General features: G+C 44.1%; 1 protein-coding gene across 5 annotated transcripts; it reads left to right on the top strand.

Annotated features, from left to right (window-relative positions):
• The first annotated feature begins 44883 nt into the window (after positions 1-44883).
• LOC139373483 (semaphorin-6D-like) lies at positions 44884-142056 on the top strand. Of its 5 annotated transcripts, none has more exons than XM_071114052.1 (20): positions 44884-45038; positions 62133-62303; positions 96698-96848; positions 110850-111064; positions 112736-112850; positions 113065-113122; positions 113726-113782; positions 113976-114077; positions 115856-115946; positions 116276-116398; positions 118183-118271; positions 120349-120566; positions 122919-123050; positions 123220-123375; positions 124736-124909; positions 125540-125680; positions 126890-126967; positions 132449-132507; positions 133187-133237; positions 140477-142056. In XM_071114052.1, exons 4-20 carry the CDS (start codon positions 110935-110937, stop codon positions 141799-141801), a joined length of 3099 nt encoding a protein of 1032 aa, XP_070970153.1. In that variant the 5' UTR covers positions 44884-45038; positions 62133-62303; positions 96698-96848; positions 110850-110934; the 3' UTR covers positions 141802-142056. The 5 variants fall into 5 exon arrangements, with proteins under 5 accessions (XP_070970153.1, XP_070970148.1, XP_070970152.1 ...); XM_071114047.1 differs by having other exon boundaries at positions 133184-133237; XM_071114051.1 differs by lacking the exon at positions 96698-96848 and having other exon boundaries at positions 133184-133237.
• The last annotated feature ends 2123 nt before the right edge of the window (positions 142057-144179 follow it).

Here is a 144179-nt window from a genome sequence, read left to right as displayed (position 1 = left end):
TTCTTAACTCAGTTGCTGGAGAGGAAGGAAAAAGCTCAGGAATTTCACCATGAGGCAATGATGACTTTAAAACAGTTACAGAGTTTAATGGCTGTGATAGGAGAAAACTGAGGATGGATCATTGACAGAGTAAAAAGAAGGAAGAATAAAAAATATTCCAAAAACATGCATCCTTTTTGCAGAAGGCACTAAAATGTACCTTTTGTCCTGAATACAAAGAGATATATTTCAATTCAAATCCAATACAACATATTAATGATTACTACTCTCCAAGCATAGTGGAATCTGCATCATGTTATGGGTATGCTTGTAATCGTTAAGGACTGGGGAGTTTTTCAGGATAAAAAGAAACGGAATGGAACTGAGCACAAAGAAACCCTGTTTCAGTCTGCTTTCCACCGGACACTGGGAGATGAGTACACCTTTCGGCAGGACAATATCTGAAAATCCAAGGCCAAATCTACATTGGAGATGCTTCCAAGAATACAGTGAATGTTCCAGAGTAGCCGAGTTACAGTTTTGACTTAAATCTACTTGGCAAGACTTGAGAATGGTTGTCTAGCAATGATCAACAACCAATTTGACAGAGTTTGAATATTTTTGAAAATAATAATGGGCAAATGTGGAACAATCCAGGTGTGGAAAGCTCTTAGAGAATTACCCAGAAAGACTCACAGCTGTAATCGCTGCCAAAGGTGCTTCTATATAGTATTTTCTCAAGGGTGTGAATACTTAAACTACCTTTCAAAAGTTTGGGGTCACTTAGAAATGTCCTTGTTTTTGAAAGAAAAACTAATTTTTTGTCCATTCAAATAGCCTTCATTTCTCAGAACAAGGATAGACTGACGAGTTTCAAAAGAAAGGTCTTTGTTTCTGGCCATTTTGAGCCTGTAATCAAACCCACAAATGCTGATGTTCCAGATTCTCAACTAGTCTAAAGAAGGCCAGTTTAATTGCTTCTTTAATAAGCACAGCAGTTTTCAGCTGCGCTAACATAATTGCAAAAGGGTTTTCTAATGATCAATTAGCCTTTTAAAATGATAAACTTGGATTAGCTAACACAACATGCCATTGGAATACAGGAGTGATGGTTGCTGATAATGAGCCTCTGTACGCCTATGTAGATATTCCATAAAAAATCAGCCGTTTCCAGCTACAATGGTCATTTAGAACATTAACAATGTCTACACTGTATTTCTGATCAATTTGATGTTAATTTAATGGACAAAAAAATTGCTTTTCTTTCAAAAACAAGGACATTTCTAAATGACCCCAAACTTTTGAACGGTAGTGTATGTAAATTAGATATTTCTGTATTTAATTTTCAATCAATTTGCAAAGATTTCTAAAAACAGGTTTTCACTTTGTCATAATGTGTAGATGAGTGAAAATAATAATTTTATTTTCATTTTGAATTCAGGCTGAAACCGTAACAAAATGTGTGATGTCAAGGGGTATGAATACTTTCTGAAGGTACTGCATATTTACAGTACATAGATTTTAAAATGTTCACCGGTGTCATGACGGTTACATTTGCAAAACCCTTGGTTAACATAGAGATTCTGGGAACATCAGAAGGTGGGGGGAAATGAACTATATTCTGGTATATTCTCTCCCTTCCTATATAAGCCCTTGACGACAATATAACCTCCTGTTCCGAGGATGTAGGACGAAGGTCCGATGTCAGAATGGTTCAGATAATAACTACAGAATGAAGCCAACATCATGCATGAGCTTGGGTTGCGAATGATATGAACTTTGAACTCTTATTCACTACAGAAGTGATACCTTAAAGCCGTTGTTGAGTTAGCAACAGCAGCTGCAAACGCAGGTTAGGAAGGAACAGACAAAGTATCCCGTCTACCACACAACGACGTTACTACAACGTATCCAACTGACAACCAGAGACATTCTTCAAAGGACTCGGTTGGGCAACACGGCCTTTCATCTACCACCAACCTACCGAAGCGCAGCTCAGAGTAAATATTTATTGCATTTTCCTTTTCCAAATGTGCGGTAATTTAGAATGCATAAGATACTATATTTACGATAGCACAGCTTCGGCCTTTGTTCCTCAGTCTTCCCGCTCTTTCACTCAAACCCAGCCCCTTTTCTTTTGTGTAACAAGCTGTTATATCTGTTCCGCCCGCTAGGGACGTTTTCCTTTATGACGTAATTTGTAATCAAGTTATGATTTAATTATGTGTATGTGTAATTCTGTGTGATTAGTTAGGTAATTTAGTAAATAAATAATTAAACCCAATTTTGTATTGCTGATTCAACTTGTTAGCCACGGTTCGTGCAGATAACCAAGAATTTACAACTTTCAGATGAGACTGAATTAAGATGACGATTAATATTGACTGCTATTGATGTAAAATATTACTAGGTCTTTAAGAGTTTATTCGGAAGATGACAGCTCTATAAATATTATTTTGTGGTGCCCGACTCTCTAGTTAATTACATTTACATGATTAGCTCAATGAGGTAATATTAATTACGGAGAAATTATTTAATAGAATAGCATGTCATATCACTTAATCCGGCATAGCCAAAGACACGACACTGGCATAGCACAATAAAATCGGAGACCTGTTTCCATTGTGGTCCTGTGAACTTACAGTATGACCCTGTCGAGTCAAAGCCCCTAAAGCTCTCTTCACTCCTTCAAGGAGTTTGTAACTCTTACAAAAGAACCCGAAAGACACAAAAAGATTCAGAAGACAAGAGGAGTATCCTGATATCCTTGTCACTCAGCTTAAAAGCCCTTTCTTCCCTTGATTCATCTCAGCACCTCTTGACTTGAACACTTCACTGGGCTAAAATGATCAGTGAAGCTTTTTCCCCCTTCATCTTTTAGAACAGTCGATAATGCAACATAACAGCACCGAATATGATGATTCCAACGCTTCGTCAATCTTCACATCTGAAAAGCATTCATCCACTGATAAGGACACTGCTATTATTTTTACAGTAGGGGAAAAATAAAAGTCTTGAAGAGGGTTGTTTTTTTCCCATGAGGTGCTCTGCTCTGACAGTTGAAAGAATGAAAGGGTAAAAAATCATTTCAGAATGTTTATTTTTGTGTTATGCACTCTAAGAATAAATTAGCCTCCATGGGGAATAATAAGAAAAAGTGGTAACAAGTTACTACTCATTGAAACCATATTAGGGTTACAGTATGCACAATTGTGTAACTCGGACATTGATTACAATGGGAAACATGCGTGACACCTTGAGTTACGCTTGCAGATCTCAAAGTTAGGAATATGCCATAGAGAACAAGGAAATGCTGTGTGCATTAGTTGTTGCTGAAACTTGACAGGTGGCATTTTGAAGGTCCAACCTTTTGTTCCATGCCATGTGTGGGTTCTCCCCTGGTGGTAGAATGAAAAATAGGAAATTATAGATTTAATTAAATCTGCTGCTCTCCCTATTGAGTAAATATCCATCTGATGAGTTGATTAGAGGGGTCTATTTCGGGTTGTTGTTGCTGTGGTGGCATGTGCACCAATTAACATTAGTGCCGTTTGCAAAACTTTAGGCAGTCATTTCGTGGTTTAACTTTCTACGCGACATAAACAGTTCTTCATTTAGTGTCATTTGGCATCCTGACTCATCACAAAGTAACTTCAAATCATATCCTTCAAATCTCTTTCAAAGAGTCCTTGTCCATAGACTGCTTTCAAGATAAGAAAACAAAAAGTTATTTTGCAATTTGGGTGAACTATATCCCTTTAAGGCAACAAGGTAATGTACAGTAGGGTCCAAGCAGGTGGAAACGTCCATACTGCCTATAGCCCATGTATACATTGTTAAAACCCAGACAAGCATTCAAGGGTGACTTCTTGTGGGGGAAATGGTTTATTGATGAGATCCAGTAGAGCAAGCTCTCTTAAAGCCGCACAATAGCAGCTAATTTTCTATTTTTATGTGGATACAATGTGGATAATTATCTTGTGTTAGACAGGAATAACTAACAAGTGATGCAATTATTCTGTGTGTACTGCTTACTGTTTGACACCCTGTTTGACACATGGATGATGATGATGATGATGATGATGACAGTCAGGATCATGATGATGATGGTTATGTGAACCAATAGCAGACCTGTGTTCACTTAGTATTTGTTTTCTTTCAAATACCTCGAGCAGTAAGATTGAGCCTGATTTCCAGATGGTTCAGTTTGTACTTTTGGGGCTATGCAATTATTTCCATTTTGCCAGGGATGCTCAATAAAGTGCAGTTAAAGTATTTGAAAGGAAAACAAACACCATTTGAACCCAGCTCTTCATGAACTGATTGATTGATTTTATTTGTCAGTAAAAAAAAGACATACAGGGCCTTCAGAAAGTATTCACACACCTTAACTTTTTCAAAATGTTGTTGTGTTACAGCCTGAATTTGAAAATGGATTCAATTTTATTTTGTCATTTGGGTAAACTATATCCCTTTAAGACAATAGGGTCATGTACAGGGTCCAAAGTTCATACTGCCTATACTCCCTAAATACACTGTTAAAGCCCAGACAAGCATTGAAGGACGACTTCTCATTAAATAATTGTTGATAATGTGGTCCAGTGGAGCAAGCTCTTTAGAAGCCACACAAGACCAGTTCATTTTCCATTTTTAAGTGGATACAATGTGAATAATTACCATGTGTAAGAAAAGCATGATTGACAAGTGCTGCAATTATTCTGAGTATAATGAATACTGTTTGACACCCTATTAAAAAGTAATGATGTTGTTTTCACTCTCCGTACACCACATGGATGATAAGGATGGCTCTCTCCGGATATACTGTCCCCATCCATTCAGCCAGCGATGTTCTCCATCCATCGTGCGGACAGGAAGAATCAACTCCCCGGAAAAAATGAAAGGTAGTGGTGTATGTTTCATAATTAACTACTCGTGGTGTGATTGTAGGAACTTACAGGAACTCAAGTCCTTTTGTTCCCCCCCAATCTGGAATACCTCACCATCAAATGCCAACCACATTACCTCCCAAGATAATTTTCTTTGGTCATCGTCATGGCCGTGTACTGTATATTCCCCGCAAGCTGACACCATGACGGCTCTCAAGGAACTACACTGGACATTGTGCAAACTGGAAGCCGCGTATTCTGAGGCTGCATTTATTGTAGCTGGGGAATTAAATAAAGGAAAAATCGATCCTTCCTTTCCTCTGGTGAGGCTAAACAGAGAGAGGGGACACAGTCTTCCAGCTGATTGCGAAACTTGAGTCACGCCACATTTGCATCTCCCTCAAGCACAAATTCATGTTGTTCCTATTACCGGAGAAAGTGAAATATTCCTCAATGTTAAAATATACACGGCAAGCTGCTAATAATAATACAAAGCAAGGCTATCGTTACACTTGGCAACTCATTTAAGTCAAGCTGAAGCGCGAGTGGGAGTAGAGAAAGTGTTTAATAGAAACAGTGTTGACAGTGCTGAATAAAACATTGAACGTGAACTCTCTCACAAAAACAGCTGTTCTTTGCTGTATTCTTTGACAATCTCTCTCTGGTCATGCTTTTTTAAAAGTTATGACATCTCACGCAGGCTAGTATCAAACTTGTAGGCAGGTGATTTGAGCTATCCGGTTGGCCAGTGCAGTAGTTGACTGGTTGGTGACCACTTTCCTAGAGACCCACTACAATTTTTATACCGCCCCAACAGATCCACGGATGATGCCATCCCCGTTGCATTGCACACTGCCTTATCCCATCTGGACAAGAGGAATATGTAAGAATCCTGTTTATCGACTACAGCTCAGCCTTCAACACCATAGTGTCCTCCAAGCTCATCATTAAGCTTGGAGCCCTGAGTCGAACCCCGCCCTGTGCAACTGGGTCCTGGACTTCCTGACGGGCTGACCCCAGGTGGTGAAGGTAAGCAACAACACCTCCGCCACGCTGATCCTCAACATGGGGGCCCCACAAGGGTGCATGCTCAGCCCCATCCTGTATACCCTGTACACCCATGACTGGGTGGCCACGCACGTCTACAACTCAATCATCAAGTTTGCTGATGACACAACAGTGGTAGGCCTGATTATCAACAATGGCGAGACAGCCTACAGAGAGGTGTGGGACCTGGATGGAGTTGTCCCAGGAAAATAACCTCTCCCTCAATGAAACGAAGGAGCTGATCGCGGACTTCAGGAGACAGCAGAGAGCGCACGCCTCCATCCACATCGACAGGGCTGCAGTGGAGAGTGTGAAAAGCTTTAAGTTCCTTGGCATGCGCATCACTGACAACCTGAAATGGTCCCTTCACACAGACAGCATGGTAGTGCTGAGCGATTAGTGCTTTTTGAGGTCGGTTAGGTTTCGGTTCAATTATTAAAAAATAATAATGTTTTTTAAAATAAAAGTCCCATGACTGTAGTGAATGCCCATTACTGCTTATCACTTATTAACCATAATTTATTCACATTACTTTACTTTAATAAAATATTTCAGTTGTTGTGTATATTACATTTGTTTTATTTGATTACTTTATTATTTAATTCCAAGTCATCATCTCATCTCTATAGAGCTGCTGCCTACGCTGTCTGGCAAAATCACTATTTTGTAGTTCTTCTTAGTAAATAAGGCATACTTTTATGACTGCTGAATGCCAACTATCAATCACTTTGATCGTGTATTTTCAGGTAGAGATACCTCACAAAGCAAAAGCTGCTCTCTATATCCCCTCACGATCGCGCATTCTTGTCTCTTCTGTAGTACATTAGATGCGCAATGGATTATGGTCATTGTAGTTAATTACCACGTTTTATGCACCAAATTATGTTGAATATTGGCCTGTTGAAAACTACAACTCCCTAATACATTGCACAGTCCAGGCGGAATGTGATTTCTCTCAATGTGCGCTTTGAGCTCAGAACGAAGTGAAATTCAAATAATTGATCCGACTTCCACCAATTTGTTTTTTTTTTAACCAAAAAATAACCAACATTTATGTTAATCACGCAGCACTACAGTGTGGTGAGGAATGCGCAACATGCGCAACAGACGCAACACCGCCTCTTCAACCTCAGGAGCCTGAAGAAATTTGACTTGGTCCCTAAGACCCTCACGAACGTCTACAGATGCACTGTATCAGTATGAGTGCATTGTATCACCCACAGCCAGTACAGGTGCATCAACGTTGGCACCTGTTATGTTTGTTCCTTATATAATGACAAACCGGGGCGTAGGTTCAACTACTGATCCTCCTCCGGATGTTTGCATAATTATAAAATATATTTATATTCTGGACTCTGACATTGCTCGATACAATATTTGTGTGAATTGTTTTGTATTGATAGGTATTACTGAACTGTTGAAACATAAGTATTTCGCTGCACCTTCAATAACATTTGCAAAATATGTGTACGTGACCAATAATAATATTTGATGATCATCATGATGATAGTTATGTCAACCTCTGTTAACCACCCCTACCTTGTCACAACACAACTGATTGGCTCAAACGCATTAAGAAGGAAAGAAATTCCACAAATGAACTTTTGACAAGGCACACCTGTTAATTGAAATGCATTACAGGTAACTACTTCATGAAGCTGGTTGAGAGAATGTGAAGTGTGTGCAAAGTTGTCATCAAGGCAAAGGTTGGGTTCTTTGAAAAATCTCAAATTTAAAATATATTTGGATTTGTTTAACACTTTTTTGGTTACTACATGATTCCATATGTGTTATTTCATAGTTTTGATGTCTTCACTATTATTCTACAATGTAGACAATATAAAAAAATTAAGTAAAACCTTGGAATGAGTAGGTGTGTCCAAACTTTTGACTGGTACTCTATATACTATACACAGTACATACAGTGAGCTCCAAAAGTATTAGGAGAGTGACACATTTTCTGTTGTTTTGGCTCTGTACTCCAGCCATGTGGATTTGAAATGATACAGAGATTAAAGTGCAGAATGTCAGCTTTAATTTGAGTGCGTCACTGTCCCAATACTTTTAGAGCTCACTGTAAAAAAAAAATTTATGTGACCGTAATTGCACAATAATGTCAGAAACCTCCTATTTCAATTGTGCTACTATGAATTTACAGTATGACCCTGTCCAGTCAAATAACATACACCTCTCTTCACTCCTTCAAGGAGTGACTCTTACAAACGAAGCGACAGACACAATAGATTGAGGAGACAAGAGGAGTATCCTAATATCCTTGTCACTCAGCTGAAAATCCCTTTCTTCCCTCAGAGGGAATGCTTGATTCATCTCAGCGCCTCTTGACTTGAACACTTCACTGGGCTAAAATGATCAGTGAAGTTATCCCCCCCCCCCCCCCCCCCTCGATTAGCCAGCATAACAGCAGTGAATATGACGATGACAGCACCTCGCTCAATCTTGACACCGGAAAAGCATTAATTCCACGGATAAGGACGCCGCTATTCTTTTTACAGCAGAGTAAAATAAAAGTATTGAAGAGGGGTTCTTTTTTTCCATGAGGTGCTCTGTTCTGATGGTTGTCAGTATCAAGGGGTACAAAATCTAATCAGGGGCACCATTTCCGAATAGTATATGTTTTTCAATGTACTTTCAGAACATTACGAATCATTTTGCCTCCATGGGGAATAGTAAGAAAATGTGGTGACAAGATACGACTCATTGAATCCATAGGACAGAGTTATGCACAAATTGTGTATATCATGCATTGATTACAATGGGATATATGTGCGGATCTCAAGTTAGGATTGGACCATGTAGAATAAGGGAACTGTGTGACATTGTGAGGTCATCGTGACGCCCATAGAAATACAGCCGTTGTTGCAAGGTGGCACTTGGCGGTCTTCTGTCACATCCATCCCTCTCTTTCTCTCGCTCCTTCATTCAGAGTGTTTTAGTCAATGGCTGTTTCCCAAATTGCAAACCATTCCCTTTGTAGTGCACTACTTTTGACCGGGGCCCGTGGTGACCCCTTCCATCATTAGGTCATTGCCTTTCATAGTCTGTTACGACTTGCTATCACTGAGTCAACAATCAAATGCATTCTATTGGAATAGCGGTAAATAAAAGGGTTTGTAGAGATTGGCCACCATTTCATGCCCTCTTCAATACAGAATAACTCCTGCCTGTAAGGAATTGTTGGGCAATGTGTGTATATGCCTGATATATCACAGGCTGTCATGTAAGACCCTTTAATTGGACTATATGAATGACATTTTATTTTCATGTCAAATTGCATATTGGCAACCCATACCTTATGGGATTAATTGACACATAAACAAACATTACAATAAATCACGGTGGTAATTCAATGATAATTCTTCTTCCGGTGTTCTCAGCATTGTGCATCGCATAAAGATTTTTAAAAAATGTAAGGTAATTTATTTTATATTTGAGATTCTTCAAAGTAGCCACCCTTTGCCTTGTCCTTTGGTCTGATGAGTCCAAATTTGAGACCGCTGTGTCTTTGTGAGACGCAGAATAGGTGAATGGATGATCTCTGCATGTGCTGGTGACACTGTCAGTCATTTATTTAGAATTCAAGGCACACTTAACCAGCATGGCTACCACAGCATTCTGCAGCAATGCGCCATTCCATCTGGTTTGCGTTTAATGGAACTATCATTTGTTTTTCAACAGGACAATGACCCAACACACCTCCAGACGGTGTAAGGGCTATTTGACCAAGAAGGAGAGTGATGGAGTGCTGTGGGCTCCACAATCACCCGACCTCAACCCAATTGAGATGGATTGGGTTGAGTTGGACCACAGAGTGAAGAAAAAGCAGCATATGTGGGAACTCCTTCAAGGCTGTTGGAAAAGTGTTCCAGATTGCTACTTTGAAGAATCTCAAATAAAAAATATATTTTGATTTGTTTAACACTTTTTAGGTTACTACATGATTCAATATGTGTTATTTCATAGTGTTGATGTCTTCATTATTATTCTACAATGTAGAAAATAGTAAAAATAAAGAAAAACCCTTGAATGAGTAGGTGTCCAAACTGTTGGCAGGTACTGTACATACATACACAAATACATACATAACGGTTCTGACTTAGAATATGTGGACTACTACAAATACCTAGGTGTCTGGTAAGACTGTATACTCTCCTTCCAGACTCACATAAGCAACTCCAATCCAAAATTAAATCTAGAATCGGCTTCCTATTTCCTTTGCACCCCAGTATCTCTACTTGCACATTCATCTTCTGCACATCTATCACTCCAGTGTTTAATTGCTCAATTTTAATTATTTCGCCCCGAAAGCCTATTTATTGCCTTACCTCCCTAATCTTACTACATTTGCACACACTGTATATGGACTTTTCTATTGTGTTATTGACTGTACGTTTGTTTATCCCATGTGTAACTCTGTGTTGTTTGTGTCGCACTGCTTTGCTCTATCTTGGCCAGGTCGCAGTTGTAAATGAGAACTTGTTCTCAACTGGCCTACCTGGTTAAATAAAGGTCAAATAAAATACTTTAAAAAATGTATATATATATACAGATAAACAAATACAGAAAAATGTAACAGCAGACATTTGAACCCAGTCTTGCACAAAGAGAAGATTCATATAGGAGACAAGTTGCAAACGGAAATACACAATGGACAAAAAAACATTTCAGTTTCTCCTCATCGCTCAGCCACATAATACCAGGGTATGTCTGGTGTGCTTTCTGGAATAAGAGCAAGCGTATATCGTGGTAGAAAGGGCAATAGAGGATAAAATGAGTTTCTTTCTCTATTTCTTCGAGGTCACAATAGTTACATAGGCTTTCCTCTTCCATTTCACCACAATACCGTCCTGTTTCAATACGCAGAGACAATATCCCTGATCTTACCTGTTTCAATACGCAGAGACAATATCCCTGATCTTACCTGTTTCAATACACAGGGGCAATATCCCTGATCTTACCTGTTTCAATACACAGAGACAATATCCCTGATCTTACCTGTTTCAATACGCAGAGACAATATCCCTGATCTTACCTGTTTCAATACGCAGAGACAATATCCCTGATCTTACCTGTTTCAATACACAGAGACAATATCCCTGATCTTACCTGTTTCAATACAAAGAGACAATATCCCTGATCTTACCTGTTTCAATACGCAGAGGCAATATCCCTGATCTTACCTGTTTCAATACGCAGAGGCAATATCACTGATCTTACCTGTTTCAATACACAGAGACAATATCCCTGATCTTACCTGTTTCAATATGCAGAGACAATATCCCTGATCTTACCTGTTTCAATACACAGAGACAATATCCCTGATCTTACCTGTTTCCATACGCAGAGACAATATCCCTGATCTTACCTGTTTCAATACGCAGAGGCAATATCCCTGATCTTACCTGTTTCAATACGCAGAGGCAATATCCCTGATCTTACCTGTTTCAATACACAGAGCCAATATCCCTGATCTTACATGTGCAGATAATGATCACTTGCTTCTAGGTAGGTTGTACATAATATATCTCTCACACACGATTTCACCCTTAATCAAACAAAAGGTTCTCAGTTTGGGTTTATGATTAATCTCCTCCACCCATTTTCTTTTTCATATTGAATCAAGAGTTTTTTATATATATGTTTCCCTTAATTTGTTTTTTTGTACATATTTTCACATTCAGACTTTTGAAAAAGGTTAGACATTTCGGATGCCCAGGCTCCCCCCATGATAGATCCCATTGAAAAACTTTACTAGCTATTCTGGCAGTTGGCATATCCAATAGTCTACTCCAAAGACTCCCCATTCACGCCTTTCATCTCACCTCAGGATCCCCAGCCCATGTCCCCAGTTATTGCAAGTATAGGTGCAAACTTGTGAACACCTAGAAAGTAACGTCCTGCTCTGTTATGGACATGTTTGGTTTTTAAGATGCCTCTTAGCACCCCACACTATATGGTAGGACATGGCTCGTCCGTGTGTGACAGTCCCCCACAACTTCTGTCAATAAGTCTTTAATAAATATCAGTCAGCAGACAAGGTCCAGCACCCCCTCCACACACCTCCCCAAGAGGCCTCACACATGACACCCGCTTTGTTTATTAACCTTAAAGATAACGTGCCATGGTTCTCCATGGCTCTGGCCCTCTATAGCGGCCTGCTACTGAAGTTAAACACGTCACAAACGGTGGCGAGCTCTGACTGCCTTGAATCCTTGCTAAGGGAAATACAAAATAGTTCTTATATGATCTGATAAGTGTCTGAGTAACAAATACAGAGGAAAGCCACACGTGTCATACATGGGTTACGATAGGAGACATGACTCATGTTGCCTTTACACGTCTTGGAGGACCACAAGTGACACGTTGTCGCTCAGGACCATTTCCCCGGATCACCTGGATGTTATTGATGATTACATGAGATCCACTGAATGATTCTTTCTGCTTTTACTTCACCAATGGGCCTTGCAGCCCTCTATGCACCGTAGGCTAGAGCCTTTCTTCTATGGCTGTACAAATCAGACCTACGTTGGCTACTGGTGCTAGAAAGGCACATCCCGATAAGGTTGGAGGTACACCCTGATAAGGTAAGACAACACGGTCCACTCCAGACATCCAATCAATGTTCCAACAACAACACCCATGTCTATGTGAATAGACATGCAGAGAAAGAGGACATTTTAGTATCTGATACGCTTGTTTAAATAAAAACAGACTCTTATTTTACCAAGAGCAGAGGAAAATCCAGAAAGCCCCTCCATGTCCCTCGTCGGCATGGAAGCTTCACACCTCTCCAAGTCTTCCATCGGTTTTAATTAACCTTCACGGCTAGCTATATTTTAAGAAAAGGAGAAAGAGAGAGGGAATGAGAACGAGAGAGAAAGAGAGACGACCGGGTTCTCTTTGGGGCTGTCATCTGATGCAGGGTTTTAATTTTCCTGCTCATTTGATGTCAAGGCAGGAACGTCCTGGGAAAAGGGACGGAGTGCTGAGCTTAATTAAAGGAGAAGCGGCGGTCCGATCTGCAGTGCTATCAGAAACCACAAGCTTCACGTTGTTCAACTCCAATGATCCATAGAGAATGGGAAAAGTCGCCTTTGACGAGTAGCTGGACGTGTTCCCACTTCACAGAATTGGGAGGAGGTGTGATATAATTTTCTTTTGTAGACTAAGTATTTAGGAAATGGGAGAATAGGAAAATGGCCCTGGTGAGTTATAAATACTCTTGGAAAGAGCATTCGTTACAAACATTCTAATGGAGCCACGTTACAAACATTACAAACATTATCATCGGAGCCACATCAGTTTCGGAGGCAGTGTTACGTTTGCTAGCAAACATCAGTGTGGTTGCAAAGTAACTGTAAATAACTGAAACGTTTCACCCTGCAGTTATCCAAGATGGTTAGAGAGCTAGCTCAAGTCATTTAGAGTTAGTTTGAAACCTCTCCTACATCAGCGAGCTAGGCCGATACCAAACCCTGTTGAGTCAAAAAATACATAGTGTCGTTTAAAAAAAAAGAAATAATATAAAAAAATTAAATATAGTGTTTCCATTTAACAGATGAATATTGAAACATTTTTTAGATGCATATTCAGATGGAATGTTGTCTCTGTTTGTCTTTGGTATGTGGAATTGTCTTTTTACAAAATAGACTGTAAGCCGATGGGGTTTGCCGTGTCTGATTTAGTGTATTCCTTGTATTCACAGGTCCTTTTGACTCGTTGCTCTGTACCTGCCAGTTAGTCTATGGAATTTTGTCTGCCAGATTATAACAACCTATTTGTACATATTAGGTAGCTACTTCTGACATTTCATGTTTCAATGTTTTTAACCCCCTAAGAGTTGATTGACGCACCCCCTGCTTCAATCCAAGTGACGTAATGTTTCTACATCTGCATTGCTTGCTGTTTGGGTTTTTGGTCTGGATTCCAGTATAGCACTTTGTGACATCAGCTAATGTAAAACGGGCTTTATAAATCCATTTGATTGATAATAAAACAAATCCCCTTCAAAATACGTCAGTTTAAGCTGGGGATATCTTTTTCCTGCATTGGACACATTTCAAACCACCGCAGCCGCCGATGTCGCACTTTTGCATCTGCGGTGAAAGTTGGCTGAGCCAGGTGTTGGTCAGACCATAAGACGTCCCGAAAATCTCAGGAAAACGTCTGTAGCGTCCGAACAGTTTGGCCAACAAACTATCGACCCGTTTTTTTTATTTTGAATAAATGTGCAGAAATGTCTCATAACCTGTTTTTGCTTTGTCATTATGGGGTATTGTGTGTAGATTTATGATGGGGGGGAAAAACAATTGAATCCACTTTAGAATAAGGCTGTAATTTAACAAAATGTGGGAAAAGTGAAGGGGTCTGAATAAACACACACACACACACACACAATAAGACTTTCAGGAATTAATGATATGGCAAAATGGATGTGATGCCAATTAGGTTTCACATACCAGGTTCACTGGATACATAAACCAACTGACTGGATTATAATATTGTATTTACCCCTGTTAACTCACCTATGAATGTCACTCCTACGAACTTTTTGTTCAACTAAATACAACATTAGGGAATATGGTGCACCTAATCAAATCTAATCAAAGTTCATTTGTCACGTGTGCCGAGTACAACAGGTGTAAACCTTACAGTGAAATGAATACTTACAGGCTCTAACCAATGGTGCAAAAAAAAGGTATTAGGTGAACAATAGGTAAGTAAAGAAATAAAACAACAGTAAAAAGACAGTGAAAAATAACAGTAGCGAGGGTATATACAGTAGTGAGGCAATAAAAGTAGTGAGGCTACATACAGACACCGGTTAGTCAGGCTGATTGAGGTAGTATGTACATGTAGATTTGGTTAAAGTGACTATGCATATATGATAAACAGAGAGTAGCAGTGCGTAAAAGAGGGGTTGGTGGGTGGCGGGACACAATGCAGATAGCCCGGTTAGACAATGTATGGGAGCACTGGTTGGTCGGGCCAATTGAGGTACTGTGTACATGAATGTATAGTTAAAGTGACTATGCATGTATGATGAACAGAGAGCAGCAGCAGCGTAAAATAGGGGTTGGGGGGGCACACAATGCAAATAGTCTGGGTAGCCATTTGATCACCTGTTCAGGAGTCTTATGGCTTGGGGCAAAAACTGTTGAGAAGCCTTTTTGTCCTAGACTTGGCACTCCGGTACCACTTGCCATGTGGTAGTAGAGAGAACAGTCTATGACTGGGGTGGCTGGGGTCTTTGACAATGTTTAGGGCCTTCCTCTGACACCGCCTGGTGTAGAGGTCCTGGATGGCAGGCAGCTTAGCCCCAGTGATGTACTGGGCCATACGCACTACCCTCTGTAGTGCCTTGCGGTCGGAGGCCGAGCAATTGCCTTACCAGGCAGTGATGCAACCAACCAGGATGCTCTCGATGTTGCAGCTGTAGAACCTTTTGAGGATCTCAGGACCCATGCCAAATCTTTTTAGTTTCCTGAGGGGGAATAGGCTTTGTCGTGCTCTCTTCACGACTGTCTTGGTGTGTTTGGACCATTCTAGCTTGTTGTTGATGTGGACACCAAGGAAACTGAACCTCTCAACCTGCTCCACTACAGCCCCATCGATGAGAATGGGGACGTGCTCGGTCCTCCTTTTCCTGTAGTCCACAATCATCTCCTTAGTCTTGGTTACGTTGAGGGAGAGGTTGTTATTCTGGCACCAGGTCTCTGACCTCCTCCCTATAAGCTGTCTCATCATTGTCGGTGATCAGGCCTACCACTGTTGTGTTGTCGGCAAACTTAATGATGGTGTTGGAGTCGTGCCTGGCCATGCAGTCGTGGGTGAACAGGGAGTACAGGAGGGGACTGAGCATGCACCCCTGGGGAGGATCAGCGTGGCAGATGTGTTGCTACCTACCCTCACCACCTGGGGGCGGCCGGTCAGGAAGTCCAGGATCCAGTTGCAGAGGGAGGTGTTTAGTCCCAGGATCCTTACCTTAGCGATGAGCTTTGAGGGTACTATGGTGTTGAAAGCTGAGCTGTAGTCAATGAATAGCATTCTCACATAAGTGTTCCTTTTGTCCAGGTGGGAAAGGGCATTGTGGAGTGCAATAGAGATTGCATCATTTGTTGATCTGTTTGGGAGGTATGCAAATTAGAGTGGGTCTAGGGTTTCTGGAATAATGGTGTTGATGTGAGCCATTACCAGCCTTTCAAAGCACTTCATGGCTACAGACGTGAGTGCTACGGGTCTGTAGTAATTTAGGCAGGTTGCCTTTGTGTTCTTGTGCCCAGGGACTATGGTGGTCTGCTTGAAACATGTTGGTATTACAGACTCAATCAGGGACATGTTGAAAAAGTCAGTGAAGACATCTGCCAGTTGGTCAGCACATGCCCGGAGCACACATCCTGGTAATCCGTCTGGCCCCGTTGCCTTGTGTATGTTACCCTGTTTAAAAGTCTTACACACGTCGGCTATGGAGAGTATGATCACACAGTCATCCGGAACAGCTGATGCTCTCATGCATGCCTCAGTGTTGCTTGCCTCGAAGCGAGCATAGAAAGGATTTAGCTTGTCTGGTAGGCTCGTGTCATTGGGCAGCTCACGGCTGTGCTTCCCTTTGTAGTCTGTAATAGTTTGCAAGCCCTGCCACACAAGAAGAGTGTCGTAGCTGGTATAGTATGATTCAATCTTAGCCCTGTAATGACGCTTTGCTTGTTTAATGGTTCGTCGCAGGGCATAGCAGGATTTCTTGTAAGCTTCCGGGTTAGAGTCCCGCACCTTGAAGGTGTCAGCTCTACCCTTTAGCTTGATGCCTGTAATCCATGGCTTCTGGTTGGGGTATGTACATACAGTCACTGTGGGGACGGCGTCCTCGATTCACTTATTGATAAAGCCAGTGACTGATGTGGTGTACTCCTTAATGCCATCGGAGGAATCCTGAAACATGTTCCAGTCTGTGATAGCAAAACAGTCCTGTAGTAGCATCTGCTTCATCTGACCACTTATTTATAGACTGAGTCACTGGTGCTTTCTGCTTTAATTTTCGCTTGTAAGGAGGAATCGGGAGGAAAGAGTTGTGGTCGGATTTACCGAATGGTGGGCGAGGGAGAGCTGTGTACGTGTCTCAGTGTGTGGAGTACAGGTGATCTAGAATTTGTTTCCCTCTGGTTGCACATTTAACATATCAACCGTAAAAGCAAACAAGATCAGAAAAATAATTCAGAAAAATACATCAAAGTAGATTATACTTTATTACCTCTACCTCCTAAATTAATCTGTAATTAAAAAGTAAACAAGTTGAGAGACAAAATTATGCTCTGTGTTTTTGTATTTTTTTTAATGAGCACAGTAGTATTCTCTTTTATGTTGGTAACTTTTCAAAGCCTCCGAGTTTCAAACAAATTGCAGGAGTTATTGAAGTAATTTGATTTCTCTCCAATTGGATGAGCCCCACCAAGGTGCTTGAGCTCCCTGGTAAATTCTCATTTCTGGAGCTCTTGCACTTGCTGTGAGAGCTCTCCCTCAGTGGGGGCAATGAAGCACAACCAGAGAAGTCTCAGAGGATACAGTGTGTCTCTTTGACTAGAAGTCAGTACGCATTAGATAGTGTATCAGGTATAAACGTAACCACCCATCTTACAACTACCCCAGGGGGAGTTCTAAAGAAGTAAGATGGGCTTTTGGTTATGGAAGGTGATGTAACGATGTGAGGCTTACAATGTTTTGTAAGATGTATATGTCTGTTTGATGAATATATTATGGTAGGCCTACCACTATTTCGGTGTCATAGAATCATCATTATTTCAGATAATTGCCATTTATCATTGTGTCCCACCTGAAATATCTGTGTTCCCATTTGGGTTGTAAATATATGACCAGCTGGGTGTTTGAACCCAGAACTCTGTGTTCCCATTTGGGTTGTAAATATATGACCAGCTGGATGTTTGAACCCAGATCTCTGGGTTCCCTTTGGGTTTTAAATATATGACCAGCTGGATGTTTGAAACCAGATCTCTCTCTTCCTCTTTGGGTTGTAAATATATGACCAGCTGGATGTTTGAACCTAGGTCTCTAAAGCCCAAGTAGGCATTAGGTCTGGGCGCTTACGCATGTTTTTAGGTCTTAGTCAAAGTCACTCACCACACCATTGCAAGTATTTCACAGGACCTTTGTGAGAGCCACTGAGTTTGTCTACATCCCACATTTCTGCCTTTCTTTACCACCCTTTGAGGAGCTCAGCTCTCCCTCCTTTACACCCTGTCATATTGTACAAGGGAGTCGATACAATCAATGCCATATTAAGAAAGACCAAACAGAGTGCCCTTGTGCAGACGAACAACACCATTCATATTACTAGCCTCTCGCTATCTCTTCAACTCTCATTAAAGTTAACAGGTAGAAAATTGACTGTTAATAGATTATTTATGGAACCTTGTAAAGGACAATTCCAGCTGGTGTTAGTGTTTACAGGTGGTAATACAGGAAATCCCTTGTGGAGTCCTGTCACGCCCTGACCATAGAGAGCTTTTTATGCTCTATGCTGGTTAGGTCGGGGTGTGACTAGGGTGGGTCATCTAGGTGATTTATATTTCTATGTTGGCCTGGTATGGTTCCCAATCAGAGGCAGCTGTTTATCGTTGTCTCTGATTTGGGATCATATTTAGGCAGCCATTTCCCTTTTGTGTTTTGTGGGATCTTGACTAGCACCATTGTTAGGTTCACGTTTCATGTGAGATTTTTTGTTTTGTTTTGCTGTGAGTTTCACATAGTAATAAAAAGATGTGGAACACAGATCTCGCTGCGCTTTGGTCCAGTTATTATAACGATCGTGACAAGTCCACAGTCTACTACAGGGATGGCAACTGGCGGCAATTTTGAATATTTGTTGTGCATCAGCAGTTTTTCCCTGGTTACTGGCAGTCAATCAATTAGCCCATGTCAGCTAAATATTTTTAGATTGGTAAGTTAGTCTAGCCAGTTATCTAAAATTGTAGTAATCATGGTGGAATTAAGGACCGGGGGGTCCCATTGATTTTGTTACTCACTCAGATGTCATATTAAAACATTTTTAAACATTTCCCTCCAACCATTTCTCTCTAACCTGCAACATGTGTATAATTGCAGGAAATTATCTGTAAAACTACACATTTTTATCTCCACCTCACAACCAAATTAGTAGAATTGCATGAAATGAATTGTAAAATTGCTAAATCTTCTCTCCGCCACTGCCAAAATGTGTAGAATTGCAGCAAACTTGCTTTAAAACTGTAAAATGTTTTCTAAGCCTCATGGCAACTGCAGGAAATCAACTCTAAAACTTATAGCAAAATTATGAGAACCAATAAATACAGTTACTTAATTACATTTTATGTTTCAAATGATTTTTCTCAAAAACATTTCTACATTTGTCCCATACAACACTCTATCAACCACTATCCCCTTGCCTCGTGGGGATGAGGCGACATCACAGTAATTACCCCTTCATCTTCCCTTCTCTCTCCATCCCTTCCCCCCTTTCCCTTCCTCCCTCACTCCATGAACACAGTTTTGTACCCTCTGGTTCCATGTCTGTATTTCATAATTCATTATCATTTACCAGACTGCCTGGGGCAGTAGCTTATAGGGTGATGCTGCAGGGCAGAGAGTAAGGGGTAAATAGGGGGTAGGGTGAAGGAGAGAAAGTTGTAGAAAGAGAAAGGGAGGGAGAGCGTATTGTTTCTTAGTGCACTTATTACATTCCCTTTTGCTGTCTAATTTTGTTGTTCTTCGGATAGATGATGTTTGACATGTCCTATAATTGCCAATGACATTCAGAAAAAAAATCCTTTTGAATTTTAATGAGCTTTCGAGGGAGAGAGAGAAAAAATGAGAGAGAGAATGGGAAGAAAAAAAACTGAGTTGCACTGAATGAATAGAGATAGATGAACAAGATGGGACACACGCCAAAGGCAAAGACATATTGTCTGTCTGCTCAAAGTGTGGTCTTCACATTCTATCTACGCCTGTGGATGACTCCTTGGCGAAAAAGTATTGTGTGTTCTTAGTTATTTTGTTCTGTCCATGATTATTTAGTTCTGTCCGTGATTATTTAGTTCTGTACATGATTCTGTACATTCGGGAATGACTGTGTACTACACGTTCCCATTATAAACCCATAAAATGTATTGCTCCTTTCCCTTAATACTGTCTTTATACTGTGTCATCGAGTTCTGGTGTTCTACTTTTTTTTTACTTGCTCAGACTTTGTGGAGTGTTTCAGCTGCCAAAGAGAAGCACTGTGATGACGTTCTGACTGAGGCGCCCATGATCTTAATTCTGAAAGAAGGACGATTTGTCCGTCTCCTTCACCACAAATACTTGGTAAAAGAATACTTTTCCATGAGTCACACAGAGGGATGAGAGAGCATTTCTCAAAATCAACACCCTCCTTTTCAAAGTCCATTGTGTCTCTGCACATTTCACACATGGAAAGTATGTGAGCACTTGTAAACAAAATTCTACTTTTTTTAAAGGGATATTGCGCAATGTAAAATTCTAACTGTTTTGTTAATGAATTATGAAATGTCACTTGATTGAGGGCTTCTTGCAGTAAAAAAAAAAAAAACGTACAACATGTCTTGAAATGAATGTGATAGGTCAGACATTTGTGAAAATCAGGGGTCTTCCTTTACAGAAAAAAACACATGAATTTCATGTGAACACGTGAAGTGTTCCAAAAAACACATGTTTCATGTGATCTTATGTGAAGTTAATGTGACAACATGTGAAGCAACATGTGATAACATGAAACTACACAAGTGTTCCAAAAACATGTTTTCACATTATATCATGTGTTTTTTTTTAACAAGGGTTTCATCATTGATAGACAGTAAAGACCTTGTGGACATTTGCTTATCTCGAGGTGCAGGTAGCCTAGTGGTTGAGAGCGTTGGGTCGAATTCCCAAGCCGATTAGGTGAAAAATCATTCGATGTGCGCTTGAGCAAGGTACTAAATCCTATATCCTCCTGTAAGTTGTTCTGGATAAGAGCATCTGCTTAAACATTAAAATTATATTTTATGGCATTGACATTGCTCTGAATTTCCCTCCCTCATACCAACCCTTTTTAACCATTTTTTGATGAGGGACAATAATCTTGATAAATGTGAATTTCCATTTAAGTATTTTTCAACCTTAGTTTCAGTAAATATAGCTCAAGATCAGATCATCAGACACCCGTCTAAAGGCTGTTTAGACTGATTTATACTCCGCAGAGAAATAAGGTTTGTTGAGACACGCCATAACATTCCTTGCGAAGACTTGAGGTGCAGTATTGAGTGAGTTTTGCAACGGAAGTCCCACCCCGTGTCTACCTCACATCCTTTCTGCTATAAACACGGAAGCAATGGACATGAGGGACAATAATGGAGATACATGTGAATTTCCATTTGGGTTTTTAGCTCCTCTAGTTTCAGTGAACGTAGCTCAAGATCAGACACCCCTCTAATAGTGTGGCTCTGAGCACAGCTGTAGAAACCAACCATTTGAAGTGAAGAAAAGAGGGCGTTGGAAGGTCACAAGCAAACTGCAGAGTGGAGCATAAAAAGGTGTTGTTTGAGAACATTTCTGAATTAGGGGGAGAGAAAGATGAAACAGTATGAAGTGTGTGTGTGTGCACTCGTGTGTGCACTCAGGTGTGTGTGTGTGTGTGTGTGTGTGTGTGTGTGTGTGTGTGTGTGTGTGTGTGTGTGTGTGTGTGTGTGTGTGTGTGTGTGTGTGTGTGTGTGTGTGTGTGTGTGTGTGTGTGTGTGTGTGTGCATTTGTGTGTGAGAAATGCCTGACCAATACAATTGTCTGGAAAGACACAAATGTAAGGCTTAAAGTATGAACTGGTGAAAGAGAAAGCTCCCTACACAGTTGAGAGGAAACATTTGCATATGGTTGAGAGGCTCTGAGACAAGTTACACATATTAAGATAGAGAAAAGGGAGAGAGAAAAACAGTATTAGAATGTGTATAAACGAATGTCTCATATCATTATCATTAGATGATGATGATGGTGTATTTCCCCCCAAGGTCATTGCTTGGGCACTATATCCCTCCCCCACTCTTCGCAGTGGTGTAAAGTACTTAAGTAAAAGTAAAGTACTACTTAAGTTGTTTATTTGGGTATCGGTACTTCACTTTAATATTTGTATTGTGACAACTTTTACTTTACTACATTCCTAAAGAAAATAATTTACTTTTTACTCCATACATTTTCCCTGACACCCATTTTTCATGCTTAGCAGTACAGAAAATGGTCCAATTTACGCATCTATCTAGATACCATCCCTGGTCATCCCTACTATCTCTGATCTGGCGGACACATTGAATACAAATGCTTCATTTGTAAATTATGTCTGAGTGTTGGAGTGTGCCCCTGGCTATCTGTAAAAAAAATTTAAAAAACAATTGTGCCATCAGGTTTAGTTAATATAAGGAATTTGAAATTCTTCATACTTTGACTTTTCCTTTTGATACTTAAGTATATTTTAGCAATTACATGTACTTTTTATACTTAAGTGTGTTTAAAACCAAATACTTTTAGATTTTTACTCAAGTAACATTTTACTGGGTGACTTTCACTTTTTTTTATTAAGGTATCTTTACCTTTGGGTACTTTTTCCATCACTGAGTCTTGGCTTGTCATTGTCAACTTCCCTAGCATACGCACCCAAACAAGACGTGCTCTCAATGTGTGAGGCGTGTCATGCCAGTGTTTGTGGAACATGAATAATCCACGCTATGTGAATTCAGTGGTATGTTGGGTTAGCGTGGTCCCACAGATTTTTTTATTTATTTTTTAAACCCCCAAGGCAGTGGGAGGGAGGGAGCCGGCAAAAACCTTCCACCATTTTAAAGAGTTTATGGTTAATAGCCCAATGCTAACCAGCTGTAGAGTTATAATAGTGCACAGAGTGGTTCGCCATTGAGCGCTCGTAATCCGAAGAAACAATTACCATAACTCAAATCAACCCCGAGTGCCTGCCAATTGATAATGAAATCTCATGAAGTTTTTCTAACCTAATTCAAAGGGCAAAACATGTGAATGTGGAACAGAGGTTCCGATGATAGTTGTATGTTAATGCTAATTGCTCATTCTGATTCAATGAATAATGGTGTGTTTGTTAGCTGTAAGTATGTTCAGTGAGGTTTTGTATTCATTGAGACATCTAGTTTGGTTTGAACATTTTAACAGTTTTAGCTACTATAGGGTACATTAGCATAATTACTGTATTTCCGCTAAACCCCTACTTGTTAGTCTGTGTTAAGTGGACATGAGGAAAAACTGCACACACAGCTATACTTGAGAACTGAATTCCACAAGAATTGTAAACTCCTACCCCTGAAGCGTTGCTGAGATGATGATGAATGATAAGTTAGGTTGTTAACCCTTAGGGCCTCCCATTCTGTGTACCACTGAGTGTCCTGCATGGTGGCAGTGTCAAGTTGAATGGGCTTATGCGAACATGCAGTAATTTGTGGGGTAATCAACGGTTATAAATGGGGTCGGTCGGCTCCTGCTTTCTCTCACCCTGAGACCCGACTACATGTAACTCCAGTAACTTGATGGTCAATGGGAAAGCTTCTCGCCTATCTCAATATGGGCTAGTTTTATGTTTATGGCTTAAATTGAGCTGCTATTCTGCTAGCCTACATGCTACTGCCACATGTAAGACTTAAATAAATCATTCAGTAACACTTCACTTAGAGGCATCAAACATAAAGACTCCCTAATACAGGTGTAACCACAATCACTTAATGCTTTAGCACGGGGGGGGGGGGGGGGGGGGGGTGTTTGATGTCGTAAAGTGACAAGATCACTGCCATGACTCATTAATGCAGCTTCTGTGTTGTTTTCATGATATACTGTAGATTTGTCTTAGAATGGCTTCACACAGAGTATCACCAATCACCCTAAGGCTTTTTGGACATATGCAGCGACAAGTCCTTCCATGTCAGAAGATATACAGTGGTAGATGATATAGACAGTATTTTGTTTACCTTAAGTGATGCTGTCAATTCAATTTACATACTGAGCATTTTTACTAGTCTACCTCTTGAGCAAGATGCGGTGGTTGACTCAAGGAGTTCCAATTTATATACTAGCACACCACTTATGGGGAGGACGGACTCATGGTAATGGCTGGAGCGGAATAGGTGGAATGGTATCAATTACATCAAACACATGGTTTTATGGCATTCCATTGACTCCGTTCCAGCCATTATTATGAGCCGTGCTCCCCTCAGCAGCCTCCGCAAGTCACAAATCACCTAGCAGGCGCCATGTTGGAAGACCAGAGTCAGTCTGGTGGAAGTTCTCTAATTGTCCACATGGTTGGCTGCATTTTTATAAAGAAAACAGAGGCATGGGAGAGCCTATTCAAGTAAGTAAATATATGTTAAAAAAATATAGCTACAGGAACTTTGTTTGAGCTGCTAATGTAATGTTCGCTAGATAGTTAGCTTAATTAATTTAGCTAACTATACAGCATGTAAAGTTAGCTATCACCAGCTAGCTAATTTCATATTAGCTAGTAACCTAGCTAATTTGAGGTATTTATCATTGTAACTCAAAATGCATTTGTAGCTAGCTAACAGCCATGGAGGAGGGTGAGAGGATTAGCTAGCAGTTCCAACTGTCAGAGAAGGGAGAGTAGGTTACTCTGGATAGGGCAGGCACCTTTGTGGGAGGGCATTAGGAAAAGAGCCTCCTTAATGAGAAAAACTGACGACAGAGACATATAGCAACATAATATTCAGTGCTGTCTAATTTTAGTATAATGCAGCATGTTTCTTTTTTCTCTGTAGACAGGGTTTCAGAGACATGTGGAACCCTGTCTGCAGATGAAGAGGTCCCAATAAATGTTGCAAAAGAATAAGGGTACATCATTGTATACCATGGATTATGTGGACCTACAGTACCAGTCAAAAGTTTGGACACACCCAATCATTCAAGGGTTTTTCTTTATTTATACATTGTAGAATAATAGCGAAGACATCAAATCTATGAAATAACACATATGGAATCATGTAGTAACCGAAAAAAAGTGTTAAACAAATATATTTTAGATTCTTCAAAGTAGCCCCCCTTTGCCTTGATGACAGCTTTGCACACTCTTGGCATTCTCTCAACCAGCTTCACGAGGAATGCTTTTCCAACAGTCTTGAGGTTCAAATCAAATCTAATTTTATTGGTCACATACACGTGTTTAGCAGATGTTATTGCAGGTGTAGCGAAATGCTTGTGCTTATAGCTTCGATAGTGCAGTAATATCTAACAAGTAATATCTAGCAATTTCAAAACGTATACCCAATACACACAAATTTAAGTAAGGAATGGAATTAAGAATATATACATATATGGGCGAGCGATGTCAGGGCGGCATGGACTAAGATACAGTAGAATAATATAGAATACAGTATATACATATGAGATGAGTAATGCCAGATGTGTAAACATTATTAAAGTGACTAAAATACGGTAGAATAATATAGAAGACAGTAAATACATATCTTGCATTACTCCTCTCGTATGTGAACATTATCAAAGTGACTAGTGTTCCAATACTTAGAGTGGCCAGTGATTTCTAGTCTATGTCTATAGGCAGCAGCCTCTAATGTGCTAGTGGTGGCTTTTTAACACCATGATGGCGTTGAGATAAAAGCTGTTTTGCAGTCTCTCAGTCCCAGCTTTGATGCACCTGTACTGACTTCGCCTTCTGGATGATAATGGGGTGAACAGGCAGTGGATCCGGTGATTGATGTCCTTGATGATCTTTTTGGCTTTCCTGGGACATCGGGTGCTGTAGGTGTCCTGAAGGGCGGATAGTTGCCGTACCAGGCGGTGATACAGGTTTTAGGTGCCAAGTCAAATTGCTTCAGCCTCCTGAGGTTGAAGAGGCTCGGTTGCACCTTCTTCACCACACTATCTGTGTGGGTGGTCCATTTCAGTTTGTCAGTGATGTGTATGCCAAGGGACTTGAAGCTTTCCGCTGTTTCCTGAAGTCCACGATCATCTCCTTTGTTTTGTTGACATCGAGTGAGATGTTATTTTCCTGGCACCACACTCCCAGAGCCCTCACCTCCTGACTGTAGGCTGTCTCGTCATTGTTGTTAATCAAGCCTACTACTGTTGTGTCGTCTGCAAACTTGATGATTGAGTTGGAGGTCTGCTTGACCAAGCAGTCATGGGTGAACAGGGAGTACAGGAGTAGGCTGAGCATGTGTGCAGAGTGATGGCAATTGCATTGTTTGTGGATCTATTGGGGCAGTAAGCAAATTGAAGTGGGTCTAGGGTGGCAGGTAAGGTAGAGGTGATATGATCCTTGACTAGTCTCTCAAAGCACTTCATGATGACAGAGGTGAGCGCTACGGAGTGATAGTCATTTAGTCTAGTTACCTTTGCTTTCTTGGGTTCAGGAACAATGGTGGCCACCATGAAGCATGTGAGGACAGCGACTGGGATAGGGAGTGATTGAATATGCCCATAAACACATCAGCCAGCTGGTGGTGCGCATGCTCTGAGGATGCGGCTAGGGATGCCGTCTGGGCTGGCAGCCTTTCGGAGGATTAACACGTTTAGATTTTTTACTCACGTCGGCCACGGAGAAGGAGAGCCCACAGTCCTTGGTAATGGGCCGTGTTGGTTGCACTGTGTCATCCTCAAAGCAGGTGAAGAAGGTGTTTAGCTTGTCCGGAAGCAAGACGTCGGTGTCGGCGATGTGGCTGGTTTTCCTTTTGTAGTCCATGCCACATATATCTCGTGTCTGACCCGTTGAATTGCGACTCCACCATCTCTATACTGATTTTTTGCCTGTTTGAATGCCTTGCGGAGTGAATAACTACACTGTTTATATTCTGCCTTATTCCCAGTCACCTTGACATGGTTAAATGCGGTGGTTCGTGCTTTCAGTTTTGCGCAAATGCTGCCATCTATCCACGGTTTCTGGTTAGGGTAGGTTAAAAGTCACAGTAGGTACGACATCTCCTATACACTGCTCTCCTATACACTTCCTGATAAACTCATTCACCATTTCAGTGTATTTATCAAAATTATTTTTGCAAGCTATCCAGAACATATCCCAGTCTACGTGATCAATACAATCCTGAAATGTGGATTCCGATTGGTCAGACCATCGTTGAATAGTCCTTAGCAGCTTAGTCCTTACGAGCTTAAAATGTAGTCGTGGTCAGATTTGCCTAAAGGTGTGTGGGGGAGGGCCTTGTAAGTATCCCGGAAGTTTGAATTGCAGTGGTCTAGTGTTTTACGTGCGCGAGTACAACAGTCGATATGTTGACAGAATTTCGGCAGCATAGTCCTCAAATTTTCTTTGTTAAAATCCACAGCAACAATAAATACAGCCTCAGGATATGTGGTTTCCAGTTTGCATAAAGTCTGGTGGAATTCTTTGAAGGTCGTTGTGGTATCGGCTTGAGGGGGGGATATCAATGGCTGTGGCTATGACCGAGGAGAATTCTCTTGGGAGATAATACAGTCGTCATATCATTGTGAGGTATTCTAGGTTGGGTGAACAAAAGGACTTGAGTTCTTGTATGTTACTACAATTACACCTTGAGTAGTTAATCATGAAACACACAACTTCGCCCTTCTGCTTCCCGGAAATATATTTATTACGGTCTGCTCGATGAACTGAGAATCCCTCTGGCTGGACTGATTTCTACAGAATATCCCGAGAGAGCCATGTTTCCGTGAAACAAAGTATGTCACAGGCCCTGATGTGTTTCTGGAAAGAAATCCTTGCCCTGAGTTCGTCATATTTGTTCTCCAAAGACTGAACATTAGAGAGTAATATACTCGGAAGTGGTGGGTGGTGTGTGTGTGCGCGCCTCCTAAGTCGTACTAGCAAGCCGCTCCAAGTGCCTCTCCCCGCCGGCGATGTTTTGGGTCGGCCTCTGGAATCAGTTCAATTGCCCTGGGGAGAGCGAACAAAGGATCTGTTTCGGGGAAGTCATATTCCTGGTCGTAATGCTGGTAGTTCTGGTAAGTTACCGTCGCTCTGATATCCAATAGTTCTTCCCGGCTGTATGTAATGACACAAAACATTTCCTGAGCTAATAATATAAAACAGAATACATTAAAAAAACTAAATACTGCAAAGTTTCCTAAGAGCCAGTCGCAAGGCCTCCTTCTCCGTCGGTGGAGATACCCACATATTCTGAGCGCTTGCTGGCTGCTTTTCCTTCACTCTGTGGTCCAAAATATCTCAATTAAGTTGAGGTCAGGTGATTGTGGAAGCCAGGTCATCTGATGCAGCACCATCCATCTCCCTCTTGGTAAAATAGCACTTACACACCCTAAGCGCAAACCAGATGGGATGGCGTATCGTTGCAGAATGCTGTGGTAGCAATGCTGATTAAGTGTGCCTTGGATTCTAAATAAATCACCAACAGTGTCAACAGCAAACCCCCCCACCACACACCATCACACCTCCTCCTCCATGCTTCACGGTGGGAACCACACATGCGGAGATCATCCGTTCACCTATTCTGCGTCTCACAAAGACACGGCGGTTGGAACCAAAAATCTCAAATTTGGATTCATCAAACCAAAGGAGAGATTTCCACCGGTCTAATGTCCATTGCTCGTGTTTCTTGGCCCAAGCAAGTCTCTTCTTATTATTGGTGTCCTTTAGTAATGGCTTCTTTGCAGCAATTCGACCAGGAAGGCCTGATTCACGCAGTTTCCTCTAAACAGTTGATGTTAAGATGTGTCTGTTACTTGAACTCTGTAAAGCATTTATTTTGGCTGCAATCTGAGACTGGTAACTCTAATGAACTTATCCTCTGCAGCAGAGCTTAACTCTGGGTCTTCCTTTCCTGTGGCGTTCCTCATGAGAGCCAGTTTCATCATAGTGCTTGATGGTTTTTGCGACTGCACTTGAATAAACTTTCAAAGTTCTTGAAATGTTCCATGTCACAACATTAAGAAGGAAATGCATTCCACAAATTAACTTTTAACAAGGCACACCTGTTAATTGAAATGCCAAGAGTGTGCAAAGCTGTCATCAAGGCAAAGGGTGGCTACTCTGAAGAATCTCAAATATATTTTGATTTGTTTAACACTTTTTGGGTTACTACATGATTCTATATGTGATATTTCATAGTTTTGACGTTTTCACTATTATTCTGCAATGTAGAAAATAGTTTAAAAAAAATACAAATAAACCTTGAATAAGTAGGTGTCCAAACTGTATTAACGTAGCCGGTTAGGATAATTAGGTTGAGGTTAGGAAAAGGGTTAAGGTTAGCTAAAATGCAAAAAAAAAAAAAAAACTTGAGGTTAATTTAACAAAAGCTGGATCCCTTCTAGCCATGAACCCAATTCATAGGCCTAGATTAAATGGTTGTATTCATGACAAGGTCATTTTTATTGATCTGTTGTCAGTGTCACAGTAGGCCTAGGCTACCACCCTATTAAAAAAAGAGTCTGCTAATGTCTCCCATCATGTAAGTGTAGTAGAATGGCATGAAATGTTTATCAAAGACCACATTTTCCCCATGCGAAAGAAAGAAACTATGAAAGTATGTGAACCTTTGGAATTACCTGGATTTATACATAAATTGGTCATAAAATGTCATGCGGATCAGACCTGCACAACAGCCAGGAGAAATTTTGGACCATTCCTCTTTACAAAACTGTTTCAGTTCAGCAATATTCTTGGGATGTCTGATGTGAACTGGTCTATTGAGATCTTGCCACATCGTCTCAATCGGGTTGAGGTCAGGACTCTGACTGGGCCACTCCAGAAGGTGTATTTTCTTCTGTTGAAGCCATTCTGTTGTTGATTTACTTCTGTTTTAAGTTGTTGTCCTGTTGCATCACTCAACTTCTGTTGAGCTTCATTTGGCGGACAGATAGCCTTACATTCTCCTGCAAAATGTCTTGATAAACTTGGGAATTCATTTTTCTGTCAAGCAAGCTGTCCAGGCCCTGAGGCAGCAAAGCAGCCCCAAACCATGATTCACCCTCCACCATACTTTACAGTTGGGATGAGGTTTTGATGTTGGTGTGCTGTGCCTTTTTTTCTCCACACATTATGTTGTGTGTTACTTCCAAACAACTCAACTTTAGTTTAGTCTGTCCTCAGAATATTTTGCCGGTAGCGCTGTGGAACATCCAGGTGCTCTTTTGAAAACTTCAGACTTGCAGCAATGTTTTTTTTTTGGGGGGGACAGCAGTGGCTTCTTCCGTGGTGTCCTCCCATGAACACCTTTCTTGTTAAGTGTTTTACCTATCGTGGACTCTCCAACAGAAGCAACAGTGCTGAACTTTTTCCATTTATAGACAATTTGTCTTACCGTGGACTGATGAACATCAAGGCTTTTAGAGATACTTTTGTAGCCCTTTCCAGCTTTGTGCAAGTAAACAATTCATAATCTTAGGACATCTCTTTAGTTCAAGAATGCTTCTTGTGAATAGCAAACTCAAATTTTGTGAGTGTTTTTTTATAGGGCAGGGCAGCTCTAACCATCTCCAGTCTTGTCTCATTGATTGGACTCCAGGTTAGCCGACTCCTGACTCCAATTAGCTTTTGGAGAGGTCATTAGCCTAGGGGTTCACATACTTTTCGAACCTAGACTGTGAATGTTTAAATGATGCATTCAATATAGAAAAATACAATAACTTGTGTGTTATTAGTTTAAGCACACCGTGTCTGTCTATTGTTGTGACTTAGATGAAGATCAGATCAAATTTTATGACCAATTTATGCAGAAATCCAGGTAATTGCAAAGGGTTCACATACTTTTTCTTTCCACTGTAGCCTATAGGCCTAAGCCAATTTGCGCTCACTAATAGCCTAAATTGACTATCCAAACTACTCATCACATTAGGAATAGTAGGCTTACATTAGTCTGCAAATGTGATGATAGATGTATGCAATCCTTTGATATAAAGGTGCATTTATTTATATGGTGAAAAAAATTGCTTCCCAAAACTTGAAACTCAAGCTACACATGCTGATAACTAGACTACAAGCTATACAGCTGGCTAATGTTGGCCACAAGCTATCTATCTGAATAATGTTGGCCACAAGCTTTCTAGCTAGCTAATGTTGGCGAACTTAGTCTTGTTGTTGACACCTGGTTAGCATAATAGCCAAACTAAACTCAACATCAATTAGACTTACCAGTGATGAAATGATCGGAGCAGACCCTGAACTGAAAGCTGTCTGGGTTCAGGTCTTGACGGAGCAGACCCTGAACTGAAAGCTGTCTGGGTTCAGTTCTTGACGGAGCAGACCCTGAACTGAAAGCTGTCTGGGTTCAGGTCTTGACGGAGCAGACATTGTACTGACAGCTGTCTGGGTTCAGGTCTTGACGGAGCAGACATTGTACTGACAGCTGTCTGGGTTCAGGTCTTGACGGAGCAGACATTGTACTGACAGCTGTCTGGGTTCAGGTCTTGACGGAGCAGACATTGTACTGACAGCTGTCTGGGTTCAGGTCTTGACGGAGCCGACATTGTACTGACAGCTGTCTGGGTTCAGGTCTTGACGCTCAAAAAGGTGTCTTCCCTTTTATGACAGTTCTTGAGTCTTATCTCCTTGGGGTTTCATGATTGCGGATAATCTGTAAAAATATTTTTTCCTGCCTTTCCTGCCTTGTTAGAGCAACCAAATACTGCACAGAAATATACTGTGGTGATGAATCAACTAGTTTTAGGAACTGCTATCATGCAGCTTGGGGTAGCCACTCAGCTGTTGTTGTCTAAATAATTGCGGTGGTCTTCCAACATGGCTGCCAGGAGGCATCGTACATCAACTGGCAACCCTCTTTAATGCATGCCCAATACATTGTAACATTCTAAGTGGCATGTGTGGATATTGCAACATAGCCCTAGTTAAGCCATTTGCTATAATGACCCTTGCAATTGACCCCTTGAAGTGGGTTGCATTTGCACTATCCCCGGTAAAAATGTATGTAAAAAATGGAGGAGAAAATGAAAGGAAGAAAGACACATTCCCCTCAGTGATACGCCCTTCAGTGTGTCCACCCAACTGATCCTGTCTCCGCATCACACCATATGGATAGCTGGTGGGCCGTAAGAAGAAGAGGAAGAAAGGGCTTGAGCCTTCCATTCTGCCTCACCTTGAAAAGTTCCTCTGTTTGAAGTTCACCCCCTCTGTCTGGTTATCATAGAAGCTAGCCATGTGGGGCCTCATTACTCTGAGAGCAGAAATGCAAAATAGGACTAATTATCATTCTTCTTACTGCTGAAATAATGATTCTCCTTATTACATGTCGTCCCTAATTAGGATCGAGTGAGTTCCCCGGCTTCACCGGTCTTATGTGATGGTATTGTTATGGCAGCGTCACACTGTTTTGAAACGACTTTCCACTGTGATATTCCCCGAACTGTGTGTGTGTGTGTGTGTGTGTGTGTGTGTGTGTGTGTGTGTGTGTGTGTGTGTGTGTGTGTGTGTGTGTGTCTCATGCTACTGTAGCTGACATGGCAACACACCAAGAAGCCCTTATGATTATGGTTGTGCCTCATGTGAAGTTTGTAATCTCATGTAAGTCTTAATGGATAATATATGCTGATGTTACCAAACCTAATTTCTCCCTTTGGGTTCAGTTCCTAACCGACTCCCCCAAACTCTTTCTGATGTCTGCTATATGCTTCTCTCATCACCTTCACACGTCCCCTCTGTTCAGTAGTCATTAACTCCATTTCTCCTGGTTTCTGTATTCTGTAATGATCTCTCTCTCTCTCTCTCTCTCTCCCCCACTTTCAGTTATTTCCTTCTTTATTCAGTCCAACCTGGCTCCCTACAGTGGCTCCTGTAAATGACCCATGAGTCCTGTGTCATTGTGGAGTAGGCCAGTCACATCCACAATCAGCCACTGGAAGTTCGGTGAGGTTAACCTATAAATCCCACTCACTGCTACTCTCTCCCTCTTTAAAAAAACAAACATCAAGGGATGAAATGAATGAGGGATGAAAAGTAAATGAAAAAGGGACCAGGAGGACGATGGATAGGGCAGATAAAGAGAGGGGGTGAATGGTATAGCCTATCACTCTAATCCTAAACGCTGTTAAAAAACAGGGCACTTTAGAGTGTGTTTGGCTCTGATTATAATCCATTGTCAATACTCCCATCCTCCCAGAATTATGGTAGTTAGCGAGAGAGCATAATGTAAATGTTTTGAAATGATTACTTACTGATACCAGAGGCTTATTTAAACCTTCGGTCATTAGTCCCCCGACCCATTTGTAAGCTCTGACCCATTGGTAACCTTTGACCCATTTGTAACCTCTGACCCATTGGTAACCTCTGACCCATTGGTAACCTCTGACCCATTTGTAACCTCTGACTGACCCTTTTAGCATAAAGTTCCCCAAACCCATATGCTTCAATGATTTATCTCCAAAACCAGGGTGGTTCTGTGCAAGATGAGGGTGTTGCATGTCTCTCCATTCTTAACGGTCATAGATCGGGAATGCCTTCAAATCCCCTCGTTTTCACTCTGTTGAGGTTTGGAGGGCAGGAAAACAGACACGCACACAGTCACACAGTCTCATACACACAGTCACACAGTCTCATACACACAGTCACACCGTTTCACACAGCCACACAAACAGATTCAGTATACAAATCTCCCTTAATTATTTTAGACATGTCCAGGCATTGGTTATATTTTGCTTCCTCTCCTGTACTGTCAGGGTGTCACGATCGTTTGTAGAAACGGACCAAGGCGCAGCGAATGTTGAGTTCCACATCATTTATTAATAGTGGAAACTTAACAAAAACAACAAACAATAAACGAACCGTGACTACAGAGTTGCTACATACACTAACTAAAAATACAAAAGCCCACAAACACAGGTGGGAACGAACACTACTTAAATATGATCCCCAATTAGAGACAACAATTACCTGCAGCCTCTAAATTGGGAATTATGCAAATCACCAACATAGAAACATGAAAACTAGAACACCCACATAGAAATAATAAACTAGACTAATCCCACAGTCACGCCCTGACCTACTGCACCATAGAAAATAAGGACTCTCTATGGTCAGGACGTGACACAGGGGCAGTGGTGGATTGAAGGATTAGGTCAACACTAAGGGTCGGTAACAACAACCCTGGCCTCATTTACAACACCCCGCCCTAACCCCATTCCTGACCACCCCCCACTCTGTTGCCACCCCTCCCTAGACCTTAGCTAATCACAAGTAGAAACCATGTGTTTGATGTATTTGATACCATTCCACTTACTCCGTTCCAGACATTACCACAAGCTCCTCCTCCCCAATTAAGGTGCCACCAACCTCCTGTGCTAATCACGTAGGCCCCAATCCTAACTGGAGATCTGTCTGAGTAACTTGAGTTGTCGCACAGATCTTCCATTGACATCAATGCGTGATTTATGCTAAAATCCGAGTTAAACGCATGCATCTATAGCCTTTAGCCCATATGATATTGGCAGTGGGAGGGACATGCCCTCTTAGGAGAAACACTGAGACCCAGCTAAGAATCTTACAATACAAGTCTTGCATGGTGACCCTCTTTCAGAGGGCTTTGAGCTGTACTGTGTTTCATAATGTTGTTATAAAACCCCATCAACCTCCTCCACACCAAATGCAGATGGCAAACCCCAATTATCGTCACCTTAAATGTCATCGGAAAACCTTTCCTTTTGGTTGAGTGTTTGTTCCATTTGAGGCATGCTCTGGGTTCAAGGTGACCCCCCCACCCAGTACAAGTGCAGTGATTATGAGAAAGTCAGTAAATAGAGAAACTGATCTGGAATCTGATTGGAATTACAATAAAGAAGCAATAAAGGGGCCTTATTTGCATATGAACAGGGAGAACCTGGGGGGAAATGCGGGTTGGTTATTGCATATGAGCATCTGTGAGATATTAAAACAAAAAAGGATTTGGGGGGGCGTGTGTGTGTGCGTGCATGTGCTTGTGAGTGCGAGAGCGAGACAGAGAGAGAAATAGCTGGGCTCTGTATATGTATGTGAAAGGGAGAGTGTGCCTTAGAATACATATTGCCGTTGTCAACGATTAGGTGAATGGATAAGGCGGAGTCAGGCGCAGGACACAGGTATGAGTAATAATCAGAGAATTTACTCAAAATTGAAGCAATTTTCCAACAAGGAAATACACAAATATCCAGAGCACAAAATAACGAAACCACATGACAATGACAATCACGCACAAAACAGAAAGGGAAGCCAGAGGGATAAATAAGAAACATTTGATTATGGAATGGAAACCAGGTGTGTATAATGAAGACAAAACAAAACGAAAATGAAACATGGATCGGTGGTGACTAGAAAGCCAGTGTCGTCGACCGCCGAACGCAGCGCAAACAAGGAGAGGGACCAACTTCGGAGGAAGTCATGACAGTACCCCCCCCTTGACGCGCAGCTCCAGCCGCGCGCCGACACCGGCCTCGGGGACGACCCAGAGGACAAGACGCAGGGCGATCCGGATGGAGACGGTGAAATTCCTGCAGTAAGGACGGATCCAGGATGTCCTCCACCGGCACCCAGCATCTCTCCTCCGGACCGTACCCCTCCCACTCCACGAAGCACTGAAGGCAATTCGCCCGACGCCGTGAGTCCATGATGGCTCGCACAGTATACGCCGGGGCCCCCTCGATGTCCAGAGGGGGGGGGGGAACCTCCCGCACCTCAGACTGCTGGAGTGGACCAGCCACCACCGGCCTGAGGAGAGACACATGGAACGAGGGGTTAATACGGTAATCAGGGGGGAGTTGTAACCAATAACAAACCTCGTTTAGTCTCCTCAGGACTTTAAATGGCCCCACAAACCGCGGACCTAGCTTCCGATAGGGCAGGCGAAGGGGCAGGTTTGGGGTCGAGAGCCAGACCCGGTCCCCCGGTGCATACACCGGGGCCTCACTGCGGTGGAGGTCGGCACTCGCCTTCTGCCACCTGATGGCCCGTTGTAGACGCACATGGACAGCGTCCCATGTCTCCTCCGAGTGCCAAAACCATTCATCCACCGCAGGAGCCTCGATCTGGCTCTGATGCCACGGTGCCAGGACCGGCTGATAACCTAGCACACACCGCCCACTCCCCCGACCGTTCCTGACAATAGGACCGCATAAACATACCCACATCCTGGTTGACTCTCCACCTGCCCGTTACTCTCGGGGTGAAAACCTGAGGTGAGGCTGACCGAGACCCCCAGGCGTTCCATCAACGCCCTCCAGGCTTTAGACGTAAATTGGGGACCCCGATCAGAAACTATATCCTCAGGCACCCCGTAGAGCCAGAATACGTGGGTGAACAGGGCCTCCTCAGTCGTAGGGAGACCGGGCAAAGGAAGGAGACTTAGAAAACCGATCCACAACATCCAGGATCGTAGTGTTGCCCCGTGACGTCACGAAATCCACCGATAGGTGTGACCATGGTCATAGTGGAACGGGAAGGGGTTGTAATTTCCCTCTGGACAGGTGTCTAGGTGCCGTGCACTGTGCGCACACCGAGCAGGAGGAAACATAAACCCTCACATCCTTAGCTAACGTGGGCCACCAGTGCTTCCCAGCAAGACAGCGCACTGTCCGACCGATGCCAGGATGACCAGAGGAGGGTGACGTGTGGGCCCAACAGATCAACCGATCGCGGACATCAAACGGAACATACAGACGCCCAACTGGACACTGTGTGGGAGTGGGCTCCGCACGTAACACCCGCTCTATGTCCGCATCAACCTCCCATACCACCGGTGCCACCAGGCAAGAAGCGGAATTATGGGAGTGGGATCAGCGGACCTCTCCTCTGTGTCATACATCCGGGACAGTGCGTCTGCCTTAACGTTCTGGGAACCTGGTCTGTAGGATAGGGTGAAAACAAAGCGGGTGAAAAACATGGCCCACCTCGCCTGGCGATGGTTCAGTCTCCTCGCTGCCCGAATGTACTCCAGATTGCGGTGGTCAGTCCAAATGAGGAAAGGGTGTCTAGCCCCCTCAAGCCAATGTCGCCACGACTTCAGAGCCCCAACAACAGCCAACAGCTCCCGGTCCCCCACATCATAGTTTCGCTCCGCCGGGCTGAGCTTCTTTGAAAAGAAAGAGCTGGGGCAGAGCTTTAGTGGCGTACCTGAGCGCTGAGACAGCACAGCCCCCATCCCAGCCTCAGATGCGTCCACCTCAACTATGAACGCTAAGGAGGGATCAGGATGAGCCAGCACGGGAGCCGAGGTAAACAGAGCCTTCAGGTGACTAAAAGCCCTGTCCACCCCAGCTGACCACTGCAGTCTCACCGGTAGTCAATACATGGGCGTAAACCTCCATCCTTCTTCTTCACAAAAAAAGAAACTCGAGGAGACAGGTGAAGTGGAAGGCCGAATGTATGTCTCTCCCAGAGATTTGGTGACATATGTTTCCATAGCCGCCGTCTCCTCCTGTGACAGAGGATATACGTGACTCCTGGGAAGTGCAGCGTCTACCAGGAGATTTATCACACAATCCCCCCGTCAATGGGGTGGTAATTGAGTTGCCTTCTTTTTACAGAGTGCCTGATCGGCATATTCGGGGGGAATGTGCATGGTGGAGACCTTGTTTGGACTCTCCACCATAGTGGCACCTAAGGAAACACCTACACACCTCCCTGAGCACTGACGGGACCATCCCTTGAGAGCCCTCTGTTGCCACAAAATAGTGGGGTCATGAGTGGCCAACCAGGGATGGCCCAACACAACAGGAAACGCAGGAGAGTCGATCAGGAAGAGACTAATTCTCTCCTCATGACCCTCCTGCGTTATCATACAGAGTGGAGCTGTGACCTCCCTAATTAGCCCCGACCCCAAAGGACGACTATCTAAGGCATGTACAGGGAAGAGAACATCAACAGGAACAATAGGGATCCCTAATCTAAGTGCAAAGGAATAAAGTTCCCAGCTGCGCCTGAATTTACTAGCGCCTTATGCTGGGAATTCTATATATAACCACATGTGTGCAACAGGGAGCTCTGGGTGAGTTGTGTGCCTACTCACCTGGTATCCAGGTGAGTAGGCACACTGACGGACCCCGATTCGGACGGAACTGACGGACCTCGATCCGGACGTCCGCGGGAGGCCAACAGGTTATCCAGCCGGATGGATAGGTCCACCAGCTGATCAAGGCTCCCTACGAACGTCCTCGTGTAAACTACACATGTAGTGGTTGATCAGGGCCCGCTCATTCCATCCCGCGCCGGCGGCCAGAGTTCTAAAGTCCAGCGCAAACTCTTGAGCGTTCCTCATCCCCTGTCTTAGATGGTATAAGCATGTCCCTTCAGGTGGATGATCGAAAACCGCCTGGATACGGTGGGTGAAATCCTCGTAATTGTCCAACAATTTCCCTTCCCCAGATGGTGCTGGCCCATTCCAGTGCTTTACCAGTCAGAAAAGAGATGAAGATGCTCACTCTCTCACGTCCCGAAGGGGCTGGCTGAACAGCTGCCAGGTAGAGCTCCAGCTGGAGTAGGAACCCCTGGCACCCGAGAGTCGTTCCGTCATACTCACCCGGGAGAGAGAGCCGAATCCCACAGGATTCTGATGAAGGAAGTGTGGACATCTGGGTCGGTTGTTGTGGGAGCTGGAGAGGTGCTGATGGGTTGACCGGAAAGCCCCCTCTCTCCCATCGGTCCATGGTTTGCAGCATGCGATCCACGGCTGTACCGAGACTCTGTAAGATAGTCACGTGCTGCTGAACACGCTCCTCCAATGGGAGAGGAGGGCTGGCTGCACCTGCTGACTCCATTCTACGGTGCGCGATTCTGTCAGCGATTAGGTGAATGGATAAGGCGGAGTCAGACACAGGACACAGGTATGAGTAATAATCAGAGAATTGACACAAAATGTAAGCAATGTTCCAACAAGGAAAAACACAAATGTCCAGAGCACAAAATAACAAATCCACATGACAACGACAATCACGCACAAAACAGAAAGGGAAGCCAGAGGGTTAAATAAGGAACATTGATTATGGAATGGAAACCAGGTGTGTATAATGAAGACGAAACAAAACGAAAATGAAACATGGATCGGTGGTGACTAGAAGCCGGTGACGTCGACCAACGAACGTCGCCCGAACAAGGAGAGGAACCAACTTCAGCGGAAGTCGTGACAGCCGTATACATGCAAGAAGAAGGAAGTGTGTGTCATTGTGCATGTGAGTAATGGCATTCCATGTCTGTGAGAGAGAAATGGTGTGCATGTGAGCAAGTATCTTTTTGGTTTGATATAGGGACCCATGTTTGTAACTACATGCAGGTCTCAAAGCATTAGATGGAGAGTCAACTGATCCACATCCAAGGGTTCTCACACACTGTGAATGTTGAAAAAGGAATATGGATTGAGGGAGAAGCCATACCACAGAGGTCCACCAAGACACTTTTTTGTAACAGTTCCATGCATTTTGAAGTGATATGTTAAGTTTTTCACAGTTGGGATGTGGCAAATGGCATGGCTTGAAAGACAGTTTTAGTTCAGCTCAGACCTTTATGGTTCCATTTCTGGGCTACAACACTCCTGGTGATATAGAGTACCAGTCAAAGGTTTAGACATGCCTACTCATTTAAGGTACTTTTTTTTTTTTTTTTTACTATTTTCCGCATTGTAGAATAATAGTGAAGACATCAAAACTATGAAATAACACATATGGAATCATGTAGTAACCAAAAAAGTGTTAAACAAATGGTCCATATATTTTATATTTGAGATTCTTCAAAGTAGCCACCCTTTGCCTTGATGACAGCTTTGCAAACACTTGGCATTCTCTCAACTAGCTTCATGAGGTAGTCACCTGGAATGCATTTCAATTAACAAGTTTTCCTTGTTAAAAGTTAATTTGTGGAATTGATTTCCTTCTTATTGTGTTTGAGCGAATCAGTTGACAAGGGGTGGTAAACAGAACAAATCCCTATTTGGAAAAGATCAAAAGATCCATATTATGGCAAGAACAGCTCAAGAAGAGCTTCGTTAGCCTTATTTAGCTCAGGACGGCTAACGACACTTAAGCACACTGACATCTCTGCTAGGGTGACGGGGGGGGGGGGGGGGGTGGGTGGAGTGATCCTGTCCCTCTGATTTGTGGATAAGGGACTCAAGGGGGCCGTTGGCCAGCGTGATTTAATTCACACCGTGTCACCCTCCGCCTGTGGTCTGTCTGATGTTGTTATTCTGGGGAGCCCAATTCCCTTCTTCTCTCTAGTGTCTGACTGTGTCTTATTTACATTTTAGCCTACAAGTGAGAAGACATGAGGACTGTATTGGGTTAAAGTGGTTCTATAAGGGGTTGAGGTCGGTTACTGAACAAAGTAATGTCCACAGTCGGTCATGCACGGAAGTCTATGCAGGCTATAGATACTGTGTGTGTGTTTCTGTGTGTTTGCTCGTGCATTCCCTACTTGTATGTCTAAACGCATAAATGTGATGTGTGTAGATGTGCCTTCTAAAAAAAAAAATGACGTTTACGCCCTTGACTCCTCTCCACTACCTTTTTGGGTGGGACGTGGGGCAAATCAATTTAAATTTCATTGTAATCCATCTGGGAGTTGTGTGTCGCTTCTCTTCTTCGGATTGTGTGACCCTCCCGAAAAATGAATTTGAACCTTCTCCCTGCCTTCTGTTCAAGGCCTCCTCCCGCCTCTCACAGGACAAACAAAGGGACCCATGAAATATTTAGTGATTGCTTTCTTATAAACATAGGGATTCATTTGCAGCCCATGTAGGCCCTCAACGTTATAAACACATAATTGAGAACATTAATTTCAATTTAGCAGGACCTCAAGGACAGTTGATGAAAATGGAAGTTCCTCTAGGTTCGTAGAGTTGGCTGTTATGTGCTTTAACTTGTGTTCTTCAACACTTAGTAACGTCATTCATTGGGAATAAAGTCAACTGCGTAAACCATAAACCATTGATCTGTTCCAAACCACGTTGATCATGTAGTCATCTATTAATCAATAAACGTACATGTATCTTGATTCATTATATTTATTGGCGGTTTCGCCCTTGTGAATTTAGATAGGAACACTGGTGATTGGTCGCTATCTTTAGGACAACTATAAGGAGGCAGATAATTTCCCCTTGAAAGATCCTCAGAGGGCAAGTGATGCCAATCGGATGGCAGGGGGGCGGGGCAGATATGCTGCCAACTCTGATGCTCTTGGTCCAGAGAAGCGCTGACTGAGTGACCCACTGCTCAGGGAGAGACTCAGCGTAATTCAGTCTGTCTTCAAGTAATCACCATCTATTCCTACTTAACAATCCCAGAAGATACAGACAGGGAAATTACCAAGTTGTTTGGCTCATGATGATCAAGTCCCTTTAGCTGTTTGACTAAATGCAATGGGGATGTTATTTGTGCAGCTAGATTCTAGTGCCCAGTGTGTGGTGAACGTGAAACTCGCCTGTACTGTAGCATGTTTGGCTGGAGTATATCGGTGCTGTCACCTTCCTTGAGACTTACTGTACTGTCATTCATGGAGTGGCAGAATAGTCTCTTGCTCTGTTGGCTTAGATGGTTGGCTTGGAGTAGCCTGCACTGTTGTGCAGATGGCTCTGAGTTTGAGCATCACTTGATGCAGAACAGAATGCAGTCTATGCATGTTGAGGGCATTTAATTTACTTACTGAATCAACATAAATGATATAAGAAACATGGTCTAATGAGGCCAATGCACCACAAGGCTGTGTTAGCCTGCTGAGCTAAAGCTAAGGCATTAGCCCAGGGAGCTAACACAAGCCTTCTCATCAAGCAAGGTTACTCATCATCACATGAGCATAGTTCACCGAACCACCTCAGTTACACTAACCAGTAACCAATGTTCGATGCATCATTCACTCTTGGGGTGCTCTACATATGTGGGATGTATTTGTAATGCTTATTATAATATGAGGATGTATTTAGTATTCTTCTGCTTATGAGAATGTCCTGATTTGTTTTAGGAGTGCCCAGCGGCTCCCCCAGGTAACTGTGCAATTATAACCCTGGTAATAGCTTCCCTCATAAAATAGTGCTTTTCTAAATAGACTTTGCAATTATGGTGCTTTAATTGTTAAAATACGGGCCAATTGTAAATACAAATGTACACTACAGGGTTTCAGTTTTTCATTTTCAGAATGCATTCAGATCATCAGATATTTACTCTCTTTCTCTGTCGCTCCCCCTTTCCGGCTGCTGCTGATAGTTTATGGTCTGGTGGCTTTGACGAAACACAGTAATTTCTCTCATGTCACTGATATCATTATTGCCGCCTGCAAATGGCTCTCCATCCTTAATGGCACTTGTGTTGAGTTTACACTCACAAACTTGTCCATCAGTCTGAATAACTCAATGATGAAATGGACGCCGATCCTACATGCTTGGGTTAACAAAGCAATGCAAAACACTGCATCGGTGTCCACATAACATGACCTTTTTATGAATAGGCAGCGCCATGGCGAGAGGAAGGAAAAATAAACATCAGGCTACAGTATAATCATGTAACAGTAGCTTTGACTTTGACAACAAAAAACAATTTCCCATGATGCAACAATTCTCATAACAAATAGGCCTATAATTTAAAGAATGTGGCTCATGTTAATAAAAAATAAAAAAATAGGTATTTTTCTCACTCTGGATAAACCCATTGTGTCTTTACTCCTAATTACCCTGTATAAAACGGCATCTAATTTGAATGAATAACTTTTGTTGAAAATAAACGGCCGACTTTGAATGACACAAAGTGGGTTCAGCACGCGGCTATTTCTTGCTGTTTCACCAGAGGTTGTTGTGAAATGGAAAACGGCGGTTGCAGGAAAATTCACCGGGGATGTTGGGACATTGATCCCCGAGATTGAAATGTGAGTTGAGCGGTGTGCTCGAAATGCTTTGATTGCTGGCAAAGCAATGTTTGGACTATAGCTTAAAATGTAGAATAATACCACTTAATGACTTAGTTCGCAAGGTGAGTGCCTAAGTGTTTGATCAAAACCCTCCAAGTGAGACTGTGTAATGTCTCACATATATTAATGATATAGGGAGAGAATGCGTTATGGTCAAAGTAGACCGGATTTGTATTTGATCCACAGAGAAGTGAGAAAGCCATGGCAAACTCTATGCAATGCACAACTAGGCATTTTTCTTTTCCCTAATATTGTTGCTGGTTATTCCTACTTGCTTGTGACTATGCTTGTCCTTATATCAAAATAAGATGATATGGTATATCATAAACTCAGAAAAAAAAGAAACGTCCCTATTTCAGGACCCTGTCTTTCAAAGAGAATTAGTAAAAATCCAAATAACTTCACAGATCTTCATTGTAAAGGGTTTAAACACTGTTTCCCATGCTTAAGACACTAAGCTTACAGACGGTAGGCAATTAAGGTCACCGTTATGAAAACTTAGGACACTAAAGAGGCCTTTCTACTGACTTTGAAAAACACCAAAAGAAAGATGCCCAGGGTCCCTGCTCATCTGCGTGAATGTGCCTTAGGCATGCTGCAAGCAGGCATGAGGACTGCAGATGTGGGCAGGGCAATAAATTGCCATTTCCGTACTGTGAGACGCCTAAGACAGCGCTACAGGGAGACATGATGGACAGCTGATCGTCCTCGCAGTGGCAGACCAAATGTAACAACACCTGCACAGGATTGGTACATCTGAACATCACACCTGCGGGACAGGTACAGGATGGCAACTACAACTGCCCAAGTTACTGGACTGAGGGCTTGTAGGCCTGTTGTAAGGCAGGTCCTCACCAGACATCACTGCCAACAACGTCGCCTATGGGCACAAACCCACCATCGCTGGACGAGACAGGACCGGCAAAAAGTACTCTTCACTGACGAGTCGCAGTTTTGTCCCACCATGGTCAGATTCACGTTTATCATCGAGGAATGAGTGTTACACCGAGGCCTGTACTCTGGAGCGGGATCGATTTGGAGGTGGAGAGTTCGTCATGGTCTGGGCCAGTGTGTCACAGCATCATCGGACAGAGCTTGCTGCCATTGCAGGCAATCTCAACGCTGTGCATTACAGGGAAGACATCCTCCTCCCTCATGTGGTAGCCTTCCTGCAGGCTCATCCTGACATGACCCTCCAGCATGACAATGCCACCAGCCATACTGCTTGTTCTGTGCATGATTTCCTGCAAGACAGGAATGTCAGTGTTCTGCCATGGCCATGGAAGATTCCGGATCTCAATCCCATTGAGCACGTCTGGGACCTGTTGGATCGGAGGGTGAGGGCTAGGGCCATTCCCCCCAGAAATGTCTGGGAACTTGCAGGTGCCTTGGTGGAAGAGTGGGGTAACATCTCACAGCAATAACTGGCAAATCTGGTGCAGTCCATGAGGACGAGATGCACTGCAGTTATTAATTCAGCTGGTGGCCACACCAGATACTGACTGTTGCTATTTTGACCCCCCTTTGTTCAGGGACACATTATTCCATTTCTGTTAGTCGCACGTCTCTGAAACTTGTTCAGTTTATGTCTCAGTTGTTGAATCTTGTTATGTTCATATAAATATTTACACGTTAAGTTTGATGAAAATAAACGCAGTTGACAGTGAGTGGAAGTTTATTTTTTTGCTAAGTTTAGTTTATAGTACATAGTATTTATAGTACTTATCTATAATAAGATGCTTCATGTTTGCCTTAATATTTGACTTAATTCTTACCAAACGTTGCTTTTTTTGTGCGTCAACAATTAGACATTTTAATTAAGTGTTAAAAAGAAAAGTGGGGGGGAAAAGCTCAGAATATTTTTATGCTTACAGACTGGACTGGAGTCCAAAATCTGGACCATGGTTTGAACGGGGTGGGAGGTGCCACCTGCATCGTCTACCGTGCTGCGCCCCCTAATTGGTCGTAAAGGTTCTTTCATGCAAACGAGGAGGGTGTGTCCTGGGCGAGACAACAGCAGCGCGTCTGGGAAGGTCTTCCGCTGCTTTAGTGTATGTAGTGAATGCAAACACAACAGCGTGCGTTCTGGGAATTACGACGTTCTATGAGTGAAATAGTGATTATTTTCTGACTGTTCCCTCTTCGTCGATACACTTGCTGGAATTTTGGATTATTTCTCTCGGAAATATTTTGCGGGATTAATTTGTGAGAAGGTAAATTCTGTGTTGTCGCCCCTGTGCGGTGTGTGTCGCTGACAATCTGTGTCTGCTCCCTCTGTACATTTCGCTTGGTTCAAATGTTTGAACGATCGGTCCTCGTGCAGAACATATGTTGTGGGTTCTGTGTTTTCTGTCTTTGCAAACCCACTGAACTGAATTTACAAACTAAAATTGTGAAAACCTTCAACCCACGGCGCTCTGGTTTGACACGTCTGACATATCAATCCAAGTGAGACTGTCACACAAGGTGTCAAATAAACATTTGAATGAGAAAAACATTGCATTTATTCTAGTGTCCGGTTTTTGTAGCTTGCAACCTTTCATTTTAGGCTATATGACAGCCTATTTTATTAGGTTAGTGTTTTCCAAGTAGTCTACATCTTTATTCTAGGGCACTTGATGACTTTCCAGATTGATGGTCACTCTCTTGTAGTTTGATTATAATGTATGTACAATTCTTTGCCCAGCTATTCAAGTTTTATAGGGTGCGGGGTCGTCAATGAAGTCATCAATGAATATCGCTGGGGACAACTAAGGATTGTCAGTGTATGACAAACTATTTACAAAAATATCGAATGCTTCAGGGATGTAAAGTTGCCAAGCCTATAAAGTCGTCAACTTGAAGTGACATATCATCCTACATATAATTGGTGTGTATTGTAGCCAATAATCATTAATTATATTGAGGCTTTCAAAGTTATCATATCAGTTACGAAATGCTTTGTTCAGGCTGTGTAAATTGTGTACCTGTTTCTTCAACAAAAAACACATGTCATGATCTAATCATAGAATACCATTTAGAATAATCTTCTCACTTAATTTTTGTAATAAAAATCATGTTTCAACACAGAGGGGGCGTTGTAAAAATGATATTACATGACGATCATTTAAATATTTTCTGCTAAACCCACGGTTGTCATTGCCTGTTATTTCCCCTGAAATCTCTGCCGCGGGACTCGCCTTGTGTCCTAATCCGTTTCCCTCACCGTACTGGTTTACAATCAAAACCCGGATTTAGCGATTTAAATCCAGTCTGGCCATCTGCAGTTGCCTGCGAAAACAGTCTAAATTAGCTCGTTTTATGATTTTATTCAAACAAAGCCTTTACGCAATAACAGATTGTATGACACACGTTTTGGCAGATATAGGGCAATATAATCGAAGTTACTTGCTCTCTTCAGGTGGTTAATTGCCTTGCGCATTGTCTTTTCCTCAAATCTTTTGTCCGTCTTTTGTTATCGTGCAATTATGCCAATGCTTCAAGTCCTCCCTCTTTGTATTTGGGAATAGGCCTATATAGATCTTATGCAATTGTAACATGGAAAGACTTGTTACAAGCTCAACGAAGTTATGTGAAAATGAAGTAGGCAGCAGGCTGTTAACGGAATGCTCACTCGCACAGAATTCTGCAGTTGGCAACTTAAAGTGCAAGAGAAACGTTCTCTATTGACAGAGCTATCTGAAACATTTATGCACTGTTAAAATTGTATAAGATATTTAAGGCTTCAATGCACACAGTGTATAGGACAGGCTACTGTAATCGACCACACTGCCCCACTCTCTGGAGAAGAGAGCTATCGTGTGTCAACCCCACGTTTTTCCATCATCTCACCTCAGTTTAGCCATCATATATCTCACCTCAGCAGGATGTTGTTGGAGCCTGCAGACTGATGTGTATGTGCGACTTATACAGTGACATTTCGGGGTCTCTATTTTTGAATGGGACCATCCCATCTGGGCCTAATAGTAAAGGTAAACTGTAAAAACGTGGCATAAACACAACCAGTCATGTTTTCATCTGATTGTCAAACAAATCCATTCAACAAACATAAGTTACCTGTGCAAGTTCGTCCACTCAAATAATTCAAGCATGCAAACAGTACTCTCTGTGCACACGCCTTTTGTTAAATGAAAAGACGCACCGTTTTACAGAACACAGTGACATTCGGCGAGTATCTCGTAGCCCGAATTAATTGACGCGTCTTGCTGACACGTTGACCTTTTTTGTAAAAACTGGAATAAGATTTTATTTTAATTTTTTTTACCGCTGTTGCAGTAAATTGCATTATTTAGAAGTTTGACTTTTCTTGCATTTAGGTGAGGGTCATATTTAATTCAAGGGGGGTTTAGACCCCCTGCCCCCTGGTAATTCGCACTGTGTGTGTATGTCAATGTAAGCACACGTTCACTTTTTGCATGCATATGCATTCGCTGTGGGCGTGTGTCACGTGTTTCATGACTGACGAAGTCACTGATGCTGTGAATAGGTGACCTCGCTCTAGGAAGATCACTCCCTCCCTGCCACATCCTACCGCACACGTCTTTCTCTCTAGGCCTCTACCCACCATCACAGTAGACCTCAGGTGCCCAAAAGGGGTGTGTGTGTGTGTGTGTGTGTGTGTGTGTCAACCAGGCAGTTGATTTGTAGATCACTGAATCCGTGTTACAAACAGCTGATCTATCTGAACTGAAGCCAGTTTTCTGGTATGCGCTCTCGGTTTTGGAGACAGCCTTAATTGGCTAACTGATAATAACGAGTTTGGGTTCACAACCTAAAGGGCATCGTTAGCTGGCGCCACAACAAAAGCCTCGGTGTCATCGGCCCACATCTCTTTTAACGATTTTATTTTTTTTTACAAAGGAAAACGAGCCTCATTGTTTTGCCTCACTTAAAATAGAACTCAAACGTGAGCGCTGTCTTTAGTCGGTGTTATGTTGATGCCTTTCCCACTTAGTGAGAGTCGTATCTTTAGCCTGTTGGCTTCATTAATTTCAACACCTATCTATCTCGCTGGGAATTGTTCGTTTTTTTTTTCTTGAACTATGACACATCTGCTTGTGTATAATGTTTAAATCTATTCAGTGGGCTTTTGTTGACATACGTTTTCATATCGTTGGACCGGGTTGTGTATGTGGCTGGACTTGAGCACACAGATCATGCCGTATTCTGTCTATGCTGAAACATGGCTTCGACAAAGTTTGAAAAACATCAGCACTGCATTGAATGCGTTTGCACGTACACAAAGTATAGTCCTAATCAGCATGGAACCCTACAGTGTTTTGTCCATGTGGTTATAAAAGCATTAACATGCACAGTTGTATCTGCCAGCTTGAATTTCCAGCACACAACTCCCAACAGGTTTATCTCAGCTTGGATGTGAAACCACCCCTCTGTGCTGAGTGCAACAGTCTGCACATCACCTTGGGATGTCAGCGCTGTTTTAATAGTGGCACTATAGTCTGTACAGTGCAGTGTCTTTTTATTTTGGTTGGGACATCTACACTTGTGGACATTAGCTCTCTGACACACCATCTGTCTCCCCGACCACTGGGATGCACTGCCGTCTCCCCGTCGCTCTGCTGTGACTGAGGGTGACACAGTGGGAGTGGTGAGGTCATGGTTGGAGAACCGTAGCACCATGACAGGCGAACTGTCTCTAGCCAGTTTTGAGATGAGGGAATTAGAAGAGCAGGATGTGGGAAGTTCTCAGTGGGAAGCTGAGGATGCTTCCGATGAGATTGAGGGGGGAGGGAATGGGGTGTGTGTGTGTGTTCTTGAGGGTGAAAGAGAGAGCAATGCTTGTGTTGGATTTGATTCATGGCGTGGGTAGTTTGGGTGAGTAGCCAGTGTGGTCACTAACAAGTGAACATATGCCTGTGTGATTGTCATTCTGCCTGATGTGTGGTTGCTTTGTGTGCATGTGTCTTTTTGGCCTAATATTTGTATCAGTCTAACGTCTAGTCTGTTGCTCCACTCTGTAGCTCCAGAGGGTCTGGAAAAGATCCACTTCCTTTGTTTGTCAATACTAATCTCTCCATTCACCAGCCGGGTTGGGTTCTGCTTGCCAGCTGTGATGGCTTCAATTGACCCTGCCCTCGTAGCTTTTTTTATTTTGCCCAAAGATTGTGTCCCGCTCACTGATGGGCCTGCAGATGCTGAAGCACCCTGGGAAATGGTCAGTTTTGTCCAGGGTGTGATTATCCCCCCCCCCCCCCCCCCCCCCCCCCCCCCCGGCTGTCTCTGTCCAAACGTTGGCTGCTGAATTATGTGTCGCCGGTGGAGAGGTCCTCAAAGGTCTGTTGCGCCTAATGCCCCCAGAGGTAATGAGCGCTGAAATTGCCTTCCCCCTCAGGTGCCTCTAGTCTCTGCGCCACGTTCCTTATTACTTCATGTTTTCTCCTCTGTCTCCTTTCCTCTCTTCTCAAATGATGGGGGGAAAATAGATAGTTACAGTGCCTTCAGAAAGTATTCATACCCCTTGACTTATTCTACATTTTGTTACAGCCTGAATCAAAAATTTATTTAAATATTTTTTATCCATCTACACACAAAACCCCATAATGAAAACATGTTTTTAGAAATGTTTGCAAATGTATCTTGGGTATCAGCTTTGCTCATTTGGATTTGGAGAGTTTTTCTCTATTTCTTTGCAGATTTTCTCAAGCTCTGTTAAATTAGATGGGGAGCGGTGGTGAACAGCAATCTTCAAGTCTTTCCACAGATTTTTGATGCGATTCATATCTGGGCTTTGGCTGGGCCGCTCAAGGACTTTCACATTCTTGTTCTGAAGCCATTCCAGCTTTGCTTTGGCAGTTTGGTTGGGGTCATTGTCCTGTTGGAATGTAAATCTTTGCCACAGTCTTAAGTTTGTTTGCACTCTGAAGCAGGTTCTCATCAAGGCCTGTTTGGTTCCATTCATTGTTCCCTGTCTTACCAGTCTCCTAGTCCCTGCCACTGAAAAGCATCCCCATAGCACAAAATAATTTGAATTCAGGCTGTAACACAACAACATCTGGAATAAGTCAAGAGGTACGAATAGGTTATGAAGGCACTTTACATATTGCAATATTATTTTGGACAATATTATAAAGATACTTTGACTCCAAGTACCGATTTTGTAAAATACGTTGTTTTTTTATAGCTAGGAAGCTTTAGCTAGCGCTAGTTGGCTGTACTTGCGCTAAAACAGCGGTATTTTTCATCTTAAAGCTTGTTCGCCATCTTATTAAATAGTGATCCAACATGTTTTCCATGACTGACCAGAACACATTTTCTCATGCTTTCTGCAGCAGACATGTAATGAGCAACGTTTGGAACATCAAATTGCAGTATCAAATTGCAATACATGTTGCTTATCGTGAATTCCCTGGTATTTCCCAGCCCTACTCTTCTCACCCATATACTTTTCTCTCTCCTCTCTTCCCCTCACCTCTTTTCTCCTCGTCTCTTCTCATCTTTTCTTCTCTCTTGTACCTCCAGCTTTTCAAACGTTCTCCCACATTTTCCTCATCTTTTCACTCTCCCCTATTGCCCTGTTGTTGGTTCTATCCACACAGTTTCATAACACTATCTTTACTGCATCACGTGGGAGGAACATAAAACCAGGTCTTTTATGATGTTTTGCTTTTTTAGGGCTGTATTTGGTAAGAGACTATGTTGAGGCGAGGTGATTAGTTTTCCCTTTTCGGAAGCAACGGGTCTCTTATGCCCAGTCATGTCTGAGTATATAAAAACCACAAAGCAATTGCCTCCTGTGCAAATGAAGGATCTGTGAAATGCTGTAGCAGTCGTCATTGTCGGGGGGGGGGGGGGGGGGTTTGGTTGACGCCTCGTATTGTAGCTCAGCGGTAATCCCAGCATGCTCGTGTAGACTCCCCATGATCCTCCCTGCTGCTCCTGATTAAAAAAATGTCAGCAAATCTATCGGAAAGACTCCTTTCACAGTTTCCGGCTCAGTAACTAGCTTTGGCCTAATGTCACCATCCATGAACCCAGCACACTCTTCCCAAATGACTTAATTGTCAACACATCCCCTCCATACAAGCTCTTATTTGCTGAGCGCCTTTAGAAACCGTCAGACTTTTGAAGCTGTGTCCAGTTTTTCATTATGAATGAGGTTCAAAGGGGCTTGGGGCTGCTTGTGCCAAATTTATCGCTATCCCATTCACTTAATGATAGTGCATGTCTTTCCTCCTTCCATTGATTAGATGTTGGCATATAAAATGGCTGAAGAGTCCTTTCTGCGGCTGGCCTGCTTCAAAGGGAGATCGGGGTGTCGCTAAATCAGGTTAATGGTTGATGGTGTCTGCCGATATGCAGCACAGAGACTGTTTTATGAGCTTGTTTGGTAAGGTGTGGCGATAAAACAAGACATTGCTTGGAGGAACGCATTTTCTGTAGGGGTGTTTTTGTTCTGTGCATGCCCTGTCACTACGGTGGTACTCGCTTAAAGCTGCAATATGTTACTTTTTGGGTGACCTGAGCAAATTCACATAGAGATGTGTGTTATAGATCTCGCAATCTGTTTTGAAAGCAAGTCTAAGAAGCGGTAGATCTGTTCTGTGTGCTATTTCTACGCATCCCGTTCTTAAGTTTTGCTTTCGCATATTTTACAATTGGTTTTGAACACTTGGGCCAGTAATCGAATCCCCGAGCTGACAAGGTAAAAAACTGTTGTGGTTAACCCACTGTTCCCCGGGCGCCGAAGACGTGGATGTCGATTAAGGCAGCCCCCCCCCCCCCCCCGCACCTCTGATTCAGAGGGGTTGGGTTAAATACGGAATAAACATTTCAGTTGAAGGTATTCAGTTGTACAACTGACTAGGTATCCCCCTTTCCCTTTACCGGCTGAAAATACAATATTTTTGGTTATGGAAAATATATCAGTGGTTTAGATGGTACAATGATTATCTACACTATACTTTCTTGTTTTGTCACAAACTGAAATTAGACTAACTATTCAAATTGTATTAACCAGAAAATGGCGGAGCCATTTCTGCATAGTGCATCTTTTAAAAATTATTTCCGCTGAGATTTGTAGACGTAGGCTGCCAGAGTTGTCAACTTCTTTCTTCTTGCGAGCCCTCTTTTTTTCCTCCACCTTCTTTTTCCTGTTTTGTTTTTTCTTGCCGCATTGCTTGTTTGCTTGCTTGAAGTTGAAGTGCAGGTGCTGGCAAACACAACAGTCAAAATTCCTTAGCTCAAGCGTCCCAGGAATGTAAAAGTATAAGGAAGCAAAGTGGGGTGAAGGGAGGGGGGAGGGGGGTGGTGTTTGGGGAAGAAAGATCCCGCAGAATTCCTAAGTGTGCCAAAATGGGTCTGTTTGACAGGGGGGAGAGAAAGGGGGAGGAAGAGAGGGAAAGTGAGGGAGGGAGGGGAGGAGCCACGCTGAAGAAGGCTTGAGAGGCCACGGACGCTCAAGATCTTTAACTTTGTCCCAGTCCGATGAGGCTGGAGAGAAGTCCAAAAAAGGAGAAGAAAGAGCTTTCCAAAACGTACAGCTGCAAGCTGTCTCTTCCAAGCACTTAAAACGTTGCTTGGCTTTGTGCAACACATGGAGCTGGGTGAAAAATCTGGTCTCTGTAAGTGTTCCAAGGGCTCTCTATGGCAATTAATGGAACAATAATTACAGTAGCGCGGTTAGACAACGGAGAAATTGATGATTTGGTGCTGCTAATTTGCCGGCTGATGTCATTTTCGAAAATGATTTCTGTAATCAGGTTGAGAGATGAAATGAGGCAGAAAATGGAAGGAACCAGATATTGGATTTCAGAGCTGTTCAGTGGGTTTCATATTCATTCATTGCTCCCCTACAGTATCTCCTCAACCCTTACCAGCATGTGTTGCACATCACCTCAAGGACTGTTTCATTCGCTGGTCCAGTTTCAATCTATCTTTAGCAAATAATAACGTCACCAGTAAGAGATGGAACGGCAGTTGAAAGCCTGGCGACTGGAAGGAAGACAGGAAGCAGGTGACAGATGGAGTGTTCCATGTCCTCTTCTCTCTCTCTCTCTAGCTCAGGCTGGACCAGAACCAAACATCTGGTTTGTCTCTTAGGACTTGGTGGTTTGGGCAGTGTGGGTTATATGCGGAGAGAGGAGACTGACTGGTGTTCAGGCTTTGGTTTGGAAAAAGGGTCTATATTTAAACCTGGGAGTGTGTGAAGGGGGACAAAGGTCAGGGGGTACAGGGCGGTTGCAAAGGGGGTTTGAAGCACTGCCTGTCCTCAACCCCCCCCCTCCTAAACAATTTTCCCCTGTGTTCATGTTTGGGAAAGGACAAAGAGAAATAACCAAGGAGAGAGGGAGAGAGAGATGTAGAGTTTGTCAACGTCAGTGGTGTGCTGATGGACAAAGGGAGGCTCATTCTGTGAGAGATGATGACGCATAGCTGTAAGAGGGAGAAAGGGAGAGTGATTTTGCTAGCTCTGGATTTCAACGATGGTAAACATCATTGCCATTATTTCGGTCTCAGGTTCAGACATTCACAACCGGTTTGTTAATGGTGTTTGCATGCTCAAATTGATGATGGTAATTTGCTGATTGACCTAATGTTTTTAACTTCACAGTATTCCCTAAATATCTATCTCTGGCTCTGTGATGTCACCCTTCTGGGCCTGACTGCAGTGAATAATGGGTTGATCATATCAGTAGAAGGGAAAACATTAAATAGAGGGCGAGATTGACAGAGCGAGAGAAGGGGGAGAAAGAGCGCTTTGAGGAGAAAGGGAGATTGGGGTGAAATAAGGAAGGAAGGACAGAGTGAGGAATTCGCATTGTTTTTGTTCTTAAGAGAGTATATTCAGAATAAACTCTCCCCTTTTACTATGCCAGGAAGTTGGCAGATGTAAATGTTGCCCTATGACCCAAAGGGTCAAAGTCTTTGTGTGTGGCACCTTTTAATACAATGTCTCGTCTTTAAAATTGTATGGAGGATGCATCCAGGAAATAATTTGAGCAAGGAGAAATACTACTCACGTCACAAGGAGCCGTACAAGGCCATAAAAACGAACTAACCTTTGGGAAATGCAACAGGCAATCGAACAATAAGACTTGACTGGTTCGGTGAATGCTCTTTGAAGTGTCAAGGTGGGTATGGCAGTTACAACGTAGGGTTTAGCCCATCGGCCGTTGTCACGTTTTAATGTAAAACATTTGACAAAATGTTAAAAGACAACTCAAATGTCTTGCGGGAAAATAATAGTCCTAATAAATTGCGACAGAATACACTTAATAGAAATCATTAGTTTTAGAAGTAGTACTAAGTTCACTCCGGTTATTTTGCCGGGCTCTAATGAAAATGATGGTCCAAATCATGGCTCCATCCTTCCATACACGGAGCGTAATGTTCTTAATTAACAGTTAGCGCTAACGTCTGCCTCTTTCCATACACTCTTGGCTGTTTCCGTGTCATTGGGGTAGATGGCTGTATTGGTTTAGCAGAGCTTTGATTTCCCTGCCAGTATGAAAATCAATGTTCGGCGGGGCCAGTGTCTTTTATGGCCTAGATTAGCATGATAATGTCAGAGTAGCGGGAGTAGCTAATCAGATTCTCGTAGTGCTCGTGCAGCTAATATCGTATGAAACACACCATTAGTGGAGAATGATTTTCCGCCAATCCCCCACCCTTCAATTATTTTAACTAGCTTCTTGGAAAGATGTGCCAGAAATGGGAAACAGTATGGGGTAAGCCGAGATGGAGAGCTTATGGAAGACTGCCTCAAACCGCTATATGCTGTTACCCGCTGTGTTTTTCTATTACTCTAAACCTCTATGGAGGCTGGTCGCTCAGGAGCACGTGGCGTGGGTCTGGGCTCATGTTTGTCTGGCTGAAGTGAGTCTGGTTTGGGCTAAAGTGAACCAGAATGAACAATACTCTACAGTGGCTTGTTCTTGTCTCATTCCTTCATCTGCACTGATCTGAAAAACAAAACGAGTCGGACATTTTAGACTATTGAGGTACAAGTTAGTGGCCAAGTTAGTTTGATAGAGACTGTCCAGTCAAGTTAGTTTGATAGAGTTAGTTTGATAGAGACTGTCCAGATATGAGCTTAGATGGCCTGAACGGACAAAGCTGACCTCTGATCTGACATGTTGGGGGAAAGATTACAGCGTACTTTGTGCCTTCTGTTGACTGATGGAGAAGAGTCACTTTGATTCCTTTCTGAGCAAGTTGTCAAGACAGTCTGATTGAGCTTCTCTGCTCTGACACACTAGCCAACCACACACACACACACACACACACAAGAAAAATCACTTTTCCACCATAGGGCATCCGCACCGTGCTGGGTCAGCTAGGTCATGAAGCAAGGAGGGGGGACGAGTGATCTGTACGTGGTCCAAATGGAATGTCGCGATTTTATCCACGTCCCACAGTGTTTCCAAAAACACGGAAGAGGGTCTTCTATGGCTCCCGCTGTGGTTTAGACGATACAAAGCAATATTTGATAGCAACTCCTTTTGGTGTGCGAAACGTTCTGATACGCTCATGGAATATGTTACTCTGTAGCTGTAGGAGCTCACTCGGTGCCCCTGGTTTGTAGCTGTAGGAGCTCACTCGGTGCCCCTGGTTTGTAGCTGTCCCTATTAGTGCCGCGCGGTATACTGAAACCTCAGTACTTTTTCCGATACAAACGAAAAACACATTTGGTACCAGAATATTTGTTCCGTTCGGTACGTCTATTAAATGTGGAGAGGTTCAAGTCTATCAGCGCAGCCCCCTTTTTTATAGCGAGAAGAGCAAATAGCCTGATCCACTGACTCATTCATTGCTCGAGCTGTCGGGCCTGCATTGTTAGCTCCCCTCATACTGCACAGAGGTTAACACACCTGAATAATGCAACGCAGCACGTTGAAACGGTTCATTACTGTTCACAACACAATGTCCACAGAACACTTGCATCGCAAGACGATACCTGTAGATTCCAGCTTTAATTGTAGGCTAGCTTTTTTTGCTAGCTAACAGCTGAATTCACTACCCTCGTACTTTGTTTGTGACGCCATAATGAAAAATATGCACATTTCAAAGCTGATTGTCACCAAAAACTTTATTAATTCCAGACGTCTCCCTTCACCACCAAAAACGAATTCACTTCCCTCGCCTCCCTTCTGGTTTCCACGAGATTTCATAGCCACAAAGTCAGAGTCCATAGCCACGTTCTGCCTTGTGAACGGCATCATTACTTTCTTAAAGAGACAGCACGCGCTTTTGTAAAAGAGAGTGCTTCTTCTATGCAAATGTTGATCAGTACAGAAAATGTTACTTAATGTTCAAATTCGATGATATTGAACTCAAAAGATACCTAATGATTGAACAGAGCAGTAGCTGTGTTTCTGTCTTGGTCAAGTGCAATTCTGTGACTTTGGCTAATATGTCTTATTTTTTTTAGCTGTGGTATTGTTTGGTATTGAGTATACATTGTATTGTGATACTAAACCTGATATTGGTATCAAAGTCAAAATTCTAGTATCATGACAACACTTGGGAATATGGGTCCATTTCTGTCTAGAGGCGCTTGTCTGGCCCATGAGTCAACTGTGTGGGTTTATCGTCAGGCCCTGACGTCTCTTTGACGTCTCTCTCCTTTTCTGCCTCTTTCTACTTTCTCTGTTCTCTCTCTCTCTCTCTCTCTCTCTCTCTCTCTGCTTGTTTTTTTCCTTATTTCGCTCGCTCTCACTCTCTCAGGGCATACCTAGGTAAACTCTTGTCTAGGCGAGAGGAGGTTGTGGTATGTTGAAAAGCTGAAGAGCCTCTCTGTCTGTAGTCAGGTGTTAGATTGGGCTGGTGATGAGGGAGTTGGATTGAGTTCACATGAGGCAAGGCTACGCTGTTCATTATCTCACAATCCTCTGGGATGGGGGTGGAGAAAGCGTCTGTAGAAAACAAGTTGCTTTGTCCTTCATTCCAGCATAGCCAAGGCAAGGCATCTCTCTTTCTCTTTCGTCCTCTCTCTCTAAAATTCAATCTGCGTTTAATAGCATGAATGACGAGGCCGATGTTGCCAAAGAGAAGTGATATACAGTAAATGGCAATTATAAAACAGCGAGAGCAATAAGATTAGACGCTATAATACTAAAGATATGTACAGTACCAGTTTCACCTGGAATGCTTTTCCAACAGTCTTGAAGAAGTTCCCACATGCTGAGCACTTGTTGGCTGCTTTTCCTTCACTCTGCCGTCCAACTCATCCCAAACCATCTCAGTTGGGTTGAGGTCGGGTGATTGTGGAGGCCAGGTCATCTGATGCAGCACTCCATCACTCTCCTTCTTGGTCAAATAGCCGTTACACAGCCTGGAGGTGTGTTGAGTCATTGTCCTATTAAAAAAACAAATGATAGTCCCACTAAGCGCAAACCAGATGGGATGGCGTATCGCTGTAGAATGCTGTGGTAGCCATGCTGGTTAAGTGTGCCTTGAATTCTAAATAAATCACTGACAACTTTACGGTGGGAACCACACATGCAAAGATCGTCCGTTCACTTACTCTACAATGTAGAAAATAGTACAAAGAAAGAAAAACCCTTGAATGAGTAGGTGTGTCCAAAATGTTCACTGGTACTGTAGATAATCAAATAGATATCCAATACAGAAATGTAATAACGGTCTACCTTCAGAATCATTCTTTCGCTCATTCTCTCACGGTCTCTTTTTTCCCCCTCTTGCTCTCCCTCCCCTCTGAATTTGAAATGCTACTGTTCAACCAGTGGCTCTCTGAAATGTCAAGGGGGTCATCGGCAAATTGTATCATGTAGCTGATGATGAAATTCCGAGATGAGGTCAACTGCAACCTTTTCCTGGCCTCTGGAACTTCAATTTCACACTTTCTAACCTATTCGATCTCGTTCGAGAGGTGTAAAGCTCATTTCCCCAACAGAAGTAGCCTATTATCACGTCAGTCAGATATAAAGGGCTAATTGGAATATTAGTTTGGTGGCTAATATTGTATTTTTGTCAAATAAAATGGGTTTGAGGTTCGATTTTTTATTTTTTTCTCCCAAGATGAACAGGAATTTTCCTCACTTTGGGTTCATTCTGATTTTGAATGGGACACGCAAGACGTATTGGATCTTGAACATCCTTTCAAATGTTGCATTTAAGGCCATCTCATTCTTTGGTCGTCTGGGTTCCTAAGTCTGAAGCCTTTTTTGGTGTCTGCAGAACACTCTACACTAAGACCATCGGGGTCTTGTCGGGACACAGGTGGTCGACTATTCCTTTTCGCCAAGGTGATGTCAGAAATCACCCCTGGATACCCTGTCTTTCTCCCTCCCCCTCCCCCCCAAGGTCAGCATCTGTTTGATTAATCGCTCATTCCCTAACGGGGACATCTTAGCTATTCATCATCTTGGATCAAGCACCAGGAGACTGGGTCAGGGTTGGGTATGAGAAGCAGGAATTCTGATAGTCACACGTAGGCCTACTCCTTGTACTCTCGGCTCTATTGAATGACGCGAGTACGTTTAAATGCACAGTTGTGTTTGACGGTTTCTTTCAGGATTTTAACGTGTTCCCTTAAGTTGGTTCCCTTAATTAGGAAGATGTTTATGGACTTCGTAGCTGCAAGTGCTAGTGAAAAGAATAGCTTTGGTTGGTATGACATGTCTCGCCACCTACTGGTGTTCCAAGATGCATTGTTTATTTAGATTTTTCTGAGATCCCACTCTCTGAACTAAAATGCACAATGGACTCTGATGCTTCTGGTGTTGTCTAAACCAAAGCAGATTAAGCATGATGTATTTTCATATTTTTGTCCGTGTTATGTTTTGAGTGTCGTTTTTTTCCCCCCATCACTATTTGTCCCATTCTAAGCCTAAGTCCACTTGGCGTCATGTGACTTGTGTTGGAATAGGAGTGGTTGCTGAACAGAATGTGAGATACTGTAAGCTTGAGAAAATAAAGCTTTTATTAGTAACTTGGACCTTTTGACGATTCACCCCGTGAGAAGCAGAGAAAATAGGCAACTAATTGTAGGAAGAAATCTTTATTTTAATGTTCATTAAATAATTTGCCATTATATTTGGCTTTGTAGCAATCCGAATCTTCAAGTATTTAATTTAAAAGGTTTGTCAAATACTTTCAAACTTGGTCCACAGAAATCTCTAATTTATCCTTCACTGTTCTGTTCTTTAACACTGAAATCCCACTCATTGTTGCAATCGTTTTTTTTGGCAAACATCTGACTAGTCCTAGTGTTATGAGTAGGCAATTCGGTCACGACCCAGATATGAAATGCTCTTAAACGCCGGACCCGCTTGGCTGACCTCCTGCCCAGTCAGCCTACAGCAAAACATGCTTTGATCGTATAGCGAGGGAGGAGGGGTCGGGTTTCGAGATAATCATATTTTCTTGTTTTCTGTGCTGATCTGAGCCACAATGGACACACTTAGGACCCAGAACAAGTGCCGGATTCAGTTAAACTAGAAACGTCCTGCCCCAGGCTAATTCCCAATGACAGGTCCTTTGTTGACGGGCAAGCTACTTTTGGAGGGAAACACAAAACCCCCTCCTAACAAAGTAACAAGCCATGACAGAGGAGGAATGTTTTTTGGGGGGAAAAGGATTTAAGTTGACCTAGGAACAGATTAAAGGGGAAAAACAAGGACTTTGTGGAAATAGGATTCTTAAAGTCATGACAATAGCTAATTTCTCCTGCTAAAGGTTTTCTGTGTCTCCCCTTAACCTCAACCCTCCCCCAGTTTTAGAGGTTGAGGTTAGCTCAACTGTTAGCACAGAACACAAGGCCAGGGTTTTGATAAATCTCAGCTAAGCCCAAAGGCTCTGGTTTGTGTCTTGGCACAGGTTGCCAAATAAACTATTCAGGGAGCACATGTTCAGCTGCCCTCACCCTCCTCAGCACAAATACAGTATTATTTTTTAAATCTCTCTCTGTACTCTACCACTTTGATTCCTCCGGCTGTGGCGTTTTCCAATTTCAGAGGATGCATTTCGGCCCCCACAAAGAACTTTCCAGTAGCTTTCCATTTTAGATCACATACCAACCTGTGGGCTAATAAGGCCTGACGTATAGACTCCCTAAAAGGGCCAGTTATCTGAATCATGGGTCCACCCTGAACACTGATGACACTATCAGTGCCACCCAATGTGTTCAGAATGTCCTTTCCAACATTTCCTCTTTGTACCAAACTCCCCCAGACCATGACATATTGGCTGGCTTCAACTCTTAACAGCCGTGCGTTGGGGCCAACCGCCTGATATCCGAGTCTGGCTGGGGTGCCCTGCTTGGGGAATAATTTCCTCTTGCGCTCAGTAAGTGTGTTCAAGGGAGCGAGGGGCGGGGGGGGGGGAAATCATCCCGAGCAGCTGTGCTGAAAGCCTGTGCTAAACACAATCAGGAAGTCGATGGGAAAGGCAGCGTGTTTCTGTCAGGGAGAGGGCAAACGCCACGGCACATTGAACGGCCTCTGGAACTTCAAACGAGGACGCTCCTGCCCCCCTCTGAATCCAGATGGCAGTTAGCTGCGTTAGACTTGGCCCGGGCCGCACATGGAAAGAGGCCTCTGTTTCTGTATATATTATGTTAACTAGTGGCGGTTTAGCGAGGAAAAAGAGGCCCATGCTGTATAAAACAGATCTGGTTCACTTAGGAAAGACAACTAGTTGGTTGGATTCCAGCACAAACGCAACCGATCCAAAAGATACAGACCTTCTAATTGCCCCAATTTCCCCTCGTTCTCTTCAGAACATGGAGACATGTTCTGCATTTTTGGGCTGATATGTACATTACATGACCAAAAGTATGTGGACACCTGCTCTTCAAACATCTCATTCCAAAATCATGGGCATTATTATGGAGTTGGGTCCCCCCTTTGCTGCTATAACAGCCCCCACTCTTCTGGGAAGCCTTTCCACTAGATGTTGGAACTTGCTTCCATTCAGCCACAAGAGCATTAGTGAGGTTGGGCACTGATGTTGGGCGATTAGTCCTGGCTAACAGTCGGCATTCCAATTCATCCCAAAGGTGTCCGATGGGGTTCAGGTCAGGGCTCTGTGCACGCCAGTCAAGTTCTTCCAAACCAATCTCGACAAACCATTTCTGTATGGACCTCGCTTTGTGCATGGGGGCATTGTCATGCTGAAACAGGAAAGGGCCTTCCCCAAACTGTTGCCACAAAGTTGGAAGCACAGAATCATCTAGAATGTCATTGTATGCTGTAACATTAAGATGTCCCTTCACTGGAACTAGGGGGCCTAGTCCAAACCATGAAAAACAGCCCCAGACCATTTTTCCTCCTCCACCAAACTTTACAGTGGGCACTATGCATTAGGGCAGGTAGCATTCTCTTGGCATCCGCCAAACCCAAATTTGTCAGTTGGACTGCCAGATGGTAAAGCGTGATTCATCACTCCAGAGAATTTCCACTGCTCCGTAGTCCAAATTCAGCGAGATTTACAACACACCATGCGCAAGGGGCAGTGTTGTAGTGTGGGGCTGCTCGGCCATGGAAACCCATTTCATTAAGCTCCCAACGAATAGTTATTGTGCTGACGTTGCTTCCAGGGGCAGTTTGGAACTTTGTAGTGAGTGTTGCAACTGAGAACAGACTATTTTTACACGCTGCGTGCTTCAGCACTCACTCGGCGGTCCCGTTCTGCGAGCTTATGTTGCCTACCACTTTGCGGCCGAACTGTAGTTGCTCCTAGACATTTCAGCTTCACAATAACAGCACTTACTGTTGACCGGGCAGCTCTAGCAGGGCAGAAATTTGACAAACAGACTTGTTGGAAAGGTGGCATCCTATGACTGTGCCGCATTGAAAGACACTGAGCTCTTCAGTAAGGTCATTCTACTGCCAATGTTTGTCTATGGAGATTGCATGGCGGTGTGCTCAATTTTAGCAATGGGTGTGTCTGAAATTTGACGGGGTGTCCACGTACATTTGTGTATATATAGTGTAGCTGTGCTCCTGGGGAAGCTACTCTCAATATAGGAACTCCTTCGCCTACATCTTTGCAACTGACCTACGCAATCAATGAAGTGCTGAACTGATGGAAATAAAACAAGACAGGGACTCCATTCAGTGGCAGAATTTCCCACCTCTGAGCTGTGTTTATTTGGGCTGTGGTTCCTGAAGGAGTCAGGCTTTTTAGTAGGACGATGGTAAAGCTGACCGCTACTGTTCTCTGATATAAACAACCTCGGAGGAATCTGACTCCTCTCGAACAGGGCTACTGAAAACCTCTTAATGAGTTTGGATAAGGATTAATGTGGATGTGTCGCCTCTTGGCATGCTCAAGCCCTCTCTCTAATTTGCTCGCTCTCTTTTCTTTACTTTTGTTCCCCACAGGTACTCAGCCAGTTGGAAGGAAGAATTCAGCCCACACCACCTCCATCTCGGAACCATTCAGAATCTTGTTCTGATTTGGATTTCTACTCAATCTCCTGGTTTGGATGTTCACTCTGTACCGGTTTGGCTCATCGAATCCCACCGCCTTTGTTGGATGATTCAGAAGCTGAGGTAAGAGTGATTCTTTGTCCTCCTCTTTGTGTTACTAACAGATCATTTTAAAGTTATGGAGAATGACAGAGAGAACGCTAATGTGATGGAAATCTGAGGAGATGCCTAAAGAATAGGCCTACAAATGGAGACTTGTGGCTTAGTGGACCAGAGGCCTCTGGGTTTCTTTGTACAAATGTGTCCTGTGACAGCCAGATTAATGAGTCCCAGTGCGAAGCTGGCCAATTTGTTTGATGCGGCCACCCAATAACGTGTGTTTTGATAAAAATGCTTGTCTCAACAAGCCTCTCTTTCTCCTGTTATTGGGTTGAAGATGTGCTGCGTCTCCGAGGTTGCCTCAGGGCGCCACAAGGATCCCACGGGAAAGGCTCTGACCTGTTTGAGTGACCGCATGGAACACATCCAGCAACATTTGTTGGTTGAGCAGGGCCGCTTATCTAGGGCATCACATTTCAGATCACATTTTTCTGCACGTTAGCCGTTTAGGCTGTGGGGGATTTCGACTGATGTGAACCGTGTTAGCCAGGTGAAGTACCTCTCAGGTGCGGTGTGTGGTCACATCAAGTCAAGCAACAATTCCCATATTGCAACCGTAAACTGTTCTAAATCTGTTACGGGTCGTTCCATTTCAATCATCTTTTGACCGAACCCATTTTAGATTTTAAAAAAACTTTCCAAAGGTATTTGCCCATGTTAGAAGGGTCAGAAAGGGAATTCTTGGACCTGAATGCTAAAACATTTATGCGAGAGAGGTGCTCAGAGTTGACTTATTTAGCATACCCCACCCTACCATGAGGGGCGGCAGGGTAGCCTAGTGGTTAGAGCGTTGGACTAGTAACCGGAAGGTTGCGAGTTCAAACCCCCGAGCTGACAAGGTACAAATCTGTCGTTCTGCCCCTGAACAGGCAGTTAACCCACTGTTCCCAGGCCGTCATTGAAAATAAGAATTTGTTCTTAACTGACTTGCCTGGCTAAATAAAGGTAAAATAAAAAAAATAAAAAATAAAATGAGACCATGTCTTCATCACTGGAAAAGATGCATCGTTGAGTTTGAGATCGTTTAACAGGGTTGTCAAACTTTGTAATCATTTCTTGAAAAAAAGTTATATTTTTTTATCCTTTTAACGTCAATTATCTAAACGCATAAACTAAAAAAAAAAACATTTTTGCATATTTTTGTATATTTGACATAATCTGAGGTGTTGTACATTGGTTGAGACATTTCAATCAGAAATATAATTCATAGAATGAACATATCCCTTCAGACCACTGCGATTTAGCTGGTACATCATTGACAGTTTAATTTAATTGAAATTTTCACTTCTAGTTACTACCACAAAATGGCTGCTGGTCCACCCACCATCGAATGTCTATTCTATTATCTATATTTCTATGATTTCAATAGGTTTCCTATTTTAAGTTTGACAGTATCATTTAATACAACTGATTATTCCCGTTCGTCAACAATCTCTGATGTGTGGACCTCCAACCATCTTTGTGCTACCATTTGAAAGCGAGTACATTTATCAGCCAAAACATGACACCCATCCTGTATTCAATAGCATGCTCTGTCTCAACTGATGGCGGGCACAACACAAACATCTCAGTTTATGGCAAATAATGGCAAAAAGCTACAACATATGCAAAAATGAAAAATTATCAGAGTTGACATGTTTTTCAATAATTTACATTAAAGGTTAAACAATTACATTTTTATTACAAAACTTTTTTTTTTTAAAGAAATTCTTAAATACAGTACTTTTGACAATCCTGTCTGGGGGCTTTTAAATTATGTCCAACTCAACCGTTTCTCTTTTCCTGTGAGGGAGACATGGATGTCTCATGGTAGACTGGGGTGTGCAAAATGGCTCAACTTTGAGCACCTCTATCTCCTAAATGTTTTGACATTCAGGTCCAAAAAGTGACTTTGACTACTTCTAACATGGACAAATGATGAATAGAACATTTCATTCAAATCAAAAAAGTGACTGAAATCAAATAGAACTGCAATCCTTTTTGGCGGAATTCGGATTATTCTGAATGTACAAATTGTAGAATGTAGGCCTAATTGCTGTACACTTGATGATAATTGTGAAATAACATAAGAACCAAAGTCACAGGGATCCTTTTGAACGGATTCCTTTGAATCTAACATGCCTAACTAGATGTCTTTTAGACCCATTACTTGTGGCATTTTATAGATGTTCTCTTATCCAGCAGCTCCTCAGGTAATGCTCCATTTCCTCATTTCCTCTCACAGATGAAAGGGCTGAAGCATTGTGGCTTTATGCTGTGGAGCTATTACCATCTGGAGCAATTACTGTCAATCGCTGCTGCCTATTTTACAGTTATTAGCACAAAATGTTCCTTTCTCCCTGTGTATTACTTTCCAAATGGGATTTGGATGGACTGCTCATTTCAAGATGTCTGAGGATTTCTTCAGTGAATTTCAGATTTACCTCAGATACTCTACAACATTTGAACCAAAACTCGGGACAAAACGAAATTGTCTGATGTTCTACTGTACCTCCATTCACAAACTTTTGATATTTTACATTTTAGGTATAAGTATTAATGAAATTGAATACCTGAAAGGGCACTTAATGTATTCAATATCTATAGGTCATTATAGTGCTAGCTTTTGTGCAGCAGTTGCATTTTTATAGGGACAGACATAATCAAGAACATGCCTTTATCACAGCTTAGAGACTGACAGGGGAAGGTGGGGATTGGGGGTACCAATGACTGTATATATGAATGGACAAAGCCATCGATCACGTGAAACCATTCATTCCTACGTGAAACCTCAACAGCGCATTGCAGCCAAATTTAAGTCGCTTAAGATGGTGTCTCGTGGAGACATAACATGCAGAGTTTGTGCAATTTTTAAATAATTGATTCAAGGACATAAATCTGGTTTGATAGACGCAATTATTGGTACCATGATTGTCTTCAAAATGTGTATTCGTTTACATGTAGATCGACAAGGATCGATTCACTATAATAGGGGATCCTGTTTTCTGCTAACAATGCCTGCAGTACCGCGGCAGGCCTTGAACCTCCGTGGCTTCAATGAGAGGGGGCCATCGTTCTCCCCGAGGGAAAAAGTTAGTTCAAATGCTTTGACCTTTGACCTCCTGTCGCTCATCTCCTCCCTTTCTGTTCGGCACATTGCTCCCGTAATGTACAAGCAGGGAGTGGGGGTTAAGGGGGTGGTTGCGCTTTGTTGACATTTTCAGACTAGTCATAGCCATCAAAATCATGGGCGGTGACACGTTAGTCCCACCCACTCTGCCCTCATCTGATTTAGCAGGGTCTAGGGAAGATGGAGTGAGTGGGGGGAAGGGAGGATGAGAGGGAGAGGCATGTACTGCATAGTTGGGGTGACTTGATGCTCACAAGGAAATGGAGAAACACTTCTAAGCCTTTTGAACTTTATTCAGGGGAAGATGGGTCTAATACTCCTTCTCCCTTAGACATCCATTTTGACCATTACTCAGTGGAGATGGAAGAAACCCTTAACCTAATGGTTGTTGCTTGTGTTTCTTCAAATGTCAGTCCACAACTCTTTTCTTTCGTCTTTGTGTGCATTACGTGCATCCTTCTGTTTACAGGGGTTTGTAGACTTTTGAAATATATCCTTTTGAGTGACAAGTTGGTAAGTTGTGGCTGACTCAGAAAGGAGTGTTTGGTGAAAATGCAACAAAAAATAATTATTTATTGTTTCTCTAACAAATGACTTGTTTAGATGGGTTGGAAGTGTAATTGAGGTAAAGGGTCATGTCTGGGAGAGCCTGGCGTCCATGGCAACAAGACTTTTATCATGTCATGTGACCTCACCTGTGAGAAGGGGCTTTGGAGAATTGGGGGATTCTCAGTCTGAGGAGTCAGAGAGGACATTACACTTATTAAAAGCTTGCGTGGGTTTAACTGCAAGTAGTCAAGTTGTTTCCGGTGTGCCGCCTCATACTTCCTTATCAATTTACCATTCCTATTTGGTTAAAGTATATGTCTTACCAGAGGAAGCCATCAACCACCCATAGTCTCCATGTTTTTGCTCAGAACTTTTTAAAGCACATGGTGGGTTAAGATCTAAAAGTCTTTAAATGGTGGTCTGGTAGAAGAAGGGGTTAAGCTGACAGTTCTGGCTCCCTGGGCAGGGCTGTACTTGGTAAAGGGGGAGATAGAAGCTTGAGCTGCTCAGTCCAGTTGTCAGGGAGGGTCTACATCCGTCTGTGGATTAAACCAGATCATAACCCCCCCCCCCCCCCCCCTGTAAAGTGCTATAAGCCCCCCCTCCTTGAGCCCAGAAGGGCAGATGAACTGCCATGTGAAGGTATTTCCCCTCAGTTAAATTGTCACTGCAGAGTTGTGGTGGCACAGACCAATGGGGTGGAGGGTATACTTGTCCTGATTTAGCCCTTAGAGACTGCCGTGTTTGGTGGAAAGACCAATGGGGTGAGGGTATACTTGTCCTGATTTAGCCCTTAGAGACTGCCGTGTTTGGTGGAAAGACCAATGGGGTGAGGGTATACATGTCCTGATTTAGCCCTTAGAGACTGCCGTGTTTGGTGGAAAGACCAATGGGGTGAGGGTATACTTGTCCTGATTTAGCCCTTAGAGACTGCCGTGTTTGGTGGAAAGCGGGCTAGGGAGGGATACACGTTTTCTGAGGTATGGATGAAGGTCAAAGGTATGTTACCAGAGCATTGACCAGTTTTACTGTGTCCCAGAAAGTTATGTTCGGCTAAACCGTACACTATAGAACACCTTATTACTTTAATTTGCCAAAAAAAGAAAGCAAACATGTCTTTGATCCCCCTACAAACCATTTTTAAGAAGCGTACTCCATTCCTCCAAGCTAGAACCCTTGATATGAAGCGTCAACAATTTTTAAATCTATTAGCAAAAACCCCAAATAACCAATTTCCTCAAAGGCACAGAGCGATGGAACCCCACTTGCAGCGCATGTAATATGATGACTCAGCTGAGAAATTAATCTCCACACCCTATATATCTACTAAATGACTCCAAATATAGCACTATTTTCTGGCTTTTACACCCTCAAGTAAGCCTCCCATTTAATCCTGTGTCACGTACCTTTTGCGTCCTTTAGCGATTCGATTCTAGTTCTTAATGTGCCATGGCATAGCATAGTCTATGGCTCTTAGCTTCCTCTAGTACATATCACAGTGCTGTGCCAGATACTGTATCAAGCACCACAGAGTACCAGCTAGCGTTTTCCCTCCAGTCTGAACATAGCCTAGACCTTCTTGATCCTGTGAACTTTAAACGTTTGGGGGTTTTTACTTTGGAGTTTTGGGACGACATTTTAACAGTGGAGGAAAAAGCACAGCAGATATCAAACTACACATGTTGCATTCATTATTTTTTTTTACTCCCAAAAACCGAAACTCCATTATTCAACCTGTAAGCTTTTACTATATTTTTGGGATTATGATGTGATCTTGAACCAATCTCCGTCTCATCGGACTCCTCAGACGTCATCTCATCAGACATCATCTCGTGTTTTCCTGGTTAGGGGAAATACCTTCACATGGCAACAATGCACCATGACCTCTAACCTATAGTCCTTGACACCTCACCATCCTTATTCTTGGAAGCTTTTCCCAGACAATTTGACATTTAGTTCAGGTAGTGTTCTCCTCCAATCAAGTAGAGCATGACTAAGACGAGACGAAGCACTTGACGTCACCAGCGTAACTTATAGCGTAACCCTTGTTTTGTGACCCATAGGAGCTACAATATCCTCTGGGAATCTCTGCGCTGACACCTGGTGCGCTGCCATATCTGCCAAGATGTGCCAAGAGTCTCATGATTTAAGACATGCCAGAAGTGCCCTGGCTAAGCCTATGCAATATTCACACTCCACAGTTAACATGATTGGATTAGCATGTTTGGATCATGGCACAAAATGGCTGATGTCCAAACCTTGGTTCGTGCATATACAGTTCTCTCTCTTGACCTTGCCCAACGCCCAAACAAGAAATATCATAGGTCTGCCGAATGGCTGATTTTTGATAAAGCATCTCAATTTAGCATATGCAAATTACACAACATCAAGCGGTTGACTAAGACAAATTTGACTTCCAAGATTTCCAAGAAAAGCGGGTTCATGGATAGCCCTGCTCTCTTACCTGATCTCAGCCCTATTGGCCTGCTCCCCCTATAGCTTTTAGATCAGTTCTTTTAATTGAATACAGCTATTCTGTTTCCTGAGCACAAGCGATTGCGTGTTCATTAAAGAAATCCTGATTAGAATGGAAGAGTGATTATGGCGGGGTGGCCATTACTCCCCACGTGAAAGCTCCCTCCTGCTCATTTGTCTAATGGAAGACTGCTTAGAGCTCCCCCAAAAGCCATTAATTAGCTTAAGTGGACCCTCAGGGTTCCGGCCACTCTTACTCACCCCCCCTTCCTCCAGGAATGTGAGTGACCACATTGCTCGTTGTCTAGTTGTGCTCCTTTGGCTATAATGTTGTCAATGTTAATAATAGGTACAGTAGGGAGGCATAGTCATTTCAGTTGTGTTTTGTCTCCTTAGACTGTAGGTGCCCACAGGCATGTGTAGAGAGGAGAGAGAGAGACATTCATGAGGGATTTTACTTAATTGTATTGTCTTTAACACGAAACAATTGACATTTACAATGACCGAGCTTATTAAAAGCAGTTTCAGGGGAGTTTCTCTCAGTATGTCCCATATGATAGGGCACGATGGCACCAAAACAAATGTGAGATACTGTGCCATCTCTCGTTGGTTAATTCATATCTAAACATCCCTTATCTGTCTGTGTCCTGAGGGCCAACACTTCTGGGGTTCATTCCTCAGTGTCTCCACGCACAAAGCTTCGACAGATGCAGGTTGAATGCAATTAGTGAAATAATTAACATACAAATAATGATAGCAAGCTTTCCTGGGGATATTCCTCAAGCTAATTGACATTCAAGGCAGAAATGAGGGTCTCCTATCTTCCCTTTCTTCTTCTCCATGCGTACACAATCCACTTGGCTACCATTTGTGAGGTCATATATAATATTCCCATGTCTCAAGGACAATGGAAGTGTATTGCACGTGAGCTTAGCTAGCCAACGACATCGCCTGCACGTGAGCTTAGCTAGCCAACGACATTGTCTGCACGTGAGCTTAGCTAGCCAACGACATCGCCTGCACGTGAGCTTAGCTAGCCAACGACATCGCCTGCACGTGAGCTTAGCTAGCCAACGACATCGCCTGCACGTGAGCTTAGCTAGCCAACGACATCGCCTGCACGTGTGCTTTTGCAGCGGCTAATGGGGATCCTAATAATAAATACCAAAAGTATGATCAGGGATTTCTATTGGAGAGGCAGTTTCTGCCCATCTTCATACTGTATTGTCTTTGGTTAAACTGTGGAACATTGTTACTAAACACCCACACTCACCTATTCTACAGCATCAGGGAACCTGTGCTGTTCACTCGCTATGCGTGTGGCTGGGACACATAAATCTTCATCTTCCTTCACAGTAGGGCCACCTTCGCTCCCTCTGTGTGTGTCTCTGTGTGTGTCTCTGTGTGTGTGTACGTCTCTGTGTGTGTGTGTGTTTGTCTGTGTGATTGTCTCGGAGTGAATGTCTGCACCTTTGCGAGTGGAGCTGAATGGACAGAGGGAAGGTAGAGAGGAAGGGGGTGGCGTTTTGGACAGGCACTGTGTTGGTGATTTACTGGGTTGAGCAGAACACAGCAAGAGCCCGTTTGTCCTTGTCACCTCCAAAGATCGTCCCTGTACCCCCACTCCCCTCCCACCTCACCGTTTCACCTGTTCACTGCCTCTTTTCAGAGAGTAGCTCTTCCCTGCTCTTTCATTCTTCTCCATTTCTTCATCCCCTTCTCTCATCGAAGAGGCCTCTTTAGCTCTCCTTTCTTTCCTCCTTTCCCTCCTGATGTCTGTTTATCATCCAAGTTGGTTCTGCTGACAATAATGCCTCTTCCTTGGCCTTTTTCGCTCCTCTTCATCTTTGGGTTCATTCTTAACTCGCTCTCTCTCTCTCTGGTCGTTCTCCTCTCTCTCGCTCTCTGGTCGTTCTTCTCTCTCTCCCTGGTCGTTCTTCTCTCTCTCCCTGGTCGTTCTCCTCTCTCCCCTCTCTCTGGTCGTTCTCCCTCTCTCTCTCTCTCTCTGGTCGTTCTCTCTCTCTCTCTCTCTCTCTCTGGTCGTTCTCCCTCTCCCTCTCTCTCTCTCTCTCTGGTCGTTCTCCCTCTCTCTCCCTCTCTCTCTCTCTGGTCGTTCTCTCTCTCTCTCTCTCTCTCTCTCTGGTCGTTCTCCTCTCTCGCGCTCTCTCGCGCTCTCTCGCGCTCTCTCTCGCTCTCTCTCGCTCTACCTTTCCCTCCCTTTCCCAGTCCCATCTGACAGCCCATCATGACAGGTGTGATGGTTGCGGTCTTGTTTTCTACATCTTTTCTTCTCATTGTGTTTTTGTTAATTCTGTCTTGTCAGCCTACGGTTAGGACGACATCTTGTCTAAACCAAGTCACCAATCCCTCACACAAACTGACATGTGAATGCACACATTCACTGTATGTATGGAATGGATAGTAGCTTCCCATGCGCTTCCATTGCAGTCCCACGCATCACATCAGACAACAAGGATGTCAGAGAGAACCAGCGCGGTACACGGTCTGTAATATGATCTTGATAAGTCGATACAGCGCAGGAATCCCGAGGTAGGCGTCACTGTGGTTGCATAGCTGGATTCCAGACACTGTGCTTGTCTCCTCTATGGTAGAGATTAGAGAATAAAAAAACTAGGACGCGTCTTCAAAAAGCATCTCCGAGTGTTGATCTAGGATCAGCTCCCTCCTGTCAATATCTCACTCATCATTAGGATCTAGAAGGCATGACTGATCCCTCCTGCTCTGAGAACTGTTGTAAGGCTGGCTGGTATTGACAAAAATCCGTACTTTACAGTAAAGTGACTATGATGTGTTAGAGCATTATACGACAACATCAATGCCCATGAAATATGTTATCAATACATAAATGTGCCTCGGACAATCTCCAGGTGCCACACCTTCTAATTTCGAAGCCATTGAACTTGTGGCTTTAGTTCACATGTCACCCCTGCAGAAATGTGCCAGTATCGTGCTGAAAACTGATGATATGCATATTGTGTCAGGCCTTTCAAATCACCCAGCCGTAGAACATACTGTCGTCTTTGGAAATCAAAATAATACCTGGCTGTCACACTGATCATTATCACCACCGATGTGGATTGATTCTATTGTGTCATGTCTACTAACTCTCTGAAAGTCTATCGTCTTTCCTTTCTGACCCATGTCTGTGGTGTAATGCCGAGGTGGGCGGTTGGTGATTGGTGGTGGGAGGAAGGTTCGGATGTGTGATAGCATTACACACACGGTAGGTGGCAGCTGAGAAAACAGGTGATGCCCACAGATTCATCGTTGTTGGTCACGGTTCATTCATTTATCCATATCCTGATAAATGGACTGAATTATAACGATACGTTTAATGATATTAATGTGCACCGTAGTATTTAATTTAAAAAATATATATATATTACCCTCAACTCCTACTACTTTGAATGTTGTAGCTATCCGTTGCCCCATTTAACAATTACCCATGTTGGCAAACTTCACATTTCTCTTGTAGGAACCTTTTTAGTGGGATTTTATCGTACTGAACGATATCAGCAAAATGTCCACGGTAAGTGGTCGGTTTGGTCGTTGTCGACCATTTTCGGTTTATAGAACCAGCTCTACCAGGAAGTGCGGTTTGTTTGTTTTATGGAATGGTGGGAACAAGAGGACTTTGCTCTTGCCTACTGTCTGTAGGACTGCAGAGCACTGAGGACAGGTGAAAGTGTGTGGTGTGCTTGGGAAGGATATGAGTGTGGTTACAGTGTCTGGTGTGGTTACGCTCGCATGAATGCACACAACACACACACACACACACACACACACACACACACACACACACACACACACACACAGTGCCCAACAAAAACTAGGCTATAGCCCAGTCGCCTCAGGGGAAGAAATAAATAATAACGTTTTAATTGCTGGACTGTTCTGGGAATGAGTCTGAGAACCAACCATAACAACCCCTAGCCGTTGGGTCAGATACTTCCTACCTCCCTGGTCCCTCCTCCAACGGTCTCTGCGTGTGAAACCGAGACGAAACTAACCAAATATGGCTGTCCATCCCAGCCTGGTCTCTGCAGCTGTGACAAAAAAATAAAAATCCAAAGTCTCCCGCTACGATGCGACGACGCAGAGGCGCATTTAGCCTTCCCTCACAGGGGCTGTTTCATAAACTTTTAAAAAGCACTTAAGAAACAAAGCTTCAAAAATAAAAACTCTGAGAGTGCTATGCTGGCAGAAATGGCTGTGCTTTGAGCACGAGAGAGAGCCATCAAAGCTTTCTGCTGAGGCTCCCTACCAAGCACCCTAAACGTATCCTTGAGCAGAATTAGTACCCTCTATACTTCTTTATAGGGGATCATTGTGAAGAGTGTCGATCATTTTCTGGGGGGGGCAGGCTCCCAGGGACAGCCTTGTAAACCGGTGAGGGGGATAGGGAGTGGGAACCACCCCCAATTAATCTGCCCTCCAGCCGCTAGGCGAGATAATGGCCATCCAGATACCCAGCAACCCCCTCTCTAGTGTTCCTGAGGACCAGGGTAAAGAACAAACAAAACACAGATAGTCAACATCAAACATACTGCTCGGCTGCTCGTTTGTTTGTAGGGTTTTTCTCCTGTTTCGTCGACCAGCCTTTTATCAGCTTTCACAGTGGGTGTTAGCTGCACATTCCTCAGTAAAAACATTAAAAAGGACACTTTCTGGATCGGTTATAGTCCTGCCTCTTGTCTGTTGGGTATTTCTGGATGTATTTACCCATTTTGTCTTTGACATTTAAAAAAATGTTCTCCAATCTGTCAGTTCAAGGCCAATAAATGGTAGGGTGGGGCACAAACTGACAGCACCCTCGCCTGTTGTCAACGGACTGGACTCGAGTCAAGACCAAGCCTGCATCCCCAGTGTTTCCGAGTTTTAAGTGGAGCCACTCTCTTGTGGGACAGTGACTTCAAACACAAAACTACATCGCTAAAATGCTAGTTAAGCGCCGTGCGCATTCCTTTCATGTGGCCCGAGTACTGCCAGGCACTGTGACGTTTTTTGTTGTTGTTGTGTATTATTCATATACGTCCCCTCAAGCTGTCTGTCAATTATTAATGCTGGGGGTTAACATAATTTTTTGTTGTTGTTGGCATGTACCACCAAGCGGGCAGCTTAGGAAGTGTGTGTGTGTGTGTGTGTGTGTGTGTGTGTGTGTGTGTGTGTGTGTGTGTGTGTGTGTGTGTGCGCGTGCGCGGGACTCTGTGTGCACATGTAGGCATGCTAGTGAGCCTGTGTATGTTTGGGTGATTGCCTGCTTGCCTGCCTGTCAGGAAAAGCTTGTCCGGTGTCCGGTTCTGTCGTGATGTGTGTTTCTGATCCATTCTCCCCTCTATAATGAAGCTTCTGTATTCAGACCAACATTCATAAATACAGATACAGGATGCTTGTGTAGACGCGCACACACACACACACCTGCATTCTCTCTCTCTCTGTCACTGTCTTACACACACACACACCTGCATTCTCTCTCTCTCTGTCACTGTCTCACACACACACACACACACACACACTCACTCAAACTCTCTCTCCCTCTGTCTCTCACACAGACCGACACACAAACTCGCACGCGCACAGTGTGAGAATTCAGATTCAGCCCTCATTATGCCTGCATGAATAAGTAAAACTGGATCAGTGGCCGTGGGACGACTGGCTTTGGATCACAGGGGGCCAACTACATAATGGGACTATTTGAATGTGGCGTTGAGAGACCACTTAGAGGACACCCTGTGGACCCACACGCCATCCTGTGACAGTCTGAACTGAGGTTCTGAAGAATGCCCCATGGCTGTGTGTCGGTTAGGGTTGATTTGATGATAAAGGTTTTTGTCATTTGAACTCGTGATTGTATTGATTTGAGTCCCTGGCCTGTGTAATGAGTCTCACTGTTGATTGCAGTCGCCACCCTGTCCATCGATCGCTCCCTTTCACTTCCTCACTGTTCTTCCCCCACGCTCTCTCCCTTCTCTCGCTCTTTCTTCGTCCGTTCCTCTCTTCTCTCTTTGTCGTCATATGATCTTTCTTTGCCTCTCTGCCTCCCACTCTGCCCTCCATACTCCTTTCTCTTCCCCCCACCCCGCCCCCCTTCCTAATTGACTTTTAATGACCGTTTTACATCATGTTTTGATATTCAAATTAGCCGTGTCAGCCGGGGTAGAGCGCAGGTCTTTTATTCCAACCCTCTTCTCTCCCTCTCTCCTTTTTTTTTTAAACAGGGGTTGTTACATGAGCACCTCACTATTAATTGCATGTTTAATGTGTCAGAGAGGCAGGAGTGCAGAAACAGCCTCGTTGAAACAGGCACGCACATGCAAGCGAGTCGATGGTTTTAATATTTTGGTCTTAACGGCCTCGTGGGAGAGCAACAGCAAGCGGCAACGCGAGTTCAAAGCGAAAATCTCCTGAATTAGCTAACTGCCTGCATTTCAAACTAACTTTTGCTGTCAAACTTTTGTCAGATCAGAAACCAGATAGAGAAAATGCATGTTAAGTGTAAGTATTTATGACAAAAAACAGTATATCGAAATACAGTATAGCCCATGATACACAATAAGAAAGCAAATGCTTGTTTCAACACTAAATGTTAGTTGGTTAACGGATGTATTATTAGACCACTGCTAGCATACTGGTTTAAGTAAGCGTGCTGGTTTAAGTAAACGTGCTGGTTTAAGTAAGCGTGCTGGTTTAAACATGCTCGCCACTCAGCTGATCTCCCATTATCAAGACTTCTCTCGTGACTCATTGGAGTCTGGTGTGACTGAAAGACGAGTCTCGCTGAGAGGAGAATTTCAGCTCTTTGATGGCCTGAATAGAGACGCCGCCACCGTATTTGTTAGTTAGCATTGCTAGTTGACTTGGCATAACATGTTATTTATTACATTATATTGCAGTTTAGGCAACTGACTGTACAAAACATTAGGAACACCTACAATACTTTGTCTTGTCCATTCACACACTGAATGGCTCACACACAATCCTTCTTTAACCTGTCTGCTCCCCTTCGTCTACACTGATTTGAAGTGGGTTTAACAAGTGACATCAATACGGGATCATATCTTTTACTTGGGTTCCCCTGGTCAGTCTGTCATGGAATGAGCAGGCGTTCCTAATGTTTTGTGCACTCAGTGTATATCCAGAGGGAGACTCATTTCGACCATTTGAAAGTGACTTGAGAAGAAGAAAAAAAGCTGTGGGCGAGACTTTTTTTGTAGTGTTTGATGGTTGAAAGAAGCTGCATGAGAGAGTGGTCTGAGAGAAACACTGCAGTAGTTTGGAATGACCAGGGGGTACAGTTGGAGCTTGTTGTGGCTGGCTACAGCGTGGGAGGGAGGCTCAGTCGTTGAAAGAGACCAAAGAAAAGACGAAGGAAGGGGGAGAGCAAAAGAAGATGGTTGAAAGAAACTTGAGGGAGGGAATATAGTGCATGATTTATAATTCAGAAGTTTCTGGATCGGAGGAGATCTGGGTGGGAGGTTGTTTAGGGAGGCCAGTGGTAGCGAGGGATGCGAGACAGTGGCTGGAGGGAGGGATGCGAGACTGTGGCTGGAGGGAGGGGATGCGAGACTGTGGCTGGAGGGAGGGGATGCGAGACTGTGGCTGGAGGGAGGGGATGCGAGACTGTGACTGGAGGGGGGGATGCCAGACTGTGGCCGAGACTGTGGCTGGAGGGAGGGGATGGGATGCGAGACTGTGGCTGGAGGGAGGGGATGCGAGACTGTGGCTGGAGGGAGGGGATGCGAGACTGTGGCTGGAGGGGGCGGATGCGAGACTGTGGCTGGAGGGAGGGGATGCCAGACTGTGGCTGGAGGGAGGGGATGCCAGACTGTGGCTGGAGGGAGGGGATGCGAGACTGTGGCTGGAGGGAGGGGATGCTGAAGGGAGGGGAGACTGTGGCTGGAGGGAGGGGATGCGAGACTGTGGCTGGAGGGAGGGGATGCGAGGCTGTGGCTGGAGGGAGGGGATGCGAGACTGTGGCTGGAGGGAGGGGATGCGAGACTGTGGCTGGAGGGAGGGGATGCGAGACTGTGGCTGAAGGGAGGGATGCTAGACTGTGGCTGGAGGGAGGGATGCTAGACTGTGGCTGGAGGGAGGGATGCGAGATTGGCTGGAGGGAGGGAGGCGAGATTTCTTATAGAAAGTTTTTATCTCCCTTTAACTTCTAGCTTCTGAAGTGTTAGGTTTTTTTCTTATCCCTTGGCTTTGTTGGGTGTGGCATGTCACTAGGCGGAATGGGAGGGATGTTACCCAGTTGCCACGAGCAACCCTGGAGTCGATAGAGTTCTGTGTGGCACTGCCCTTGGGCTTAGATCAGGGAATAGGGGTGAGGGCTAAGTGTATGTAAGGTGAATAAGGGTAATTTAGGAAGCCCCCATAGAGATATAATATATTTTATTCTGGGGATGTCTCTCTCTCTCTCTCTGTCTCTCTCTCTCTCATTTATTTATTTATTCACACACAGAGAAGAAAAAGAAATTAAACAAGTATGAACGTTTAAAGACTGCAGGTGAGAGCCAATTATGAAAATGGTTGTTTTACCCAGTTAGCTAAATGGTTAGTTGGGGACCTAGAGGTAGTGTGACTACATTAAAATAAAATACAGGACAACAGGATGACAATTCCAGCTAAACTTGGAGGACAGTTACCTATAACTACTTGTGCATTGTGCCAACTGTAAAGTTTGGTGGAGGAGGAATAATGGTCTGGGACTATTTTTCATTGTTCGGCGCTAGGCCCCTTAGTTCCAGTGAAGGGAAAATCCGAACACTACAGCATACAATGACATTCTAGACGATTCTGTGCTTCCAACTTTGTGGCAACAGTTTTGGGGATGAATTGGTACTCCGACTGGGAGCTGGGACTACTCGCCCAACATCAGTGCCCGACCTCACTAATGCTCTTGTGGCTAAATGGAAGCAAGTTCCCGTAGCAATGTTCCAACATCTAGTGGAAAGCCTTCCACAGAAGAGTGGAGGCTGTTTATTGTAGCAAAGGGGGGACCAACTCCATATTAATGCCCATGATTTTGGAATGAGATGTTTGATGAGCAGTCCACATACTTTTGGTCATGTCGTGTATATTGAATTTGCAACTAATAAGCATGGAGAGCCTCACAAGTTTGATGAAATGACCTTCTCTTTCAGTCTAATACTGTTATTTACTTACTTTTGTATATATTCGTCAGAAGCACAGTTTTTGTAAGTAATTATAGGTAACTATCCTCCAAGTTTAGCTGGAATTTAGCCCGAAAGGATATGAGAAATGTGATTGGTTGACGATCTGCCTACTGTACGCGCAGAATATCAGATCTCAACAACGATTGGAGAAGTGTTCCACATCACCAGTACCACATCCTTCTATTCTATATCTATTCATAAGTGCAACGTGACTGCAAGGTTGGAATGTCTGACTGAAATATGTTTTTATTTTATTTTTTAAGTTTGTGGTGTTTGAATCGGTTGATAAAATGCGGTACATGATTGTTTGGTTGCGGGACAAAGGGCCAAAATGCTGGACTGTGGTCACCCTACCTAGAGGTAAAGATATGTCTTTAGGTCTCAGACAAAGTGACCCAACGCTGAATGTTTCACAAAAGCTCTACAGACATCCTGTTAAACCTACAGCTGGCAAGACCTCCCTTTCTCCCTGCAGCTCGTCTTTCCTTCTCTCGTTTTACTCTGGCTCGTGTGGCTAGGTCCCTCCATTGTGGGAACTGCCATGCTTGTCCAGGGGCTGTTCTCATTCCCTATAGGCACGAGTGTGTCCGTGTGTGCGTCTCTTTTGTCACTCTTCTGACACTTCAAGCGTTGGGGCTGGGGCCGCCATTAGGGTTGGACATGTCTCATTAGCATAATGCCTTTTCTGTTGGAGGGTCATTATAGCGGACATTGATCAGTGGTACTCTGTAATGGGAGCCATTTGAGTAGCCTTTTCATTAATTGGGGGTTATTTAAAGAGACAGGGTCAGGAATGGGTTGACTTTGTAGATGTTGCCATAACCACTGATCTAGGATCAGATAATCCTACCCCCAATCTTAACCTAAACTATTAGGACACAAAAACGTATCTGACCCTGTATCAGTAATTAGGGGTAACTTTTTCCAATGTATTTGACATGTTTAGAAATAGGAAGGCGTCACTGCTGTCCTGTCTCTAACACTTTGCTGATCAAACTCTGAGGTGTTGCTTTGTGTATCTGTAATAAGTGTCAGTTCAGTGTGCACAGGAGATGCCATGCATTACACTGCATCCGTTGTGCCCCAAGTACTTCCACTAAACGCGGTCTCTGAAGAGCAGCCTAGCCAGTTGTGGTTTACCCCCTGATCAGTGTCGGTGTGTTTTTGAACCAGCGACGTGACCAATGGATGGACAAGAATAAACAGTACAAAGTTCTGCCAGTTAAATCTTTGTTTTCATGTGAATGTCTATACAAGTATCAGGGAATTCTTTCTCTTGACTAATTTGGAATAGTCTTTTTTTTTCTTATTTTTTCCTCCATGAATCTTGGACTGGACTCTCCTCTGGCCCTGGTGTCTCGGTTCACAGGTATGTTAAAAATCCTCTCTACTTCACTTTCTGTACTATTCGTTTATTTTAGCATCCTGTGGGTCTGGCATGGTGTGTCAGCGTGGCATTTGCATGTTCTCCAGGCACACTTGCCAGGGGGCCGCACTCACATAGTCCCCACGAGGGAAGTCTTGCGGAGAAGGAGCAGGTTCTCAATGGGGGGGGTGTGGCTCAGCAGCTTTTGCAGCTACCCACAAACCCTTTAAGCCATTTAAGGAAGAACAATTGCTAATTCACCGACTATCAAGGGCGTCGGAAAAAATGTGAAAGGTTTTTACTTGGTTGTATTTAGAGGGCACTTTTTGATGGCTGTCGAGGGCCGGCTAACTCAAATATTAAATGGCTGTGTTTATAGGGGGGGAAAAAGGGCCTATTTATTTGGTGGTTGCCCGCAAACCTGCTAGCTAAGGCTAATCTGTCAGATGGAGAGACTTGGAAAGCTGAAGGGTCAACAATATATGAATGTTCTGTAACGTTTTGCCCTACTGACCGAGGCCCAGAGAACACGTAATAGGTCTGTTACCTGAAGTACAGTATTGCGAAACCCCCGGCGCTAATGCTAATTGGCATACTAGTTCCCTTCTCTCTGGATAAAGTCTCAGTTCAGTCCAATTTCGCTGACTGTAGTTCAAGTTCAAGAAGTGTTCTAAACTGTTTGTGGTTGTCAAATATGCTGTCTGTGTATCTAGACCCCTGATTGTTTTTTGTCTAAGGCACCTGTGTCAAACTCATTCCACAGAGGGCCGAGTGTCTGCGGGTTTTTGCTCTTCCCTTGTACTTGAGTGATTTAATTAATGTCGCTGATTAGTAAGGAACTCCCCTGACCTGGTTTTTCTAAATTGAAAGGAAAACCTCAAAACCAGCAGACACTAGGCCCACCATGGAATGAGTTTGACAGCCCTGGTCTAAGGCAATTAGAAAATGAAATAAAGCAATTAATAACACAAGGGACTAACAGAACTATTCTACAACAAAGCTCATTGCTTGGAATTGTCTTTGCACTCCTCTGTGTGTGTGTGTGGTCAATTTGAAACAGAAAACTGGCGACAGGTTGGGTAAACGGCAGCCGTGTGAGCCCTGAGAGTCTGGCTACTTATTCCTCCCGGATCTCAGAATTCCTGCCTAATCCCACATTGGGGAGATGGAGAGCAGATTAAGCGACGGGAAATATCCTTCCAAAAGGCCTATTCCCGCTGCTTTTCCGAGCCCTCGCAATCAGATTTCCGGGGATTTGGACGGTGTCTCCAACCTCATTTCCACCCTCTTGGCTCGTTCGTCGTCAGGGAGCGACGGGAGGGATGCTCCACACGAAGGCACACCCACACACATACTCCCTTGCATGCGCGCACACACACACACACTTGCACACTTACTTGCCCATGCACGCAAGCTTCATTAGTGGATTCAGATATTTCAAATTTGGTTATCAATGAACCTGTGAACTACTTTGTATGTGCAAACTGTACTTAGTTGGGCTTATCCAACTATACAAAATCACAGTTCCAAATGAACTTTGTTGCACAGAGAGTGGTGTCTGTAGGAATCATTTGAAGCGTCAGTCTTTGCGGCTCCCGAGTGGTGCAGCGATCTGAGACACTGCATATCAGTGCTTTAGGCGTCACTGCAGACACCCCGGTTCGAATCCAGGCTGCATCACATCCGGCTGTGATTGGGAGTCCCATAGGGCGGCGCACAATTGGCCCAGCGTCATCTGGGTTTGGCCGGTGTAGGCCGTCACTGTAAATAAGAATTTCTTATTAACTGACTTGCCTAGTTAAATAAAATAAATAAAAATATTGTAAATAAGGTGGCTGTGTGTAGTGCCCGAGGGCTTGTTTACAGCACAGGAGGTTGGTGGCAACTTAATTGGGGAGGATGGGCGCGTGGTAATGCCTGGAGCGGAATCAGTGGAATGGTGTCAAATACGTCAAACACAAGAGCTGTGTTCGAATACTCATAGTAACTGTACTATTTGTGAGGTAAATTTAGTTTGTACTATGTTTATTGGTCATAGTATGGATATAGTTAGTATGCCAAAAGTTCCCGGATGTCGTACTACATTCGACAAAATACAAAGTATACAAGCAATGGACTATTTCCGTGCTTTTAGTCCCCATAATGCAATTCGTCCGAAAATGGGCGTGGCTTCACGTTTTCAGATTTTAAGAAAATGGCGGAAAATATGCAGCCGAAGTCCGGCGAGAGCAGATACAAAATCGTTGCGTTAACTAATTATGACAAATGAAAATGTTGACCAATGTAATGACTTTTCAAATAAGTTAGGTTACACGTTATGTTGGCTGACAATTTGTTAGCTACACTATCCTTACGAACCGCATAGCATATCATTAAAGCAGTATGTTCCGGTATGTTAGCTACCTACTGTAACGATAGGTGGCTACTAATATATCAAACTTGCCAGTATATTTACTTCATGCTATCTAATTACCCAACGTTTATTGACTTGATTATTTAGGTTATTCATTGCTTAGCTAAGTGGAATAGTGGTTCGGGTGTGTTCGTAAATTCTCACTGGCTATCTACTGATTTCAGAGCACTCTCGTCTGACTGCCAGAGTACAGAATAACTGATGAATTTACAAACGCCCAACACACGTTGAATGTGGCCAGTCTCAGTAAACATTGGCAAAAAGCGTAATTAAATTGTTGCCAGCAGCACATTTACCAACGCTCTGGATAACATGAAAACTGCCTAACCAGCTCTGCTAGGGCGAGTAAAATGGTCAGAGTGAGGTGTTCCCTCATTTGTGTCTCGAAGTAGCTAGCCAGTTAGCTTGGGTGCTTTACTGCCGTTGTGACGGTCAGAACGCTCAGCTCAACCCTACTCCTCGGCCACAGCGTCCAGTGTGTGCGCCGAGACTAGGGAAACGCTCTGAATTTATGAACGGACAATCTGACAATGCCCTTGAATTTATGAACCCCCAGAGCGCACTCTGGCACTCCAGATGAAATTTACAAACACACCCAAAGTCTAGCTAGAAATGTGTAATGCTAGCAGGAGGTTGCATAGCAACAGCATCAACCACTAGTTTTACCGCTAGTTTACAGTGTTCTAAAAGGAACTAATAGTATATACTAATTTAAGTATGTAGTATACAGAATGTTAGTATGGGTATTTGAACACACCTAAGGTTTCTGTGTGTTTGATACCATTCCATTTGCTCTGTTCCAGCCAGTATTAAGAGCCGTCCTCCCCTCAGCAGCCTCCACTGCTCTACAGTACTCAAGCCAAGGTACAGGACATTGATCCCCTGACGGGAACACAATGAGAACGTCGTTAAACACCAGGCTGGGTTATCGAGTGGATAGACAGAGAGGAAATATTTCCCTGCTAGAGGTTTCCCCACCAAAGGAGGTTGTGTGTGTGTGTGTGTGTGTGTGTGTGTGTGTGTGTGTGTGTGTGTGTGTCTTCATATGTGAGAGTGCGTTCATGAATGTACTTGTGCACATGCTCTTACATATCCTCCTCATCCCTCGCTCCTAAAAAAAACCCAGTCGCCGTCTGATTTAATCTTGAGCCGCTCGCCAAGCCTAATCAAGCTAACCGTCTAATCTCAATAAGAGATTTACTCCAGTCCAGATCAGACTATTCTAGTGCTGAGCAATTAGTGCTTTTTGAGGTCTGTTCGGTTTCTGTTATATATACACACATATAATATATATAATTGTTTTTAATTATCACTTTTTTGGTTTCAATCATTTTTTGTTAACATGAAATGCATTATGAAATTTAAAGTTTAGAGCGTTTAAATGGAAATTCCAAAGCCAAAAATAGTGTACGTTCAATTGCCATAACATAGAAAATATTCCATTGTCTGTCATGTCCACATTGGGTAAACATCAATAGAAAAATAGGAAGTGACTATAACATTGTATATGACTTAGTTTTTATTTGCTGACTTTATCATTTTTTATTACTTCGTCAACTCTTCTCTGCTCAGCCAGTAGCATCCAGACCACCATCTGACGTTATCTCTGCCACATACTGTTCTGTCTTTAGCCATCTTATTTAGCTAGCCATCTTATTTAGCTAGCCTCCCTAAGTGTAATGGAGAGCTGTCTGACAAAATCATTTGACTAGTTCTTCAAAGTAGATAAGGCATACTTTCATCAACTGTCTCTATCCCTCCCTCTCTTGTGCAGTCTGTGTGTGTCTAACCTAATGTAGCAGGTGAAAAAGTGGATCCGTCTTTGTCCGAGCCTGAAAGAACAGGTGCAATGGATTATGGTAAATGCAGTTGTTTTACAATGTTTCTGAGCTGAACTATATTAGTTGAATATTTGCTTAGTGAAAACTGCAACTCCCTTCTGCCCAGCGCCCCACATAGTTCTCGACTTGATTTCTCTCGTGAAGGATTTGATTTCTCTCTAGATAAACGGCGCGTTGGGCTCTCAAAAAAAGAATAAAAAGAACAAAGTATTTCAAGTAATTGAACCGATGCCGGTCAATTAGTTGTTTAATAACCACAAAAAAGACCAGAAATGTTGGTGAATCGCTCAGCACTAGACTATTCTAACGCTGTCTCGCCTGTGACTAATCCTGGACTAGAGGGAGCCAAATCAGGGCCTAGTGAGAAGCCCTTATCAGATCCATCCCATAGAGGCGTGTTGCCAGTCTTACCCCCATTCATCGTTATGGGGCTCAGCCTTATCTTTAGGACAGATGTGCCAACCATACAGACTACTGACAGGCCCTTTTTTTTATGTGCGACAAGTGCAGATTCCAGATCGGATGGTAGCCGTGCCAGGTGAGTGGGTGGGTTAATGGATGGATGGATGAGGGCCAGGGTTAGAATGCACTTTCTCTGTATACAAAAACGGTAAAAACATAGACGGTAATCATAACTATCACTGCACTGTATGAATCCCACAGCATGTCATTGCCTCTTTTAGGAATGTACAACAATTGCATATACTTGCAATTTTTGAAACCTCTTGTAAGACTACCATATTTGGCCGTGACCCCTCCCACGCTGATCACTCATGGTCATGCATGTGCGAGTGTGTCCATGAGTGTGTTTGTGAGTATCTTCACAGACTAACACCAGAGCTTGCACAAGTCCTTTTGATGGTGCGACTGTGAATTCCAGGTTCTGAAAGATTGACACCGTATATTGCACTACTTCCGTGAACGATATAGCTTTGGGTGTGAGTGTGTGTGTGAATTCCTGCTTTTCAGATATCAATAACAGACATAGTGGAAATGTGTTAGTGTTTTACGTTTACAAGGTTTACACTAGTAGTGTATGCTGCTGTTGGTGTGACAAATACAGTGCATTCGGAAAGTATTCAGACCCCTTTTTCCACATGTTATGTTACAACCTTATTCTAAAATGGATAAAACATTTTTTTCCTCCTCAATCTACACACAATACCCCACAATGACAAAGCGAAAACCGTAAAAAAAAATATATATATATATATATATATATATATGAACAATGTCAAACAAATACCTTATTTACATAAGTATTCAGACCCTTTGCTATGAGACTCAAAATTGAGATCAGGGGCATCCTGTTTCCATTGATCATCCTTAAAATGTTTCTACAACTTGATTGGAGTCCACCTGTGGTAAATTCAATTGATTGGACATGATTTGGAAAGGCGCACACCTGTCTATGTTAGGTCCCATAGTTGACAGTACGTGTCAGAGCAAAAACCAAGCCATGAGGTCCAAGGAATTGTTCGTAAAGCTCAGAGACAGGATTGTGTCAAGGCACAGATCTAGGGAAGGGTACTAAGACATTTCTGCAGCATTGAAGGTCCCCAAGAACACAGTGGCCTACATCATTCTTAAATGGAAGAAGTTTGGAACCACCAAAACTGTTCCTGGAGATGGCCGCCCGGCCAAACTGAGCAATTGAGGGGAAAGGGCCTTGGTCAGGGAGGTGACTAAGAATCCGATGGTCACTCTGACAGAGCTCAAGAGTTCCCCTGTGGAGATGGTTGCTCTTCTGGAAGGTTCTCCCATTTATGCAGCAGTCCAGCAATCGGGCCTTCATGGTATAGTGGCCAGATGGAAGCCACTCAGTAAAATGCACATGACAGCCTGCTTGGAGGTTGCCAAAAGGCACCTAAAGGACTCTCACACCATGAGAATCAAGATTCTCTGGTCTGATGAAACCAAGATTGAACTCTTTGGCCTGAATGCCAAGGGTCACGTCTAGAGGAAACCTGGCACCATCCCTACAGTGAAGCATGGTGTTGGCAGCATCATGCTGTGGGGATGTTCTTCAGTGGAAGGGACTGGGAGACTAGTCAGGATCGAGGAAAAGATTAACAGAGCAAAGTACAGAGAGATCCTTGATGAAAACCTGCCCCAGAGCGCTCAGAACCTCAGTCTGGGTCAAAGGTTCACCTAACAGGACAACGACCATAAGCACACAGCCAAGACAATGCAGTAGTGGCTTCGGGACAGGTCTCTGAATGTCCTTGAGTGGCCCGGCCAAAGCACGAACCCGATCGAACATCTCTGGAGAGACCTGAAAATAGCTGTGCAGTGACACTCCCCATCCAACCTGACATGACTTGAGAGGAACTGCAGAGAAGAATGAGAAGAACTCCCCAAATACAGGTGCGCCCAACTTGTAGCGTCATTACCCAAGAATATTTGAGGCTGTAATCGCTGCCAAAGGGGCTCCAACAAAGTACTGAGGAAAGGGTCTGAAAACTCAAGTAAATGTGATATTTCAGTGTTTTCAAAAATGTTTTTGCTTTGTCATTATGGGGTATTGTGTGTAGATTGATGAGAGAAAAAACAATTGAATCATTTTTAGAATAAGGTTGTAACGTAACAAAATGTGGAAAAAGTCAAGGGGTCTGAGTACTTTCCGAATGTACTGTAGCTGGGCAGAGTGGATTATTTTGTTAATGTCTGTTTGTGTGTATGTGTGTGTTTGAATCTGTGTGCGTATGTGTGTGGGTATGTCTACTGTGTATGCTTGCGTGCATATACAGTATTTATAACATATGATTACAGTATTTGTGTGGTATTAAGACAGGGTTATATATGGGCTAGTAGGACTTAACACTGCTGAGCTGTGTGCATTGTGTATAAGAGGCAGTAAAGCTGACATTATAAAAAGCTCAAAGTAATGGCGCTTAGACCAAATGTGGCCTCTGCTCGATGGTCGGCTGTTCGAGGCTTATTCAATGTAAAACATGACTGGGAGCTGTGTTAAAGCCAGATATCTTTGACGAAATGTTTAAAGAGTACTGGTGGCTGTCCTCCTCAACACTTGATCACTCGACTAGTCGTTCAATGACAATGGAGCATTTGGCACCTGTTTTATTCCTACGTTGTGATGAACTACTCAATGGTTGACACAGAGTTTGGAACACGCAGGATGTGATCCTTGTCACATGAACGTTGTGCGGTCATCGTATACTTTGAATCATCCCCTCGTGGACAGCGTAAAAAAAGATCCCCACCGGCAAGTTTCTGCTCATCTCGGACCATTTTATCCATGTCAAAATATTGCCAGGCTCGTCGGTCCAAGACAACCAGCAGATAACATTTCCAATTGTGCTATGAACCTTGTTCCACCTTAAGTTCCTTGTTGTGCATTGGATTTAGTGGAGGTGCATGGTCTTTTAGGCAGGCGAAGAATTCTGCCACACAGGAAACGTCACGGTGTCCATGTGACGTGTGTTAGCGTGGAACGAGGGCCCCCAATGCTTTCGGCTCCCCCTGGAACCTGGCAAAATGCTACACATGCCAAGGCTGCCTTTTTAACACTGCATCCCCCACTTCTGAGTGCGCTGTGTGTGTTGTAAAGGCTTCTGTTTGTGTTTCTCTTTACGCCTACAGACAGATGCGGCCTGTCACACCGAGAAATAGGCAGATGCATTGGTAGATGCACACATACACACTCGTATACAGACAGACACTTACGTCCATGGTCTGTCACACACACAGACACACACAAACAGGTTCTCAGTATCAGTCCTGGGAGGGTTATGGTTGCCTAACCTCAACCATAAATTAGTCAGTTCCACTGAGCAGCAGAGGAGCAATTAGGTCCACATTCCAGGGTATCCTCGGTCATCCTGTAACCTTTGAACCTCTGGGCCTTGTAGAGACTTGCCAAGCCTGTTGGCATTTTTTGGCCACAGATACACATAGTAAAAAAACACACACACACTAGGCCTCAGCCCGTGTACTGTAAGCCATCAGTGATTGTGAAAGTGAGGGTCTCCCATCTTAAATGCCTAAACAAGACAAACCATATCTACCACAAGGCAGCCAGTGTACATGGAGAGGATTCTAGGTGTCTATGTCTCTGGCTCAGCCATGTTTACAGGGAGCATGGAGTGTGTCTACGTGGAAAGGTGGGTGTGGACTAGGGAGGGAACAGCAGGAAGGGAACGGAGAAATGGATAGAGATGTCAAGGTGAGTGGGAGGGCAAAGACGGACAGATGGGAGGAGGAAAAGAAGGAGGAGGAAAAGAAGCCGAGGCCAGTAGGAGAGGGGGAAGAGCGAGAGCGTTGCTTGTTTATGACATTTGTAGAGATGGAAGACGTGCCATGGGGAGATTAACTGTCTCAAGCCGAGGAATGTTGACTGCAGGAGTTTATTTCCACATATCTACCGATCTGTGTTTCTACACACACCGCCAACACACACACACACACATGTACTGCCTGAGATTGTTTTCGACCACTATCTTTGCTTTGTCTGGACAGAGAGAAGTACAGCGGGGATTGCGGAGTTGTTTTAGGGAGGGAGCTATGGGGTAACGTGTTTTGAACAGGAACCTATACTTTAGGGGAGTTTTTACTTGTATTTTACTTCCATGTAAGACTTTCTCCTCAAGTTGGCCCCAGAATCAACATCTAGGCAAAATGTCCAGTTCAAACCAGGAGAAAGCAGTTGTACGGTCTATCCTACACCATGATGGAGGTTCGGATAAATGTTCAATTAAAACTAATTGGGAACTTCAGGTGGTCACAACGGTACATTTCGTCTTTGCAGAATCCACTACACCTCCTAAGTGATGGGTTTGTGGAAAAAATGTATAACTGCTGTCCACTGAAATCTATTGTGAATCTTTTGTGGCACTGTTGTGGATCAGAAGACTCTGTAGGTTATAGAGTGTGGTGCTAGCGCCAAGGGTGCTTAGTTTGATTCCCGCAAGGGTCACAAGAATAGTTCTAAATATATATTATCATCGTTTAGCAGATACTTTTGGATAAAAGTGTCTTAAATGACCTATTGTAATATGATATTGTATTCCAATGCGACTCAGTTCATCTCTGTTTTTGTGATGTAGCCCTGAGCTCTATGTACAGATAATGTGGATGGGTTTTTGTTGCCGTTGTGTGTGTGTGTGTGTGACTTTTTGTGCGTGTGTATGTAGTGTGTGTGTGTTTTGCGTTGACGCTGTGTGTTTATACAGGTGACAGCCGGGTGGTGGCGAGGGGCATTTTAGAAGGGTAATGGGATGCATCGGCAGGAGTTTGGGTAAATATCAACGCGTGGGTGTGAATATTCACAGTGGGCCTACAGTGAACGGACACACACACACACACACACACACACACAGGGGGCTCTGGTTTGAATCTCGTATCTGTCATAGTGCGGAGAGAGCCCTCTTGAAAAAGCGAGCCATAAAGTGGACCCTGTCAACATGGCATGGTCTGAAAAGTGTGTTTGAGACACACTACTCATGATGTCAAGCAAAGTGGATGTTATTGTTTTTTTATTTTCTTCGTCCTATAACCTCCAGACACTGACAAACAAGCCTTGTCACCAGCAGTGGCAAGTTTTCTTGTCAGTCGGCAGCATCTCTATAATGGGGTTGCTAGGAGGAGACCTACTACTCTCTCAGACAATTAGAGCGGTCCCAGGAACACCACAGGAGCCAATTAGAACATGCCTCAAACTCCTGAGGAGCCAACTAAAGGAGGGTGAGTTGTGTGGTGTTGGTGACAATTGTTTTGGAAGCAGTGAGGATTGAGGCAAAGTGTGTGTGTGTTCGAGCCTGCACATGTGTGTCAAGAGAGGACATTCTGATTTAGAGCTTCAGGCTAACCTTCGTTAAGGTTCTCTGTCATCACCTGTGGAAGATATGTCATGGTCTGTGCCAGATTTTTTTTTAAATCTCTCCCAAGTGTGGCGTTTCTTTAAAGGTGCAAGACCAGTTGTCGTTTTTATGGTTATATATTTACAATGTAGACAGGTGCATTTCTGCATGTAAATGTTCGCTATGTCTTTTAATGCAGAACATGAATGTCCCTTGTAACAACGCATTCACAAATTAAGTATCATGATTCATTGTCAGTCATCATGACTAATTGCATGCCTAAACATCTCTGTATCCCTTTAAGAAACATCACAACAACATTAAATATAGGCTTTCTGAGGCACTCAACTCCCAGTGATAGTTTCCCCTCATCCCCTTTAACTCACTAGAGGCCATAATCTCTGCTATAGTCTTATACAGAGATTTACTAAAGCCTTGTAGAGGCTTAGTCGTTTACCAGTAAGTAGACCTAAATCTTTCACAGCATCGTAATAACAATAGGGAGTAGGAGTTAGTCATCCATAGACTGATCTAAAGTCAGTTTTGCATGTGATCACTTAATTGTTCATATTTGGATGTGAACAATTTAAGCTGATCTTAGATCTGTGCCTATTGTACCCAGAGCTGATGATAACAATGTAATTTTGCATTTGTTAGTGTTAGGGCTTAGTGGGTTGAGTTGAAAAAATGACACTATGTGAACGGTGTGATTTATTTAGAATTCAAGGCACACTTAACCAGCATGGCTACCACAGCATTCTGCAGCAATACACCATCTCATCTGATTTGCGCTTAGTGGAACTATCATTTGTTTTTCAACAGGACAATGACTCAACACACCTCCAGGCTGTGTAAGGGCTATTTGACCAAGAAGGAGAGTGATGGAGTGCTGCGTCAGATGACCTGGCCTCCACAATCACCTGACCTCAACCCAATTGAGATGGTTTGGGATGAGTTGGACTGCAGAGAAGGAAGGAAAAGCAGCCAACAAGTGCTCAGCATATGTGGGAACTCCTTCAAGACTGTTGGAAAAGCATTCCAGGTGAAGCTGGTTGAGAGAATGTGCAAAGTTGTCATTAAGGCAAAGGGTGGCTACTTTGAAGAATCTCAAATATAAAATATATTTTGATTTGTTGAACACTTTTTTTTTGTTACTTTTTTTTGGTTACTACATGATTCCATTTGTGTTATTTCATTGTTTTGATGTCTTCACTATTATTCTACAATTTAGAAAATAGTAAAAATAAATGAGTAGGTGTGTCAACTTTTGACTGTGTGTGTGTGTGTGTGTGTGTATACACACATGCGTGTGTCCTCCCCACTTCTAAAATCAAAGTTGCGCCCCTGCTTTTACTCACTTCTTAATTCCCACGGACACATATCAAATTAGTGTAGTGGAGGAATACAACTTATTAATTATGTAGTACAATAGAGAAATCATGCAGAAAGTACCCTACACAATCGCAAAGCACCTGAAATATATTCACATGCCACTATGTGAACGGTGTGATTTATTTAGAATTCAAGGCACACTTAACCAGCATGGCTACCACAGCATTCTGCATTCCGCACACAGCCTAGTTTCAGCGGAATATCATCTGCAGGCAGCAAGAGCGCACAGCTCTCAACTGGTTTTGGCATGGCGCAGCTCACAGAAGAATGACATCGGTAGGGTAGGTAGGAAAGACATTTCAACTTAGCATTTACTGGTAGATATTATAACTAAGACAACAATGGGTATGCAAACAAGGCATTGAAAAGGTTTAGTCCAAGGTCTTAGTTAGTAGGCTATTTGTGATGCGCAATTCAGTCGTCATGCCCTGTTTGCATCAGGGACCCAGGCCCACCCAATCAGATTGAACAAAGATGATACATTATTACCAAAATACTCCTCAACAAATGTAAAAAATATATAGGAAAACACAGGATTCTTCACACAGGGTGCCTTTCCTTCGCTGGGCAGGCCATTTTGGCAATTTTAATATACCCACTTCTCCAGACTCCACAACACCACTGCATAGGGCCGAATGAAAGACAGCAGCCACACACAGCATCACTCAGACATAATAAGCCAGTAGGTCCCAATCATAATCATAAGACTACAAAAACACAACCATTCGGCATTTCCCAATCGAAATGTAAAGCTATTACTTCCTGTTGCAACAAAAAACTAACTTCACGTTGAGCAAGTTTACCGGTGACCTAAAGTGATGCGCTATGGAGTTTATACTTGAGCGTTCAATGAACTGTACGGTGAAACTCTAGGCATAATACGTTTTTCATAGGATATAAGTTGTGGACCAGCCCGCATGAATGTGTGTGAGCTATATACTCATAAGCATATTTGGTACACTAGTTATGCACGTCTACCCACGTACAAATATGCACCAATATTGCACGATACACATAAAATGGCCCTCTTGTGAGTGGTTGCATCTGAAACCGGTCTCTGGGAATTAGAAACACAATTCTCCATAAGTCACAAAAGCAACCATAGAGACACGTTCATAAAGACACACACACACCTACGCACAAACAGTTAGCCTGCGTCCTTAGACATCTGTAATCTGTCTGATCCAATTAGCCAATTCCATCAACAGCCCTGGAGAGAGAGAGGGGGAGGGTTCCTGGGCAACAACCGCCTTGAGCCTTCGCTCCAGGCAACACAGAGGCACCCACTCCACCTCACCAGTGGGTCTTCAATTAGTTCTGCCTGGCTACTCCCTTGCTCTGTTTCTTTCTCTCTCTCGCTCCCTCTTCTTTCTCCCTCTTTCTCTCTCCCTCTCCCCTATCTCTGCTTCTCTGCCACTCTTCTTCATCTCTGTCTGCACTCTTCCACCGCTCTCTCGTTATTCTCTCCTCCTTTCCTTACACGCACTCTTCTCCTCGTCTCCCCTCTTCCTTCTTATGACGTCTTTGTTTATCCTCTCTTCACATATTTTCCTGCCTCTCCCTCTCCTCTTGCTTTCCAGCCTTCCTCTCCACCCTCCCTCTCTTTTAATTTTGACAATTTCCCTGCATCAAAAATACTGTCCCCCCTCTTTTGGACTGCAGTATACGAGAGTTATGGAGAGATGTGGCAACAAAAGAGCTTATGAGACCTTGCTTTGTTCATCCCCTTATCACAGTTTGCCCCATAATTGGGGTTAATTGCTCAGTCCCGATTTGACATCTTGTTCAAGCCCTTACTGTTGGAATGCATCCTCCCTTAAGTTTGTTCCATTGGAAGAAAAAACGTTATGTTTATACATTCGGAGATATGGATGAACTCTGAGTGCCTGCCTGCCTGCCCGCCCGCCTGCCTGCCTGCCTTGCCTGCCTTGCCTGCCTGCCTTGCCTGCCTGCCTGCCTGCGTATGTCTATGACCATGTCCATTGTGTCTCTGTTCGCCCGGACATTGTTTGTCATCAGGCAGTAAGCCATTCTGATTACCCAGCTGACGATAGTGGGCAGTGAAAGCGCATGACGTCTTTGTCTCGTTGCTACCGTGTGTAGTATCCTGGGTTGTCCCAAATGGCATATCCCAGAGTTAACACAGACAGACAAACCCATGGAAAACAGAGGGGTCCTGGGATTAACCCCTGTGGCACTCTGTTACTAAATTAACCCCTTGAATAACCCACCCACCATTGTAAAAACGTCAAAACCACTGGGTCTGTAGGGTTATCCTTGACCTTGCTGCACTCCACTTTACTACGGTTGTAATCCCAGCAGTGATTCAGCCAATCAGCTCCTTCCCTTCAGCTGACCCCCACATCGTTGTAGTAGAAGTGCTCTGAGGGGAGTGGCTGTGATGGCTCTAGAGTGTGTGTGGGGGAGAGGGGCTTCTGGAACATGTGAAGCTCTGGTGTGTGTGTGTGTGTGTGTGTGTGTGTGTGTGGTGTGTGTGTGTCCGTTTCCCTCAAGTATGACTGGGGGGAGGGCGTTTCGCCTATTGGGCAGTGATGACATTGATTCTTATTAAACCCTGTTAAAGCAGAGATCTCTCACTACCTGTTACCAAGGGCAACCAGCAAATGGCTTCCAGAGGGGCTGAAATGCGTAATCTCCGTCGGACACGTTCGCACATGCACGAAGGTGCATACACACAAACTCATTTCAATAGACGTTCTCTCCCCTCTGAGTCCCATCCGCAAAATATCAGCGGGGATCGTATCATTAGTGCTCTGTAGTGTGGAGTAGTAACGTTCCTCCTGTGATGAAACGCTCTTCGCCATGTTTTGTGAGTAATCGGGAATCGTTACGGTTATCCCACAAGGATGTTCAGCACTGTTCATTGGAACTGATGTCTTCTGTGACTCTGAACAGACTGGAAATCCCCTGACTGGTTGGGAGTCATTTTATTGATGTGCTCGTTTCAGAACAGGAAGTGAGGTCACGCCAATTGATCACAAGTGACGGTTCCGACCTAACTGTCAGGCTGTTGGGCAGCCATGGAGGAGAAGTGATGAAAAAAGAAGACGAGACCGAATCGGAACAGAGGGGAATAAATGAGTGAAGGTATAGAACGCTGGAGAGAAAGTGAGACCGGGTTGAGACGGGGAGAAAGTCAGGAGTCCTAATGCAAACCGAAGGACCGGCGAGGAGGGCCTGTTTGAGAAAGAGGGATGGACATTTTAAAGGGGAGAAGTTGAGTGGAAAGGAAAAGAGAGGAGGAGGAAGGAGGAAGGAAGCAGAGGGTTTCATTAGGTGTGAGGGGGAGTGGAGTCAATGAATCATGGCCTAACGAGGATGAGCCTCATTACGACCCGGTGTTGCCACGGGGACAGATTGAGAAAATGGACTTGGTTAAGGCAGGCCGGGATACTCGTTAGAACTCATTAATCATTGGTCACAACCATGTCTGCTAGCTTCTTGAGGAACCATCTTTGTTTTTGAGGGGCACATTGAGAGAAGTGTAGCTGTAGTTTAAGTCAGATTGAAGAGGAGATGGGCTCGAATATAAATGAGAAAATGGGCACCACGGAATTAGGAACTAAAACAAGCGGGGGAGAAATAGGTGCTATACACCCAGCCACATCATTTCTGAACATTGGACTAATTCAGAGTAATGTTTCTGGGGCACTTATTTGTCTTTGCGCTCGCGTTAGTGGAAGTCTGACAGACTCCATTAAAAGTTAGGGGTATACTCCGCATTGAGCCCTATCATTTCAAACTTGAAAAACTTTAATTGAATATGGATGAGCAAAGAAAGTTGAGCAAAGACACGGTCATCGCACAAGTTATCTGGATAGTCGTATTTAGTAAATAAACTTGTACTTATAGCTGATGAAAAATCAAACATGGCTCAGCTTAGTGAGCTAGTGTGTGTCCACAGCAACTCTCAGGGTGGTCTGTTTGTCAGGCTACGCTCTCTTTTTGCTGTTAGTTTGGGCTTAAAAACCCGAGATCAGATGAACTCTCTCTGAACTCTCTGTAGTGACTTTGTAGCGAAGTATAAAATACACACACCTGTAACTGCATCAGCCAATTGTAAACCCCAACTGCAGCCTCCTTTCTCAGAATCTTCTTGTAAGATTTGTCTGTCCGCCCTGTTTGAGCTTAACCTTTCTTCACCTGTTCTTCTTTTCCTGTCTCTCATAACCATTTTCCCCAGTCAATTATTCTCTTTATTGCGGATGTCTTTCTCTCTGCCACTTATTCATCCTTATTCAACCCCCCCCCCCCCCCCCACCACCACCACACTTCTACATCATTCTTTCATATTTCCATTTTCTTTACCTCTGCATCACCCCATTTCTGCCTGCTCTCATTCTCTGCCTCTATCTCTCTGCCTCGCTCTCTCTGCCTCTCCCTTTATTTATTGGTCTTTGTCTCAGCTCATGGTTAAATCCAGATAGATTCCCTGTAGACATGTTGGCCATGAGAGGTAGCTGTCACAGGCACACCCTTTTACTCAATCACTCTCTCAGATCGGTGTCCTTATTGTAGATTATTTTTCACTGCCTTGCCTAGAGGGAAACTGGAATCAACTTGAAAAATGGCTCCATTACCCAAGCGTTCCAGGACCGGTAGTATGTCCAGTCTTTGGAAGGACTAGAGATATGGCCAAGCAAGCTGCATTGATCTTTGTCCTAACATACCATTATTTTCTCCCAAAGTCAAACCGCTCACAATAAATCACCAAAATGCATCAATGGAGTAATTCAATGTCCCCCCCCCCCCCCCCCCCCCAACTCCAGATAGCTGCCTGGTATTAGCCAAACATCCAATTCATCCAGTAGTCAAACAACCTGACAGACAACTTGTTTAAGCATGCATCAAACACTCAATGAGGTTTGTCAAATACAGTACAAACGACTCTCGTTGTGATGGATTTTTTATTTATTTATTTAATGACGGAGGCATTTTGTGACTTGATGTACAACATAAAATCAAACGTTGGCAGTGTAAAAAGACCATACAGTGAACACCATTGTCGTGGAATAAGCGATATAAACAAAGGCATTTGTCTAAAATGAAAGGGCCAGCGGAATGAAGAGAGGGGCTGTACTTTGGGTAAAAGAGTGATGGATAAAGAGACTGTAGATCAACAGAAAGGCAACAACCGGGCTCGTTGTGGAATCTAAAAATGATCTGTATTACAAATCCTGACTCGGGAGGAAGTCGAGCTGACGGACAGATTGAGAATGGGAAAGGCATCAGAGGGTGAAATGGGGGGGGGGGAGCGGCATATCAGGATAAAACCCTCAAACATTGTTTTGTTGGAGAAAGGACAAGATAAAAAGGAAGCGACGGGGTAATACAGACAGATGATGGATCATAACAATAGGGCCATTACGAGGCCTGAGGGCCTAGAGCCTTTCCATTCGTCTCTTATTCGGCTTCCCATTGGCCAGGTGGTCTCTCTGGGTTGCCGTTGCCACGGTAGCAGGTTTGCGCTATGGCCTCACCTCAGTGGTCATGTTCCTCTCTGGTAAGATTAGATTAGAGTGCCTCAGCCAGTCTCCTGTGGGGCGCCGCTTTGTGTTTTAACTCTGGAGCTCACGCTCGTTAGTCAAGTTAAATTATAATTGGACCAAGGCTTCGTTTCAAACAAATCTGATTAGTAAAGGTTATTCAACAAAAATAAAACGTTCCCTCCAGTAAAAAATGGTCAAATCCAGGAAATAGGCTACTTTTAACATGATTGTTTTTGTTTTAATAGTGATCTAATAGCACGGTAAGGAAGGATGCTATTCTAATGATAGTTATTTTTATATTTTTGGGGAATGAATGGTTAAATTTGCAGACAGGCAGATTGTGTCGTCATTTTATGATCGAGATCTGTTTACGTGGATGTCGTCAGTCAAACCTAATGCCACTGACCGACATTCCCCACTAATAGGGGACCATGTTGAGGTCACCATTGAAGTTTTGAGTCAACCACTCTTGCCCTCCATTGCGCCCCAAACAGATGGATTTGTCAATGTTTGTATGCTGGTTACATTAGGAGGCCCTCTCTCTCCCACTCTGTCTCCCTAACGACAATCACAGACCCTGGACTGGACGGTCAGAGGGGTGAAGCGAAAATGAGACGGGGCCATTTTGTTGTGTGTTTAGAAAAGTCCACGTTTCTGATATAAATGTTGTTCTTCTTGTCATCACAGGACTTGGCTGAGGACCACTCTGCGGGGGTCCACCCCCACCTCCCACCTCCCTCTCTTCTTTCTGAACCATTGTTTCTTCCACTTCCTGTGAACTTCCGACGACAGTGACTGATTGCACGCTGCATCTGCCAGTCTCCGCAGGTTCAAGACTGTGAGTGTCAACGAGTTTCCCTCCTATTGCAGGACGGTTAGATTTCTCATTGAGCTCAGGGGAGCAGTAGGTAAAAGCAATAGCACCATGGGAGAGGGCGTCTTGGGTGATTGAATCTCTCAGCCCAGTGATTTTTGATTTCGTTATGCACTTTACTTGATCAGCAAAGTCCCAAAGTATTGTAAGCCCCCTTTTGCAATGCCGATCACAACATTGATGCAGTTACTGGTGCAATATCTAAATTGGCAGCACTTGTATAAGCTCCGGAGACATATGGTTAGCCAAGTCAATTGTGTGTGGCCCTAACGATATTGCTCTGATCTCTCTCTCTCAATGTTGTCACTAGGGCTGGGAATTGCCAGGGACCTCACAATACATTTTTATCACGATACTTAGGGGCCGATACGCTATGTATTGCGATTCGATACTGTGATTTTTATTTATTCAATTGCGACTCGATGTTCCAAACATTATTGCTCAACGTACGTGTGCTGCAGAGGGACAGGAGAGCCATGAGAAAACAGGTTAGCAAACGGGCTGTGGAGAGGTTCTAGTTTCGGGCAGACGGGTCTCCTCGCGGATCTTGTACTCCTATCAGCCATGTTGGCAGAATCCTTTGTGTGGGATTGAATGGGACTGCTGCACTGTCAGGTGTGCCGAGGTTGGCTTTGTGCAGGGAAGGTTGCTGAGAGTAAAGGTGAAAATAGACATGGTAACAGTCAGAGGTACGGGTAGACCATTCAGCCCAGGTGTGAGGAAACCCTGTTAGTTTTGGGCCAGAGTGTTGACGAGTTGCCAGTCACTATTCCACAGCAATTCATTTTTAGTCAGTATTTGGATAGAATGTTGGCTCACCTGAATTTTCAGCTGGGCTTACGGTTTCTGACTAAATGGAAAAGCATGCGAGATGATTCTCAAATGTAATTGCAGGGGTAGTCTTTTCTCTCTCACACCCAGCTGAGTGGTCAACATAGGGTCACTTTTAAATCATTTGATAATGGGGCACACCTTGAGCAGAAAGGGAGGACGTTGACATTATTCTGACCCTGTATAGAATGTCCACTTTGTACTTTCTGAATATTGTGTTTGTTTGATTATGGGGTTTTCACATGCACTCTCCAAAGTTTTATTTTTGTCACACAACACAATGCCACATATGTCTCCAAGTTTTGAGGGAGAGTGCAATTGGCATGCTGACTGCAGGAATGTCCACCAGAGCGGTTGCCAGAAAATTTAATGTAAATTTCTCTACCACAAGCCACCACCGATGTCGTTTTAGGGATTTTGGCAGTATGTCCAACCAGATTCACAACCGCAGACCACGTGTAACCACGCCAGCCCAGGTCCTCCACAGCCAGCTTCTTCACCTGCGGGATCATCTGAGACCAGCGACCCGGACAGCTGGTGAAACTGAGGAGTATTTCTATCTGTAATAAATCCCTTTTGTGGAAGGAAACTGATCTGATTGGCTGGGCCTGGCTCCCAAGTGGCTGGACCTATGTTCTCCCAGGCCCCACCCATGCCTGCTCCACTGCTCAGTCATGTGAAATCCATAGATTAGGGATTCATTCATATATTTCAATTGACTGATTTCTTTACATGAACTGTAAGTCAGTAAAATCATATTTCTTTGCATATATACAGTACCAGTCAAAAGTTTTTTTTTTTTTACTAATTTTTACTATTTTCCACATTTTCCACATTGTAGAATAATAGTGAAGACATCAAAACTATGAAATAACACATATGGAATCATGTAGTAACCAAAAAAGTATTAAACAAATCAAAATATATTTGAGGTTCTTCAAAGCGGCCACCCTTTGCCTTGATAACAACTATGCACACTCTTGGCATTATTTCAACCAGCTTCATGAGGTAGTCACCTGGAATGCATTTCAATTAACAGGTGTGCCTTGTTAAAAGTGAATTTCTGGAATTTATTTCCTTAATGCGTTTGAGCCAATCAGTTGGGTTGCCTCCTCAGAATGTAGCTACAGCAAGAAAGGTGGGTTCGGAGTCAGCTTCACGGCAAAAAATGTGACACGAATCGACGTTCCTACCTCCTCTCCTCGGCTGCGATCGATGAGTCAGGCAGGGGAAACCATGGGAACTGTCACCTCCTTATATCCCTCAGAGGAGGAGACGGTCACGGAGTCTTAGCACATCGATCCCCAGGTGACAGGCCAACCATTGGGCTTAATGACAAAATACTCACAAAGCCGCTACTGCTGTGTAGAGCGCTGTGTAGACTGCTGCATAGCTTTAAGTAAAATTTTTATGTTTTTTTGTTGTTTTTTTCCCAATAACCCAAGGGGAGTTGCAACATCAATCCTCATATTCATGCTGGCCATATAATAGCACAGGTAGATGGAAAATGAGGAGACAGTATGAAAAGGACCGGCCTTTTGCCCAGGTTTCCATCTGGAGATTGTAAACGGAGTGCTTTGGATCATTTCTCAAGATGTCTTTCTACTGCAGTACAAGTGCCTGCCTTCTTGATAAGTGGCTAAGGCGCTGCTGCCGCTCGCAATAAATGCCCAAGGACACTGACACCAGCTCTTAAAGACCATGGTTTTGCTTACTGCTCTTAAAATGGCGCGTTATGGATTTCTGAATAAACACCAGCCCACCTATTGAGGAGAGGCCACCGCTGAAGGTTAGAAGACATAAGCTCTGTCGATAACACTCAAGTTGCCATAGAAACGTCAAACTCCATTTAAGAGTGGAGGGAGGGTGTAAGGGGGAGGATGAAGACATGGAGAGCGGAGAGAACGCAAAAGAGCAAATGGGAGAAAGAGGAGGACGACTTGGTGTGAAAGAGGGAAAGGCACTGTATAGCGATAAGGGGAAAGATGGCTTTCGATGCATGTGGCTAGATGAGATCTCGGGACAGCAATGGTGGTGATAACAGGCACTTAGCTCTCACACTCTAGCACCTGGAGCTGTCCAATAATGCACCTCTATGCTGACACAGAACAGCACTGGAGGTCAAAGTATCGATTCCCCAGCAGACGGCTGTCCAGGGAAAGAGTGACCGCAGAAACCCAGCTCTGGGATGTCCTCACCACGGGCGCGACATGACCTTTTTCTCAAAGTGCCGCAGAAGGGGAACTGAGGGTATCCAATTGCTTCACACACACATGCATACACACACACACACACAAAGGCATACATCCACTTGCTCTGACACACACACACACACCGTGAACACCAATCACTCTAAACCTTGCTAAAGTCTCACAGGGCTAGTTGTTAGGTGGCATGCCCACCAGGGAGCAGAGCCCAGAAAGAAAAGCACTTCTGTGATGCAAAGCCCTCTCGCTTGGTAATCACTCCCATGTCTCACTGTTGCTTTCAACACCCCCCAATTATCGCTGTGTCAGCCGGTCCAGTCGAGTATTAGGGACACTAAAGACTGGCCTATTTTTAGAAGAAAGGGGGCCACAGCTTCTGTCCCTATGGGCTCACAGACACACGCCGAGAAACCGTGAAAGGAGACTTAATAGGAAAATAGAGCAATCTATGGGCTCGCACGAACACACACTTGCTGGACACAAAGAGAGACACACACTTTCTCACAAACGGTAAGGCTCAGACGTGGACTCTCGGGAAGGTTGCAGATTCGGGTTGTTTCAAGAGAACGAGAGCTTGCGTTTATACCTGCGAGGACGGTCAATCTGTTTTATTTGTGATAGCTCTACTATCACCAACAGTGTTTTAGAAGCTTGGCTGCGTACAGAAAGACAATGTCATTCTTTGTTGACAAAGTTCATATGGCCTAGATGAGACTGGTACAGTAGCTGGCTGCTCGGAGGAGGATCAATGTGTTTGGAACTGTCCTGGGATCAGAAGCCAGGGTTGTATAACATTGTACGACATGCATGGTGTTATGCTGTTCTGAGTACAGGGCGATCAAAGAAGTGGACCAAAGCGGTAGGCCGAGATGAGCGGGGAGGAAGCAAAGTGGCATGGGGAGAGAAACAATAGAAGTACGATTTGAGTTCCAGACCGACGATTCGAGTTCCAGACCGACGATTCGAGTTCCAGACCGACGATTCGAGTTCCAGACCGACGATTCGAGTTCCAGACCGACGATTCGAGTTCCAGACCGACGATTTGAGTTCCAGACCGACGATTCGAGTTCCAGACCGACGATTCGAGTTCCAGACCGACGATTCGAGTTCCAGACCGACGATTCGAGTTCCAGACCGACGATTCGAGTTCCAGACCGACGATTCGAGTTCCAGACCGACGATTCGAGTCCAACAGATCCAAATAAGAAAGCGTGATGATTGAAGATAGGGAAGCATAAGAAAGGGCATTGGAAGAGAGAGCGAGTGGGGATGGAGAAAGATTGCAGAGAGAAGGGAGGAAGTGGGAAAAAAAGAGGGAGGGAGAACGAGGGACCCTCCAGTCCTGCTTCTGATCTCTCCCTGAAGATGAGTGAGGGCCTATTTTAAACCCCTTCATCTGTCTAATCTGACGTTCATCTTTCGCCTCTTTTCTTTAGCCACCGTCGCTTATTGTTCAGCGTCCTTGATTTAATTGAGAATCTCTTTCAAACAGTTGAATAACAGCCTCTTGCCCTTCCCCTGTTTTCTCACTGACAATCGAATAGAATGACTGATGCGATTTGAAAACAGAGTACACCCCCCCCCCCCTTTTATTTCCAATGTGGAATTAATTGTCTCTTCCCCAAACAAAGTTAATAGAATCATAAAATGATAGCTCTGAATCATAGTGACTTGATCATTTCTTGAGCCCTGCTCTCTTAAAGCTGTATGTTCTTACATTTGCATGGAACACACTTTAGAGTTATGCCTCTAACTTGACCCTCTTGAGGGCAACCGGCACAGGCTTTCGACATATCAAACATATCAAATAAAAATAAACGTACCTCAATTCTTCAGGCAACATTGGTTCTTTATTTCCGCTAGCTGTTCGTTTGATGCACCCCCCCCCCCTGTCCCCAAAGTGGTTCTGGCCTTGGAGTCGCCTGGGGAAATTCCATAGATGACGGCCAAGAGAGACGAGAAGGGCAGAAATAGAGTTTGCGGAGGGCAAAGGAATGCGACGTTAAGCCCACAGTGTGTGTTTCTAAGGGGCTTGATAACACAGGGCTTATGTTACCACTCCACCTCCCCTCTCACTGTACCCTATTGCCCAAAAGGCTACGCCCTCCGTGCCAGAGAGAGAATATGAATGGGAGTCATTGATTGATATGAATAGTGTTGTGTTGGTCAAGTTGCACACAGATGGACACGCGCGGGCACCATACGCATGCACGCCGATACACACACACCTTCACACAGCCAATGGATCCCCCATCCTTCATGAGCGATGGCTCTGCAGCTCTCTACTGCACACAGAGTAATGAGAACTTCAGGTCTGTGGAGCCCAGTGCATTTATCACATGCTCACACTTAATGGTCCCTCTGCCAAGGCTTAGCACCACGCCTGCTAGCCGCCCGCTACAAACAGGACTGTTTGTCTCCCCCGTCTCTCTACAGCTGTGTGGACGTGTTTGTGTGTGTGGTTGGGAGTGTACTCTCACTGTTGATTAACACTTTCTGGCTCTTTCTCCTGTGGTCTCTCTCCAAAGCACTGCTTTCTTTCCTCATTTCATCCATCTCTCCCTCTCTCTCTTTCTCCCCTCTGTGTCTCTTTTCTAGGAGAGAAGGCTCTTTTGGTGTTTGTCCTTCAGCATGACACCAGGCAATGAAAGATGGCTGCTGGATTAGCTGTCATGATGAAAGCTTATCCCAGTTCTCCTCTCACGGTCCAGTGCCTTGTTTCAAGGCACTCTCTCTATGCTGAACAAAAATATAAATGCAACAATTTCAACGGTTTTACTGAGTTACATATAAGGAAATCGGTCAATTTAAATAAATGAAATGGACCCTAATCTATGGATTTCACATGACTGGGCAGGGGCGCAGTCATGGGTGGGCCTGGGAGGGCATAGGCCCACCCACTGGGGAGCAATCAAGAGTTTTTCCCCGCAAAATGACTTTATTACAGATATAAATACTCAGTTTAGTCAGCTGTCCAGGTGGCTGGTCTCAGACGATCCCACAGGTGAAGAAGCTGGATGTGGAGGTTCTGGACTGGTGTGGTTACACGTGGTCTGCGGTTGTGAGGCGGGTTGGACGTACTGGCAAATTCTCTGCTTATGGTAGATAAATTAACATTCAAATCTCTGGCATCAACTCTGGTAGACATTTCTGCAAGTCAGCATTTTAATTGCACGCTCCCTCAACTTGAGACATCGTAGTATTGTGCTGTGTGACAAAACTGCACATTTTAGTGGCCTTTTATTGTCCCCAGCACAAGGTGCACCTGTGTAATGATTGTGCTGTTTAATCAGCTTATTGATATGCCACACCTGTCCGGTGGATGGATTATCTTGGCAAAGGAGAAATACTCACTAACAGGGATGTAAACACATTTGTGCACAACATTTGAGAGAAATAAGCTTTTTGTGCATACACCTCTCTCTGTGAAGGACTCTTAAGAGCAAGCATTCACACACAGTGAATTTCTTTGTTGTATATCAAGACAACTGAACAGAGATTTGTGTTATCTGTAGGCTGATCTCCACCAAATCCATTTTAGGCCTATTGAGCCAGAGGGATGATCTTGCTGAGGAACAGGCATTTTGACCTGGTTTTCCTCTCTCCTAGAAACCATTTGTGATAAGCAGCCTGTGTCTTGCCATGCGTTTCGGTTAATAACATGCCAGACGGTACCCTGTAATGTCTGTAAGGTGCCATTACAATGTAAGAGCATGCACAATGATTAAGTACTTCACCGTGGCGTAAAGCGTCAGGAAGCTAGTAGACGAGGTTGTGGCATTTTACGGTGCCTAGCGCTGTATTCAAAATGGAGGGCTTAAAAAGTGCACAGATAGATCCCATTGATTCATAACCTGTGAATTTACATAGGCTGCGTTTTAAAATGGAAAATCACTCGTACAAAGTGATCGATCTATTGTGTCAGGAGGATATCGGGAAGCGGTGAGCTCAGCTTTGTACCAAACCCTCTCCTTTCTGCTTTACTACTTTATCCTGGAGGAAAGGATTCTCCAAAGCCTCTTTGTGGAAATATAGAACTCCAGACTCAGCAACAACTGGTCTTTGATTCCTCCATAACCCCCCCCCCCCGCTCTCATCATTCTTTTAGATCAGTGGTCAGGCCGTTTCTCTATTTTAATTTGTGGCAAAAAGTTAATGTGTCTTTTGAAACAATGTATTTTCTGGGCTTCCCTCTTTCATCTCATGTTTACTAGATTTGGTTTCTTTGTACTGTCTCCAATTTTTTGATAAACAAGGCTATTTATTATCATCTTTGTGACAGAACAGGCATACCTCTGTTGCCAAGCACAAAAGCCTTCCGTTGTTAAGTGAGAAACACCAAGAAGCATGGCTGAGAGGGGAGAAACTGAGAAAATATGCATTTACAATCACTCAGTGTTTGTTTGAGCTTTGAGTGTTTATGAAAAACAGGGCGAGACAGGGAGAGAATGGGAGAAACCGATAGACCCGGTGAGAAAATAAAAACAAAGCCCTGTTGAGAAAAACAAAGAAATGGAGACCAAGGGAGAAAAACAAAGCAGGCGCACAAGACAAGACACAGACCTCACATTATCCTAAAACGATCCTGTCTGGGCCTGGCGGTTTCTGGTGTGCGTGGTAGAGCTGACGCTGTGATGCTCAGAGGAAAACGCTGGCACTCATCTTCAAAAGGCCTCCTAATGATCCCTGAGGGCTGTGAGAGGAAATGGAGGAATGAGCACAAAATGAGCCGCAGCCCACCAAAGCCGCTGACCACTGGGATATTCCCAGGTCGCGCCAGGGTTCCGTGACGGATCTTGTTTCTGCCGCCAAAGCCGATACTTGGATTTTGCCGGGTGGGTGGCGAGTGGCTAGGAAGAGATTGGCAGCTGACTTGCATAGCAAAGGGGCTAGCCGTGTCCCATGGATCATCAGAGCCCGGGGAAAGAGCAGTGCAAGACACACACACACACAATTGAATACTGAGCTGTAACGCACACAGCTGCCAACTCCATCAATTCATACACGGCCACTGATCAAGCTTCATTCAGAAAGGTTACTCAAGTTCAACACGAGCAATGGCCAGTACCATCTAATCAGTAATCCTGTGGAAAAAAAATATGTTTTGTTTTACATAGAACACGCAGCCATTGATGTGTGCTACGGACAACATTGATTTCTCTGAGCCCAAACGTCGTGCTCGTAAGCAGAAACGCATGCAATGCCACCAGTTATTTTAATGACCACTCGTAACGCAACTGACGATGTGCATTTAGATGACATCAGAGGGCATGTGCACTTGATTTGTTTCATTTTCAGGCTCAGGTTCGTTCAACCCATCGTAAAACGGACCCATGCAGTGTAGAAATGTTCAACCTGATTTTTATATGCCTGGATCTTTCAGTCAATATATCAATGTCACACTTGCTTTTTGGTGCACTTGGGGTTTACAGGTCCCAGTACAGTTGTAAAAGTGTATTTGAATGGTTGCCAAGCTCCACACACACATACAGCTCTTATTTGCTGTGTGCGTGTTTGATCAGCCCTGAGTGTGATATGTTAGTGCTTGCCTCAGATTGTTTCACTGATAATATTCTCAACCGTTCACAGGGCATTATGCTAATTTAGCGAAATGTTTCGACGTGCCCGCACATACAGGACGAGATAAGATTACTTGAAATCTTTGGGAACAGACTTAAACTCCTCTTCAGACTCTGCAAATACTGGAAATATAAGTTGAAAGTACAGCACTAGTTGTGTGTCATCAAGCTCCATTTCCTATTTGATGATGAAATGGTAGTAGATCATCATAGAGTCCACATACTCCGTAAGAGTTTGTTGCTAACATCGTCATGCCATTGCTATCCTTCCTGTCCCTTCATTCATGCTCTATGCCAGTTGATCTGGCCGTTCCAAGGCACATTTTTTTTTGCCTTCAACACACCCTGTCTCTGATCATCTGTGAGCCACGGTGTCTGCCAAGGTTCCGTAAAGTTCAGCCATGTTAGCGGCCACCAGCACCGTTAGCGGCCACCAGCACCATTAGGGGCCAACCACCGCTTTTCACGGAACCTTTAGGCTGTTGAAAGATTTCCTTGGACAGGGACTGCCCACCACAAGGAACTAGAGGCAAGGGAAATCCACCGGTAGGTATTAGAAGATTACGTTGTCTTGTCACATGACACTGAGATTTGAATTTCCGCTTCATCCCAACTATTACTTCGTGAAAAAAACATTTATCTTGATCAGTGGTTGGAACAGAACTGAAAACCGGAAAATGACTAAATTGTTTGAGGAACAAAAGTGGTCTATACTGTTCTGGAGTAGAACCGTTATTTTAAAAGCATGGGAATCGGTTAAAAATGTTTTATCTTCCGGGCATTTATTTTTTATAGTCCCACAAAAAAAATCTACGAAATGCCTATGCTAAACCCTCTGTCACCAAGAAACATGTTAACTGCCAGCCGGAAATCTTTGCTAGTGTGTGTATGCTACCTGCATGGATAAATGGATACACTTTTTAAATGCTAGTTAAGGATGCTATAGTTATTACGTTTCACATTGGATTTATTAACTACAAAAAGGTAAAATTATTTTTAATTATGTTGCCGCTCTGCACACACAAGCGTGTTAGCTAGCTAAGCCTCCTCCACCCTATCTCGCTCTCTCCTCACCCGCATTTTTTTTTTGCAACCGGAGCTGTACACTTGTGTGTCCATCACACATATAAACAACTAGGCTGTAGCTTACCCGCTTCATAGCAAGCTGCTCTATCCGCACTGATTGGTGAAGTAATTTAATGTAAAAATATATATATATATTTGAGGTTTAAAAAGGAACAGAAAGCAATGATATTAAGCCAATTGAAAGCCAATGATTACTTTTAAGCCTCAAGATGGTCCTTCCAACCAGTGACAGGTATGCTGTTTACGGTACCCTCTAGCTGTCCCTCTCCCAGTTAAGATTACATACTTAAGCCCTGATCACCACAAATCGGCTGTAAGATTTACCTTACGCATGTAGCTTTTCCGCAAGGTATATAAGCCAATATTGGCAAAGCCCCCCTTTATCCTTCCATTGCTCCTGCATTGTAAAAACATTTCACCCCCTCAACTCACTACAACCTAGAGTTCCCAGAAATTGTGTTACAAGATGCATTTTTCCCCAAGTCCACTCAAGCAGTGAAGAGTTAGTCTTGGTGTTGTACTTACAGAACCTCGTTGTGGACCCTCTAGGTGTAGAAAGCATTGCGTGTCCCGAGGGGGCTGTGTTTACGCTAGCTTAGATACGTGGGTTGTTCTCGAGCGTTTGTAGCGTTAGAAAAACTGCAGCTGAGGAATGAATAGCGATTAAGTAGGTACGTGGGAAATGAATGTTGGCTGTCCTAGCAGGGAGTCATCTAATGCAGTATGGAATGACACACCCGCCAGTGGCAACCAAGTCAAATAGGAAGACTGCCTGTACCGAACCAAGTTTATTTTTGCCGGATGCATAGTTCAAACTCGTCTCTTCCGCTCTCTAACAGACTCACAAATGCTGTGAATCCTTCGTGTAGGGTTGTAAAGATGATGCCTTCCTCTACTATACATTTTTTGCCCTTGACTTCAAACCAGGGGTAACCCCCAGCCTTCGCAGTAACATGGGACGCAAATGAGAGGTTATTAAGCAATTCACTTAACTCTAAGTCTCTAGATCTAATAACAAACATGAGGGCAGCGACCCGTGTTGTAGTCTGTAGATTGAAGACTCTCTTGTTTGTCCGTAGGTCATTGTAACCCTTTTCAACCATGGCACCGGTGTAGTCTGTGGGAAACGATCCTTTATATATTCCCCAATTCCGTAGTTTTCTCACAGAGCCCGAGTACAGTCCAAAATAAAATAAAAAAATAAGAGTGAGGAAAAAGTTGGACTGGTCTCTCAATATAAATGGCACTCTGAGGATCCACATTGACACAAACCAAATGTGCAGAGGAGGTTTTGGAACTATGTAGTACATAACAGAGATTATGTGTTTAGGTAATTGTGGTGTAGAAACTGGCGGACGCGTGTGGAGTGATTTTCATGGACCGTAATCAGTCTCAGCTGAAGTGAGGTTTTCCCCGATCGCTCCAAAACCTCAGGCGTGCGCCGGTGACCGCAGAGAGAGGGTTGAGAAGTTAAACTGTACGGTGACTGACACCCACGCCTCTGGTGGAATTTTAGGGGGAGAGCTAGATCTCTTCTTTTAAAGCCTGAACATCTTTCTAGAATAGTTCATTCCTGCAGTTGTTCTCCTTTCCATTTAGGTGAGCTGTCTTCTTGCTTGAACAGAAGAACCTCAAGTTACACTCCCCTCATGTATTTAGTCAGTGAAGCTAACAATGTGACTTTATACTCCAACATTTATACTCGCGCGGCAGTGCAGAATGTCACTTTTATTTGAGGGTATTTTCATACATACCTGTTTTACCGTTTTAGGAATGAAACCACTTTATGTATCTAGTGTCCCCATTTGTCATAAATATTTGGACAAATTGACTTAGTGTGCTAAAGTAATCAAAAGTTGCGAGTTTGATCCCATATTCTACATCAAGCTTGTGATTCTACAGACTCCAGACTCCAGGATGCCAGTTACTATTGAGAAAACAACCCAAAACACAACCAAAACAAACTGCAAATGGATCCAACGAGTCTGTAGAGTCACAAGGTTGATGTAGTCACTGCGTGCTAAGAATATGGGACCAAAACCTAAACATTTGATTGGATTTTTACAGTCTGGTGACTGGTCTTTATACATTTACAACACTTAGCATAGCAAACGGAGGCAAACCTCTTAAATCAATCCAAGATGGCTTCAGTCGCCTCCTGTTGCGGTTTCATACAGTACTTTTGATCTTTTGCCTCTTGACAGGAAATGTCCCCCACGGTTGTGACTACCACAACTCAGGCAGGCGCCACCACAATAGAGAACAAGTTGAAGAGCTAGAGTGAGTTTTTGTCTCCGGGGTCGTTGTCTCCCAGCTGGGAGCTCTTAGCAGCGCCGTAACAACCACTCTATTGGAGAAGATGGGAATGCATGTTCTCACTTTTAGCTCCTCAACTCACTAGTGAGGTAAGCTGAAGGTGGACTGAAAGCAGCTGGGCCTTAGCGCACAGTCATACAATATGACCTTGGTTTTCCCAGAAAAAAAATATACATTGTTTCATTTGTTCTATTATGTTGTTCTGGAAACCAACCTTCCATACTGTACAGTTACAACATTACCCGTTTTCATGTGTCGTGCTGATTATGCTAGTCAGTGGGGGAAGTTTTGAACTCTTCCCCTCTTTGTGTAATATGATCACAAAAATTACCTCAGACTTTCCAATGTTACTTCCTCCAAACATTGATTGAATGACAACACAGGTTGCCTCATTCATGTATCTTCAGTCTGACTGTAGAGGAGCAGTAGGTTGTGCGTGTCTGAGTGGGTGTAATCCTTTAGAGTAGAGGCTACCGCGAGCCACAACGTAAACACGACTAGACGCTAATGCTAATCCTTATCATTTATAGAGGGGGGGGGGCATGACTGGCTGACCTCGCGGCTTAGCACAGCACCTGCACGGAATCTAAACTAGGATGGCGTAGGCTAATTGATATTGATGGCGAGAGCTCCTGTTTGTTGACTTTGGAAGGGCAGTTAGTTAGCGCGGCAAGCTAACATCCTGTCTCTAACATAGCGTTTCCCAAACTCGGTCCTCAAGACCCCAAGGGGTGCTCATTTTGGTTACACGGCTGATTCAAATGATCAAGGCTTGATTCTTTTTTAATCAGCTGTGTAGTGCTTGGGCAAAAACAATAAACATGCCCCCCTTGGGTTCCTGAGGACCGAGTGTTGGAAACCCTGCTCTAGCGAGTCAGTGGAGAGAGTCAGAGCGAGTCCAGAGGGTCAGGATTTTAGAATGTTAACCTAGTAATGTATGATGATGTAGTAAATCTAGATCTTGCTCTGTGCAATCCACTTGGTTTATCAACTTGATGCAGCCGTTTACAATGTGAAACGTTTCCTGTGAGCTAATGTGGGACATTATAAAATGAGTCAAACAACTTCAATGAAACTATATTAATTGACTCGTTCAAAATGTCGATCGACACGTCTCTATGGTCCATTGGACTGATCTGTATTGTATCTCAGACAGAATGACCTTTTCCCGCCAGCGGCTCCCTCTTGTCATCGCTCTGGCTGTGTGTGTTAGCGCTGTATGTTAGTACTCTAAGAGGCAGATGTTGAAGTTGGCAGCCGTTAAGACCATCTGGGTTCCAGCTCGGACCGTTCGTTCCTCATTGATATCGTTTTGACGAAAGCAGACAGCCTGAAGTCGGTCATTAATATTTCTGACCAAAACTGTCTGGTGTCAGTCTGACCTTGGAGAGAGAAAAAAAAAATGTATTCGTGATTATTAGTGTTTAACGTTTAGTTTTAGGAGTTTCTGGACTGCTGCCGGTGTCATGTGTTGATAGACCAGAACATGGAGACAATCACGTGAAACAATTGTCCTGTGATTTTTTATTGTTGTGCATTTCTTTCAAATATTGTAATGAAGAATACATTTTGTTATGCTCGCAGATTTGTGTTGCCATTAGATGCCATCAGGCTATGATGAATCATAACTGTAGCTTTTTGTTTAGATAATACAAGCAGAAAATGCCTCTTGTCCTGAAATTGTATCATTCAATTAATAGACATCGGCTCCTGAGTAAATGTTCTTTAAATCAAATCGATTTAATTTGCGAAGATCACTAGCCAACTGAGAAAAGGTCCTAAGTTGAGCAATTACAGATTTTGCATGACATGTCCGACATGTCTGCTGCATGATCTGTGAAATAGGTTTTCATGTATAGTCAAACAACGTGTGTGTGCGTTCTATGGCCCCTTTTCGTCTGACTGAACTTAATTCCTCTCTTCTCTGTCCATATTTCCCTCCGCAGACAGGGCTCCCTTGGATCGGAGCCCCACACCATGACTTGCTGAAGCCGTCTTTGCTGCTACCCAACCCCCTTCTCCTCATTCAAGATGGTTCCTCCAAAACGGATGAGGAGGCGTCTCCTGCTGGCAGCCCTCGCACTCACTTCCTGTCTACTGTCCGCCATGGCCACGCCCTTCCCCAAGGACCTGGAGCCAATCAACATTGTCGGATGGGAGCGTGAGTAGCCCCACCAGCTCCCTGATTGGCTTAGAGTGATTTAAAAGGGCAAGTGGTGCCATGTTGCATATTTTTCCTCTGTGATATAAGGGGATTAATTTAGTAGCACGGGACTGGTGGATAGTGCACTAATATGATGTGACATATAAATCTACCCCAGAGTTAGGGGAGGAAGATTGCTGTGATATTTGTCACCAGCAGCACGCAAGGAACCGATACCCTATTTGCATGGCCTAAGGCTGGCTCAGAGCCCTAATGCTACCTTGTTAATACATTGATGAGCCGAAGTCAGGCTGTGGAGTTGTTCTGCACGAGAGATGAGTGTGGAGGGATGGTCTTGTGCAAATTAAACACAAGATTAGATTAACCAAAGATGTGCACTCAAAATGGCCATCATTGGATTTTGAGTGGGTGTTGGGCACAGTTTTCCCACAGTTCTCTAACTATACGTGGGGTCTATCGGCTCCAGGAGGTGGGAGGTGGGAGGTGGGAGTTGGGAGGAGGTGGGAGTTAATGAGCAGGACAGGTTCTATACATTATTGGTGTGAGAAAGGTGGATAAAGAGAGGCGAAGGAGAAAGTGTCGCTGAGGGGCTGTCATTGGGAGAGTGGCATTAGAAAGGAGTTGGTTTGCGCGGTCAACAGCTTCAAATCGCGGAAAGAGAGAGGGGAAAAAGAACGAGAGGGAGTTTAGTGCGCTTCCAGTATGCACAAATCAACGTTGAGGAGAAATGCTGAACATTTCCGACCGAGATCAGCTCTTATTTGCCGGATGTAGTAGCCTGACGCACCTTGAAACCGATTTGACTACGGATATATCTCCTGACATATTGGACAGTGTAAATGACAGCATCAGACCTATCTACACAAACTGGGAGTGAGAGTGGACTTCTCAAGGGCATTTTGTTTAGTGTTAGAGCATATTCGACTCTTCACCCCGCGTGTTGCGGGTTGACGTCGTCTTTGCCATCGACGAAATGCCAACAGTCTTATCATTTAATGAACACTTCTGCCTCGTCATCATATTTGCTGTTGTGTTGTCCAAACAAAGCCTTTCGACAGAAGTTTAATCTTACGGCTACAGTATGTGCTTTAATAATTGCCATTTATGCAAATGACTTGCGTCAGAACTAGAGTAGCAGACACTTTATCTTGGCTCACTCATCCCGAGCCAAATAAACTATGGATCTATCAAACCTTCATCTACCCTTCAGCAGGGTTGTGTTCATTAGGCACCAAACGGAAGAAAACGGACAATAAAAACAGGGATTTGTCCAATAAGAAATGCTCATGTTTTCAAAAAATGTTATGTTCCGTGCCTTAATGAACAAGACTCAGGACTGGACACAAATGGCGAGAGCGGGGACTAGCAGAGGTTTCTGTTCATTACCTTCCCTCCAGTCTGACCTTTAGAAACAAGCAGGGCTCCTGAACCTGGATCCAGTCCACAGAAAGAATAGGACATGACTAGAGTGGAAAGAGTCTGACCAGAGAGTGACTGGTTTAGTTTAGCTACGCCATATCCGTTTATTGCCACTAGCAACTGAAAATCCAACAAATACTACATTATTAAAGATTTAAATACCATAGCAGTTGGGGTCATGAATTGGAAAAATCTTTATGTATGGGATAATTCAGCTATTCTTTATATTATCATTTTCTCTCTTTGTAGACTCCTACCTATGCCCAGGGTTCCAGGGGCTGGTGTCGGACAATGACACAGCCAGACTAGGCCTGGACTTCCAGAGGATGCTGAGGATCAATCACATACTCTACATTGCTGCCAGGTCAGTCAGCCAATCCACTGCCTCCGTTCTGGTCCACATGTTAACAATCGCAACCAATTAAACATCACAACCAGACTAACCAGTCCCGGGTCTGTTTCCCGGACACTGTAGCATTTTCAATGGAGAATCCGGGAAACCGACCCTTGGTTTGGCCTTATATTTATGAGACTGTAACAGCACACCCTGACACTAAATCTTAGTCTTTACCCCGCAGGGACCATGTCTTTGCAGTTAACCTGACCACAGCTGGTGACGACTTCGTCCCCCAGCTGGTAAGTTACGTAAATCAAACAGTCAATCAAACCTCACATGGCTATGCAAGATGGAATAAAACGTAAAAAACTAAAGAGGAAATAACATGGCCATGTGGTTTATTACGGCACACGTTTGATCTGCTTTTTCTCTTCTAAACACAAAGTACCCATAATTTATTTGCAACATCAATAATATTTGTTTGTAGAAGTACCACAGCCTGGCCCCTAGTGAGTTTTCCTCACTAATGGACTTGCCTGCAAACAATGGCCCTCAGCTTGGCTGCTCCCCCAGCTACCTCCCCCTCTGTTTGACATGAAAGACCACAGTGGAGAACCCTCGAGCGTAACCCCAATATGGCAAAGGTCCAGTAGTTATACCCAGAAGCCCCTTTTCATATCAGCTTTCCAGAATCCCCCGCTGTTGACGGGGCGGCGAAGTCGAGCGACGCTCTCGGCGGGCAGACCCCAAAGGTCACAGAGAGGCCTCTGACAGGCTATGGCCACACGAGCACATTCTGTGATTGCGTCCGGTCTCTTTTATTTAACTCTGGGTGTGGTGGGGCGTTCTCTAGAGCGTGGTGTGGTGTCATATTAAGTCCCCACCCCTTTCATGTATTGCAGAAGCTCACATGGAGGTCCAAGGATGTGGCCAAGTGTACCGTGAGGGGTAGAAACAGTGTGAGTATCGATCACCATGTTCCTTGTGTGTCTACTTTGAGGTCAGGAGAGAAACTCTCCCTAGCAACATAAGTGCACCCTATAACATAATTGGATGGTTTCAAGGCTCCATAATTGTATTTGTGAATTGTTGTGATACCTAGTAATGCCTGAGTGCTATTTTAACTATCTATCCTGTGTTTTTCTTTTCCAGGATGAGTGCTACAACTATGTCAAAGTGCTTGTACCGCGGAACGATGAGACCCTGTTTGCTTGCGGCACCAATGCCTTCAACCCCACCTGCCGCAACTACAAGGTGTGTGTGTGTGTGTGAGTGAGAGTGTAGGTGGGGATGTGTGCTGTTCATTTATTTCTTTCATCAAACCTTTAGATTCTAGAGAGCCATGATTGACGTTTGTTAATGTCACTCCAATTAGAAGGCTGTGATTGCTGATTTGCGGGCATGCAGAGACAACGAAGCTAGTCATTATCACAATGCCACAATTTGAGTCTTCGTTCACCCCCTTTTTTTTTGCTAAGCCTTTTGTGTGTTCAGTCCTCTTGCATTGACAAGGTATAATTGCTACCTGGGCAGTCGGTTTGCACTTCGAAATGATGTCAATGTAGACTGACTTAGTTTTCATCACATTACTTTAAAAAAATAATAGTCAGCGCCATGCTTAATTTTTCACTACTTTTTACAATATGGCCGTAAGAATTCATCTGTTTATTTTTATAAAATACAACTGGCATACATAACATAGTGAGATTGTTGAAAAGCCAAGAAAGATGACTTGTCTTGTCATTTAGCATTAGAAACTAGAGGTAATTACAGCTCATTGAAGGCAGTGAGGTGAAGCCAATCAGACAGATGTTGTTTTGTTTTCCCTAGCACTGTGTCTGTGTCTGTATCTGTGTGTGTGTGTGTGTGTGTGTGTGTGTGTGTGTGTGTGTGTGTGCGCGCACTCCTGCTCCTGCTTTGCCACAAATAGGAGACTGTCCCCAGAGGGACTGGAGGGGCAGCCAGATCATTTATGAGTGCCAGTAAGGGGCTGAGCAACCACAGTCGTGCTAGCGAGGGGCTGAGCAACCACAGTCGTGCTAGCAAGGGGCTGAGCAACCACAGCCGTGCTAGCAAGGGGCTGAGCAACCACAGCCGTGCTAGCAAGGGGCTGAGCAACCACAGCCGTGCTAGCAAGGGGCTGAGCAACCACAGCCGTGCTAGCAAGGGGCTGAGCAACCACAGCCGTGCTAGCAAGGGGCTGAGCAACCACAGCCGTGCTAGCAAGGGGCTGAGCAACCACAGCCGTGCTAGCAAGGGGCTGAGCAACCACAGCCGTGCTAGCAAGGGGCTGAGCAACCACAGCCGTGCTAGCAAGGGGCTGAGCAACCACAGCCGTGCTAACAAGGGGCTGAGCAACCACAGCCGTGCCAGCAAGGGGCTGAGCAACCACAGCCGTGCCAGCAAGGGGCTGAGCAAACACAGCCGTGCCAGCAAGGGGCTGAGCAACCACAGCCGTGCCAGCAAGGGGCTGAGCAACCACAGCCGTGCCAGCAAGGGGCTGAGCAACCACAGCCGTGCCAGCAAGGGGCTGAGCAACCACAGCCGTGCCAGCAAGGGGCTGAGAAACCACAGCCGTGCCAGCAAGGGGCTGAGCAACCACAGCCGTGCCAGCAAGGGGCTGAGCAACCACAGCCGTGCCAGCAAGGGGCTGAGCAACCACAGCCGTGCCAGCAAGGGGCTGAGCAACCACAGCCGTGCCAGCAAGGGGCTGAGCAACCACAGCCGTGCCAGCAAGGGGCTGAGCAACCACAGCCGTGCCAGCAAGGGGCTGAGCAACCACAGCCGTGCCAGCAAGGGGCTGAGCAACCACAGCCGTGCCAGCAAGGGGCTGAGCAACCACAGCCGTGCCAGCAAGGGGCTGAGCAACCACAGCCGTGCCAGCAAGGGGCTGAGCAACCACAGCCGTGCTAGCAATTCCACCAATGTTGCAAAGGAAGTATTGGGGTTAAGGGGTTTGTGTAGTGCTAGTTTCAGTCCAGGCCCTAGGCCATAACGGCGACAGAGAACTAAGTTTCTTCTCGCTCACACAGATGACCACCCTGGAGCAGGTTGGCGAAGAGGTGTTGGGTCAGGCGCGCTGTCCCTTCGAGTCGGGCCAATCCAACCTTGGCCTCTTTGCTGGTGAGTGGCTGAATTTATACATTTAGAGTTTGAAATGTCAATGTTTTGCCCATAGTCCATTAGCAATAAAATGTTGTCCAAAGCCTAAGGTAGGTAGGTCAAGACGGAAGCCTAGTTTTATGGCTAAATCGATTAGTCATAAAAAATCTGAGCATTCTTATAGCATAAATGTAAGTGTTTCATATATGAATTGGTAAATAGATATGACATGGACTTGTCTTTTATATAAAGCTTAACCATTTTAATTGTATTGTCTTACTATGACTTGCTTTTTTTATACTATCTTACTTATTAATTGCTATATTTACTATACTCACTTTATTTTCTAGGTGGTGATTTCTACTCTGCCACCATGACCGACTTCCTGGCCAGCGACGCTGTCATCTACCGTAGTCTTGGCGACGACAGCCCCGTCCTGCGGACCGTCAAGTACGACTCCAAGTGGCTCCGAGGTCGGTCACGTGAATGTCGTGTCTGTCATTGTCCTGGTTGGGGGTGTGTCAATTTTTCAGCCCAGTACCAGAACACCCATTTTAACTCACCACTGCATCATCAAGTCCTTACATACCCAGCCATCACAATGTCTTGAGACCTGTCTTAGCAAATGACGACACGTCTCTATAAACACGTATTGGAAATACCAAGACATTTTTATAATTTGTTGTTTTCATTTTTTTTAAATTCCATTATAAATACTAATCCCTCACTCTACGACTTTCGTGCACATCTATAGCCCCAATTGTGATGGACACCAAATCAAAGTAATCAAGATTTATTGACCAAAAATAAAAATTTCAGAAGCAACAAAATAACTGTAGCTGAAGGTGGCATAGAGCTCCAAACAACACCTGTCTTCAAGCCTTTACAGCCAGAGATGGTCTTCTCTTGTTTGGGGATCTCAGAGATGCTCTTCCTTAATCTGTAAGAAAATCAAATGTAATTAGGTATCATTAGGTACCCCGCTATTTTCTTGTACCTTATTTATGAACAGCTCACCTGAAGCGTAAAGCCCCATCGTCCAGGAGGTCTTACCGTTTGACACCAGATAGGACGCCAGCTTTTGTCTATGTCCAGTCTGAAAATAGAATGAATCAGTTAAGCACTCCTGTTCTCATGGGAAGAAGTGACCGTTGCGTGTGTCCTGGTCCTTTTTATTTTTGCAATGCGGTGTTCTCACTTGTATTTGCTGGGTGACCGCTTATCTTTAGTTGGGTGGCTGACATGTCTTCCATCCTCGTATCCTGACAAAAGAGACATGGGCCGTGTCCATTACACAATGACTACCAAAGCACATGTGAAAACAAGAAAGCAGATGCAAGCATCCGTCATAACGTACCTCGTCAGCCTAACCATGCATGAAGGTCACTATAAGTCCAGTCTACTCTGCAGCACGTGAGGTTGGCAGGGCTGATCAATAAAACAAGAAAAATCGATTTATTTGGGAGATGTTATTTAATGTAACATTTAGATGTATTCTCTGTTTAATAAAACTGCACAGGAAAGACCAGAATTAGTCGCCCTGTTAAGGAGAGTAGGTCAATTTTGTCTTGAGACATCTTAAGGTGATCGGTGGTGATGATCATCGAGGTTGAGACCTTTGACGTGATCCCGTCCCCTCTTTGTGCTCCCCCATGGACTCCATTGGGCAACTGAAAAAAAGAGACATGCATGAATTTAGAGATTTAACTATACTTGCTAGCTAATGACAGTTGTTAGCTCGCTAACCAGAGTCTGCACAATATCACATTTGGTAGTGCCAAAACAAGATGTCTAACATATTTCTTCATATTGAGTAAATATTATTTTGGCTAACGTACATTACATATTAAAATGCTTTGCTTGCTTTCCTCAAGTTGAAAAAAAACTACAATTTGAGTCTTATGTCAACTGTCAGTAGAATGTTCCATGAATTTGAAATGTTAAACATTCCAAAATAAAGACCATATAAAGACTAAATATTTTACATTAGTGTCTTGAGATATGTCTTGACACCCATAACATGTCTGGAGAGATGGCATTGAGTGTTTCTTAAGACGTCTCAAGACGAAGGTGATGGCTGGGTATGTAATTAGTTGGATCTGGTGTTAGTACAGGGTTGGCGCAAATGCCTGAACAGCAAGGACTCCATCTCCGGCAGATACAGATAATCCCCAGAAAATGATGACTCCCCATAATGACTTTCATTCGATCTCACCTCTCACTTCTCCCCTCTTGTTGTGTCTGCTTGCCTCCCCAGAGCCCCATTTCCACCATGCGATCGAGTATGGGAATTATGTCTACTTCTTCCTCAGTGAGATTGCAGTGGAGTACACCACCCTGGGCAAGGTAAAAGGGTGTCAGTGATAGAACCACAAATGTATGTACAGTCGTGGCCAAAAGTTCTGAGAATGACACAAATATTAATTTTCACAAAGCCTGCTGTCTCAGTTTGTATGATGGCAATTTGCATATACTCCAGAATGTTATGAAGAGTGATCAGATGAATTACAATTAATTGCAAAGTCCCTCTTTGCCATGCAAATGAACTGAATCCCCGCAAAAACATTTGCAGCGCATTTCAGCCCTGCCACACAAGGACCAGCTGACATCATGTCAGTGATTCTCTCATTAACACAGGTGTAAGTGTTGACGACGACAAGGCTGGAGATCACTCTGTCATGCTGATTGAGTTCGAATAACAGACTGGAAGCTTCAAAAGGAGGGTGGTGCATGGAATCTTTGTTCTTCCTCTGTCAGCCATGGTTACCGCAAGGAAACACGTGCCGTCATCATTGCTTTGCACAAAAAGGGCTTCACAGGCAAGGATATTGCTGCCAGTAAGATTGCATCTAAATCAACCTTTTATCGGATCATCAAGAACTTCAGGGAGAGCGGTTCAATTGTTGTGAAGAAGGCTTCAGGGTGCCAAAGAAAGTTCATCAAGCGCCAGGACTGTCTCCTAAAGTTGATTCAGCTGCGGGATCGGGCCACCACCAGTACAGAGCTTCCTCAGGAATGGCAGCAGGCAGGTGTGAGTGCATCTGCACGCACAGTGAGGCGAAGACTTTTGGAGGATGGCCTGGTGTCAAGAAGGGCAGCAAAGGAGCCACTTCTCTCCAGGAAAAACATCAGGGACAGACTGATATTCTGCAAAAGGTACAGGGATTGGACTGCTGAGGACTGGGGTAAAGTAATTGTCTCTGATGAATCCCCATTCCGATTGTTTGGGGCATCCGGAAAAAAGCTTGTCCGGAGAAGACAAGGTGAGCGCTACCATCAGTCCTGTGTGATGCCAACAGTAAAGCATCCTGAGACCATTCATGTGTGGGGTTGCTTATCAACCAAGGGAGTGAGCTCACTCACAATTTTGCCTAAGAACACAGCCATGAATAAAGAATGGTACCAACACATCCTCCGAGAGTAACTTTTCCCAACCATCCAGGAACAGTTTGTTGACGAACAATGCCTTTTCCAGCATAAGGCAAAAGTGATAACTAAGTGGCTCGGGGAGCAAAACATCGATATTTTGGGTCCATGGCCAGGAAACTCCCCAGACCTTAATCCCATTGTGAACTTGTGGTCAATCCTCAAGAGGTGGGTGGACAAACATAAACCCACACATTCTGACAAACTCCAAGCATGGATTATGCAAGAATGGGCTGACATCAGTCAGGATGTGGCCCAGAAGTTAACTGACAGCATTCCAGGGTGGATTGCAGAGGTCTTGAAAAAGAAGGGTCAACACTGCAGATATTGACTCTTTGCATCAACTTCATGTAATTGTCAATAAAAGCCTTTGACACGTATGAAATGCTTGTAATTATACTTCAGTATTCCATAGTAACATCTGACAAAAATATCTAAAGACACTGACGCAGCAGACTTTGAAAATGTATATTTGTGTCATTCTCAAAACTTTTGGCCACGACTGTACTGTATGGACTGTGTTCTTCAGCTCTGTCCATTAGAGCAAGACGTGAGAATGTACTATGTTCCCTTATCAGATGTATCAAGACAAGCTGAGATGGGTGATCGATTCATTGTGAAAAATTAAAGCCACCATTATGGTCGGACATAGGAGATGAACTATAATGACAGGTCTGTAGCCTTCTGGACCAGATCCACTGAGCTATCATGAATGGGAAATGTGACATCCATCTGTGGGAGTTAGTCTGGTGTAACCAGCGGGTTGCTCCCAGGTGAGGGCAAGTTGAAAATGAAATGGTAACTGCTGGTGACAGAATCTCAAGTACCCGCTACTACCGGTGTGCCCTTCAGCAAGGCACTTGTTAACCCCAGACAGCTAGAACTGTGGCTGCTTCAAGCCTCTCAAGTCCCATGTCTCAGGGGTTCAGGAGAAGAGCGCCAAGGATAATAAAGCACTATTCTGTGATATTTAATTATTTTCTGGTTCGGCTCCAAGGTGGTGTTCTCTCGTGTGGCGCGGGTGTGTAAGAACGACAACGGCGGCTCTCCTCGGGTGCTGGAGCGCTACTGGACCTCCTTCCTGAAGGCGCGGCTCAACTGCTCGGTGCCCGGCGACTCCTTCTTCTACTTCGACGTGCTGCAGTCACTCACCAACGTGCTGCAGATCAACCAGCGCCCCGCAGTGGTGGGAGTGTTCACTACACAAGCTAACAGGTTAGCCTAGCGGTCAAGAAAGTAGTGGTGAATGAATGCTAAAGGACTGGGCACTAGTCCATCAAAGCCAATATCCATACGTTTCCTATACCCCTTTCATACAGACAGAATTCCTACTATTTTACTATGGATTCTCCCTTTTACCTGCTATTTTGTATATCTGAAAGGGGTCGGGGGGTAAAAAAAAAAAAAACACGGACAAATAAAACCCACCTAAAGATCAAGTAATGTAACCAAAATACAGGTATCGGGTCTGTGTGAATTGTTCTCTGCTTTATTAAAGGTAAATTCGTTAACACTTCCATTGTTCAACACCTCCCTAATTTGAAATGCAAAAACAGCCCCCATGTACGGCTGGGCGAAATGGCTTAAAAATAATTGTTTATCTTTTTTTCGAACTTAACGGCGATTCACAATATACAAAATGTTTTCTCTAAATAGGCTTGCACAATTAAAGGTCAATAAACAGCATTTCAAACAGTCTGGAATAATCTAATGAATTCAGGGCTTATGAAAGTATACCTAAGCTAAATAAAATCCTTCCACAAGCATAAGACCCATTAACAATTTAATTATTTTCTCAAAATAGTTGAACCTGCTTTTCTTTGCAATAATCACTGATCTGGCTTTCAGTCCTAGAAAATACCTTTTTTTGTTACAAATTTTACCAGAAATATGCACGTCCACTCATAGTGACGAACTTCTTGTAGCAGGCATTATAGAAAATGAACACAGGTCTCGTAAACAATCTCTCAAGCACAAGCCCACATGCTAGCGAGTAGCCAGCTAATCTTTATATTTTAAATCTAGCCAACTTGGATCTATTTGCTTGCTAACAAGGTAGAACAATTGAACTGTTATGAACGCACCCTCCTGTCCAGCTGTTTGAATGACGTAGCCTGTTCACTTTAAGATTTGAAATCAAGTGGCCTACCTGGATAAGAAGAGGCTTATTTCACAGAATGAGAACGAGTTTCCAATTCCTTATATAAACGTGTCTCTTTATGCTCATTGCACATTTATAAATTTGCACGTTTATAAAACACAGACTAGAAAGCTAGCACATGACAGTATGTGGCTAAAATGCTGCTATGCCGCGCACTACAAACGTTTTCCACAATCATGTTCATTGATAGTCTCGTTTTCGTAGGGTCTACTCTGTTTCATATGTTGGGAGCTGAGAGCTAAAAAGGTTAAGTTCTCCCAGAGTGGCGCAGCGGCCTGAGGCACTGCATCGCAGTGTTGAGGCGTCACTACAAGCCTGGGGTTCGATCCCAGGCTGGGTCACAGCAGGCCGTGACCGGGAGTCCCGTATGGTGGTGCACCTTTGGGCCAGCAAGGGTTTGGCAGGGGCGCTTTCCTTGGCTCATTGTGCCTGCAAGCTGACTTCAGTTGAACAGTGTTTCCTCCGACACATTGGTGCGGCAGGCTTCCAGGCATTAAGATGCAGCGTGGCTTGGCGAGTCATGTTTCGGGAGGACACGTGGCACGAACTTTGCCTCTCCAGAGCCCGTTGGGGAGATTGGAAGGGAGTTGGAAATCCCGAAATTGGGGAGAAAAAAAATCTCAAAAATCAAGGTTCACTTCTCATCTATTACAGTAAAATCATGTCTAATAGTTTTGGTGTCCATATGACCGATTCTGTTGGACCAAACCTCAAATGTAAATGGCGAGTTTAAACTGCGTGCTGTCAGAGAGGAAGAAGATACTCTGTCTTTTGTTGTACTGGAAGTGGCAGGGGCTTGGTGTCTGTGCGAGTGGGATGGTACACAGTGCACACAGCACAGAAGGAGCGAGACCAAAGCTCATAAAAACAAGAAAACCTAGATTCTTGCGATACAGGCATTTGGAATTTAATGTATAGCCCAGCCCTACCCCCATGGTTTAACTACACCCCGCCACCCTTCACAATTTGCCAGTTACCCACTATGTATAAAAGAGAAATACATGCAAGAAAGTAGTAAATAAGGGGCTGTTCGAAAGGGGGCCATATAAACATTGCCTTATACAGTATATTTTAGAGAATATACCACATCTTCTATCTGAAATGGGTATTCCACTGCAAAACTATGCAACACCACTAAAACTGGAAAAACAGCGTGATAAATTCACTCACACTGGACCTCCTTCCTCGCAGCCCAGGACCATTTTAGTTTTACCACAGAAACGTCTTGATATTGATTTTTAATTCTACACAGAGCTGTACTCACCAGATACGAATCATGTCACTTTTTTTTCACCTTGTTTGACCAGCCAACCATGTTTCAACAAAGGGCACCACAGCTCAATCCCGCGAGGCTCTTTTTTGTTTCTTTTTTTGAACACGCTCTTTGCGTCTGTCTCCCTCGTCAGTATCCCTGGCTCAGCAGTGTGTGCCTTCTACATGGACGACATAGAGAAGGCCTTCAATGGGAAGTTTAAGGAGCAGAAGACCAGTGACTCAGCCTGGACCCCGGTACCGGAGGAACAGGTGCCTAAGCCCAGGTATGAGACTGTCCTGAAGGGGCACTAGAATACATATGACCAGGCATGACAACAAACCTATGAGTTGGCTATACAGCACCAACAGATCTGGGACCAGCTAGCCCAGTACACACCCGTGATTTTGTTTAAATAAGACTTTCAAATGTCATTTCTCTATTCTCTGCTTTAGGCCTGGTTCCTGTGCCGGGGATGGCCCGGCCTCGGCCTACAAGTCATCTATCAACTTCCCCGACGACACGCTGACCTTCATCAAGTCTTACCCGCTGATGGACGAGGCGGTGCCCTCCGTCAACGACCGGCCCTGCTTCACCCGCACTACCAGCAGGTACAGTAGGGCAGTACCAAACAATATAACCACTTCTCTTTGTGTGGACAGATGGAAACATAGACAAATATACAATAATGTAATGTAATATAACATTTGATCAAATTTTAACATATATCAGTATTTCAGTGCAACCATAAATCTAATTAGTCAATGAATGACACTTTACTCAAACCAGATAACTGAAGTTCTCGCTCAGGAACAAAACCCAGAAATTGCCTCAGCCTAGCTACTGCTAGTGTATTTGACCAGAGACTGTGGCTTCATCCACAAAGTTTGACATTTACTGGTGGTGCAGAGGTGATATGAGCTGTTTGAGTCTGCCTGCCGTACCCCCTGGGTGACCCGCCTGCTGCTTCTCACTGCAGGAAGCTGATGTGATACTCTGGTAAATGACAACAAAAGTCAGGGGTGCATGGGGAACGTGTTATCTCACACTGCTCCCAAATCTAGAGACAAAACATCCTGGTGAAATGTCCCGAAGTCCTAGTGAAGTCATGGAAATATTGGAGATAAAATGGGGTTTAAATCATAAGATATTCTCATTGAGTGTGTTGCGTTCATGAACCCGAGGAAATAACATATTTTATAGCATAGTTGATGTTAATAAACTGAAAATGACATACAGTGGCTATGCAGTCTTCAGCAGCCAGTTGAGATGACTGGCGTTAGATATGCACGTGCAAACACACAAAGATAAGAACCTGCACATTCTGGAAGCAATCATGATTCATTTACAAAACCTTCCTTGACAGCTGTTATCCTGCTAGGCAACCAACAGTAACCATTTGGGAAAGTGCCAAATTTCACCCAGAAAGTAGCCTAAAGCAGAAGTGAAATTTCAACGCAGCTGCAGTCTAGCACTTGTGTCTACCCCATTTGAGTGTGCTCTCCACTCCATATTTTGGTGCACAGAAAATGACAGAATCACGTGGGTTAAAATCAGGAAAGCACAAAGGGTTGAAAAACCATATCCAACTGAAAGTCTCCCGAGTGGCCCAGCGGTCTAAAGCACTGCATCTCAGTGCTGGAGGCGTCACTACAGACGCCCTGGGTCGAATCCAGCCTCTATCACAACCGGCCGTGATTGGGAGTCCCATAGAGCGGCACACAATTGGCCCAGCCCAGCGTTGGCTGGTTTTGGCCCGGGTAGGCCGACATTGTACATAATTTGTTCTTAACTGACTTGCCAAGTTAAATAAATAAAAATTTAAAATAATTTATAACCCTATGTTGATCCGTATCTCCATGCCAGTCATGGCGGTGCACTTGTTCTGAATGACTGACACATTATGGCTGACTAGTTACCGTTGCCGGTAACTTGTACAATCAGCGCTAACTGTGTTTTTCCCTTCTCCAGGTACAAGCTGACTCAGATTGCGGTGGACACCTCTGCCGGGCCGTCTAAGGACCGCACTGTAGTCTTTCTGGGCTCTGAGGATGGCAGGGTCCTGAAGGTGTTGTCCAGCACTCATCCTAACGCCTCCTTTGGCTCCCAACTCTTGGAGGACATTGATGTCTATAACCCCTCTAAGTCAGTACAGAACCTCTATAAGTCAGTCTATAACGGGTTTAGTAAAAGCAAAACTCGGTAATGGAATGAAAACCTGACTGTTATATAAGCACCCGTGTCTAATTTCAGCCGGGAACGTCTCCAAATGAATTAGTCTATACCTGATTTAAAGGAATACGGTATAAATACTGACCACGGCATCATAATGACGTAAAAAGCATAATAGGATGCAAAACGGTGAAAGTCCTATTTCTTGAAAACTTGATTTCTGACATGCAACAGTTTTTGGGACTATACCAGTGGACTAATGAAACAAATACCAAAAATAGTTTTTGAGCGGAGTATTCCTTTGAAGCTTGTAACCTACATTAAAATGGTATTACCCCTACCAAATGATCAAAATATGAACTAAGGTAGTTCACAGGCAGAGTAATTGCATTTTCCACACTATATTGGGTGTTCAAATGGTATATAAACTTACTAAATGAACATTTATTACAGAGATAGAAATGGGAGCCCCGGAGGCTAAAGGCGACCTGTGACTAATGAATAGTACTGTGAGTCACGTGTCTGTGGTTCTAACTCTAATCCATTAGTATGGCTGTGCTGTAAGGGTTCTCACGTGTGTCACGTGACCATGTTTTGCCACAGGTGCAACGTTCAGGGGCAGGAGGACAGGAGGATTCTGGGAATGGAGCTGGATAAGGAGCATCATGCCTTGTTCGTGGCCTTCACCAGCTGTGTCATCAGAGTACCACTCAGCCGCTGCACCGAGCACGGCGCCTGCAAAAAGTGAGTTACAACAAGGCAGAGATGATTGTGCAAGAGTGCAAAGGGGAGGATATGCAGTATTGTTAGGATTTAGTACTGCTTTTACACTGCTCAAAATGGTTTGCTCTGTGTTATAACAAATACTTAGTCTCTGGATACCAAGCTCGTTAGATGTCAATTTGTGGTCAAGTGATTTCAGTATAAACAAATATTTATATTTGTCCTAGTCATTTTTCCAATTAATGGCGCAAGAAGAGTACAGGGAAAGCATGAGGAAATGACCAAATTCCCCAAATGAGTTTGGCACAGAGAGCATATTTTGGCAAACAACCAAAACATTGAAAAGGGCGGCTTAATTGCCCATATAATCAATATTTGAACAGCCTGTAAATGTTGGGGGAAATGTTTGCGATATCATTAGCACAGAATACCACATTAAGAATATCAGTATAGTTGACTGATCCTCCCATTGGAATAATTCAACATTTAAACACCCAACAAAAAAACGAATTTCCTCCTTCGTAGTCTGTCACACACACACACTTGCACGTGCATGCACACAAACACAGTAGGTCAGCCCACAATGATGCTGTGTGCATCATCTCCTACTGGTGGGATGTGAGGGAGGCAGGGGTTCATGGAAACAGAGAACTGAGTGACAAGTGAGAGACCCAAAGAAGACAACCCTCTCTCCTCCTCCCATAGGCAAGTGAATGACAGACCCTCCCCTCTCCCTTCTTCCTCCCCGAGAGCTCCCCCTCAGTCCCCGTGGCCCTGGCTGTCAGTGTGTCACCACGGCTGGGGGAGAGAGACTGAGGACACCTGTCACTAAGATGACTGGCTTCACCCCTCCAGGCGGCCCGTAATGACACGCACACACAAATATTTAGAAACCGATGCACACACCTGTCCTCTAAGGTCTGTCACGGGCAGACTTGTCATCTTGGAGAAAGAGCTAAAACACACACTGACACTGTCAGACACAATCACCTCTCCCGAGTTCACACGCAGGCCAGCCAGTCTCACTCTGCAGAGCACCAGCTGGGGAATAGCCCCAACAGAATACGCTCCACTAGACCGCAGCAGTATCCTTGGCTCAAGTGTGTGTGTGTGTGTGTGTGTGGCGTGTCACTGTGTCAAAGTAGACACAGTCGGGCGCCCATCGCCTGCACGCCAAGGAGCGATATCATACAGGGATTTTAACCGCCTCTTGCCTCGTCATTTTTCTAGGAGTTGTCTGTCGTCCCGCGACCCGTACTGCATCTGGCTCCGGACTGGGAGCTGTGCCAACATGGCGCCAGGGTTCAAGTAAGTGTCACTTTCCTTCCTGTCGGGCTGAAAGCCGTCAATCTGAAAGGTAATAAAAGTTTGAGAGTGTGATCGTATATCTATCATCGGTATTGGGCCCCATAAAAGGAGAGGAGATTAGAGAGTAGAAGATATGAAGGAAATAAATCTCAAACCCTGTAGAAGTCATATTAAAGAAGAAGGTATTGAGTGAGTGACATCATTGTACTGCAGATAAGGGCCGCTCTTCAAAGATGCATTTTCTTGCGCTAGTCAGTTTCTTTATACCAGCAAGTTATACACTCTGGTGCACCGTATGCTAATATGCATTAATTTAGTTCATTATATCTGCTGGCCTTGGGCCAGTTTCCACTTGTGCAATGCACTTTAAGTGAAAGGAATGCTCAATCGCTTGAGCCACAATGGCTTGAGTTCATTGATTTATTTATGAGCTGACAGATACTGCAATCGTCAGGAATAAAACATGTTTTCACCCCGGACCTCCTGAAAATGAAAATAGTCTCTCTAATTATCTGGAACATAAGAAATGACTGAACAACTGATGGGTTGCCATCGATCAGTTCTCATGAACCGAAGAGGGGTCATTTGACACTGTGACTCATAATCGTTGATCTCCAGTGCTATCGGAAAAGCTGCTGTGTAAAAAGGGCGATTATGGTGATTCACTTGGCCATGCCACCAGTTAACCTTGTTCCACAACCCCACCCATTCCCTAGCAGTGATCCTGGTTTCTGTCCTGACCTAGCACCCGATTTCAACTAATCAAACAAATGACCAACACTTTGTTTCGCTGATATGAGACGATCCCCTTAAATATCCCAGTGTAGATTTTCTTCTTCTTTGTTTGTTACTTGGTCAGTAAAAAGTGAAGATTTTAGATGTGTGGGACCGAGTAGAAGAGCGGAAAGCAGTCTGCCTGGTTTGACTGCTGAAGATTTGAGTTTCGACATTTTAGATGCTGAAAAAAGGTAATTTAGCTGCTTAAATGTCGTAGTGCACCAACATGAATTCAATACCACACACTGTAATCTAATATTGGGATTTGTGAGAAAACGTTTCATGACATTCCTCATTCCAGCAGCACAGGAATTGGCGGTTTAAGAGGGCGGCAGGGTAGCCTAGTGGTTAGAGCGTTGGACTAGTAACCGAAAGGTTGCAAGTTCGAATCCCCGAGCTGACAAGGTACAAATCTGTCGTTCTGCCCCTGAACAGGCAGTTAACCCACTGTTCCTAGGCCATCATTGAAAATAAGAATTTGTTCTTAACTGACTTGCCTAGTTAAATAAAGGTAAAACAAAATAATAAAAAAATAAAAAAGATGAGGTTTCATCAAACTTGAGACTATTGCAAGTTCCATGAAGTTCCACTCAAAAGTATCGATCACAATTTTGGATAGAGCGTTGGAGTTCAGTGGGACGAGGAAAGTTTTCAGGGTTCTCGAAACACCTCATCCAGGACACTGTGGTTCCGCCACTTCCCTAAGATGAGCAGCAGATGGGCCTTGTTGTCGTGGCAGCGAGTCAGTGGTTTCCCTGGAGACTAATTGGGTTGATCCAGAGGTGAATGTGACAGCTGCTTTGGCAGACCAGGCCGTCTTTGCAAAACGCTCCAAAGAGCTCCCAAGTGAGGCAACCCGGGAAAAAACTAAATGGAGCGGAAGTCGGGCCTGAAGGAACTCTGCAGCCTGGCCCGCCACGGTTTAAAATATGTTGCTTGTTCTCCTAAACTTAAACTTCTATTTAGGCCAACTCCAACACTGAATCCTCTGTATTTGGTTGTGAGTGGGTGTCCCTACCTGTGACGGTTTTCTATGTTTTATTGGCAAACATTTGTATAAATATCCATTGGTGGAAAAAGTACCCAATTGTCATACTTGAGTAAAAGTAAAGATATGCGTTGATAGAAAATAACTCGAGTAAAAGTGAAAGTCAACCAGTAAAACAGTACTTTAGTAAAAGTATTTGGTTTTAAATGTACTTAAGTATCAAAATCGAAGTATGGATGACCACGGATGTTCTCTTGATGAGTGCATGAATTGGACCATTTTCCTGTCCTGCTAAGCATTCAAAATTGAGCGAGTGCTTTTGGCTGTCAGGGAAAATGTATGGAGTAAAAAGTACATTATTTTCTTTAGGAATGTAGTGAAGTAAAAGTAAAAAAATAAAAAGAATCAAGTACAGATACCAAAAAAACTACTTAAGTCGTACTTGAAAGTATTTTTACTTAAGTACTTTACACCACTGTAAATATCTACTTAAATCTACTTATCACTGTGTCTGTATGCATCTCTGGTAGGTCGTTTTTTGCATGTATGCGTTGTCAGTCTTTTTTCTGAGAATTTGCATCTATTCATATGTATGTCTCCTAGTCCTTTGCCCTCCTTCATTACAAGTAAATAGAGCTTTAAAGTGTCAGCGAGGGAAATGAATAGCGCTCTCTCGCTCACGCATCCCACACTTCTTTTGAGAATGGATACATAGAGAGCGAGTGAACGAGAGCGAGAGAGGAGGGGGAAAAGCAAAAACAAACAAATGAACACAAAGCAAGGACTCCGCAGCTCCGAGATGGAAAGGGCTGGAGGGTGAATGAGAATGTGCGCCCGTTGGTGTCAGAAGTAGGATCCAACCTAATCCTGTTCATTCCCCTTCCCATAATGGACACTTGTGTGCTGCCTTCAAACCGCACATTCCATTAGCTTCCAGCCACTCTAAATGTATCTGGTTGTGTGTGGACCTTTTCTCTCATTCACAAGCACGCTAAATCTATCGATGGCTATCAGTGCAAGCGGCATGCACTGATTGAAAAATCCTAATGAGAATGAACACTCCGTGGGCAGGAGGGGAGAGTGGCCCCAAATACAGCGCTTAATAGTTCAAACCCGCACTCGTGTGTTTCACATCCCTCAAAAGTGTGCTGGAATATGCACAGGCAAGACACTGTGTCTGGCTACATATTTTGTTTGAATAGGGTCTGGATTATGACCTTGGCTTTAGTCATAGCTGCCTTTTTTCTCCTGACTGATGCAGGCTGTCCTTGCCAAATGAGGCCCGGCGACATCTGCTCCCCCTGTCACCTGATAGGAAGAGTTATTGTCATCTGACCTTTATCAGTCGTGGCGCTGGCTTCTAATTGGACAGCAAAAATGGATGTTCTCTCCGTTCGTGCCATTCTCCTGATTCACCCACCTTGTCTGTGGATGGTGAAGTCATAGGCATATGCAGGATGTCTCTCTGACACAGTGTAAGGGCTACAGAAATTCTTCTCTCCTCCACGACTGGCAAGTCGGGCAAGTTCTCTGTGTCAGGATGGCGCTAAATGGGCTTCCAGCCTGGAGTGAATGACACGGGTCCCAATTACAGTTGGATAGGTGGCAGCAAACAGGAAAACAGGTGCTGAGCCTCCACCGTTTTTTCTGGAGCGCGAGTTATTGCCTTTGGGAAGTTCGCCTCTCCTCTCTCTCTCTCTCTCTCTCTTATCCCCAGGGCTGGCTTTGACCAGGACATCGACAGCGGCAGAGCAGCCACAAGCACTCAAGTTACTGTACCCTAGAAGGTAAAACTGCCACGGTGAGCTATCATCAACGTCCCCATGGCAACAGGCCAATCACCTAAACATTAGCCCTGTAAGAAGAGGGTCTATTCCTTCATGGAAGAATGGGTTTCACAGGCTTCCATGGTGTTATAGTTTGTCAAATACCTCCTAAAACAGAAAAGGCTTAATGTAGTTTTCCCCTTTTGTTATGGATTTAATTGATGATGTTACATGATGTCATGTTTTGTGACAGGTTTTTGTTGTTTTGGGAAAAATGGAGGGGTATAAAAAGGAATTTTGAGTCCTTGAGACAATGGTGGGAGGTTGGGAAGGCCCAAATACGAGTTTTTTGTCAACAGTATACTGCTCTGTCTCAAATTGAGGTTAAAGAGACTATCAAGGCCCTTGAACAGGACATCAAATCTACTGAATTGAAGCTGCTCACTCAGAACGACCCTGGACTAGTCATGAACTTACAGGACAAGAGACATGAACTGAGGTCGTTTCTGCATGAAAGAGTGAAGGGTGCCTTGATTAGGTCTCGTTTCGCTTCCCTCAAGGATATGGATGCTCCTAGCGCTTTTTTTTTCAACCTAGGACAGTCGAAATTTCAACGCAAACAGATGGTCTGCCTTCGTCTCCCTGATGGGAAGGTGACCACGAATGATATTGAAATGCGTCAACATGCCGTGGATTTTTACTCATCCCTTTATAAGGCGGAGGATTGTGACTCTTTATGTACTGAACAGTTGTTACACGGTCTTCCTCAATTGGGACCTGAGCAGAGAGTCGCATTGGACGCTGATATTACACTGCAAGAGCTGTCCACAGCAGTTATGCAGCTCTCAACAGGCCGAGCCCCTGGCATCGATGGTTTACCATCTGAGTTTTACAAGCACTTTTGGGGGTCTATTGGGGAGGATTTTTATGAAGTGGTGTGTGAATCTTTTCATGAGGGTTCTCTTCCTGTATCCTGTCAACGTGCGGTGCTTTCACTGTTGCCAAAAAAGGGGGATTTGGCTCTCATAAAAAATTGGAGACCTGTTGCCTTGCTGTGCGCAGAATACAAAATTGTTTCTAAATGTCTCTCAAACAGGTTGAAAGACTATCTGGGATTGTTGATCCACAAGGACCAGTCCTACTGTGTACCTGATCGCTCTATTGTTGACAACTTGTTTCTGATAAGAGATGTTTTAGACATTTGTAAACTGTCTGCTGTAAATGTGGGTTTACTTTCGTTGGATCAGGAGAAGGCTTTTGATCGTGTGGACCACCAGTACTTGTTTAAAACAATGAAAGCCTTTGGGTTTGGGGATGTTTTTCTGTCTTGGGTGAATTTACTGTATGCTGGAGCCTCGTGTATGGTGAAGGTTGGTGGTGGTTTGAGTTGCCCCATCCCTGTCGAAAGGGGCATCAGGCAGGGATGCCCAATTTCAGGGCAGTTATATAGTCTGGCGATTGAACCAATGCTTTGTTTTTTAAGAGCGAAGCTTACTGGTTTCTCTGTGCCAGGTGTAATGAAGGGTCCCACGATAGCACTGTCTGCGTATGCAGATGACGTGATCGTTTTTATTACAGGGGGTGAGGATGTTAAGGTTCTCTCAAACACTTTAAAGGTGTATGAGGGGGCCTCCTGGCATTTCTTCTGGTCTGGACAACACTGGATCAAAGCTGCAGCCCTGTATCTGCCACTGCACGAGGGTGGGCAAGGCCTGGTGGACATTTCCTTAGGATCACGGCTTTCCGGCTCCAAGCAGTTCAGAGATTGTTGTACAGAGACTGTTCTAGCTGGGTCGAAACAGCCTACAGCGGGCTGTTTGGGCTTAGACAAACATATTTTCCTCTTAAAGCTGGAGGGGGGTGATTTGACTGGCCTGACTCCATTTTATGAGTCTCTCAGGGATGTGGCTCTCTCTCTCTCTCTCTCTCTCTCTGCCTCTCTCTCCCCAGGGCTGGCTTTGACCAGGACATCGAGGGAGACCACTCACTGTACCCTGAAAACTGCCACGGTGAGCTATCATCAACGTCCCCATGGCAACAGGCCAATCACCTAAACATTAGCCCTGTAAGAAGAGGGTCTATTCCTTCATGGAAGAATGGGTTTCACAGGCTTCCATGGTGTTATATCAAATACCTCCTCCCCTTTTGTTATGGATTTAATTGATGATGTGGCAATTGAATTTGCTACCTGTCAATATGCCAGCTAACATTGAAGTGGTACAGTATCAAATCAAATTGTATTTGTCACATGCGCCGAATTCAACAGGTGTAGTAGACCTTATAGTGAAATGCTTACTTACAAGCCCTTAACCAACAATGCAGTTTTAAGAAAATACCTACAAATATATATATTTTTTTAAGTATGTTCTTAGATACACACGGAAGTTCTATCAACAAGGCTACATACTGCAGACACATTTACATGCTACACTGCATGTTTATACAAGGCAGACTAAAAGTACAAGAATATGAAGAGAAAAGTACGCTAGGGGAGAAAATGGCACATCTAAAAATTATTTTAGGACACTTGAATCCACAACTGGGTCACAATTTGGAACCTACTACTTGTATTTCACGTCACGCCGCCGGGAGAACCCCATTTATTTTCTTATGTCTTTGTGAGCGGTATGTAATTCACTCCGTCTTTTCTCTCTCCATGTTAATGCTTTGTTTTGCTCCCATCAGCAGATGTGCTGGCGACCACACGAAACCAGAACTCCGCGGCAGACTCGGCCTACGGTCAGTTTCCATTTCTCCCAGTCTCTCGCCCTTTCTTTCTCCCTGTGTTGCTTTCCAATTCGTTTTATTGTAGTATGACTGAGCATAAACACTTTGAATTAAGTTACATGCAATGAGTTTGCTATAACTATTGGCAATTAGTAGTTTCACACCATGACGATGTGAACGCTTGAACCTTTTGGGACTGTATCAACAGTGGGACTAATGAAACTAATTTTTTTTAAACAGTTGAAGTGTATTTTCCCTTTAAGGCTTCTCACTAGACAACTTGAAAATGAAAGAGTACCCCAAGCTTTTCCGTGTCTGTTAAACCTTTTGACTTAGAGACCATTATAGCTTTTTATTTGACTTGAAATTCAAAGTATTGTTTGATTTAAACAGGTTCAGTTCGCTCCTTCACAGGGCTACAAACATTGCTCTAGTTCCACATCTTGTAGAGAAGATTAAACACGTGTTGCTGCTTCTAGAAATTGGAGGCTGAGGAGTAAGATCAGATACACTTTTTAAACCAAGAGGATCTCCATGGGTAGCCGATAGATAATGTACTTTCAATCTCGCAATTCATAACTCGGCATGGCCCAAGTCAATAAACCCCTCTGGTAGGCCTAATATTACTTGATCATGGTAATTGTAATTCACAGAGCGAGCCTCACACCAGAGAAGACCCTTGTGATGTAATAGAAGCCCAGCCTTTGCCATTCACTGTGATTAACCCAAGGAGTGAACGGCGCTATTAGAGGCTAATGGAGAGACTAGCCTCGGCTGCCAACAGGCACGTTGGGCTTTAACCTCCTGGACCTGGCGTAGCTCAGCCAAGCGTGAATGTCTGTCAGAGAAGTGATTTCTCGATTTGGGGAAGTCCAATTCTGACTGGAGTCTGTTTTTAAAAAATAATGCTATTTTGAGTGAACTTTGACTGTCCCCCAGGTGCAATCTGTGTATAAAATTATGGCGGTATCGCCTCATTAGCAGTCAATCCCATCATGCAGCAGCACACAGGGTTCAAGGTGGCCCTCCACGAGCACCGGGAACACAGCGAAGGTGGTTTTCAATCACTGAAACCCCCCAGAAACACTGGCAATGCCAAAGACCTTGAAACGGTCTTGATGGCTATACAGAAAACGTCCTGACTCCAATGATGGACTAGGCGTAGGGAGCATGCCAAAGTTTAGCCAGGTAATGGTCAGAGTGACTTCTGAATGCCTATGAAACAAATCAATTTAATGAAGGCAGTGCTTTACTGATCCTGGTTAAAACCAGAGGATGGAAATATGACATGAGAACTTACCACTGCACTTGGAATATATTATCTTTATCGTGGCTTTACATACAATGATTATTGATATACCCGTAAGCCAGTTAGGATGAACTTTGTCCATAAATCCTACCCAAATCTGACATATTAACTTTAGTTCTAAAGTGGATACGTTATACATAATTTAGAGATGCATCAATAGGACATAGGGAATGCAGTTGGTTATTGAACTGCAGCTCATATAGTAAATGACAGTGGCCTTGTGCCCATCTATGATTACTCCACAAAGCCTAAGTGGTCCGCAGTGTTCTAAGAGATTGGTCCTGCGGCTGTAGAACATTGGACAGACCTGTGTTGTGCCAGCTGGCTCGAACAATCCGGTCCAAAAATTGGCCTTGGTTTGTTCCGAAAGCTCTACAAGGTCTTTTAAAAGGAACAAGAGCCCCTTTTGAAAAAGGTCTTGCGGGCGAACGCTGTGCAAATGATCATAATTACCGGCAATTTATGACTTATTTGGCAGTAACTGATGCTATAGACCTTCCCTTTTAATACAAGGAAGATAACACAGAGACACTCCATTTGTAAGTGCCTCAACTCATTAAAAAACACTTTAGGAACTCGGCGGTGGGTCGTCAGCTCGGGTGGAGGTATGCAATTATGGGGCCGAGACGGAGCAGAAATCACATCAGATTGTCTCATTTGCATGCGTTATGTGGACGTCCGCCTGGTATGCCGACCTCCTAATTACTTTTACGGCAGCTTAACGTATTTCCTATAGCCGTCCGCGGTTTATCACCTTGTAACAGTATGCACCACGCGGAGCCGCGGCCCGGGCCGTATCATTAACAAATGTACACGACACGCACGTCTTCACCTAGTGGAAATCCTTGGCATAAAGAGAGTCATATACTGTGGTAGGTGTAACGTCGTATTGAAACGCCTATGTGTAAATAAATGAAGAGGCTGGGGAAACGATTGAATCGTCAGTTGGTATTGACGTTCAGATTGAGTCCGACAAAGGGAAGATTGGTCTTTTGAGACCGGGCTGAATATCATTTCTCTCACCAGTGAGAACACCGCCAACCTCTATTATACCCTGAGAGTGAGTCACTGGAGCCGGTTATCATGCTCAGGTTTTCATGTATTCAGCTTCTCTTGGGGGTGCCTAGTGGCTTTACTTGTTGACGCAGTGATTTCCCAGGCACATTCATGCAGGAAACATCAATCCTGAAGGGAAGCGCTGTCATGTTAGGCTTGGCAGCATCCATTACAGCGGTGACGAGGGTGCTCCGCCTGAAACGAGCAAAACAAGATAATGAATTTACTGCCCGTCGAGCGACGTGTGCATATGGGAAAGCCAATGATTCCAGTGGCATCTATCCTAGAGGCAAGGCGTTGTACAGGCCTAACAGCAATGTGTCATACTTGTACTGTACATTTAATGGTCGGAAGCAGAGAGAGTTTGAACACAAATTGAAATTTCCGGACTGGTGGTGAATTCACTTTAATGATGGGGTGGTGAAGATTTTACCTGAAAATATTTTCCTTTCTTTGGCTGGTGAAAAGGTGTGCCTGACCTTTCACCTTTTATTTAAATAGGCAAGTCAGTTAAGAACAAGTTCTTATTTACATTGACGGCCTACCACGGTCAAACCTGGACGACGCTGGGCCAATTGTGCGCCTCCCTATAGGACTCCCAATCACAGCCGGATGTGATACAGCCTGGATTCGAACCGGGGACTGTAGTGATGTCTCTTGCACTGAGATGCAGTGCCGTAGACCGCTGTGCCACTCGGGAGCCTGTACCATGTTGTTATGGTAATAAATACATTTTGTTTTATTGGCAATGAATGACTAAAGCTTTTCAGAATTCTGAGTAAAAGGCTTTACTGATCAGTGTTCATAGAAGATTTATTAACTGTTAGACCTCTCACACAGTGACCAACCAGAAATTGAGCGAAGCCGTTTTTTACCAAATATAAGCCGGTTGGATTATTTTAACAAATCACAAGCCTCTCCAGCATACATCATTTCACCTATTACTTAAACCTAACATTCCCATTATCCTGGCTCAAGAGTGCTCAGGTTCAGAACATACAGAACATACAACATACATACATAAACTCAAGCAGAAATACATTACCCCGCAACCTGAAGTGGAGCTCTGCTGAACTTAAAGACCTGCTGAAAATACCAGATGCTCCCCCATTCAGTTGGATACGTGAAAATGCACCATTTTCTAGTTGTACAACTAGGAAACATATTATATTATGCGAACTGTTTGACAGCTCCGATTCTGTTCCCTGGCGGGCTCTAGTCATAATGCCTTTCCCCTCAACCACTAATCCCAAAAAGCCTTACATGTGTTAAGGTAACGTGCATATACACACTCATAATAGTACTATTCTGAGTGTTATCTGGATTTCAGTTACCGGAGCGTTCACTGGGCACTCCAATTCCACCACTAAGTGCTAAATGTTATATTCATCTGTCAGAATTATCTCTTATCTGTTCTACTGTTAAATTACCATTTATGACCGAGAACAAAATGCACACAGTTCATTATTTTTTATTTATTGAGATTTATACAAAATGGCCTACAAAAATAAGTATATGCAGGTAACTGCCAAAATGAAAGGGACACCAACAAAGTGTCTGAATATAATTTTGGGCCACCATGAAGCCAGATCTGCTTCAATGCACCTTGACATAGATTCTACAGTGTCTGGAACTCTATTGGAGGGATGCGACCCCCTTCTTCCACAAGAAATTCCATCATTTGGTGTGTTGTCGTCTCGGGCGCCGCTCCAGAATCTGCTATAAGCGTTCAATTGGGTTGAGATCTGGTGACTGAGACTGCCATGGCATATGGTTTACATTTGTCTTTATGCTCATCAAACCATTCAGTGATCACTCGTGCCCTGTAGATGGAGGGGGGCATTGTCATGCTATGGGGGCATAGCCATGACAGACAAAATAATGGACTGCCCAGCATTTTTATACATGACCCTAAGCGTGATGGGATGTCGATTGCTTAACTAACTCACAAACCACACTTTTGTAGAAGCACCTGCTTTCAATATACTTTGTATCCCTCTTACCCATTATTTTGGCAGTTGCTTATATCTACCAGAGGACGTTTGTTCAGAATATCACCTCAAGGCAGGGTAGAGTTTCTGATGCTTGTTTTGCTCACCGGCAGTTCCGTAATCCTTCAAAAGGCACATCCTGCCAAGTCCTGAGGCCTGGTCTAGCCTCCATTGGCACTAAGCAGAGAAATCTGGATACCTCACACTCCCAGCAGATATCCATATGTCCTGTTCATTGAAGCCAAATAAAGAGGCACGATCACACCCTTTTATTAGCACGGGCTATAATGCTTACACTGCGCCGTATCGTGTCAAAATGACGCCAAGATGAATGCTTCGTCAACATCTCATTATCTGTCTTCACGTACAGTAGCATTGCTGTCCTGCCAACAGAAGTAGCACTGCTGTGAAGTATCAAACAGTCCCATTTTGATTGGTTGATATATTAACCGGTCTGTGCTTGACATTGCCAGAAGTGTCATGGAAAGTTATCAGATGTATTTATAAAGCCCTCAGCAGATGTCACTAAGTGCTATTCAGAAACCCAGACTAAAACCCCAAACAGCAAGCAGTGCAGGTGTAGAAAGGCACAATAAAGTGCAGGTTACTTGGGACTGTGTATCTATCAGACTTGACTAATGGCCAAGACCATTTGGTCGCTGAATGAAACGAGAGACAACAGTTTGTGTGTGTGCGTGTTCGAGCGCCACACTCTCTTAGGCCAAAGGTAACAGGGTTTCTAATGTTGGTCAGCAGTTTGTGACCTTTTAAGCAACACTATCAATGGACAGTGTGTGCTGCAACAAAGGCAACATCAACAAACCTTGTCTCACGCCGCGCGAATGCCACTGCATCGGCCTGTGAGTAGAATCTAATGCCAGTGCTGGAGTCCCTGTACCTACCGGCGTACTCAGACCCTGAATATTCCTTTCTCTGTTCTTGCCCCTGTCATAAAATGTCTTTGATTGTGCGATAGCTTGGTTTCTAATTGAAGTCATTTGTACTCTTATGACAAACGGAAGATGTTTGTTATACAGTATATTGACTTTTCTTTGTTGTCAAATGATAGCTGGAGCATATCCAAGCCAATCAATTTTCCGTGTCATAACTGTTTACTGGAGTTGGTAGATACCTCACACATTCAACACTGTTTTGACAACAACAGAAGCCATGACTCTCTAAGCAGATCCCTACGTTTTAACCCTTGAATGCTACTCTAAAGTTGGTTGGCAGGCCGTGCCAGCATATCGCCCTGTGCACGGGATCTCAAACCGGTGCTAAAATCCGAGGCTTATCATGCATTTGGTTCCCATTAGAGGCGAGGAATCCTCTGAGAACATCACTCTTTCTGGAAATATGTGACCTACATAAGAGTCTATATGAGAACCACACGGGAAGGGCTTTGCTCGACAGGGCTTTCGAGAGAAAGACATTCGTTTTGGTTGCGTCTAATTACCATATCTGTCTCTCTCTCGCCCTGTCCTATTTTTAACTTTTGGAGGGGAAAAAAAGAGACAACGATGAGATGAAAGTCAGAGTGTTGGTGCTCACCAGGGGGAGATGCTATTAGTGGTGGGCGGGATGTGTGTGTTCTGTTTCGGTATTCTTTTGCATAAAGGATGTCATTATTGTGTATTCTTCTACCTCCAACTTTTAGTTCTAGAAATCTGTTTTGATTGCAAGACCACGGGGCCAAGCGCTGTTTCATACTTCACACTTTAACAATTACTCCCAAGATATCCACATCTTATGAAACTATATACATGGTAGCCTTTGTAATGAAAAATGTGATATATATATATATATATTTTAAAAAATCCCAGGAAGTGACAAGCGACGCTTTCTTTTAGTTACCCTGGTCCAGCATGCTCATCCACTCTTCCTGATCCCTCTGTTAGACCTTCATGAGTTACCCCGGTCCAGCATGCTCATCCACTCTTCCTGATCCCTCTGTTAGACCTTCATGAGTTACCCCGGTCCAGCATGCTCATCCACTCTTCCTGATCCCTCTGTTAGACCTTCATGAGTTACCCCGGTCCAGCATGCTCATCCACTCTTCCTGATCCCTCTGTTAGACCTTCATGACATTTTAATGGAGCTCCCCAGAGGACACAGACACCATTATCTTTCCTGGGCTAAACCCCACCCCAGCTGCTGCTCTGCTGGATAGGCTCGGGCACCATTCTCATTTAGCCTCCCCATAACCGAGCTGCAAATCCGTGGCTGCAGCGTGCCTGTTCGAGCCCCGATAAGCTTCTGGATATCGGGAGTGTTGATCTTGGCCAGTGCGAGGAGCCAGGTGCACCTGCAGTGAAGTATGAACTCAAATCAACTCTGCAGAGGGGGAGAAAAAACATGGCTTTCCTCCCAGGGTCCTCCTAAGCTTTGTGTGCTCTGTGTTTAGAGTCTGGGCTGATTTGGGTGTTTGTTATGATGAACGAGTAGACTGTCTGGAGGCTTCTCTGTTGTGGCCTCCTGAGACAGTGGCAGCAGAGTGCTTGGCAGGATAGCTCTCTGTGTTTGATGGAGGGAAGAATTAATGACTTGGGGGGCTTGATTCAATCCGTATTGCGGAAGTATAGCCCAAGATGCGCGTTGTAGCTCGATTTGAAATTTTAAAAGCAATGTTTCCGTTTTTGCAGACACTGCATTCACGGTAATGCTGTGTCGTCTCAATAGAAATTGCCTTCACATTTTAACGCAGATCTTCCGCGATACGGATTTGAATCCAGCCCTTGATTTAGGATGAGTCATGCTGTTACATTCACACTGTGGCGGGGGGGAGAGAGACTGTGAAAGCCTTTTGATGTCATGACAGGACCTGACAAGGAAGGTTTTATTTTCGTAAGTCATGACATATTTTTCTTTCTTTTGTTTTTGCTTTTTCTCCTTTAGGTGTCCGAAGGCTCCCTGACATGGAGAAGTCCAGCCCCAGCGTCCACTACACCCTCCTGATCGCCTGCGTTCTGGTGGCCTTCTTCCTCGGCGCCATCCTCTCCGGCTTCCTGGTGTCATGCTACTGCAGTCACAACGCCCGCCGTGCCCACCGGCTTGGCAAGGACCCTGAGGCGTCCATCCACCCCGCCCTCTCGTTGCGCAGCCTGGCCAAGCTAAACGGCCTGCTGGACGGCCAGCCCAAAGAGGAGAAGCTGGACGTGTCCACGCCCAAGATGTACAGCTCCTTCATTCCCAGTGGGAAGGAGCACACTCCAGAGAGGCACGGGATGTCCCTGGGAGACCCGGACCTTAACCTCTCCCAAGGGGAGAACCTCTCGGGCCTGCCCACCCCAGACTCAACCCCGGACCTGCCCATCAAGAACATGAAGGCCTTCCGGAACCAGTGGGAGAGAAACCAGAACTGCAACAACGCCAAGGAGTCCAAGGCATCCCCTGGCACTGGCTTCAGCCTGGGTTCGTCAAGGTCCGTCACCCAGCAGGTGTTCCCCTTCTCTCACAGCCTGACCAACGGCCAAGCCCTGGGGCACCTGCCTGAGGAGAGGAAGATCCCCAACGATGAGCGTGCGCAGGGGGCTTCGGCCTCCCACTCCTGCTGCCCGCAGACGGTGGTGGACGTGGCGGCCCTGGACGAGCTCCTCAAGCACATCTACGAGGTCAGCGCCTCGGGCAGCCGCAGCATCACTGTGCTGACCTCACCGCGTGCCCCCCTACCGGGTAGCTCCAGTTCCAGCCATAACCACAGCAGCTTCAGATCCCAGCCCCAGATCCCTGAGACGGAGTCAGCCACGTACTACAGCTCCTCCACCCTGCCCAGGGACAGTCTGACCCGCCGCCTGGACGTGCCCCCGGACACCGCCGCCTCCTCGGCCGGAGCCACCCCACTGCAGCAACAGTCCATCCCCGAGCGAAGCGCAGTGACTCGTCACCACTCCCATAGGCACTTAATGATCAAGATGGGCAACGGAGGGGCCGTCCCGCGCCAACACAGCTTCAGACAGGACGGGGTTGGGCCACCTCCCCACCAACTGCTCACCCGGATGAACTCGTCAGGTGGTGGCGGGGGAGGGGTCGGCTGTGAGGTCCACCAGCCGCTCATCCCCAGTGCCTGCCTGACACGGCAGCACAGCTACAGCGAACCACCCCACCTTCACCGCGCAGCCATCGTACGCCGCACGGCCTCCCTCAAGCCCCAAGTGCCCCCCAAGCCCCTCTTCCTGCCTGCCACTTCGCCCGTAAATGAGCAAGGCAAGTACAACTACTGAGTGCTAAGGAGTCGGACCTAGAGGCTCCGAAACGACAGGCGATGTAACCGCGCTCCTCTGAGTTAGGGAAAGTGGAGCTCAAAGGGGGCAACTACTGGGACTGACACACCTTTTGGCGAGATGCCCGATAATAGCCTCCACACCTGATGAATGTCTTTGTACCATATTGGTATTATTGCAATGCTCCTTGATCACAGAAGGGTGATGAATTCACAGGATATAGAAAATGTGGTGGTATTATTTTGAGGGGGGGTGGGGGGGGTGGGCGGTTCTATGCCCTTCAGTGAGGCCAAAGAATACATTAACAGGAGCCCCAGAACTCAATGTAAAGGACAGATCGCAAGTCGACCACCGACGCTATGGACAATGCCTGTTCTAGCTTGGACCCAAGCCCTCAACCTAAGAGAACACCTCACGACACGAACGAACACCCTGCCTGTAATATGTGTATACTGTATGTGTGTGTATACAGGCATATGCACTGCACGTGAAGATACACACATGGCGTCGCCAGGAAGCAGCTACACGAACTGTGGTGAGACTCAACTCCTAGCCGTTTCTTAACCCTCTACGACATGGAGGCCCCACTCAGTACACATGTTCGGTATTACATCCCTCGACGCGTGGGATTTAGCAATAACTTACCGTTGTGCAGCTAAGTGTCAACTGGACCCCTTGAGGTAAGGGTAGGTACTTTACTTCATACAGCATACCTTGTGAAATTACTCCTTTGATAATGCTTCAAGTGATTCATTCTGTGTTAATGGAATGATACTGCAGAACGAGACATGAGCGTCAGTATCGACCCAACATGCATCACAGATTTGCCATTATGTTTGTCACTGGTGGTGGGGGGGGGGGGGTTCATTGTCATGATACCTAATACAATGACGGGGGGGGGGGGGGGGGGGGGGCTCTGCTGCACCGTGACAGGTGGCTGCCTCTGGGCCTGATGAGTTAGGAGAATCCTTGACCTGGTAGTGCTATGGTAAATCCAGAGGAATTGAACTTGCCCCCAATATGACTGTCGTTGAAGAAGACTATAGGGGCGCAGTGCATTGCAACCTCAAAAACGAGTTTGTTTCATCCTTAACACTTGGTGAAAATTGGTTCCACGGTGAGGCGTAATCATTCAGGCTATTCAAGTGTCTTAAAGCAGGGTCCCGAGAAATCACTCACGGGCACATAGCGCCCCCTTATGGACAAGCCCTTAATAACTGTAATAGTCAGTACTTATGTTTACCATATTGCTATTAACATTGTGGATATTGGTGTAAATAAAGGCAACTGTGGAAGAATACTAGCCAAACTTTGATTTGTATGTGTTAATGTGTGCCTTCTTTAATAGCGTGGTGTGTTCAACAAAAAAAAAGAGGTAAAAAGTATTTGTCTGCATTCTCAGCCTGTTATTACAAATTAATATTCAGCCTTGCCTCCTGCACGGACTCCATAGAGGTTCTGTTTTGACTGGCAGTGGAAGTCTGTCTATATTGTAGCTTGACAGATGTAAAAGAAAAAATAGCATTGTCTTTTTTTTTGTTCATGCTCTTCAAGCTTCTTTATATATATACTCCGTACCAGTCGAAAGATTTGGCATTTCCAGGTGAAGCTGGTTGACGGAATGCCAAGAGGGTGCAAAGCTGTCGTCAAGGCTAATGGTGGCTACTTTGAAGAATCTCAAATAAAATATATTTATTTGATTTGTTTAACAATTTTGGTTACTACATGATTCCATATGTGTTATTTCATAGTTTTGATGTCTTCTCTATTATTCTACAATGTAGAAAATAGTAAAAATAAAGAAAAACCCAGGAATGAGTAGGTGTCCAAACTTTTGACTGGTACTGTATATATTTTTAGGGGGGGGGGGGGGGGGCTAGATGGATAAGATTGGAGTAGACCCGAAAGTGTATCTGCAATGTTAGGTCTGTGCATCTGTGTCGTGTTTTTGAAAGTTCTCATATGTTTAACAAGGTATGGACATAGGGTGATGCCTAACTCTGCTTTTCAAAGACTGTCTGTATTTAAGGGCTCCATTCAATCCGTAGATTCCCCCAATAGAAATGCAAAGGTCATTTCCGATTTGCATTCGCGCTGCGCACGTCGGCTCAATCTCCGCTAAAGCAGGGACATTGCCTTTTACTTTTCGGTCATGCTATAGAATAGAGCCCCAGGTGTGTGGCGAAAGAAGCCAGCTGACGGGGTTGTAAATGAAAATGCTGCGAGAGGCACTGAAAGGCTGGATGGTTGATGACGGCCTGGTCCAACAAATATGCTATTCAAATGAAGTTCAGCATTATAGGACATGAATTAGGTGTGTCTGGAGATGCATGAAGCGATGCCTACAGTGAGATAAGTGCCCATTGGGTAGATATTTA

Source organism: Oncorhynchus clarkii, chromosome 18 (genome assembly GCF_045791955.1).
Source record: "Oncorhynchus clarkii lewisi isolate Uvic-CL-2024 chromosome 18, UVic_Ocla_1.0, whole genome shotgun sequence".
Classification (NCBI taxonomy): Eukaryota; Metazoa; Chordata; class Actinopteri; order Salmoniformes; family Salmonidae; genus Oncorhynchus; species Oncorhynchus clarkii.
This window is presented reverse-complemented; position numbering and strand designations above follow the sequence as displayed.

Bases quoted from the DNA above. Each gene is read 5' to 3' on its own strand.
- LOC139373483 (XM_071114051.1), top strand. From the start codon at position 110,935: ATGGTTCCTCCAAAACGGATGAGGAGGCGTCTCCTGCTGGCAGCCCTC. The intron at 114,078-115,855 runs GTGTGTGTGTGT...TCGCTCACACAG, and splicing joins CCACCTGCCGCAACTACAAG to ATGACCACCCTGGAGCAGGT. The intron at 115,947-116,275 runs GTGAGTGGCTGA...TTTATTTTCTAG, and splicing joins CAACCTTGGCCTCTTTGCTG to GTGGTGATTTCTACTCTGCC.